The 133,612-nt window shown below is 40.8% G+C and overlaps 7 protein-coding genes and 1 pseudogene across 12 annotated transcripts; 5 read left to right on the top strand and 3 right to left on the bottom strand.

Moving 5' to 3' along the window:
• Positions 1 to 3,806: 3,806 nt before the first annotated feature.
• LOC137277013 (perlucin-like) lies at positions 3,807 to 8,628 on the bottom strand (annotated as a pseudogene).
• A 1,113-nt stretch (positions 8,629 to 9,741) lies between these two features.
• Positions 9,742 to 15,022, top strand: LOC137277012 (ganglioside GM2 activator-like). Its single transcript, XM_067808674.1, has 4 exons — positions 9,742 to 9,903; positions 11,151 to 11,352; positions 13,621 to 13,816; positions 14,829 to 15,022. The coding sequence occupies exons 1-4, from the start codon at positions 9,825 to 9,827 to the stop codon at positions 14,961 to 14,963; spliced, it is 612 nt and encodes a 203-aa protein (XP_067664775.1). The 5' UTR covers positions 9,742 to 9,824; the 3' UTR covers positions 14,964 to 15,022.
• A 2,874-nt stretch (positions 15,023 to 17,896) lies between these two features.
• LOC137278355 (importin-11-like) lies at positions 17,897 to 46,558 on the top strand. Of its 3 annotated transcripts, none has more exons than XM_067810641.1 (27): positions 17,897 to 18,004; positions 19,554 to 19,744; positions 20,310 to 20,410; positions 20,718 to 20,790; positions 21,478 to 21,681; positions 23,055 to 23,184; positions 23,329 to 23,436; positions 24,040 to 24,110; positions 24,864 to 24,957; positions 25,309 to 25,407; positions 25,668 to 25,823; positions 26,581 to 26,621; positions 27,836 to 27,974; positions 28,563 to 28,668; positions 30,986 to 31,149; positions 31,786 to 31,826; positions 32,312 to 32,377; positions 32,485 to 32,649; positions 35,476 to 35,668; positions 36,656 to 36,735; positions 37,453 to 37,533; positions 37,917 to 38,012; positions 38,314 to 38,427; positions 38,545 to 38,666; positions 43,253 to 43,348; positions 44,067 to 44,157; positions 44,619 to 46,558. In XM_067810641.1, exons 2-27 carry the CDS (start codon positions 19,607 to 19,609, stop codon positions 44,775 to 44,777), a joined length of 2,928 nt encoding a protein of 975 aa, XP_067666742.1. In that variant the 5' UTR covers positions 17,897 to 18,004; positions 19,554 to 19,606; the 3' UTR covers positions 44,778 to 46,558. The 3 variants fall into 3 exon arrangements, with proteins under 3 accessions (XP_067666742.1, XP_067666743.1, XP_067666744.1); XM_067810642.1 differs by having other exon boundaries at positions 17,905 to 17,986; positions 44,619 to 46,554; XM_067810643.1 differs by lacking the exon at positions 17,897 to 18,004 and adding an exon at positions 18,132 to 18,191 and having other exon boundaries at positions 44,619 to 46,554.
• A 3,654-nt stretch (positions 46,559 to 50,212) lies between these two features.
• LOC137278369 (adenosine deaminase-like protein) lies at positions 50,213 to 60,297 on the bottom strand. The gene is made up of 8 exons (XM_067810659.1): positions 60,121 to 60,297; positions 58,795 to 58,931; positions 56,681 to 56,741; positions 55,044 to 55,340; positions 53,866 to 53,946; positions 52,937 to 53,075; positions 52,008 to 52,108; positions 50,213 to 51,041 (listed from the first exon to the last, which is right to left on the bottom strand). The coding sequence occupies exons 1-8, from the start codon at positions 60,166 to 60,168 to the stop codon at positions 50,841 to 50,843; spliced, it is 1,065 nt and encodes a 354-aa protein (XP_067666760.1). The 5' UTR covers positions 60,169 to 60,297; the 3' UTR covers positions 50,213 to 50,840.
• A 212-nt stretch (positions 60,298 to 60,509) lies between these two features.
• On the top strand, positions 60,510 to 76,830 carry LOC137278350 (mitochondrial outer membrane protein SLC25A46-like). 3 transcript variants are annotated; one of them, XM_067810635.1, is made up of 11 exons: positions 60,531 to 60,710; positions 62,209 to 62,251; positions 63,430 to 63,487; positions 64,221 to 64,298; positions 65,396 to 65,496; positions 67,088 to 67,144; positions 67,876 to 67,933; positions 68,750 to 68,965; positions 70,093 to 70,492; positions 71,461 to 71,511; positions 74,100 to 74,217. In XM_067810635.1, the coding sequence occupies exons 1-11, from the start codon at positions 60,578 to 60,580 to the stop codon at positions 74,120 to 74,122; spliced, it is 1,218 nt and encodes a 405-aa protein (XP_067666736.1). In that variant the 5' UTR covers positions 60,531 to 60,577; the 3' UTR covers positions 74,123 to 74,217. The 3 variants fall into 3 exon arrangements, with proteins under 3 accessions (XP_067666737.1, XP_067666736.1, XP_067666735.1); XM_067810636.1 differs by lacking the exon at positions 71,461 to 71,511 and having other exon boundaries at positions 60,510 to 60,710; positions 74,100 to 76,830; XM_067810634.1 differs by lacking the exon at positions 74,100 to 74,217 and having other exon boundaries at positions 71,461 to 71,654.
• A 586-nt stretch (positions 76,831 to 77,416) lies between these two features.
• LOC137278349 (uncharacterized) lies at positions 77,417 to 99,034 on the bottom strand. Of its 2 annotated transcripts, none has more exons than XM_067810633.1 (14): positions 98,847 to 99,034; positions 94,283 to 94,461; positions 93,709 to 93,758; positions 93,400 to 93,499; positions 91,945 to 92,033; positions 91,549 to 91,663; positions 90,897 to 91,028; positions 90,217 to 90,438; positions 89,635 to 89,790; positions 88,594 to 88,682; positions 86,990 to 87,048; positions 86,239 to 86,330; positions 79,326 to 79,380; positions 77,417 to 78,523 (listed from the first exon to the last, which is right to left on the bottom strand). In XM_067810633.1, exons 2-14 carry the CDS (start codon positions 94,406 to 94,408, stop codon positions 77,814 to 77,816), a joined length of 1,995 nt encoding a protein of 664 aa, XP_067666734.1. In that variant the 5' UTR covers positions 94,409 to 94,461; positions 98,847 to 99,034; the 3' UTR covers positions 77,417 to 77,813. The 2 variants fall into 2 exon arrangements, with proteins under 2 accessions (XP_067666734.1, XP_067666732.1); XM_067810631.1 differs by having other exon boundaries at positions 98,818 to 99,033.
• Positions 99,035 to 107,794: 8,760 nt separating this feature from the next.
• LOC137277011 (uncharacterized) lies at positions 107,795 to 110,366 on the top strand. The gene has a single exon (XM_067808673.1). It carries the CDS (start codon positions 107,868 to 107,870, stop codon positions 110,136 to 110,138), a length of 2,271 nt encoding a protein of 756 aa, XP_067664774.1. The 5' UTR covers positions 107,795 to 107,867; the 3' UTR covers positions 110,139 to 110,366.
• A 7,967-nt stretch (positions 110,367 to 118,333) lies between these two features.
• On the top strand, positions 118,334 to 119,188 carry LOC137278988 (uncharacterized protein RP689-like). The gene has a single exon (XM_067811478.1). The coding sequence runs from the start codon at positions 118,334 to 118,336 to the stop codon at positions 119,186 to 119,188; it is 855 nt and encodes a 284-aa protein (XP_067667579.1).
• The last annotated feature ends 14,424 nt before the right edge of the window (positions 119,189 to 133,612 follow it).

Below are 133,612 nucleotides of genomic sequence, written 5' to 3'. Positions count from 1 at the left end.
ATTAATAACTTCAATTTTATCACTGGTTAAAAACCGTAAGAGCTGTAAACCAAGTCTGCGAGTCTGACCACCCGATCCCGTTAATCGTCTCTCACACAAGCATGGGTTTCTGAAGATCAAATTCTAACTAGAATCTTCATGAGACGACGTGCAGTTGGAAGTAACCACAGCAAGTAAATAGCCGATTAGAATCACTACATCAACAGAAAAATAACTTGATGACAAACTAACAGATTTCTATTCTACTTGTGTCCAGGGCCGTCCCCAGGAAAGACAAAATGTGTAGGCACAACTGGACATGCCATGTGGTGGGCGCAGGACACAAGACTTCTAGTGGGGGTTTCAGACATATCCTGTCCCCCAAGAAAATTTTCAAAAAATGATTGCTCTAGACAGCATTTGCTGCTATGCTTTTCTGACAAAAAAAGTATTTCAACCTTTTCATAAAATACTTTTCATAGAGAAGCTACTGACCTTTAACTGATAAATGTAGTATTTCAAGAAATATTTTATAACATAATTAAGCGTGACAAAACAGCTCTTCCAGCAAAGTTGAAGTCATTAGTCGATTTGGCTATAAAATGTTACATGATACGAGCTGGCATATCTTTGTGGACATGGGCAATTTGTGCAAATGATGACATGGGGATATCATCCATGTTGGATTGAAGGTACGTCTTGAACTAAGTGTAGGCACGTGCCCAATGGCAGGAACGCTGCTGGAGTCGACAAGTGTAACCTAACAGATAGCAGAACAGGAAGCCATATCAATGCCAACGACATTGATCCTTTCTGAGTTTGACATGCCGTTTCCTTCTACGTAGACATGCAGATAAAATGATAGCAGTTATAAACAGGAAGCATGCTTATGCTGCAATAAGTACCACAACAATAACATGTTTACATCTAACCCGAACATTTAACCTGTAACCATGACTCGTGATAAAATCCAATTATTTAGGCCAGTTGCAGTCTTGTATTTGTGAAACGTAGTTCGCTCTACACAGTTTGACCCCACAGAACACCATCTTTCTGTAGCTAAAACAACAGATATTGTCTCTTTAGTGTTAACATGCATTTCATGAACCTTTGGCAAGTCTGTCTTCCAATTCACTTAATAAAAGTCTCCATTAACGTGACCGCCTGCCCCTTCATAACATGCATCTGTACCCACAGTTCTAATGGGACGCTCATCCAAGAAAGAGAGTGAGCCATTAAAAGAATTCATGAAATGCAACCACCATGCAATGTCAGCATGAAATGTCCAATTTGCTCTTTGACGATTTAGGTTTCAAACTATTTTAGGTCCAATACACGCTTCAGAATTGTACGTCCTCCTTGTATCACCATACTAACCCAGCTTAAACGTCCCACGATGTTTCCCTGCTGGTGCTTACTTGCCCTGACACGCCCACAAGATCGCTCTAACTTAAAGTCTCGTAGCTTATCACTTGGCAATGCTAATATGCTGATGCATGTATCAATATCGATACCACCCCCATCAACGCCACTCCTGATCTGCGAAGTTTGCACGTTCCTGATGACAAGGATTGCCTGTACCAGTAAGAGGTCTCCCTGAAGAGTGTTGTTGGCTGTTGTTTTCCAAACCTCTGACACACAGAACACACATGCGCGAGCCTACACAAGTCTTCTCGTGCACAGGTCCCACAATTGTATCTTCTGCATATTTCAACACCGTCAGCAGTAAATGGAGAGTCGACTCGCTGGGTTAGGTAATAAGCCATGAGGATCCATCTGGCATAGGGCCTTGGCTGTTGCCGATGTGGGCTTTGGGACAAATTGAAAGTATCTCTTGATAGGGCTGACACCAGCGAAAGCCCTCGTCTACAAGCTTTGCTGTATATCCATGGTCGTTTAAGAGTACACTGCCCCATAAATACTTGGAAGAAAACCTTACTTACTGGTCAAGTTCCTTTTCTGCAATCGTACATTTCAATATTCAAAAGGCTATCGGTCATCCACATGTCTAAACTATACTAAGATTTGTCCTCGAACCCCGACTTCCAATATCCAAGGTCACACCATCACCCAAATCCAAAGTCTTTTTGGTGACATCAACATTACTTAAGGAATCCGCCCACGGATAATCCACTATTTTCTGTGCTTTAGTGCTTTTCTTACCTCACGCTGTCGCTGCTTTTGGATGACCAATGTCACCATGACCGCCATCTTGATCCACGAACCACTCGGATGAGGATCAGGAATATTCCGTTCAAGAACGCTTATTTCGGCCATTACATTTCTTACGTGTAGTCTCTAGTTGAGGTCTTCTAAGCTCTGTTTCCAAAACCCCATACTCCTTTTCCAAATCTTCAGACTTCATGTTCGGCTCGAGACCGGCGACAGTCATATAATAGAAAAATTATCGCGCCATGCGTGCGGGCGTGCTTGCTTGTCTAACGTGTAGTGAAAGGGATATAACTCCAGCTGGACCTACGACCATAGTAAATCGAAGGGAGACAACTGTGCAAACAGTTACTGCCTCACATTAAAATACCACATAGTTCGCTCTACCCCATGTCATTCGTAACTACTCGTCTCTTTCCGTGACCTGCAAGAAGGCTTGCCGGAATGACACGAGTAGTTACGAATGTACCCCATGTGTACTGTAACAGAGTATTCGGCTTCCCGAAAAGTGTTGTTATCTCCCTTTATAAAAGTATTTTAGAGTTACCTTCCCTTAACATTGTCTTCTTCCGGTGAATAGTGTCAAAACGGTGGCGGAGAAAAGTGACCTTTTTCATGGCCGAGAGTGATGTAAAGTCTGATTCAATGAAGCACTTTGCCCTTACCTCTTTTTTTATGAAAGCACTACTCTATGATACAAACTGACGTAGAAAGTGCTCGCGTCAGGTGCCTTCGGAATCATGTCTAAGATTGTGTCACAGCTTCTAGCTACTTCAAACTACTCTATAGGGTCCTGTATATAACCGATTCCTGAGTAGACAGGTAAGTGACTGATATAATGAGCAACTAGCCATGCTGACCGTGATCGCTGACACTCCATCAACCATGTCACTGAACCTGACGACCCTGCCATGTCTTCATTGCACCTAATCGCTTTTGCACAAAGCCAGCGATCAAATCTTATTCCCTCCCGTCTTAACCAGGATCAAAGATTGAAAAAGAAAACTTGAGATGACCCAGGACTCGAATAAATAATTATTTATTGTATTGTGAAGCATTTTAAGTTGGTCATCTGAATTGTTTTTTAATTTTCAATCCTCGTCATGACAGGAGGGTCTGTGATATAGCCTTTTAGCTACAGCGTCAGTTACAGGGGGTGCACAGTGTTTGTGATCTGCTGTCCGACTTCCACTTTGTGGAAGCCGTGGTGGCTTAGTTTTGCTGACGATTACGTGCCAGACTTAGTGTGGGGGGGCCGAATCTCGGAAGTGACGCAAACGCATAAGCATTACTCGAATCTGAAAAAAATGTGACTCCAAATGTAAAATATTTAAATTTGACAACTTTGCTTGTGACATTGTGTATCCAATACCCAGTAACCCAACCCGTAGTCTATGCCGTGGCTATCAAATATATCGCCACAATGTCACCTTTTACCGATATTTAGTGACGTCATGCAAACAAAGATGTACGGAAGTACGTAGAACAAGAATTGTGAATCATTTGTGTTATCTATGAAAGAGTAATGTTTATTTCTCATGACAGTATACATATGCCAATGTGAATTCACATATGATTTAGTTATCTTGTGTTGTTAGTGAAGAAAACTTGAAAGGACAATCTGGATGTATTATACTGCATTCGTCATTGAGCACATTTCATTTGTTGTAGTCACGCGTGGACACTTTCCTTTCACAGATGAAGTATATCTCTGAACAACATTCACGATCATTCCACTTAGAGTCTTTGTACGTGGAGAGCGATACACAATGTTCTCCCTTTTCCCGTTGATGCCATTTGTTGTTAGGTTCATTAGAACTCCAAGGAGTTCAATTTCCGTGGTGTAGGGGACAGCCCCCCTCCCACATGAACTTCCCTTCCTTCATCAGATCAGTGGCACCCAACCAGTAGCTTGGAGAGTCTGGAAAGAAGATTACTGTATCTAGTAATTGTGGTCAAGATATTTCTGGGCGAGTGGAGATCGGATTCCTCACAATGCTTTGGTGACAAGATAGTCGTGAATGGTGCAGTGATTGCTGTTCTTACTTGATAATTTGGGCGATCTTCATACAAAAGATGAAACATTTCTCACGCACCTATCCATAACGGGGCAGTTGCAAGAAGGAACGAGATTGTGTATTGGAAGGTATGACGCGAGCTGACCCAGTCTACATGGATTCTATTAATAGGTGCACAAATAATGAAGGAATTATATTTTATTTAAGAACACGTTACAATCCGTTGTGAAACAGGACGTTGTTCTGACTAGCAACGCACATTGAAAAAACAGGGCAGGAAATTTTAAAGATAAATTTTAAATTGCGTAACTCAGCCAAGTTCTTTTCACAATGTGGAGTGGATTTCACACATTGTACCCATGTGGGAAATCAAACACGGGTTTTCAGCGTGACTAGCGAACGCTTTAACCACTACGCTATCCCACCGGCCCTGGAAATATGTAAGAGGAAATGAAAACAATGTGCTGTAGCTTTTTTCCGTGTGGTCCTGGTAATGTATCAACACATGGTGAGTTTTTGAACACTACAAATAGCACATGGTGAGTTTTTGAACACTACAAATAGCACATGGTAAGTTTTTGAGTGCTACAAAAAACACAAGTAACAGATGATGATACCCTGGTTGAGCAAAGGGTGCGTGTTCACTGTGGTGTGTAGAAAATTATGACGAGGGTTTGCAACTCCATTTGGAAATACATTTAGAGCTCACCATTTTCCGTTATATTTACTTGGCTTCTTATGAAGTTGTTCTCATCTTGGCTAGTTATCCTGGCCAGGTGGCTCCCAAAAAACTGGCAGTATGACTGAAAAGAGAACACTGAATGCTTAACCGTTTGGTTGTTGTTTAACGTCATACTCAGTTTTAGTTTCAACATGTTTTATTAATAATGTGAACAGGATTGAGGACAAGTTTCTTCCAACTTATAAAACCCCTCTCCAATCACTAATTACTTCACAGGAAATTATTAGAAACAGAGAAAGATTGAAGGATAACAGAGGGAAATGTTATATTACAAAAGGTGTATAGATTGAAGACTACTGCAATCGTTTAGATTTGCATATGTATTGATGCACATTTTTAATATAAATTTCATTTTTAGGATTTGTCAGATCTGCATTGCTGTTTAAAATAACATATAATGTAATCACAAAATTACTACCACATACATCTTGAATAGCTTTAAGCATGACCTTTCTATGTTGACTGTATAAAGAATATTCTAAGAAATAGTGATGAACATGTACATACTGGTTTCCACACGCGCAGGATGGATCAGTGATTAGCCCTACTTTGTACAGATCGTAACTTGATCTACTAGGTTCATGGCGTAACTGAGTATGTAAAATGTTAAATTTTCTAATGCCGTAGGAAAAGTACAGTGGAGCTGAGTTATATGATATTATGCTTGTTTTAAACTTTGATAGTGAAGTACAATTTCTTACATCTGCAGATAGATTGTTCCACAATCTTATAGTCGATGGGAAGAACGATTCGTGAGAATTTGTCATTCTTGTTCTTGGCAAGCAGATATTGTTTGAATTTCTTAGGTTATATTGACTCCTGGAGCCCATGCACTGAGGAATTATTTCTTTTAGGTAGACTGGACTTTTGCTGTTTTTTTAACGTTATAGAACAATGACAATTTTCTTATTCTTTACGCTCTGATAGTGCTTCCATTCCAAGCCTGTTTCATAAAAAAGGATAAAGTGAAGTAAAAGAAGAGTATTTGGGAAGTCCGGAAATAATTCTCGTAGCTTCCATCTGCAGCCTTTCCAAATATAAACTTAGTTCTTTTCCGCAGCCAAGCCAGACTTGGCATGCGTACTCAAAGTGAAGTCTTATAAAAACTCTGTAAATATTTAGAAATGTAATGTATTTCTGTTCAGAATATATTTAAGTTTTCTCAGTGAGTGAATCATTTTCGGGGTTTTGGAAACAATATTAGATACATGGGAGGACTATTTGCCGTTCGATGAAATTATTATCCCCAAATGCTTATGATTTTCTACGGCTTTAACAATCGTATTGTCAAATAGTAAATTAATCGAGCAAGCATCATCTTTAAGTGAGAAAAGTACTGGTTCTGTCTTATCTGGGCTGTATGCTATCAGCCACTTGTTTGCTGAGTCGTTTAACCTTCTGAGATTTACGTTTACTGAGGTTTATTAAGATTTCGAGACACCTTGCCAAATGATGTGTCATCTGCAAATAGTCGCGTAATGCAATCTAAATCATCAGCAATATCATTTACATAGGCAATGAATGTAAACGGGCCCAACACTGAACCCTGTGGGACGCCAGCTTGGAGTAACCTTGGTTTAGACAGGGCTCCATTAACTAAGACTTTTTGATAGCGCTTACATATGTAATTACATAACCACTCTAACAGTCTACCTTTAATACTATACATTTCCAATTTATGTATAAGCCCTCTGTGCCAAACACGGTCAAAAGCCTTCGAAACATCACAAAAGACCATAAAATACCGGTCTTTATCGTCTAGAGCTTGGCATGTTTGATGATATATTTCAATTAATTGAAACTTCGAATACCACCTTGAAAACCAGCTTGGTATTTGTATAATAACGTGCTCTCGTTGAAACAATTAGATATATGCTTGGATATTACTACACACTCAGCAATGTGTATTTGATGAACAAAAATAAACAATCTACGCAAATGGCATGAGTTCGTATATGGGTGAACCAAGTCTGCGAGCCTTACTGCCCGATTGTGTTAGTTGCTTCTTACAAGCTTACGTATGTGTTGCTGAAGGCTAATTCTATCCCGGCAGTGATATCAAAGAGAATATTACAGGTTGCATAGCGCACAGGATGTAGGGGACGATTGGGTAGCCGAGTGGTTAAATCGTTTGGTCGTCACGCGGAAGATGCGGGTTCGTTGTTTTTACATGGGTACAATGTGTGAAGTCCATTCCTGGTGTACCCCGCCGTGATAGCGCCTAAATATTTTGTTAAAAGCGCCCTAAAATCCATGTCACTCACTCGCACACAGGATGTGTGACGTACTGATTGGTGGTTATTGTCGGCTCTTGAGAAGAAGAAGAAGGGTAACAGATAATTCTGCACGATATGGATATGCTCAGAAATCTACAATGTTTAGTGATTTCAACATGCTCAGAAAATCCAACATGCCTAGTGGTTACAACCGTCTTAGAGATTTCAAAATGCTCAGAGCTATCAACATTTTGGGGATATCAACATGGTTTATGCTTTCAGCATGCTCAGAAAATCCAGTGATTTCAACGAACTTAAGGATTCAAATGTGTTCAAGAATTTCAACATACTTGATAATTTCAACAGTCATAGTGATTCCAAAATGCCTTAAAACTGCAACATGCTCAGGGATATCAACATGCTTAGTGACTCCGAAATGGTTATTTATTTCAACATGGTTAGTGATTAGTGAGTGAGAGTTTTGGAGATTAGAAAATACTTGGTGATACCGTATTGCACAGCTGGTTCATCATAAACAAATAACGCCCTAAGGGTTTAAGATTCCAGCCCCATAAAGCCGGATGCTTTTACGTTTCTGTCTAAGTGCAATAGTTACATACTTACTGTTGCCTCTGCAAATGATCCTGTTATACTGGAGAACCAATAGCAAGAGGATCTGTACTCCAAAAATCCCTCAGGACATCGACGTGTATCTGTAAAACAAATCAGCAGACTAAATATTCATCTGCAGGTTATGGAATGTTTGTACAGTTCACATTCAATGATAGGGAACTCCAATACTGAAGCAAAGTGGGTCAAGTTTAAGCATGCATGAATATGCTTAGTGACAGTGAGAATGGTTTTACATCGCTTTTAGCAATATCAAGGCGAGAGAAACCAGAAATTGTGCCCATGCATGTGGGGAATCGAACCCGGGTCCTCGGCGTGAGGAGCAAACGCTATAAGCACTGGGTTATCCCAAGGCCCACATCTGTAATAACGGATATGTAACTATGGCACTATCGTTTCAACATAGCAGTACCTCCTTGCAAATTACAAACTAAGACCTGTAGATTTAAATAAAATATATCCTGAAATGTGAATGAACTTGATTTTGACAACGGTATTTAAGCAAAGATACGCCGAGGACACGAGAAACAAACTTCACGAAGTCAAAAGAAGCAAAGAAGACTTCTCAAATTAAAGCTTCTCAATTTGCCTGATTGTACCAAAGAAAATGTTTGCGCAGAAATGCATTTTAAGATGTTCAAAACAAGTAAACGTCAAGCGAGGAAATGTCTGACAGTTGCAAAGTTGTTTCAGAAATATGGCGTTTCTACTTTTCAGTATTGTTCGACATATCACGGACAGGTGGCTCACACAGGTTGACGTGATTCTCAGTAAAGTGAGATAAAATAGAAGTATTATGATGGAACTATTTACCTTTATCAGCGTTTACAGGTGCAAGAGCACACAGCAAGACAAATATCAGTCCGAGACTCATAATGCAGGGAGACAATGCTGCTTGTGGCCACTGGGGTGTCAACGGAGTGCTGTAATGCGCCGGGTTTGTCTTGAGACATAATATGCAGCTTTTTGTATCCCAACAATGTCGTTGATTGCCCACGATCAGCCAATGAAATATTTATTAAATTTCCTGAATTTAAATGCGGCTATGACTTAGGAGCCACTTTCTGATTGGTTAAAGAGGGACTAAGTTCCACTTCCTCTAGTCTATTTTCAGTGGAGAGCTGTGGCGCTGTTTCACGTCCTTGTCAGACTTTGCATGTCACTAATCTTTAGCATCAAAACATTTTAATGTTTCAGTAAGCAGACAATATAAGATCGTCTTGAATAACTTGAATAATTCATTCGAGTTGGGTATGGGTACCCATTTAGTGGAGCCGAGTGCCCCTTTAAGTAAATCATAAGCGTGACAAATAAGCGCTTCCCGTCACACCTTTGGCGCAAGTGACAAACACGTCCATAAACTAGCTAATGTAGTGGTATCTGATTTTGTCTCACTCTCTACAGGCAACACAGAAGGAACAGCGTTTCAGTTCGTCAGTTAGACTTTTCTAATCTTTATAGAGTGGGAGAAGAACCTTTTGGTTGAGGGAGGTTGGTAAAAATAATTTATGCAATATATTTCCCTCAATCTGTCTCGGCCAAAAAGAGGTTCTGCTCTCACTCTATATACTACTCGTATGTCTCTCTTGGGGGCGGTGGGGTAGCTCGTCATGCCGAAGACCCTGGTTCCATTCCCCATATGGGTACAATGTCCAATGCACATCCTGATGTCACCCGACTTGATATTGCTGGAATATTGCCAAATGCGGCGTAAAACCATATCCACTCACTCACTCCTGTTTAATATCAATGAAAGTAGGATTTATTGAGTATAAGCCAGCATAATAGAATCTGTATTCCTGATAAATGATATTGATGCAACTGTTTCCTTTGAGGAGATGTTTGAGCACGTTTTCAAATATCACCGACGTTCAAGGCGTAAACCTTTTAGATATGATGTTAGTGCAACCAATGGTCACTGTCTAGAGTGCATTTTGATTTTACTTTCTTAAAAGTCTTGTCTATGTGTGCTCTGGGCATGTCGCGGAAACAACGTGACGTCAGTGACAGGAACAGGTGCTGCTATCATCTGGCCTCAGACGTCACATACAGAAACACTTGCTGGCAACAATGAAGGCTCTCCTGCTCCTTCCATGTCTCGCACTGGCAGTCAGCGCCAAAATAACGCAATTTACATGGAGTGATTGTGGTAGGGACATTTCTTTGGTTATATAATTGTATTGTCAACTTTTGTAAACATGGCCTCGTAGATCATTTAAGTACTTACGTCATATTTTTATCACATATTTCTGATTTACATGTATCCGTGAACTTTTCTCATGTCCAAACAGACACAGAATTTCTTCTAATTATATAATATTAGTTAATTATTTCGGTAGATAGTTCTAGTAATAATCCTAGGCACCGCTCAGGCCTTTTCTATCTCTTCGGGCAGGGACGTAGCTACAATCATAAAAAACCCCGGGCTTGTACATGATTGTCATTGAAAAAATTGGGCAAGCCCTCAATATTATCTCAATGCAAAGCTTTGCAAACTATCAAACAAAATAAATCAAACAAATCACGCCCCTGATCACAGTGAGTGGTCACGGTGTAACTAAAATATCCACCTGTCATATGTGTTAACTATGGACTCAAGAGGCCATAATTCATAGGAATTACAACAAAAATATACAGCTTGTGGTCGTCACGAGATACCAGCTCGTTGTATCCATGAGTTCTTCATTACGTTATGAAAGAATTTCATGTAACAATGTACCAAGTTGCAAAAGTTAATTATAGTTATACATGGAAACAGCCCAACCTGTGTGAAATTTGGCCTGAAAGTTTCCGTTTTGCAACTGGTCAACCTACTAAATGTCAAACGCCCTACCCAGAGCGCTACTTCGAGATAAGATACATTGTAACCTTGACACGAACCCTCGCTAGAACGGTGTCGTTTGTCCTTATTCGAATTTAAGTTTGGAACAGTAATCGAAAGCTTAGAGTTCCTTAAAGTAAGATGAGAGGAAATGCGGCTTCAGTTTGTACTGTCATTATTGCCTCTGTTAAGCGACGTTCAGGGCGTGCGTGCGTGCATGTGACGCTTTTACCAGTAAGGACTTATGTCGTTTTCTGTTAGGTTTGCCCACGAATATGCTATGTAGTTATTTCAGATGATTCCACTTTCCCACCCCAGTCCTAGCTTTTACTGTTAACTTCAACTATTTTCAACTAAATATTCAACAAGCTGGGTTCGTTATATCCATGAGTTCGTTAGACACGTAGTTTAGTATACCAACTTTTCCATGCCGAGGCCAAGGATCGAACATCTTCTGTCCGGGCAGACACTCAGTCCACTGGACCCCTTTATGGGGGTGATATTATCTCCATGTTCGAGGGTCAGAGAAGACTCTCTCACCGCTTCGACTTGTACAATGTAAAATTATCCGTCAGATGCGGGTGATTCCAACCGGGCTGTTAAATTTCTGGAGCTCTCGGTGTCCCCCATGCCGGTGAAGACGCCGGGGGATCTGGTCCTTCATGTCACGGCTCAGGTCACCAAAAGCATGCCTAAGTGGAGCCTCAAGCTGAGCGTCAAGCGTCATACTTTCGTCGCAACCGTACTTGTGCCTTGTACCGAGAATATCGGTTCTTGGTGAGTAAATGCTCTTCATATCCAGTCTAGGTGAGCGAATCGATCTTCATTTCCGGTCTTGGTGAGTTTTTCGGAATGCATGGCCTGTCTTGGTGAGTTTATCGGTATACATGTCCTGTCTCGGTTAATTTATCGGAATACATGGCCTGTCTTGGTGAGTGTATGGGTATACATCACCAGTCTTGGTGAGTTTATGGGTATACTTGCCTGGTCTTGGTGAGTTTATCGGTATACATCACCGGTCATGGTTTGTTTATTGATACACATGACTGGTCTTGCTGAATTTATCAGTATACATATCCAATCTTGGTGAGTTTATCGGTATACATGACTGGTCTTAGTGGTGAGTTTATCAATATACATGAGCTGCCTTCTTGTGTTTATCGGTATCCATGACCGGTCTTGGTGAATTTATTGATATACAGCACCGGTCTTGGTGAGTTTATTGGTGTACATCACCGGTCTTGGTGAGTTTATCGGTATACATGTTCGGTCTTGGTTGGTTTATCGGTATACACCACCAGTCTTGGTGAGTTTACTGGTATACATCACCAGTCTAGGTGAGTTTATCGGTATACATATTCGGTACTGGTGACTTGACCGGTAAACATGTCCGCTCTTGGTGAGTATTTTTAATACATGACCAGTCTTGGTGGTGAGTTTATTGGTATACTTGCCTGGTCTTGGTGAGTTTATTGGTATACATGTCCGGTCTTGATGAGTTTATCGGCATATATGATCGGTCTTGGTGAGTTCATTGGCATGCATGATCAGTCATGGTGAGTTTAACGGTATACTTGACCGGTCTTGGGGAGTTCATCTATCTGGATATCTTATGTTAGTGAGTTCGAACTGATTGTGTAGTCTTTGTGTGTATTTCATTTGTCTAATTCAGATGGTGAATTTATGTTCATTGTTCTCAATGATATTCTGTATAATGCCATCGTTTAACACGACATGTTTTGGCAAGCGCCACTTTGAACATACGATTTAAACAACTAAATCTCGTGGCCTCAGTCACAGTTTCTATTTTACTGTCAAGATCACAGATGATTTCGTTTATATAATTAGTTTATGGTACTGTAAATAGATGTAGTATGGTATTGTTAGAGTGTGTTATATATTGTTGGGAGTTGTTGTTAGATTATGTTCGGTAATACTATGGGAACAGGGTTATGTTCAGGGAAGCGTGACCAGGTATGGCCAGAGAGCTGGGGTGTTAATTTGTAAACAATAGAGAGGTGTTGAGTAGCTTGGGTATGGGAGGTCAATATAAATAGTGAGGAAGGGTAGTAATCTGCACAGTCAGCCAGAATCACCACTGTGTTCACCTGTATGGGTTCAACTTTTGTATGGGATTGCATCTCACGCTGGCTGGCGTAAGTTTTTATTATCATTATTACTTTTGTATTTATTGATTGAGTAGATGTAGCAAGAAATTGTTTTACTGATGTAGTATTTCTAGATATATGTGCATATTGTAACACTATATAGCCACAAAGCCATTCAAAATTTGAATGTTATCGTTCCACAAAAACTGTTCCACTTTCAAATATGTAAATCGGAGTAAAGTACATGCATAAAGTATAAGACATTGACACATGTCTTACTGAGTAACTGTAGTTACTTATATTGTATTGTAGTGTCCCGGAACTGGCCGGTTATCCTTAAAGTAAGGAGAGGGGTATTATCTCCGCCTGTAAGGAGACAGACAAGAGTCTTCCCTGTTGTACAAGGAGCATGTATCTCCTAGTAATGTGAGATGTGGATGGCACAGCCATCAACCATTACACAGGCCCCTTAAACTCCGTGAGGGAAACCATCGCCTGGGTGTGAGGGATACCACACAAATACCATGACGTCACCAAGTGGAACCAAAGTGCACTGACATTCTGATTACATTGTAAAGAGAAAGTGTTCTCTCTGAGTGGCAAATTCCTTTATTGTTATTTAGTTCAATTGTTTAGTTTCTGATTGGGATTATATGTAATCATTATCTATATTAGTGAGGGTATTAGGATTTTAGTGTAGTTAGTAGTAGTAGTAGTATTATTAGAACTTTAGCAATATAAGTGGTAGACAGAACTGTATATGTAGCTAGGTTAGGTAATTAGATTAGTTAGTTGTATTTGCACCTGTAGAATTAGTTTAGTATAGGTATTGGGGTTACTTATATCTTAAGGGGAGGAATAAAGTTTTGCAAAACAAACTATTCTTCTGTTGTGGTTACTTTGGTATGTGACATTTACAACCCGGTCATTTCCCCAGTATATATGATGGCTGTACAATCCTGGACACACTGGCAGGCGATGCAGCTCAGAAGTCAGTCGTATCTCAGGTCAAGAAGATGTTGTCAGATAACAGCTTCAGTCCAGTCTGTCCAATAGCAGCCCAAACCCTAGATGTGCAGACCTTCACTCTCAAAATTCCGGAACTTGGCAAGGCAGCTGACATTCTGGCTGATGTGAGTACATTCGGCAAGGGGGCCACCGCACCAGATGTAGGCGATGAGAGAGTGAGTGAGCTTAGTTTTACGCCGCACTCAGCACTTTTCCAAGTATATGGCGGTGGTCTGTAAATAATCGTATCTGAACTAGACAATCCATTGATCAACACCATTTACATCAATCCACGCAATTGGGAGGGTTGAAGTGAGTACCTGATAGTTGTGTAGTCCAGTGGTTAAAGCGTACGTTCGTCAGACAAACGATCCTGGTTCGAATTCCAACATGTTTACAATGTGTGAAGCCCATGTCTGGTGTACACCGTCGTGATATTGCTGGAATATTGAGAAAAACGGCTTGAAACTAAATTCACTCACTCTCTCCCACATAATGATTAGTACTTATACGGGGGACCCATAAAGATCCGGGGGAGAATAGGTCTTCAGCAACCCATGCTTGCCACAAAATGCGACTATGCTTGTCTTATGAGGCGACCAACAGGATCGGGTGGTCAGGCTCGCTGACTTGGTTGACACATGTCATCGGTTCCCAATTGTGCAGATCGACGGTCATGTTGTTGATCACTGGATTGTCTGGTCCAGACTCGATTATTTACAGACCGTTTGCCATATAGCTGGAATATTGCTGAGCGCGTTGTAAAACTAAACTCACTCACATATACTGATTACAATAGCCCAGTAGTTATGAGTTAGTTGGTCAGGCCCAAGACCCAGGTTCGATTTCCCATATGGCACAATGTGTTAAGCGCATCTCTGGTGTCCCCCGCCGTGATATTGCTGGAATATTGCTAAAATCGGCGTAAAACTAAATTCACTCACTTCTCGCCCACAGATGTGTTAAAAGTTCGTTGTCTAGGTATTCCTAATAGCCTCGTAAAACTAACTATGGTGAATGTTCCCATGTGTGTGTGACCACTTCTGTTTTCTCCTCTGATAGAATTGTGTCAGAAACTATGAGGTCTTTTCCATAACCTTCACTTCTTATATGGAGATTTGCACCGTGTTACTACAGGGTGACTACACGATCGAGGCCCGTGCCCTGAATCCCGATACTGGGGAGCTGTACGGGTGTTTGCACTTTGATGCTTCCCTTCAGCGGACGTGCACCGGGTGGCTCTGCTCAGGAAGACGGAGAAGACACGCGTAGATTAATATGTTGAAATGTATATTCAGTGGTAAGTTAATAAAGAATTTGATGAGAGAAAACAATCTTGTTGTGAAGTATGTGTGGTTGAGTCAGGATGGCATTTTATCAGCATCAAGCAGCTATTCGAGAAATAGCTCGGGTAGGGTGACACGAAAAGGACCGTTGAATCAGTGACTTTCGACCAAAGGAGCAAACTCGATCTTTTACTGCTATGTGATACCCACTGTCTTTATGGCTCTTTACTTTCCACCTGCCCTTGACGGCTTAAGAATCAACAGAGTAACAGCCGGCAGACGAGCCAGCAATCTAGTCTCTAAGCTACCCAACTACCCTTGATGGCGTAAGTATCGATGGTGTTACAGTCGGCAGGCCATACAATACTCTTGGCTACACCAACTGCCCTTGGTGACTTTAGAATCTGTAGAGCAAAATTAGTCAGACGCCTCAACACTGCACCCTCCTGGCTAACCCATTGCCCTTGATGGAGGAAGAATCAGCAGACAAAACAGTCGGCAGACGATCAAACATCCTAGTCTTTAAGCTTCCGAACTACCAAACCCAAAACTCGTCGGAATCATTTTAGCAAAGTTTATTAGACACCCAGTAGAGTTGTATAAGGTAACTAATAAAAATACGGTTCAGTGTGATTCTGAACCAACACACTTGAGCCTACCATAAACTCTAGAGTTACGACAGGTCGTAGTGTTGCCAACACATTGCGAATCGAGACCCTATATTATTAGTTATTTAGGTCACGAAACATGTAAATCTGATGCTGAGTAAAGAAAACATGTATAATCTAAACCCCAGATTTATTCATACAGTATGCACATTTGTAGTTTTACGGCGGTTGTAGCTACATTCCAGCAATATTACACCAGAAATGAGCTTCATGCATTGTGCATCCATGTGGGGAATCGAACCTGGGTCTTTGGTGTGAGGAACGAACGCTTTAACCACTGGGCGACCCCATCGCCCCTTACAAATAGAGCTGGAAGTATATAAAGTTTAAAACAAACTGAAATGAATATTTAATTCAGTTAAAGCTAAAGAATAAATACACACACACACAGTCACACACACACACACACACACACACACACACACACACAAACATTATATACATGACATTTTATACTGGATACTCAGTTAACTTAAAACTTAAGAATAATAACTCCCAGATATATGAAAACATTAGATCATGCCAGGGATATATTAACGAACAGATTTAACCACAGTTATAGGAGCGAGGTGTTGCTGTAGGTACCAGCTTCAAAGACTTCAAAAGCAGAAAATTCCAAGGAAGCAAACCAAACCTCAAATCCAACCATCAATATACCGCGGCCAAGCCAGTCGCATACCTCCTGTCTACTTGAGGGGCAGTTCTGTTTTAATCATTATTAGTTTTATTGTTTATAAGTTTCAATTTTAAGTACTTGTATATAGTTATTGTATAGTTTGTAGGTGTCAGCTTTTAACTTTACAACTAAGATATAGCAAACTTTCCCAGTCATATGTATCTCTGCACGTATGCAATTACTCACTTAACAACAGCCACTCTGCTGGGTCAGGCCAGGTTCTGACCGATGCACTTACACTCTACTCATGCTTCTTTTGTCCCTTTGCCTCAGTTTGCCTGGACTGTAATTTTCAAAGGTTACTGTCACACCTAACTTGTTGGCAGTCGCATAGATCATTTCAAGAGGATCAGGTCACGGCAACTGATATTTTCGTGGAACATTTCTGGAGCGCAATGGGAATTTTATTAATCAGAATGACCTTTGATGATGTGCGATCCTCGAATGCTTGAAAACTAAGCTACACTCATTGCCACACAGTGGTTTACCTCGAACATTCCTTTTAACGGAAATAAATGGTTGTCACCTATGACCGCCAGAAGCGTTGTGTTGTGTGCGCAGTAAGAGTTCCTCTCGTTCCCCCAATCCCAAATAATGTTTATTGGTTGCTATGTACGAGAATAGTTAACAAAATCTAAAACAACAATTACTAGAGGACTCACAAAAACAACTGAAAGTCCACAAATTAAGTACAGTATATAGTGCGGAATCACTTAGTGTTACCTCTGTTAATCTGAGGAGGAAAGAATATGGGGGATTGGAAGGAACTCTTTCCATTTTGTCTTTTCAAAGTTTTAAACAAAATACACAGATGTGCCCTTGCGAGATTATAATCATTTATCTATTTTTTGTTATATGATATTTATATACAGTGTTTTGCGAGTATATTTTTCTGTAAAGTGTATCATTAATTAATAATTATTATTGGGTCACAACGTTTATTCCCACATTGTACCCATTCAGGGAATCGAACCCGGGTCTTCAACGTGATGGGCAAACGTTTTAACCACTGGACTACACCATTTCACCTGTTATTTGCTGGTAAGGTCATGGATACAGATTACCGTAAGTTCCTTTGTAGGTTTTTTTACAGCTTTGTTCGCGCTCTTAGTGGGTTTGATTATCCACTGATCAATTCTGTTCAACTTTACAAGACTACCTCATACTAAGTTGTCATTCTTACTTTGTTCTGTCATAACAGATAAAAAGTTGTTCACCCGCATAACCCCAATTGCGCATACAAACTGCGCAGCAGAGATCACGAACCAGTCACGAATTCTGGAATATGATCCGGGTACTCGCGGGAGAAAAGCAATAACAAAAGTTTAAACCAGTCCACGGAAATTGCTCCGCATCAGTGCCCCTTTAAAATAATGTAGAAATTTATTGTTTCCTGCTGAATGATTATTGAACTGTGAACGAACAAATGTGCTATTGGCGACATTTTAGCTCCCTGACACATGATTCTGTGTAAATTCAGATCTTCGGAAACAGCACATAAACATATAAATCGATCAGTGATATCATTTTGGAGATCATGACTCAACCCAAACAGTAATCCGTTTCCATGTACTCAGTTTTATAAACAACCAACATGGCCGCGCCCAGTGTTCAGGGCATGGAAAGAAGGCATGGATTCTGAAGCTTTCACGTAACATTTTAAAAGTAAAACTGTGTCTACATGTATGTATACCCAGAGCAAATAATAGTATTATGCCGATACTTTGTGTTGAGCGTGTATGTCACGCAAAATATAATGAAAACAATAACAGATTTGATGTGGAAAGAACTGACAAGGTGTTTGCGAAAAACGGGACTGACTCATTTGCCCTACGCATGTCCACATTCAAATTGAGTCATTTAGCATACGGTGATTTTATTAGACTGTGACTATGACACTCTGTATTAATCTTTATTATTGCAAATAAATGTCTATTGGATATCTGAGTAGGTGTTAATGCAATCAGACAGTGTTCAGCTGTTATTCTCAAGCCAGGAAACACTTTGTGGGTAGATCTATATGCTCATAATGCATGTCTCATCCTTTACTACTGAGTTTACAGTGTTTGCTGCAGGGTTGAGATTTAGATGAATCGAAATGCTTTAATCTCAATGTGAAGTTAACTCTGCCATTTCAACATTCCTATGTGGAAAGTGCTGAGACACCAGAAAGTGAAACTGTAAGTTATCATAACATAACGGATCAAGGATATTCCCGAACGTTAATAAAGGAAGAAATATGAATAAGGGAAAGATTCCAGTTTTAAAAAAATACAAATGATTTACTGTGGGTCACATAATATACTGAGACACGATGCTTTTGTTTGTTTCTTATCTAACGCGATAAAATGACGTGCATCTCATGACAATTTGGTTCAAGAAACAGCACAATGCAAAATGGAATCTTCATAGAGTACATGTCTGTAATCTGATTTTATCGTTCCTGGGATACACTTCTGTAGTACCTGTGATGACATTGACCACGTCCGCATTATTATGGGATGGCTGTGACGTGTCATCATTTTATAAGACTTTGCTCAGACTTTACAACCCCATGACCACCTTTCATCTGGAAATTGGAGTGATTATAATTTAAGACCATGCTGTATGTGTGAACTGAAGCGTATCATTTGACTTATTTTGTGCAGGATTTCTGTTTACAGACGCTATGTTCTTTTAAGAAAATGTGCATCATATCTGATCAGAGCTCATTATTGTCTTCAAAGTTTCAGCAAGAAATAAGACTGTGCAAGACAGTGACCTTTTTGAAAAAGCCATTGGTCTCCTAGTCCGTGGCTAGTAAAATTTCAGTTGGGCTAGTAAGTCTCCACAGTCACTGGCTAGTGAACTTTCATAGAATTATTTTGTGAATATATCACTCTCTCCAAAGTATAACACACTTTTAACTCATGCAAAAACTCATATTTATGGCCTGATAAAAATGTTCAACATATTGACAGTTAATGATGAAACCTATGCCATGACGACAGTATCTGATGTTCATCTATTTTTGTAATCTTTAGCTTAGTTTCTACATTAAAAGTTGCTACTAGTGAATTATTTTGTGGGCTACAAACATTCAGGCTTAGCTAGCCCACCTGGCGAGGTTCTCACTCGCACAAATGCAATAAGCATGAGGACATAAGGATGAGAAAATAATAACATGTATGAATGATTTCAGGGGACATTATCAGGTCAGCAACAATACTGCAGGATCAGGGGTTGTTTTCAGATTGAACCACCAGACTACCATGTGAGAGCAGTAGACTGGTCCAGCTTGGAACTATGGACATGGCAACAGCAGGGCCGGTGGTGCTTGACGTGCTGTCTCGGGCATGCAGCCAGGACGCCAGCATGCTGAAACCGGCCGAGCATCAACTGCAGCAGTGGGAGACACAGCCAGGATTCTATTCCATCGTTGCTGTATGCTGTGTTACTAATTTACTCTTATTTCTGACTATTCTCAGTCCTGTTATTAATTCTCACTATTCTCAGTCCTGCTATTAATTCTCACTATTCTCAGTCCTGTTATTAAAGAATTGCTGAGTTGTTTTGTTGCCTTGATAGTGTGTGAGTGAGTGAATTTAGTTTTATGCCACCATCAGCTATAGTCCAGCTATGTAGCGGTCTATAATTAATCGAATCTGGACCGGACAATCCAGTGATCAACAACATGAGCATTGGTCTGCAGAGTTGTATTATAATGAAGTGTCAAGCATGTCAGCCTAATGGTTAAAGCATCTGCTCATTATGCTGAAGAATGGGTTTGATTCTCCACATAGGTACAATGTGTCACACCCATTTCTGGAATATTGTTAAAATCATTGTAGAACCATTCTCACTCAGTGCTTTGACTCATGGCATCAGTAAACATACTTAGTATTGATCTCATGAAGTATACTTAGTATGAAAGCTGTGATTGTTTTACCAATAAGAATATATGCAGTGACCCCCAGGTGAGAATGTAATCATTTGTTGTTTGTTTCAGAGCATATTTAGCAACCATGACATCGACACAAATGTGAGGTGGTTGGCGGTGCTGTACTGTAAGAATGGTATTGACAGGTACTGGCGGAAAACAGCCCCTCAGTGAGTACTTCTTGTCTTTTGCTGCTGACTAACATGGGTATTTAATGGCCACAGTGGCATACTCGATGTAGGGATGCATTATGAGGCTTTAGTTTGTCTCTGAATAACTCACTAAGTCACTCAATGATTGGAAGATTTTTTCACTCATTGAATGAACATTACCCCAGCTACAAAGGTTCAACATATTGTTTTCAGTGATTGGGTTTGAGGACAGTGGGCACATCTAGTTCAGAGGACAGTACGTTGTCCCTGGCATTGTGAGTCGGCCATGAGTCATTTGATACTATTGTCCTCTTCAATATTTCAGTGCCCTGGCCGAGTCAGAAAAGGATCTCATCCGTAAACAACTCATCTCTAACTTCAGTGAACCAGTTCCTCAGGTGAGGAAGGGACCTGTGTAATGCCTTCACATCTGCATGCATTCCGGCATTATATGATATATTTCTTCTTATCCTGACTCATGTTTATTATGCTTATCTCCTTCCTCTATGCCAAGATATTGGAACGCTTGACATCTCTTTAACAGTTCCCTTCTTTGAAGCGAACGTACAATCACACTCACCCACGAGTACCACCTCTTTGTCTTTTCCACCAGTATTGGTCACATGATATTGATGTACATTCCAGCATCATGTTTATTGTTTATTCAGAATTCATTTTTACCTGTTTGACTGTGATGGTTCTGATTGTTTGTGTGTTATTTTGATTCCATTTGTCATTATTCCTCATATTTGTCAAACAACCCTCCATCTGTTTGAAAGGCAGTTATGAGGTGATGTGATGAACAAGGGAGATAAGTCTTTAATCCTAACATCGATATTGAGCAAATGGAGTGAGTGAGTTCAGTTTTACTCCATTTTTGGCAAGCATTGGTTGCTGAAGTCCTATTCTACCCTGGGTCTTCTTGGGTCTGAGTAAGTGGAACTTTGTATTAATTGTAATAAAAAAGTTTTACATCCTTAGAATTTTCTCCTTTGTACCTACCATCTGTTGACAATTCACTCTGTGTCAAATATAAGGCTTCACTGGGGAAATTTTCACAGGTTAACTCCCCTTTTGTCCTCCAGGTAGCCACACAAGTGTCGGTGTTGACCGCAAAGGTTGCTCGTCTTGACTGCCCACGGGGATGGCCTGAGCTTATACCTACAGTTCTACAAGCTGTGCGATGTGATGACCAGTTGGTCCAGGAGAGGGCGCTGTTGACACTGCATCATGTGACAAAAATGCTTGCATCCAAACGACTGGTTGCGGATAGGAAAATGTTTGAGGATGTAAGTTGTTTTAGGGGAAAGTGTTTGCCACGTTAAGATACACATATCTTTGGCAGTATTTCCACTTAATGAAAATGATGAAGACAGATTGTACACAATATAAAGAAAATAGACTGGTCCAATGACACAAAATGGTATGAAAATTAGAACAGTTTTTAATGCCAAGATGTAAGGAACAGGGGTTCAAAAATCACATCGCCCGACGCCCGGGACAAGTCAGTTTTCGTTTCGGGCAATCAGATAATGGTATCTTACTTGTCCATGGACTACCAGATAATTTCCACTTATGGTTTCAAACTGCAAATACTCTTGGATTTAATTTCATATCTGCTCATAATGAAGTTATTAAAGTTCGCTGTAATTATGAAGTAAAGGTAGTAGAGAGTGAAATTATCACTCTTCGATAAATAGGCCAGTAAACATTAACATCACACATTGTGTCATAAAATCAGGGCAAGTGGAAAATTCGTCAGGACAAGTTACTTTCTTGAAGTCACTTGCCCTGTGCCAAGTGGCTTTTCAACATATTTTTGAACCCCTGAGGAATTAAGGACAGCCTTAGAAATATTTTCTTCTAGTTGTTGCTCTGAAATATTTAATATGTAATGTACAGAAAACATAGTTTGTCCTTAAGGACAAAGCTTGTTGCAAGTAGAGCTGTTTCTTTTAGTTCTGGAGGCAGCAGTGGTCTTTCACAGTTCGCAGAGATGGCCACAGAACTATACAGTTTCCTCACAATCATGTCGGGCCCAGATTTTCAATTCATTCTTAGAGCTAAGAGAGTCGTAAGTAAACGTTAATGCATGGCATTTACGACTATCTTAGCGCTATGAGAGCTTTGAAAATCTAGGCCCAGGTCTGGAATTTGTCTATGTGTTGTTATTCATGTTGACTCCCACAAATATTCTCGTAGTATCAAGTCTAATCGAATTTGCCACAACAAGAACTCGTAGCTACATCAGTGGTATTTTAAAACAAGTTTCATATGTTAGCAAACATCTCCTACCATTCTTTGTTACCCCCAGGATGATTGCTTGTTTTGAAATGCCACTGATATAATTACAAGGTAATTCTTAATGGCAGACATTGATTCAAAGTATTCTGATGGCTGTCAAAGTGTTAATACCTTAGCCTACATTATCCCGGCTATATTATAGCAGGCTGAAAGTAGAAGAGTCTGGGCCAAAAGTCCCAGCGATTGATACTTCAGAAAGCCTGATGTGTTTTAAGGCGACTTTAATTCTTAACAGACCATAGTTATAAGTTTCTCTTCTGAATGACATGTATGAACATGATTGGGTCGTCTTTGAACAACTTGGTGTTTAATTTGTCCATTTGTCATACTTATCAAATTGTTTTTCAATTTATCAAAGGTGACGAAGGAAATCTTTGGCTATGTCCTGAGTCTGTGGAACAGCCACCTGTCCCACTTTCTGCAGCTGGCTAGCAGCCACGACGAGGGCATGGTGTTGGCGGTAGACCGTTGCATTCTCACACTCAAAAGTAAGACCCATTTCTATACTCATCTCATCTTCATCAGAATCTTTGTTGTAACTATGTAAAGGAAGTACAATGCAGCATTGTTTATCGTGACCCTAGAGTCTTTCATCTGACCGCAGATGCTGACCCATGTCTCTCACTCTGTAGTTTTAAGGAAGCAGACAGCATTTGGATTCCGTGAAATTCACACAAACCATGAAGCGGTTTCTTTCCTGGGCTCCATCTTCCCACACCTGGAGGCCATGTTGGACTGTCGTAAGTACATGTATGACAATATTTATACCCTTTTGAAGTATCGTAAGTGCCGGTACAGCCAGAATGTTTATACAATGCTGGACTGTCGTAAGTAAATAGTACAACCAGAATATTTATACCATGTGTCACTTTCGTAAGTGCCTGAATGACCAGAATATTTATGCCATGTTGGACTTTTGTAAGTGCCTGTATGACCAGAATGCTTATACCATGTTGGACTATCGTAAGTATCTGTACGACCAGATGATTTATACCTTGTTGGACTGTCATTACCGATCAACTCAGTAATACCATGACAGATTTTCAGAAGTACCTTCACTGACGAGTCCACTGGTACTGTGCCAGATTGTCATATCAAAAGATTATCAGTAACACATCGGACTGTCACACTGTCCGGGCTCATATCCCGCAAAGGAATCATAATACAAAGGTGATCATAAATCTCATACTTCAACACTGGCCTATAGGACTAGGAGTCATAGCGCTAAGATCACTTTGGGGCCCAGGCCACTTTTGCCATGCCAGGTTATCAATTGGGATAATTAGACTACCTTTATCATCAGATCTAAGATCTCTAATGTTTTCATTGTCTGTTGGTTTCAGGGCGCAGTCTGTGGGGTCACCACAATGTTGTGGAGAAGTGTGAGAGGGTTATTGTCACCTTGACCAAGATTGTAAGTTTACTTCTCAGTAAAAATCCTACCAGAACCTTCATTGACCTCCTTATCTGAGAAATGTCTTCACAGAGACATGTCTTCCCTTTATGAGTAATGTTTTCACGGAGCATGTTCTTGCTGTCCGGGTAATGTTCTCATGGAGATGTCCTCTCTGTCTGAATATTATCTTTTGTGAGACACGTCCTTCCTGCCTGAAACATCTACTTAGTGAGACACGCCCTCTCTGCCTGAAATATGTTCTTTTTTTGTCTGAAACATGTCCTCATGGGGCCTGACTTATACATGTCCTCCCTGTCCGAAATATGTCCTCAGTGAGGCGTCCTCCCTGTCATGAGACATATCCTCCCTGAGACATGTCCTCCCTGTCTAAGAAGGTTCTCCCTGAGACAGGTCTTCCCTGTCTGAAATATGTCTTACCTGTCTAAGAAGGTCCTTACTGAGACATGTCCTCCCTGTTTGAAATATGTCCTCTTTAACTGAAACATGTCCTCACTGTCAAAGAAGGGCCTGACTCAGACATGCAGTCTCTATTTGAAACATGCCCTTAAAGAGACAATAGTCATGTCCTCCTTGTCGTGAAAAAATGTCCTCCCAGAGACATGGCTACCCTGTCTGAAATTATGTCCTCCCTGTCTAAGAAGGTCCTCCCTGAGACAGGTCTTCCTTGTGTGAAATGTGTGCTCAGTGAGGCCTGTCCTCCTTGTCTGAAACAGTCCTCCCTAATTCACATCCTCCCTGTCTGTATTCCAGCTCCTGGATGTTCTCACCATGCATCCAAACTCGTTTCTTGGTTACATCAAAACTACACTGCAGTTTGTGGTCAAATACAACTTCACAGAAAAAGGTATGCGTGTACCAACAAAATTTCTCAAGGAAAGGTATGCTTGTACAAATGTAGTATCACAGTGAAAGTGAGAGATATACTTGGAAAAATAAGGATATGGTTAAGCTATGCACTTTTTCTTTGGAAGCCTTCTTGTGCCTCCCAGTGTCTTACGAGTATGTATTGAGAGTGAAAAACAAATGCTGTCAAGGCCTATTTGGTTTTTATAAAAGCAATGTGCCTTGACGTAAGATTAACACAACTTGTTTACCTGCTGTGCTTGTGTCTCTAAACAGTGTACCATCACTTCTCTGCCTTATTATGAAGTCATGACAAATACTGATTCTAAGTCTGCTCCTTCTCTTCATATAGGTCTTCTCTTTGAACGGTTTGCCGTCAACTGCTTTAATCTGATGAAGGGGATCCTTTTCAGTGAGACCTACAAACCCCGGAAAGCTGTTCAAGACCAAGGTGACATGCAGCAATAATCCTAATCCAAGTTTAAACTAATGTTCCAAAAAATAGTTCTATCGTTTTGTTGTTGTTAGGGATCCATAAGAACTGTTTGACGTAACCTCTTTGAAAATTGCAGCAACTGAAAAGGTATTACAAGGAAGAATGTCAGGAAGATTTTTGCTTGTCTGCCAGAGAATTTCTTGTGAAATATTCACTTTGTCACTTCATTGGATCTTCTCCTGGAATAATAGTTGTTTCCAATTGTTGCCATTCAGAGCCAGTGAGCCAGATTAGTATGGAAGCACATCAGATAGTGAAGGAGTTCTTTACGTTCCAAATGTTGGCGGAGATATGCCGCCGTCTTGTGCTGCAGTACTTTTTGTTGACAACAGACGACCTGACCACCTGGGATGCGGATGCTGAAGAGTTCTGTGAGTTTCTGTTCATTACCTGTTGGGTAGAGAGCAGTATTGCTGAGTCAGCCAGTTCTGTAGAGAGCACTATTGCTGAGTCTGTGTATATGTAGAGAGTATTATTGCTGTGTCTTGTGTTGTGTACAGAGTATTATTGCTGTGTCATGTATTGTGTACAGAGCATTATTGCTGAGCCAGTGTAATGTGTACAGAGCATTATTGCTGAGTCAGTGTATTGTGTACAGAGCATTATTGCTGAGTCAGTGTATTGTGTAGAGAGCATTATTGCTGAGTCAGTGTATTGTGTAGAGAGCATTATTGCTGAGTCAGTGTATTGTGTACAGAGCATTATTGCTGAGCCAGTGTAATGTGTACAGAGCATTATTGCTGAGTCAGTGTATTCTGTACAGAGCATTATTGCTGAGTCAGTGTATTGTTTAGAGAGTGTATTTGCAGAGTCAGTTTATTTTGTGGAGAGCATTATTACTGAATAATTGTGTTGCTTCATAAGCATTATTGCTGAGTCAGTGTGTTGTGTAGAGAGCATTAATGTTCATTCAACATAGTGTTTTGTAAACATTATAATTATATTGACGCATTACCAAGGTAAGAATAGATATGCTCCATTTCATATTGGTCCACCAGAAACAAGATGTCAGTGTTTTTAAGCATTTGAAAGCAGTGTACAGAAGTACAAGCTGGCCACTCCTTCTAGGCAATGTACTGCTTGGTCAGAGGATATAAACTCATTACCAGAAACATGCTTTTCTTTCAGGTCAGGAAGAAGGAGGGGATTCATTCAAATATTCCTTGCGGGTGAGTTTGTTTGTTATACAACTACTACAAGCCATGTCAGATTATGGGTGGTCTTTTTGTTCATTAACTGCGGAATTCCAAGGAATCAATCTGTTTCATGATAGGGCCTGAAATGTTGTATCATGGGATCTGGTGTGTTGTATGATGAGTCTGGTGTGTTGTATGATGGAATATGTTGTAATATGTGGCTAGGTGTGTTGTATGATGGGTCTGGTGTGTTGTATGTTGAGGCTAGGTGTGTTGTATGATGGGCCTGGGGTGTTGTATGATGGGTCTGGTGTGTTGTATGTTGAGGCTAGGTGTGTTGTATGATGGGCCTGGTGTGTTGTATGTTGAGGCTAGGTGTGTTGTATGTTGAGGCTAGGTGTGTTGTATGTTGAGGCTAGGTGTGTTGTATGATGGGCCTGGTGTGTTGTATGTTGAGGCTAGGTGTATTGTATGATGGGCCTGGTGTATTGTATGATGGGCCTGGTGTGTTGTATGATGGGGCCTGGTGTGTTGTGTGATGGGCCTGGTGTGTTGTATGATGGGCCTGGTGTGTTGTATGATGGGGCCTGGTGTGTTGTGTGATGGGCTAGGTGTGTTGTATGATGGGGCCTGGTGTGTTGTGTAATGGGTCTAGTGTGTTGTATGTTGAGGCTAGGTGTGTTGTATGATGGGCCTGATGTGCTGTATGTTGAGGCCTGATGTGTTGTGTGATTGGTCTGGTGTGTTGTATGATGGGTCTGGTGTGTTGTATGTTGAGGCTAGGTGTGTTGTACAATGTGCCTGGTGTGTTGTATGTTGAGGCTAGGTGTGTTGTATGTTGAGGCTAGGTGTGTTGTATGATGGGTCTGGTGTGTTGTATGTTGAGGCCTGATGTGTTGTACAATGTGCCTGGTGTGTTGTATGTTGAGGCTAGGTGTGTTGTATGTTGAGGCTAGGTGTGTTGTATGTTGGGGCTAGGTGTGTTGTATGATGGGTCTGGTGTGTTGTATGATGGGTCTGGTGTGTTGTATGATGGGTCTGGTGTGTTGTATGTTGAGGCTAGGTGTGTTGTATGTTGAGGCTAGGTGTGTTGTATGATGGGTCTGGTGTGTTGTATGTTGAGGCTAGGTGTGTTGTACAATGTGCCTGGTGTGTTGTATGTTGAGGCTAGGTGTGTTGTATGATGGGGCCTGGTGTATTGTATGATGGGTCTGGTGTGTTGTATGATGCCTTCTGTTGTTTTGCAGCCGTGCACAGAGGTGCTGTTCCTGACAATCTTCAAGGAGTTCCGCCTCTCACTCACCCCTATCTTAATGGAGATGGTACAGTCTATTCATGGACCATGTGACCCTGAGAATCTGGAGGCCATTTTGAAAAAGGATGCAAGTAAGTAGTTTACAGGTTGGTAACATCTCACCAATGGGTAAAAATATTGAGGCCAAAGATAATATGGGTTGAATACCAGCTTGTTGAAAGCTCATTTTCAGTTTCTTGTACTGTGACTAAGTTTGTGAAGAAATCAACGGGACCCTCTTGAATTTCATAAGTCCCATGAGTGACAGATTTGTGATGTATGACGATCAGGACAGATCCAGCTGGATCAAACTGGATTGTGGCAATGTGTGGCTATAGGTTATTTTGGTCATTGTTTATAGTGAACACCACTGGTTTGATGATTTACTGACTGCTTTCTCTCTGCTGTTGGTTTAATACAACATTCCCTCATTTGCAAGTTGCATACATGGGCGGATGGAGGAATTTTGAAAGGTGCGTGCGTGCGTGCGTGCGTTTGTGCGTGCGTGTGTTTGTGCGTGCTTTTGTGCGTGCAAGCATGCATGTCTGCATCTGCGTCTGTGTCTGTGTCTGTCTGTGTCTGTGTGTGTCATGTGGTCTTAAGTCATTTTCAAAACACCATGCCCCCGCTACACCACCAAACCCTACCCTCAGACTACTATGCATAATTCTCATTTTCAGTTTACAATGCTGTTGGGCTGGCATCATATGATCTGTATGATGACATTGATTTCGACAACTGGTTTTCGTCAACCCTACTGGCGGAACTGCGAGTTAAAAATGACAGGTGAGAGAATTCATTTCAAACTGGCTACAGTCATGTTCTGTGGATATGTGTGATGATGTACTTTGCACTGTCACATTACGAATGGACCAGAGCTTACTGGATGTTTTCTGACTAGTAAGGGGCTGCGCCATTTGTCCCCCCTCAGTGAAAAGAATGCAAATGGACCAATATTAGATGATATAATATCTTTCTCTGTGATCGATCATAGAACATTAGGTTTAAGCTCCTGTTGGTTACAGAGGTTTCAGGACCAATGTCTTTTTGCGGGGTATATAGTCGACTCCTCGTCTGTCCGTCCATCCATCCGTCAGTCCGTAATCATTTTGTTTCCGGAGCATAACTCAGAAACCGTGCATTATTTTTAGACCAAACTTGATAGATATAGTAATCTCAGCCTATGGTTGTGCCTTTTGCTATTTACAGAGTTTTGGCATTTATATTTTTTTTGTTTTTCCATGGAACATTTTGGTGTTAGTTTTATGGTGGGGGTGGGCTTCGTTGCTGGAGCAGAACTCACAAACGGTTCAATATTTTTCTGCAAAACTTGGTAGATATATCAATCAGAACCTGAAGTGGTGCCTTTTGCTATGTACAGGTTTTTGTGATATATTATTTTCTTGGTTTCCATGGAAACATTTCGGACATGGTCTCAAAATGGAGGGATGGGCTTGTTTCCATAGCAGAACTCAAAAACCATTCAATATTTTTCTGCAAAACTTGGTAGATATATCAGTTTAAACCTATAGTGGTGCTTTTTGGTATTTACAGGTTTTTGTGATTTATTATTTTCTCGGTTTCTATGGAAACGTTTTTGACTTACTCAAAAGTGAGAGGTGTGTTTCATTGCCGTAGCAGAACTCACAAACTTCTCAATATCTGTAGGTAAAACTTGGCAGCTTTGTTTTGCAGACCCCGAAGTGGTGCCTTTTGCTATGTACAGGTGTTTGTGATTTACGATTTTCTCGGTTTCCATGGAAACGTTTCAGACTTAATCTCAAAATGGAGGATGTGCTTCGTTTTCGGAGCAGAACTGAAAAAGCGTTCAATATTTTTCTGCAAAACTTAGTAGATATATCAATCAAACCCTATACTGGTGCCTTTTGCTATGTACAGGATTTTGTGATTTATTATTTTCTCGGTTTCCATGGAAACGTTTTGGACCTAGTCTGAAAAGTGAGAGGTGTGTTTCATTTCCAGAGCAGAACTCAAAAACTTCTTAATATCTGTCAGTAAAACTTGGTTGATATGTATGGCAGACCCAAAAGTGGTGCCTTTTTGGTTTTTAAAGGTTTTTGTGATGTATTATTTCCGTGGTTTCCATGGAAACGTTTCGGACTTGAAAGACTCAAAATGGAGGGGTGGGCTTCGTTCTCAGAGCACAACTCGAAAACCATTTCATGTCTTTCAACAGATCTTGGCAGATATATGAGACAGATCTTGAAATTGTGACTTTGCTGATTACAGATATATGACTTTTATAATTTTCATGAATTCCACGGAAACAATTCAAACTTAGTCTAAAAAAACAATGAGTAACTGTGAGATGATTTGTCCTTTCAAACATGTGGGGGCCGGGGGAATATGTCATCTTCTGATGACTCTTGTTAATGTTTTGTGCATGGATCCCTATTTCGAGTTTATTATTCACCTTCCTCATTTCATCCCATATGCACTGTTCTGTTAATTGTGCTGATGATTGGGCTTTTGAGTATATTAATGTTTTAGGACTGAAAAATTGTAGATATTCCAAATTAAGTGTTCAGTATGGGAAGGTATCATAAGTATGATATTTCCACCTCCTGCAGTATGTTAACATGTTGACTGCCACCAAGAGTATACTCGTATTATTAATTCTGGCATAATTTGCCACTATGAGTTCTGTAGCTACATCAGTGGTATTTCTAAACAAGATTTGTTCATTGTGTCCGCCAGGAGACGATTGCTACTTGTGGCTATTTTGCAAAAATGTGAAATTTGATATAGCTACAACATAACTCGTAGTGGCAAATTGAAAATTTGAGTATACTCATGACAGGCAGTCAACGTGTTATGAAGGAAGAACTACTTGTGAAGTTGCTGAACCGTATAGAAAGTATCATCCAGCACAGAGTGTACAGTTTACTGGTTTGATTTGCGGTCTACATCATACCAACAGATGTTATGTATTAAAAGGACCCACTGGTTGCTTTTCCAGTATACTAGCACAAGAAAACAGCGTAATGTCTGGACTATAGAATCAACCACAGACATGCCAAAAATGTATATTGCTATGTACTGGTTGCTAGGTAACAACTCTAACATACAGACATTATTTCAGCTACCGTATTGTGAGGAAGCGTGTCATATGGCTGATTGGTCAGTGGGTGAGTGTGAAGCTGTCGGTGAAGCTGCGACAGACACTGTATGAAGCCGTCCTTGCATTGTTGGGGACGGAGGAGGACTTGGCTGTCAGACTGGAAGCAGCAGCGACACTAAGGAGTGATATCCTTGGCTATTTCATCCATTACATTACTAACCACTGAGTACTTTAAGGATGAACACGTTCCTCGTGTTCCTCAATAAATATTCTACTGATGTGAATGATGGTGGAGTGTTCTTGTGGTTTAAGCATTCACTCATCACGCCGAACACCTGGATCATTTCCCCAGATGGGTACAATGTGTGAAGCCTCTGGTGTCTCCGGCCTTGATATTGCTGGATTATTGCTATAAGCAGTGTAAAACTAAACTCATTCTCTCACTCACTGCTGATTTGAAATGGGAAAACATTTCTGATCTGTTTTCTCCACTGTGAGAAATTTGTGCCTAGATGTGTACAGGTAGTTCAATGTAACTAGTGTTCTATACTGCCAGCTAAAAGTAGTACATGATTTGTTCAAGAGACCTGTGAAAGTCCGGGTTAGAATTGAGCTTTAATAACCCAAGCTTGTCGTAAGAGACAACTAACAGGATTGGGTGATCATGCTTGATGCTTGATCACTGGATTGTCTGGTCCAGACTCAACTATTCACAGACTGCCATCATATAGCTGGAATATTGCTAGTAGGGCGTAAAACAAAACTCGCGCTGTAAAAGAAGTAGAATATATGGTTTGTGAAATATTCCTTAACACTGTCACCTGTCGATGACTTTGAATTCAACCCAGAACAACTACTTCCGGTAAGAATTTTTGCACAATATTTTATAAAAAAGGTAAAGAAATTGATTTTCTAATGCAGTACATTCTCTGTCTTCAGTGTTTCACTATATCACATTACATTCTCTCTCCCATCTTTCACAATGTTGCAATACATTGTCTGTCTCCCACGTTTCACTGTGCTGCAGTACTTTCCATGTCTCTCATATTTCAGTATCGCAATACACTCCTCCTTGACCCCCATGTTTCACTATATTGCAGTCTCTGACTTCCATGTTTCACTATGTTGCAGTCTCTGACTTCATGTTTCACTATGTTGCAGTCTCTGACCCGCATGTTTCACTATGTTGCAGTCTCTGACTTCCATGTTTCACTATGTTGCAGTCCCTGACCTCCATGTTTCACTATGTTGCAGTCTCTGACTTCCATGTTTCACTATGTTGCAGTCTCTGACCCCCATGTTTCACTATGCTGCAGCCTCTGACTTCCATGTTTCACTATGTTGCAGTATGTGGAGCCTCTGTTCTCACACCTCTTCCAGCTTCTTACCCATGTCAGGGAATGTGACACAAAGGTAAGTCTTGACTACCAGAACTGTCCATTTTGTATCATTATCTCTCTTTGGAAGCATCACTTTTTATCCTGCCTACATGGTCATTAGGATGTGTTTTACTCTTGCAGATGCATGTGCTTCATGTCTTCTCGTTTGTGATAGAGAGGATGGGGGCGATGATCCGTCCCTATACAGCAGCCCTGCTACAGTATCTGCCTGGACTCTGGCAGGAGTCTGCTGACCACAACATGCTCCGCTGTGCCATCTTGTCTACACTAATACACCTTGTCCAGGTGAGTAAAGTGGTTGCCATCACGTCTACACTCATACACCTGTGCAGGGTAGTAAAGTGGTTGCCATCTTGCCTACACTAAAACACCTTGTCCTGGTACCCACAACATGCTGCACTGTGTCATCTTGTCTACACTAATACACATTGTCCAGGTGAGTAAAGGGGTTGCCATCTCATCTACACTCATACACCTGTACAGGTGAGTAAGGGGTTGCAATCTCATCTACACTCATACACCTGTACAGGTGAGTAAGGGGTTGCCATCTCATCTACACTCATACACCTGTACAGGTGAGTAAGGGGTTGCCATCTTATCTACACTCATACACCTGTACAGGTGAGTAAGGGGTTGCCATCTCATCTCCACTCATACACCTGTACAGGTGAGTAAAGGGGTTGCCATCTTGTCTACACTAATTCACCTTGTCCAGATGAATAAAGGGTTGCCATCTTGCCTACACTCATAGACCTGTACAGGGTAGTAAAGTGGTTGCCATCTTGTCTACACTCATAGACCTGTACAGGGTAGTAAAGTGGTTGCCATCTTGTCTACACTCATAGACCTGTACAGGGTAGTAAAGTGGTTGCCATCTTGTCTACACTCATAGACCTGTACAGGGTAGTAAAGTGGTTGCCATCTTGTCTACACTCATAGACCTGTACAGGGTAGTAAAGTGGTTGCCATCTTGCCTACACTCATAGACCTGTACAGGGTAGTAAAGTGGTTGCCATCTTGTCTACACTCATAGACCTGTACAGGGTAGTAAAGTGGTTGCCATCTTGCCTACACTCATAGACCTGTACAGGTGACTAAAGTGGTTGCCATCTCATGTACACTCATACACCTGTACAGGGTTGTAAAGTGGTTGCCATCTTGCCTACACTCATACACCTGTACAGGTGAGTAAAGGAGGTGCCACTTTGTTTTTCCAAGTACAGCTGTACAGATGAATTAAGGTGTTGTCATTTTGTCTTAACAAATACAGCTGTACAAGTGAGTACAGGAGGTGCAACTATACTCATGAGCATTAATTAAGCACCACCCATTTTCATGCTATATGATTGTGTTTAACACAACACACTGGTCATTTATGATATGGAAACCAAACATATGGTTATTATTTTGTTAACTGAACAATCTAAAGCGTCAGTTCCTCAACTACCAACGCTGCTGCTACTTTCAGCAGTAATTTATTGATTATTTGTTATATGGGGCACTGAAAACGTTATCAGTAATATCAGGTCACACAGACAATGTCAGTGGTCCAAGATTCTCAAAAAACGTTTACTGTTCAATCCTAAGCCAACAGTAATGGTGACATCGGTATTTGGTGTATCTTCTCTTTGCACGGATAAGTGCTGCAACCCTCCTCCTCATGCTGCAAATCAAATGCCAAATGTGCATCATTATAATCCTCTGCCATTCGTCATGAAGAGCCTGGGCTAATTCCTGTAGATTTTGAGCAGGTTGATCCCTTACTTGAACTTGTCACCCCAGATGGTCTCATAAATGCTCAATTGGATTGAGATCAGGGCTTCGTGAAGGTCAAGGTAATCTGTCAAATGTGTTCTTCTACAAGTATGCGGTAAAAGCTCTGAAATGATGGGGCCTAGCAATATCATCCATAAACACTGGCCGACTGGCGAGGGGGTGGTTATCAAAATGCAGGACAACAGCAGCTTCAGTACTTCCTGTGGATATCTCTGACCATTGAGCATCCCTTGAATGGTGAAAAGATTCAGCTTACAGTCATAGGAGATACACCCCCACACCATTACAGAGCCAAAGGCTTCAGTTGCAAGGATCATCATGGATCAGCCGATAAGCCTCATTACTCCTTCTCCAAACTCGCCAACAGTTATCAGTAACACAAAGAAGAAAACGGCTTTCACTGGACCAATGGATCCTGGGCCACGTCCTCAGATTGTGGTTTTGCTGTTGATTACACCACGCCAAACATTGAACCTTGTGTCTATCAGTGAGCAAGGGATGATGACGCACATGGAGTCCAGCGGACCTTACAATCTTTCGGATAGTGCTGGTAGAGAGATGAACACCCACACTCCATTTTACTCTGAGATCTTTGGCATTGGTCGTAGGTCTGCGTCTCAATAGGTGAACTAGGGCGCGGTCATCAGGGGTGGTATTTCTCGTCCTTCCTGATCGTGGACGATCCTTGACGTAACCAGTGGCCGCATGTTTCCTTACAAGGTGACTTATGACAGTGTGACTGATATTCAGCCTGGACCCGATGCTGTGACAGGACAAACCAGCTTCATGCAAACCAATAATCTGTCATCTGGTATCTTCAGAAAGCCTACACCTACGCCTGTCCAAAAAAGTTCAATTTCAGCTCTGTTCACTTATTAATGCATCGATAAGAAAGCAATGAGAATATTTCATTTCACGTTTTTATACCCCTCAGTCGCTTGTTCTGTGACAGAACTTTAGCATGAAAAGCATGCATTTGAGTCAACACGTGAATTTCATACTAACTGCATTTGTATTAAGACTTCTGTGCTTTGATCCCTTTTTGCTACCATGGACAATTATTTTTTGTAGTGCTTAATTAAGGCTCATGTGTATATGTCTGAACAAATACAGCTGTTTAGGTGAATTAAGGGGTTGCTATTTTGTCTTCATTAATATACCTGTACAGGTGAAAAAAGTCGTTGCCATCTTTGCTACACTAATACACCTGTACAGGTGAGTACAGGAGGTGTCACTTTATCTTTAGAAATACAGTTGTAAAGGTGAGTATAGATGCTGCATTTGTTAAGGGGATATTTTGAGAATGTGAATCAAGACAGTCTAATTCCCTTGCAGGGTTTTGGGTCCATGTGTACCAACTTCCACGACTTCCTGCTGCCTGTGATACACCTTAGTACCGATGTGACCCAGGACCCTCATGTCTACTTGCTGGAAGATGGCCTTGACCTTTGGCTTATGACATTGCATCACTCGCCGCTTCTCACTGAAGGCCTCCTCAAACTCTTTAACAACATGCCTTCATTGCTAGGTTGGTTTTGTGTCCATATAGTGTCAGTAATTGATGGTCTGTGATACATGCCTTCATTGCTAGGTTGGTTTTGTGTTCATATAGTGTCAGTAATTGATGGTCTGTGATACATGCCTTCATTGCTAGGTTGGTTTTGTGTTGATATAGTGTCAGTAATTGATGGTCTGTGATACGTGCCTTCATTGCTAGGTTGGTTTTGTGTTGATATAGTGTCAGTAATTGATGGTCTGTGATAATGCCTTCATTGCTAGGTTGGTTTTGTGTTCATATAGTGTCAGTAATTGATGGTCTGTGATACGTGCCTTCATTGCTAGGTTGGTTTTGTGTTGATATAGTGTCAGTAATTGATGGTCTGTGATACATGCCTTCATTGCTAGGTTGGTTTTGTGTTCATATAGTGTCAGTAATTGGTAGTCTGTGATACGTGCCTTCATTGCTAGGTTGGTTTTGTGTTGATATAGTGTCAGTAATTGATGGTCTGTGATACATGCCTTCATTGCTAGGTTGGTTTTGTGTTCATATAGTGTCAGTAATTGATGGTCTGTGATACATGCCTTCATTGCTAGGTTGGTTTTGTGTTGATATAGTGTCAGTAATTGATGGGTCTGTGATACATGCCTTCATTGCTAGGTTGGTTTTGTGTTGATATAGTGTCAGTAATTGGTGGTCTGTGATACATGCCTTCATTGCTAGGTTGGTTTTGTGTTCATATAGTGTCAGTAATTGGCATCATCGATGGGATGTGTTGTGATACAAGCCTTCATTTCTAGGCTGGTTGTGAGTGAGTGAGTGAGTGTAGTTTTCACCCTGCTTTTATCAATATTCCAGCAACATCACATCGGGGAACGCCAGAAATGGGTTCCATGCATTGTTCAAGTTCGTGAAATTATGGGTTTATGTGGTTCATCACCACCCCTTCAGTGTTCATCCATGTTAGATATTTTGAAAGAAGAGGTAAGGTTTTTCATGTTATTTTCATCCCAACAGAGCTTGGTACAGAGAACCTGCGTGTGTGTCTAAAGATCATCGAGGCATACATCTTGTTGAGCCCAAGAGATTTCATGCAGGTAGGCCTTTTCTACATCTCGTCAGTAAGCAAATGTGTCATAATTTTAACTTCTACTGACCCTTCACTATTTGCTTCTGTCTCCTATAACTGGAGATACAGTGAAAGCGTGTTCCCTAAGAACAGTGAAAACATCTCGCCTGAATGCATCACTCATCACTCTGAAACTCTTTCACTTGTACTCAAATGGAAACGTTTTGGTTGCTCATGCCAGTCTTTATCAGACTCAGTCCCCTGCATGCCACTGGTTGTAGCCTTTGCAAATTCTCAAATTAGGTCTGTCTCCGCCAGATGAATAGGGGAATGTTTCCTGACATACATGTTACAGGGCACAGTGAAAACATTTGACCAATAATGTCCAGTGTATGCAAAGCTTTTATTCCATTTCATTTAGAACAATCTTTGTTTACTTCTTACAGCCGTGATTGAGTAAGTGGAGAATTTGATTTAGCTTAACGCCACACTCATGAATATTCTAGCTATATGTCTGCTGTCGGTAAATAATTGAGATTGGACTAAACAATCCAGTGATCAACATCATGAGGACTGATCTATGCAACTGAGATATGATGACATATGTTGACAAAGTCAGTGAGCCTAACCACCTGATCCCTTTAGTCACCTGTCACAAAAAGCATTGGTTAGTAAAGGCTGAATGAAGCAGCATGAAATTCACCAGACTGACTCAATCACTCTCTCTCTTTGTGATTGGTTGCAGCACTTCCACACAGTGCTCGTGTCCAGCCTGTCCAGTCTGATGACAGACATCCGGTCAGAAGGCCTAATCCTCATTCTGCGGGTAAGTCGCAGATGTCTCATGTCGGTACATTTGTCTCGTAGTTGTAGAATTCTTTCAGATAGACTTCCCAAAACATCTTCAGATGAAGATCTGCAGATCACAGTCCCTTGTCTAGGTCAGCTATACACACCTGAGGCAGTGTGTGGTAGCCTAGTGGTTAAAGCGTTGGCTCATCATGCCGAAGACACGGGTTCAAATCCCCACATGGATACAATGTGTGACGCCCATTTCTGGTGTCCATCTCCATGATATTACTGGAATAAAAAACAAACTCAGTCAGTCAGTCAGCTGTTCACAGGCAAACAACCGTCACCTCCTGTAAAGCTGATCAAATCTTTCTGTATGTTGTTATGCACTAATCTAACTCTTCTTTCACATGACAGTTGATCGAACTTGTCTTTCGAGCATTCCCGGCAGATGGTCCACGACTTTTCTCACCCATGCTTCCAGGACTGCTGAAGGATCTCCTGGCTCCAGAGGTAAGACATCTTTTCTGTGTTGCTTTGCTCGAAGTTGGCAGAAGATGTACAAGACTTGTCAGTCCTGCTTTTCAGTTGTTTGGACAATATCCCCAGTGTTCCTGTGAAACATATCACTTGCTAATTAAAGTCAACTTTATCATCAGCACAAGTTTTAACTGAGTATTTGCAATGTCTCTCAGATGCAACTCACCTCTCAGAAGTGACTGTGAACACTGCCATTTAAATGTGCCAAAATCATGACATGATGCTTTTTCCTATTTATTTCGGTGAGTGAGAGACATTGTGTTTTCTGTTCCAGGAGAATCCCATGCTGATGTCAATGTACCTGTCTCTGTTTAGTCGTGTGCTGCTGCAGAGCCAGGAACTGATGTGGTCAGTGTTGGAGCAGACGGCACCTCATCTGGGACAGGATGTGAGTCATGATGGAGGGATGGGATTGTTGTGAGACAGGAGAGGGTAGTAATGGTGTAAATCTTTAAAACTTTCAAGTGGTATTTGATAATGAAGGAATTGTAATTGTTTGGAACAGAGCCAGCAGGCACTGGGGAATCTCCTCGATCTGTGGTGTGAAAGGATGGACTGGGTCTCACAGCCGGAGCGGAAGAAAATCTGTGCCCTTGCCCTCTCATCACTCCTTACAGTCAACCTCAGGTAATTCTGGCATATTATAGACACAGGATCCTGTCTGTGACCAGACAAAAGGAATGATTAAAGGTTTTGAGCGTTATTTAGGCTGGTCCAGGGAGGTTCTTGCAAGGACTTGTGGACCAATTCCAAACAACAATGAAAACTATTTTTACTTACCTTACCATAGGTCTATAGCATATTACCTCAAACTTCCATCCTCTGACGGAATTGAATTTGCTATTCAATCTTGAATGGCCGCCTCGCAATCGACGACTGTCATGATACGGAAGTATCTGGATCTCTCCATTGCTTATGCGCACAGACTGCACGAGAATTTCACTTCACCTCATCTGATCGAGACGTGTTTGGATGGCTAGATTTATTTTTCCAGCTAATAAAGTTTGAATATACTACACTTGTGAACTGATTCCTTTCAGGTTCTTAGTGTGTTGTATGTATATTTTTCAATCTTTGTGGCAATTATAACTGTTAATTTTGTTGTGATACACTTGTCGGCTACCTCGTAACAGACACGCTTGCGTTTCTCCTTTTTTCGTTGTTACCTCCGTAAATTCTTACTGAATCGGTTTCTTTCTTCAGCAGATGGTTTCTATTGATAGTCAGGTCCGCTGTATTTAAGTCTGGTGTTACTTAGTGAAGTGGCAGATATTTCATTTGCCCATTGCAAGCATGCCGTTGCACGCATGAGTGGAGCAGTCCATTACGTGGTAATTATTTCTTTATCCTTAGTATTACATTTATATTTCGGTCTATTACAGTAGTTGTGCATGACATGTCACTTCTGTGAAGTTTGCAAAGGCCTGAAGTCCGGCAAGGATCCACACCCTTATTGTCCGGACTGTGCTAAGGTATCCTGCACCTTTCTACAGCATTGTACAGCGTGTTCGGGTTTATCTACTGCGGAATTCAAGGTGACGCCAGGTGTATTTTAAGGACAGACTGCGCTTCCGACTAGAACTCCTCCGATGGTCCCGGATGTTACAGAGACGATGCCGAGGGAAGAGCGCATCTGATCACCAGTGCCAGTGACTGTGGGTGCATCGCTAGCTGCGGATACATTTGGGTAGAGAAGTCAGCGTCAGGGTCGGGTGCACAGGCGTTTAGAGCGCCGCGGGGCACCACTGCTGTTACCAGTGATCGAATGAGATCGGGACGACCGAGTATCAGGAGGTCAAAATCCAGGAGTCCCCAAGGTAGCTCATCCAGCGTATGTCGACGCCACCGTCCGTTATCTAGATCACCAGATCGCCGGGGCAGATCCCTCCAACGCAGGAGGAGCGAGCGTTCACGGTCCCGGTTTGCGTCACCTCCTCGCGCCAGACAGTCAGCGCACAGGAAGCAGGCGCTGGAGAGCAAGTCAACCATTTCCTGGAATACTGACAAAGAACAGTACTTCTCCCCCGACTACGAGGAAGATCCCGCTCATGTGGTGGAGGAGGATGAGGGATCGTACCTACCATTATCTGCTATGTACGATTGGATTGCTGATAGGCTCCCGGATTGCCCTTCCCCGGCATAAGGGGTAGACAGCGCAATAGCTGTCAGGGTGGACCCGGAACTCATGATCCCCCCACATCCCATGGTGGCTGATGGACATAAGGATTTTGCTAGGCTGAATGCTATGATTATAGCGCCAAAATCAAAGAAGCAGTACTACAAGGTACATAGTCTGGACTTTGCCGACTCCGGGGCAGTGATGGATGAAGCCATAAGACTTATCTTCATCCACCACGTATAAGGTACAGGACTCCAGACTACAGGCCATTGACACGGAACTGAGACGCATCCTCAAACCTGTCTCAGCGTTAGCATCAGCTACTTCAGCAGCGGCTGTGGATTTAACAAAGAATACGAGTCCGGATTGGAACATGTGTTGTCGCTTATTTTATGGCAAGGCAAAGTGCTATATGACTTATTAAGACATGTCCGGACAGCCCTAGTGTTGATGACAGTTGTCCGCAGGATGGCAGGAAAAGTTTAAATGGATGCTCATGGCAGGAAGAGTTTAAATGGCTGCTTATTAGAACTCCTTTCTCCTTGCAAGCCCTCTTTGGGAATGCCATTCCAGAAGTTTATAAGGAACATGCTGAACTGACGAAAACGGAGGTCTCTTTGTCAGCATTTGAAGCCCTCTCATCAGCCTTTCATGATAAAAGAAGGACACGCAGCAGAGGCAAGAGACGGTGAAGAGAGTGTGTCCGATCTGCCTTTACAAGAGGTCGCGGCCAAAGCTTCACAGCAGCGGATTGTCGCAAGCTGTCAGACGCTGCCAGGGACGCCCCTGCCACTCCTGGCAGAGGGAAGGGGAAGCTCCCCTATTCAAGATGGTGAGGGTGTCACCTGTCACGACTGGGACCTCCTGCCCCCAGTCGTGCCAGTTTTCCCTAGGAGGCTATAAACTTCCAGCCGTACAGCCTCCTCCGTTGACATCTCATCCGGCACCACGGATGTACCCGGAGGCGCAGCGTCAGTTGTTGATGGAAAACATCGAGGTGTTATTAGGGAAGAATGCCATCGAGGGAGTGCTGGACCCACACCTCTCGCCAGGGTTTTACTCTCCAGTCTTCCTCATTCCCAAGAAGGACTCCGACAAACTGCGCATGATTCACAACATGGTGGCGTTCAATGATCGGTGACTTTGGAACAACTGCGCCTCAAGTTGGTCCCGGGAACATGGCTGTGCAGTCTCGACATACAGGATGCATATCTGCACGTCCCCATCTGCCAGGCTCACAGGAAGTTTCTGAGGCTTGTATTCGAGGGTCGACATTACCAGTGGCGAGTCCTGCCGTTTGGCATTTCCATGGCCCCATGGCTATGTACCAGAATCATGTATCAGTCGATTTCTTCATCTCGGGCAGATAGAGTTCGACCCATATATAGATGACTGTTTGCTGAACCAGTTTGAACCTCAGTTGCTACACAGACAGCTAGACTCTGCTTTTCCTGGAGCAGTTACGGTGGTTAATCAAACCTACTTATTGTCTCAGACAATACGATGGTGGTGTAGGTGATTTTGAGACACGGGACAACCACATCCAAGTCCCTACTGGATCAGATGTTTTGCCTAGACGCAAACGACATCAAGGCTAGAGAGCTTGTCACATCCCAAACTCATCTGCTTTTTGTCGTTCCCAGAATTGTGCCACCTCACAGAAAGAAATCCATTCCGACTTCCAGAGTGGGATCAGTTGCTGCGCCATCCCCACAGTCTGACACTGCATCCGGACCCGCTACAGCAATGAGAGTTAGGGAAATTCACGAGTCCAGTTTGAACAGACCAGACATGATGCTGGACACTTGGGCCTTCTCTGTGATTTCTTGGCAAAGAACCAGCTGCCAGGTCAACCAGACAGATTATTTACCATCCCGCCTCTTACTGCCATCGTTGGACCAGAGAATCGGGAAGAACAGTTACTCTGTCCGGTTCGGGCCCACAGATTATACATCAAGAAGTCCTTTCCTCGTCAGGGAACTAGGAAGAGGTTGTTCCTACCATTTTCTGCGACGGTTAAAGGGGAAGTCACCAGGAACACAATAGCCTTATGGTTGAGGCAGACCATCCTGGCGGCTTACGACACACTGAATCTTCCACACCCCAACCTGCACGTGATTCGGGTGTTTGCCTCGACCTTGGCCCTGCACAGGAACTGTACAGTTCCTGACATTATGGCTGGATGCTTCTGGCGGTCCTCTACAGTATTTGACAGCCATTACTTGCAGGACTTGGCGGTGGAAGATATGGAAGGACTACAATCTTTTGGATCATTAGTAGTTGCACAGCAACTCACACGTCCTTCTGCCCTATGAGGTACGATCTTATTTACCTTGGTCTATGGGGTTCTTGTACTTACGTGAGATAATGTACCATACCCCTCCGGTGGTTAGTACGTGACCTACTACTTTGATTCTGGTTCCAGTGACCTTCATGATTGTTGTGGCAGACCAGCGTACAAGTGAAACAGTAGTGGTCTGGCTGCCCTGAGGCATATGTGGGATCTTAAGACGCTGACGGTCCTCTGGAGTCCTACACCAACATCCTGGCTGATGTATCCATATGCTATAGACCTATGGTAAAGTAAGTGAAAAATCTGTTAAAATCTAAATATTTTAGATATTTAAATACTTACCTTACCATAGGGGTTCGGTCTGTCCCAAAGCTGGATGCTCCTCCCCACTACGGACTCTTCAGAACGAGAAGTATAAGTGAAATTCTCGTGGAGTGTGGAGATCCGGATACTTTCGTATCATGACAGTCATCGATTGCGAGGTGGCCATTCAAGACTGAATGGCAATTCAACTCCGTCAGATCTCCTGCTAGCGAAGTTTGAGGTAATATGCTGTAGACCTATGCTGTAAGGTAAGTATTTAAATATCTAAAATATTTAGATTTAAAATAAATTGTTTTATCAGCATTCTACAAGTTGGCGAGTTGATAATAAGGCATATGACTTTATGGATGTTTTTTAAAAGCTGCAATTATGAGGCAACTGAGCCACTAGTGGGTATCTTAGTACATGAGACCTCTTTAATATACAGGTGTTTAGGGCTGTTTGTTGACTGGGATTGTTTCCTATGTCATGTTTCAGCACGGTAGTGGACAAGTTCTCCGGCATCATCAACATGTGTGTCGAAGTCCTCCATGATGTGTGTCGGCAGGACGAGGTTACGGGTGTGCAGATGGAGTGAGTGTTACCATGGCTACTTGTTTGTTTGTTTGTATGTGGCATTGCATGTGAGAAAAAAATTAAATCTATTCATACAGGTGAAACATTTCCAAAGGAATGGAAAAAATTATCATATTTTCCTTTATTTTTCTTCGTCATCTGTTTCCTCCTTGGCTTCTTCGTTTGGATTTTACCAGTCTTCCAAATCAAATATCCTCTACTTTTTTTTTAATGGTATTTCAAGGATGCATGTGGTACGGGTGCCGGTGTTCTTCAGTCTCTAAGGTGGAGACGGAGCCTAGTGGCTAAAGCATTGGCTTGTCACGCCAAAGGACCGCAGTTCGATTCCACACATGGGTACAATGTGTGAAGCCCATTTCTGGTGTCCCCTGTTGTAATATTGCTAAAATATTGCTAAACTCCCATTCAGCATTACACCTGAACACAGTGCATCTGACTGGACCCGTGAAGATCCGCGTTAGAATTGATCTTTGGCAACCCATACATGTCATAGGAGGCAACTAATGGGATCAGATGCTCAGACTCTATTACTTGGTTGACACAACACCGCATTTAAATTGCATTGATTGATGATCACTGGATTGTCTGGTCCAGACTCAATTATTTACAGACCGCTGCCATATAGCTGAAATATTGGTGAGTTGGTGTTATCAACAACAAACCAACACACCAAACAAACATCTGACTGACTGACTAATTGATGTGTTGCTTGCAGCTTCCTGGTGATGGGTGACCAGGATGGTCCCCCGGAAGCTGGGATGGATGGGGACCAGGAAGATAACGAACATGAGAGAAGGAAGAAGATGGTAGGTGTTTCTTGTAGAATCTATCTGAAATAGTTGTGTAGCAACAGCATTCATTAATCACTCTGAGGAGAACCTATTGTAAACAGTCTGTGAATCTTCCTTTTTCTGATAGTGCTCTGTATGTCTTCTGGCACCTGTACATCTTTTCTGTTTTAAGCTCAGTACATCTCCACTATGGTGTTTGTGCTTTGTAGATCTTCTGGCAGCTGTTAATGCTCTGGACCCTTTTTCTCGAAATGTTTGTAGCCCTAAGAATTCTGAACTTTGGTCGTAACCAGCGTGTTAGTAGCTTTCAGCATTTCAAGATTAGCTGGCCTGTACATCGTCCTGCAGCTGTTAATGCTCTGCCCGGTTTATGCTCTGAACATCTCTCTGCAGGTGTTAATGCTCTGTACATCTTCTCATACCCTTTTTATGCACTGCATATCTCCCTTACTGTGTTAATTTTCTGTACTCCGCAGCTATCACGCCAGGACCCAGTCCACTGTGTGTCCCTGAAGGACTACATGGTGTCACAGCTCACACAGTGTCAGCAGAGTCATGGACAAGTCAACTTTGAACGTCTCATGGAGTCCGTTGACCCGGACATCAACTCCCAGCTTAGGATGTTCTGTGCCTGAATATTCTGGATCACACGGCAGTAGAATGTTTTGTACCCATCATTTTGCACACCAGTTGAAACCTAAGAAGTTACATACCTGACTATTCTGCTGCTATTGCAGCCATCATAGCTTGCATTGCAAGTGGTGGATATTCTCGTGTTTCTACTTGCAACCAAGAATTCAGTAACCCCCCTGCATGGCTACTTGATCTGCGAAGACCAGCAACCAAAAAGTTATTTTTTTGTCCAAACTGTAGACATATCAGACACCAAGCAATGACATGAATGACCTTGTACACCTTTAGATTGAAGATAGCTAACTTATAGTGAGTGCACAAGGGATCCATGAAGATCCAGGTTAGAACTGGCCTTCAGTAACCCATGCTTATTGTGAGAGGCGACTTACAAGATCGGATGGTCAGGCTTGCCGACTTGATTGACACATATTGTTGTATCCCAATCGTGTACTTTGGTGCTCATGCTGTTGATCACTCTATTGTGTGGTCAACACTCAATTATTTACACACCCCTGCCATATAGCTGGAATATTGCTGAGTAAGGCTTTAAACAACAACTAAACCAATTCAAAAGATCCAGATTTTTCACAGCAGTTGTCTCAGCCTATTGCAAGTCAAAGTAAGATGAAAGTCAGTCATGACAGGACCATCAACACTGTGACACGACAAGCATTACGCCAAGGTGATATCCGGTCAGGCACTAGTAAGTGAGGGGGCACGATATTTAATACAGGGTATGACTACACAATTTCATAAAATAATTATGCTTATGATGAATATTGAGCCAGTTATTGATAATTGAAAATATACCTTTTAAACAAAAGTGGAATTTCAGGTCAGAAAGAAGATGAACTTGTAACAAGCATGTGATTGGGTGAAGAACTGAATGGAGCATGAGCCTTCTTCCAAGGAATCCTTCATAGATATTTCAGCATGACTACGCTGAATTGACTGGGGGAAACTAGGACTATGGGAGACTCACTGAAGAGATAAATTAAATCCTTGCTAGTCTGGAGCACCTGCAATTTAGTGGTCTGAGGTAGTGAATGTGCATGTACAAGTCAGACAGCACAATATGCTGGGGACGTTTTGGCCTCTTCATTTGTTTACTTGGAACTGTTATATCCTGGAACTCGTTCTGCTCATTGATCGTGGCAATTATCCTGATCGTAAAGCCCATACTTCAATATAGATTCATGGACTTCCAGTAGTCATATTGCTGAGCTAATGGTAAATCCAATCCCTCAACACAAACTTTGGTCAGTCTTATGCTAAGCTGATCGTTAATCCAACATGGAAACGTAGACTTACGACAGTCGTAGTGCTGAGCTAATCGTAGATCACATCTGTTTACACAGACTTACGACAGCGGTAGTGCTGTGATCATTTCGTGGAACGAGGCCCGGATAATTGTTTTCACTGCACATAGTATTAATATTCTGGGAATATGCTGCCCTCGAAGAACACTTGCAGGGAGACACAACTGTCCAATTTGTACAGGAATGGATAGCGCAACTGATGGTGAATTGCTTCCAGGAATCTTCAGCAAGTTATGTTTCCACGTAGACGATGTTGTTGCATGGACATGAAGTATATGATGATACTGTTGATGATGTTGTTATGGGTATATGTTGAAGACTCTACAGAGGCCTTGTTTCCATGTGCACAGTATGGTGTATTGCATGTACATACTTTATTTCTGTCACATGTATAAATTCTGAATGTAACTCGTGTACAGAGATATGTTTCATGTTGTGAGAATAAACAAACAAACATTCATTCAGACTCCTCTATCAGTTAGTGAAGAAGCAATGTTTTGATTATTTTCTTGAATTGGTTTCATCAAGTGTTTGGTAAGTAGACAGCAGCATGAAAATAAACTCTTGGATTTCACTTTTGGATATTAAGTGCATTTAATGGCCCCCTGCACAAGTTTTCATTTCTGTTGGGTAAAAGCATCCAACTGAAGGAAATATACACAAAGAACTTAATTAAGCATCTCTGTATTTTTGCAATGCTAGGTTTTCAACATGTCCATGAAACTTCTTGTGGTGACGATTATGAAGAAACACAAGTTCTTCTGACCCGTATGATCCTGACACATAAATGATTGGAACCATGTTGATTTTATGACAGTAATTGCTCATTTCTAAACAATACTATTTTCATACAAAACCGTGTGTACAAGTATGGTCTCAGAATGTTTAATGTTGCATTCATTGGTGAATGTGATCATTCGAAATGACATTTTTTCTGAAATATAAGTTATTTCCTTAGATATTCCTTCAAAATTGCTTGTCATAATGGTTATAAATCGTTCTTGTAGTTCTGTTACAAGTGATGTCATGCAAAATCTCTTTGTTCATGATTCAAATACATATTTAACCATGAGTGAAAGTAGTTTTGTTCTTTTAACTTGATGAATACGAACCATAATCTAATTAATTCTCAAACTGAGTTTAGACTGTAACGCCATGATTTGAAAAAAGGGCAGCGTCCTGTCGTGAACATCTGCCAGCCTGAGAATAAATGTCATTTAGGATTGTTTTCACCGCATTATAAATTCTAAACTACTTCCTATTGTAGTAAAATATGTATTTGATTGATGGACACTAGGATTTTGCATGACACTGCTTATAACACAACAGTTTCACTCTTGGAAGCAAGGTGGGTGTTAGTATGGTACTAGATACAATGTTATTGTCACTTCCACAAGGAAGAAATCGTTATGTTATGAAAAGTTATGCCATGCAAAATCATTTTGGTTATCAATCATTTATTACAACTAAACTCAGCAAAAATGAAAACATGACACTCATTATTTTTCAAATAGTGTTTTGAAACTTTTCTTGAAAGAGTTCTTGTTCTGATTATAGTTAAATGCATTGTCAAGGGCACTACGTCACACATTCATTCTACTGGTCGGGCCTACGTAGCAAGGGGGAGAGCAGTGCATGCTGAAATCACGTTTCCACATGCCACAAGTCACGTGGCCTATGCATAAACGTGCAATTGATCTCACAGTAGCAGAGTAGAGTGTCATCTCAAAAAAACATGGTTTTATGGTTAATTATTCGTTAATTTGCAATGCCACGACTGTCAAACATTCAGCGTGAACGTGCCATTGGCATGCTGAATACAGGAACGTCCGTCACTGATGTTGCAAGGGTTATGGGATGTAGTCGACAGACCATCCATTACCTCCAGACACGTGTCCATCAAACTGGCTCCACAGCTGACCGCCCCCGTCCTGGTTGACCATGTGTGACGTCACACGCAGATTGCCTTACGTCATTTGCGTAATCAGTTTGTCACTGCCTCATCCACTGGGAATGTATTGTTTGGAGGTCAAGTGACTGCCAAAACCATTCGACATCGCATGCACTCTGCTCGTCTTCATGCACAGTGACCAAATCGTGGTCTAATTCCAACCTGTTTCCATCGACGCCAACGTCTTCTCTGGGCAAGATGGCACCTGAGATGGACCCAGTGAGATTGGAATATGGGTGTCTTTAGTCATGAATCAAGGTTCACATTAACCTTTGCTGATGGAAGGGTTAAAGTTTATAGAACGCAATGCCCAGTGTTGCGTACAGGAGGTGGATCGATTTGGGGTTGGTAGCATTATGATTTGGGGTGCTATCAACAGACATGCTCAATTGACTCATTGTCATCCAGGGAAACCTTAATGCGTCAGCATACAGGGATCAGGTGCTCGTTCCAGAGCTTTTGCCATTCATGGCAGCTCTTGGCCCAGGTCTGACTTTCCAACAGGATCACGCCAGACCTCATACGGCCAGTTTAAGAACGTATTTCCTCAAGAATGGTGGCATCAATATCATGGAGTGATCTCCCGCCCTCAACCCCACAGAGCATGCGTGGGACCTGTTAGGCAGGCGACTCCGTCAAGTAAGGAACCCTCCACAGAACTTGCAGGAGCTTGGTGCCATGTTGGTACAAATATGGCGGCGCATTCCTCATGCTGTGTTCAGACGCATCATCCAATCCATGAGGAGACATATCGCAGTTGTGAATGCCCATGGAGGACACACCCGATATTGACATGATTTCATTAAGTTGTGACTCACAGTTTTTGATCATGGATGTTGTAGTTGCATTTCCGATGGACCAATTCTGACAAATATGATCTTAATGTTTTAGCATCTTTAATGACAAGGAAACCGAATACAATGGTTATTTCAAACCCATTTTCCAAAATGTTCAAATCATTGACTTTGAAATGGGTGTAAAGTTTTTATTTTGCTGAGTTTAGTAAGTAGTTTTGATTTTTTTTTAACTTGATGAAAACAAATGTAAATAGCATCTTCTATCTTGGAAGCCACGTAGGTGTTGAACCACCTGATTTTACTGTACAGGCTTCCACAACGCTCACTTCACACTCACAAACAATGTATTTAGCACAAACTGAGGGATCTGGAGAAAATTTGTGCTGACACCAACATCCAACACTAGCAAACTGATAAGTTTGTTACACATTTTATACACAACTAACTGAAAATCGTTCCTCACATGACGTCACTGCGATTCACTGCACTGCTCAGGCGACAGAGCTAGGTTACCAGTCTGTGGTTTCATTGGTGGGTGAGAGTGAAGCAGACGGGTTTTTATTGGCAACATTTAATTGCTCGGTATTTGGTGTTCTGCTTAAGACTAACCACAAATCTTTCATATGTAATGGGTTAAAGAGTACAAAAAATGTGAGTTTTTTTGTTCTTCAAAATCGGGCGAAATCAGTCATGAGCTATGTTGGTTTTGCTGAACTAAGTTTTTTATGTATAGAATGTGAGGGACAGTTATATTAAGATGTTAAATCCAGAGGAAGGCAATCAAAGACAAGTAAGAGTAAGGTAGAGAGATAGCTGGAAGGAGAAAAAGAAATTCGGGACAGTCACAGCAATGGAATATCAGTGAAGGAAAAAACAAGGTATAAGGTGGGTTTACCCTATCTCCTCAAACTTGGGTTTCAGAAGATTAATTCTAAACAGGGTCCCGTTTCACAAGCACTAGTGAGCCTAAGATTTCGTAACTGTTCTCATAACATTGGTATCTCCTGTGTTACAGCATATGAGGTGGGGATACTATGAGGACACTCCGAGGTCTTAAGCTTACGAGTGCTTTTTGAAACGAGCCCCTGGATCATAAGACACAAGAAGACAGACCCAAAAGAGGTGAGGATGAGTAGAATGAAAGAAAAGGTGCTTTCCCACTGACACAACAAGCCAATACATTACCAGTATTGAGTTTCAAAGCTGTAGTCAACTGGGCCCTTATTCTTGAAGTGTTCGTAGCCCTAAGAATTCTTAACTTTGATCGTAGCCAATGTGTTAAGAATGGGCTTAAGAAGTTCGTAGCGCTATGAACGTTTCGAGAATAGCCAGCCAGGTTTACTCCGTTCAGTTAAGACAACACTGCTGTATTACAGGTAAAGGAATGATTGCCTCATGTTTATTCCAGTTAGCACCTCTGAATAACATAATTTTGGTGGTCACGTTCATCTCAATTCAGCAATATCAGGGCAGTATATTTCAAGCTTCATTTTGCAGTTGACAGAGGCCTTCAGTCATTGACACCTTGAACTGCCTTGACTGTATGGCTCCTACAGCCATCAGTGCTTGGTACCTTCAACTGCATTTGGTGTATGGCTCCTACAGCCTTCAGTGCTTGGTACCTTCAACAGCCCTCAATGTGTGGCTCCTATAGCCATCAATACTTGGTACCTTCAACTGTGAGCCATCAATGACTGGCCCTTCAATGGCCTTCAATATAAGGCTCCTACAGTCATCGAAGCTTGGTACCTTCAATGGCTTTCAGAGCATGGCTCCTTGTAAGCGCATCAGTGATTGTTCTCCACCATGTCCAGGTCCCACTTGCACAAAGCGACCTTAGCGCTATGAGTGTAACTCCCATTCTCCAACACAGGCTTAAGATAGTCATAGTGCTAAGATCACTTTGTACAAGTTGGCCCATGACTGATTGTTTAGTATCATTATAGCTGTGATTTCTCAGTGAAATGAATACACAGAAAGTCATAAGCTGTTTTTCCCTCACTCATCCTGGAAGTCCAAGGATGGTTTGATACAGTTCCACCTTTGTCTGAGAGTCTGTTTAGTAGCTTCATCTGCAAATATATGGTCTACTGACTGAAGGGAGAGCTGCCACAACTGTTGGCGTGTGAGTCCAAATGCTTCTGCAGCATGTTGGTATTCGTCTGTGACTGTGGTTTGGTACACACCCTTCCCGTCAGTCTGCAATAATAAGAAGAAGAATTTAGCATTTAACTCTCCACTGTTATACAATTGTCCTTCAAACCAAGTACAGTCATCAGTGACAATAACGCCTTTTTGGAAACTGAAGTTTCACTTAAACCTGAGGGTAATCTGTGTATTCCAGTCATAACATCCTGAATCTGTAAGCTTTGATACATGTGCAGAAAGGGAGTTTCAGTAAAAGCAACTTACTTACTTTAGAAAATATCATCAGCATGTTCTTACAAACAGGTCAATTATGACCTTATAAGAGGGCAGCCCCGCTATCATGATTGAATACCAAGCTGCTTTCATGTATAGATGATTGAATACCAAGCTGCTTTCACGTATAGATGATTGAATACCAAGCTGCTTTCACGTATAGATGATTGAATACCAAGCTGCTTTCACGTATAGAACATTATTGTTCAGTTCAAAGACGGGATCTTAAGACAATCAACCTCGATAGTAGTAAAGGTTAGTGGTGATCTGATAAACTGAAATAATCAAAGATGAGTCACAGTGACCAAACCACCAAGCAACTGATCACATTTTCACTACTGTTTCAGTGTTTGTAACACTTGATGATGATACATATCTTATAAGCTGTCGGGGCCAGAAAATGTTTTCAGTTCTTAGAAGACTTACTTCACTTTCTCGCAAGTGATGACTTAATATTTTTTTAGGACACCAGGAAATTTATGTTCATGATATATCAGTCATCGATTTAAAATAGCAAGTTGCATCATTTTACATTGGATGTAAATTTTGCAAATGCAATTTGTTCACTTTTTGAAAAATACCCAAAAACTATGGAGAACCATGTTATACTTATATGCGAAAACCTAAATAGGATAAACGTGAAAAATGACAATCAATTTCTTTTTTGATGCTTGCTCATTGGCAATGAACCAATCATCATTGTAAGATTTCAATCAATTCACAACCCTAGTAGAGGACACATACACAGATAATGACTGGGTGTTGCCTGTTGTACCAGTACTCAAGGTGATGTGAGCTGTAGTCCAACACAGTCTGAGCCTTTAAGTTGGATGTCATACATGTTTCTGGAACACACAGTGATAGAAAACTTCTTTGAATGGCATTTTAGAATTTTGGAGGTACAACACTGACAAACTTGAATGACAACAGCTTTATTTCGTGAGTGTGCCATTTCCAGAAATATAACTACCATCTGCAAGCCAATGAAACTGCACCTAACATACCAATTAGTGCAAGCAAGAGCATTTTCACAAGCCAAGAACCCGTGAAGAGCCGGGATAGAATTGGTCTTCAGCAACCGATGCTGGTTGTAAGAGACAACAAATGGGATTGGGTGGTCAGGCTTGCTGACTTAGTTAACATGTCATCAGTTCCAAATTGCATAGATCGATGTGCATGATGTGGAGCTCTGAATTTTCTGGTCCGGACTTGATTATTTACAGCTGGATTTTTGCTGAGGATGGTGTTCAAGGAAATGTGCTTCATAATGCAGTAAGAATACCCAACAGACCAGATGCAAGAGGAGGGAAAGTGCCCTACTATAATCACCATGGACTTCGAGTGCATGAATGAGTGAGTTGGGTTTCACGCTCGTTTTAACAATATTCCAGCATTATAAAAGCACAGGACACCCACCCAACTTTTCTGATGTTGGTGCATGGTGCTGACTAACCAAAAACTAAAATTCATCAGGGGTGGAGGGGTAGTCTAGTGGTTAAAGCGTTTGCTCATCACGCCGAACACTTGGGTTCGATTCCCCACATGGGTACAATGGTGTCCCCTGCTGTGATATTGCTGGAATATTGTTAAAAGCATGGCATACCCAAGGGCCACTAAAACGTGAGTTTCTGCAGTTGTGATGGCAAGGAGCGTTCTTACTGGACATCACTCACCAATGGGAATGCGTTGTTGTACAACACACTGTGTCAGGTCCTTGTAGTCTTCAGAACACTGATGTAGAAACGTCCCGTGACCTATCCTTCCAACGGTTGTGCCCTTTATAACTTCATAGGTCTCCTTGAAGCTAGCAATCTACACCACAACAGACTCAAGTATGAAAACTGGGATTATGTTGAAATGATTACAAAATGCCAGTTAGAAAGTGGTCAAATGTAACATATGTCATATTTGGGATCACACTTTCTGAGTAAGGTACGAATTCTAGTACTTTTTCGGTTGAGTCCCATGCCGGATTTGAACCTGCACCCTCCCATTTGTGTGGAAGTGGTGATGGCTGAGCAGGTTAGGTGGATAACTAAGTGTGTTGGCAATTAGGTGCCTGACCCTGAAGGTTCGGGTTCGAATCCTGCATGGGACTCAACCCAAAACGTACTAGAATTTGTACTTTACTAAGAAAGTGTTATCCCAAATATGACATATGTTACATGTGATGTTGAGATAGTACATGTCAGATGTGTATTCACAATAGATGTGAAAATTAAGGTTGGAACTGGTTTTCTGTTACCCATCCTTGTCACAAGAGGTGATAAACAGGATTGGGTGGCCAGGCTCAGTGACTTGGTTGACGTAGTTGTATCCAAGTTGTGTAGATCGATGTTCATGCTGTTGGCCACTATCTGGTCCAGACTTGATTATTCACATACTGCTGGCATGTAGCTTGACTATTGCTGAGTGCGCCATTAAATGACAAAGAAAACCAAACCAAATCTGTGTTGACAAAGGTTTACATGACATGCACTTAGCTAAAATTAACACTGAAAAGTGGCACCTTTCAGCATGTGTTAACACCCGACAAATTAACATATTTTAAATCACTAGTCTTCTGATACAGGAACCTCCACCACAGGCTGTGTTAACTCACCTCAGCTAGATGTAAAGCCAGCTTGAGCCCCTTGTTGTGGGCATACTGGAAGACTGGGATGTAGTCTGCAGCATCTCCAACCTATCACAAGAAACACCTATATAACTAACATGGTACTATAACTAACATGGTGCCTCAACTAACATGCTACCTTAACTAACCTGGTACTGTAAATAACTGTACCAAAGCAAACATGGTACAATACCTAACACAGTACCTAAACTAACATGGTACCTTAACTAACATAAGGTGCCATAACAAACATGGTACCATAACTAACACAGTATCTTAACAAACACGAAACGATAGCTAACATGGCACCATAGCTAACATGGTACAATAAATAACATGGTATCATAGCTAAAATGTTACCATAGCTAAACATGGTACCTTAACTAACATAGTACCATAACTAATATGGTATCTTAACTAAAATGGTACCATAGCTAACATGGTACGATAAATAACATGGTACCATAGATAAAATGTCACCATAGCCAAACATGGTACCTTAACTAACATGGTACCATAGTCAACATGGTACCTTAACTAACATGATGCGATAGCTAACATGGCACCATAGCTAACATGGTACATAAGTAACATGGTGCCTTAACTAACATAAGGTACCATAACCAGCATGATACCTCAACTAACTTAGTACTGTAACTAACATGGTACCTTAACTAACATGGTACTTTAACTGACATGGTACCTTAGCTAGCATTGTACCATAGCTGACATGGTATTATAACTAACATGGTGTCTTAACTAACATACGGTACCATAACTAACATGGTATCTTAACTAGCATGGTACCATAATTAACATGGTGCCTTAACTAACATGAAGCTATAACTAACATGGTACCATAGCTAACGTGGTATATAAGTAACATTGTGCCCTAACTAACATAAGGTACCATAACTAGCATGATACCTTAACTAACATGGTACCGTAACAAACTTGGTATTATAACATGGCACCAGAGGCTCACCAGCAGCTGTACTTTTTATGTCCAAAATAAAACCTGTTTGCAGTAGATCAGCCTATCACATTACAGAAGACTTAAGTAGCCTATGTCATTACAGAAGACATATAGCCTATCTCTTTACAGAAGACTTATAGCCTATCTCTTTACAGAAGACATATAGTCTATCTCTTTACAGAAGACTTACCAATGGGTCCCCACTAAAGTCAATCCCACACACAACACCATTGGACGTCTGGGCATATTTGTGAGCCAAGTCAACAGTCTTGTACGCCACGTCGACCCCGTTCCTGCGGTCAATGGAGGGGAGTATCCTCACAATGGTGTCCACCCCTTCTTCCTCACAGTCTTGCACGGCCTTCAACATGCAGTCCAGATACACCTCGGGGGTCAGTCCAGTCTCTGGGATTGTCTTGGGGGTTGAGCGGAGCTCTACATACTTCACGTTGTCCGCAGCAAACTCGTGTATGATGTCATGGGTCAGCTGAAGGCAGATCAATGTTATTCATGACAAGGAAAAGATATTATACATGGGCCATTACTGATTCTGTAAAATATTTATGGAATGATCCCTTTACGTCCTGATCATGGAGACAAAATGAGATACAACAAAAATACTATCTAACATTTTCAAAATTTGAGTCTAAATGTTTTAAATTTTAAACTGGTACCTGAGTGAGTGAGTGATTGAGTGGGTCAGTCGGTCAACACACATCCAGATATGTTCTACAAGTGGTGTCAGTCTCAGATCAGGAGCAGGGCTCGATTTAAGAGATGTTAAGCTACTTGCATCAGGTACAACTGAAGATAAAGACCATGTTGCACCAACCAAATTCCTGTTGCAACGTAGTGTGACATAACGTCAGAGGTTTCGGTGAACATAAACATATGTCCACGATGTAGTACCCGTAAAACCATAGCAACATGGAGAAATAGCTAATCCCTGTTTACATGAGCTGTCATAGCTGAGACGTGTCTATAAATAGAAATGTTTCAGTGCCATAGTTATTCAAACTGTAGACAAAAATGAGCTGACATATTTATGCTTATAATGTTAGATTTATTTTTGATTTCTTTCTCAAAAACTGAGATGCACCTTGTGCAGGTTACACTAGTAACTAGGTTGCACCAGTGCAAGTAACAAAGCACTGAATCGAGCCCTAAGGTGCTATCATGCTACCCTCATCAAACTTGCTCATAGACAAACACAAACACTCGTCAATATACCCGTAGTGTGTGAGTGTGTTTTCGCCCCTCGTTAATGCATGTAGATATCTATCAGTTTACATGTCTGTCATCATCTCAAGTGTCCTTGTCCACAACCCATGAAATTGACATAATGGACTCAATCACATTATGCTCAGCTAGACTTACAAGGAGTCACAGCCTGTCCAACAGACCTAAACAAACATAACCAGTACTTCTTTGTAGTGAGTGAGTACTGTTTTAAACTGCATTTAGCAATATTCCAGCAATATCACAGTGGGGAACACCAGAAATGGCCTTCATACATAGTAACCATGTAAGGATTCCAGCCAGGTTCTTCAACGTATGAGTAAACGTTTTACCCACTAAGCTATGCAACTAAAAGTTGTTAGCATGGGACCAGTGACAGCACACGATGGAATGCAGCCACTTTGGGTGTCACAAAATCAGCTATCAATAAATCAAAACTGCCCTTTCTATGCAGGTTTGACAAAACATGAAATATTAAAGTTCAAATTCTGACCCAAGAGAAGATTTCTGTTTTCAGTTGAAACTCTTATTTGTTTGCAACAAATATTCTAAGAAAGGTGAATCAGAATGATTATTGCTACTACTTACAGTGTAGATGGCATGAGCGTCATTGCATATCATGTGGATTTGTTTGAATATGTTGAATGATCTGGAAAGGAAAAAACGGGTGATTACAACATACTGCCAAAATACATGTCACTTGTCCATTTATTGGAAAGTCAAAATGTCACAGGAGAATAAGTTTCAGATATCTCACAAAAAATATTCTACGTGGCATGATGGCAAACTGGGGATAGAAATTACATGAAGGATTACTATGACACTTGGTGTTTGTGGTGAGAGTGAGCTTGTCCTACACGATGGTATTCCTGGTACTAATAAAATTTTCTTGACAACTCTAAATGCCAGCAAGAACAGCTGTTCCAAAACTCAATGAAAAGGTCAACACATCATGTTGACAAGTGTCATATTTATGTCACAAGTTCAAGCTCCTATTGTCCCAGACAAATGTTAAGAAGACAGGGTTTTTAAAACCTGTTTATTTGCTTGAAATGAGAAAGACAAAGAAAATGTTGATAACATAACAGGTCCCATATTAGTTACCTTGGTGTTTCCTGTATCAATACTTCCTTACACATTAGATGTAACTATTCTACAAGCAATTAGAGATAGATGTAGAATGTAAGGAGAGTGTTAACCTCTCATCATTACTGGTGCAATTGTACGCAACATACACATTCTCAAACACATACAGACATGGTATGAACAATCACAGTTAGTAAATGACCCCGAATAATGATGCCACTTAACTAAGTATTGTCCTTTAAAAGACTATGCCTTAATAACAATAAAACTAAATCTAACTAAACTTAAACTAAATGCTAATCTACATACTATCAGCACATGAACTAATGTATAAACAGCAGTTGTAACTATTCTACCTCAAAATGATAGGTGAATAATACAACTAATGGAGTAAAAATAGAACAAAAGCAAGTTTATTTATGGAGCTTTATCATGCAATGAATTGGATGTACAATGTGGGTATACAGGTCGTGGTGACATCGGTGACAATGTGTATATAAAACAATAATACACAAGTGATCCTGCAGATGAATACTTGTCAAAGCCAATCACATTCAATATCACAGATGAAAGTTTCACAGTTCAACTTATGGTTGATGGCACATGTACGAGGGCTCGTCATCAACATTGTGTTGACCAAGCCTCACTCTGTCACCACTTGGGCACCATTTTGTCTCAGGTTCAGGCTTCTGTTGTCCAAGACATATATTAAGGAATTTTCATAAAAGTTGTCTACATCTCTGTAATGAGAAAGATCAACATAAGAAAATATTGATGTCTGTCAGCCATTCTACCAGGGGAACTGGTGAGAACTGAATGTCTATATTACATACAATAGATAAACTAATGGATTAAGTAAAATAGGAAAAATACACTGCAACGGCTCAGGTGTTGCACATTGTAGTCATTATAATGAAATTACAGGTTCCTGATGTCACACACACGCACAAGGTCAGTGATCTATGAAATAATGATCTTTGTGCAGTATGTTTTTCATCATGCGAAATATATACAATTTATTCCTCTCACAAACTGACTTACATGAAGTGCCTGTTCAATGTTTATGTTAGTAATGAGCGATAAGCAGTGTATTTCCACTACACCTGATCAGCAACACAGAATTAGCTACCTTGAAGCTTACCTGTTTAGTAATTAAAAGAATGATTAAAATATTAGATAGATGTAGAATGAACACATAAGGAGGGTACTTACCTGTAATAGGAAAGATCAAGATCAGAAAATGTTGATATCTGTCAGCAATCATACCAGGCTGACAGACAGATGCAAGTGCAATTCAAATTGTCATTATGTCACAGACAGAAGCCTGTGAATCAGCTGAAGATCAAACAACTCTGAATCATTAAGACCATGGAAATGCACTGAAAGAGAGAGTAAAGACGTATGGCTGCCTGTGACATATAGTCCTCCATCAAAGGTAGCCATACATGTTCTGATATGACCTGTCTGTATTACAAGCTGATATTAGGGAACGCATTCTCCCATGGACATTTTGTTGATCATCTATTAAGATGGTTTGACATCTCTTTAGGTTTCAGCATGCATGCATGAGCTTTCTTTATGTCTTATGTGTCTGGTTGTGAAAATCAGTTTCCTACTCTTCTATTCCAGCTGTCTCATTCCCATCAAAGGTCATCTTCTGGGAGGTGAAGGTTGGATCATGTTTGATCTTCCTGTCCACCAGTGCTTGCAGTGTCACTTTGCTGAAACTGGTGTTGAGGTGTGCATGAAGCTCCTGCAGAACACAAAATATTGCCTCAATGTAGTTCTGTGTGAATATAAACTCAAAGACAAAAATAGGGATTCCATAAAATTTCAGATTTTAATCACATTGTACATAACAGATTTGACTCATTGTTTTTAGTTCAAATACAGAGATTCAGTATCTTGTATGCCCCAACATGCTCTTGCAACAGTCTGACAATGTGTGGGCATACTTCCAATTAATGTCCTCATTGTATATATATAGGTCAGAAAATGGAGGCGATCCTGTATGTTTTTCCTTCAGTATTTTATGCAGTGATCAAATCTAACAAGAGTCCTGGTGCCAATCAGGTTTTTCCCATGACATTTGAACACAAGGATAACCTAAAAAAGTTAACTTTAATATTAGGGTAATGACATCTGAGATAAATTTGGTGGACATCAAGGGGAAGATTGTTCCTGGCAGTGTCTGAGCATATGCAAACGATTTCTTCCTGTAACTGGACAGTTTCACATTTGACTAAGTAAACAGTCTGGATTCAGACCAAAGGGTTCTGCTGGGACAGTACCATGAAAAAAAGATGCAGAGGTACTGTGTTGCTGTTTGAGAGTTGCATTGGAATGCCAGACAAATGAATTCTAGACTGATTGAAAACAAGCAGATTGTGAAATTTACGCTGGTCCTGAGGTCCCTGGCAAGCAAAAATTCATCAGGACAGTAAGACTTCTGCCCCTATCTCCCCTATTTTTTATGAGGATAAATTTCTTTGATAAATGTCATTTTTGGCAATTTGATATGTGACAATAATGTCTTTCACATTAAGAAACGTTAAAAATCACTCTTATCAGATGAGGAATATATATTTAGGTGACAGTATTTGACTAGAATGAAATATAAATTATGATATAGGTGGAAATCTTTCCGAATGTTATTTTGGACCTGTTAAGTACAGACAGGACCACTAATTGCTGTCCACAAAGTGGTCTTGTGGTCTGATGCGAAACTTTGAAAGGTTTCTCTCTCTGACACGTTGACATGAGTAAATACATGGCAAATTTGGAAGGTTGACAATAACAACAAATCTTTTAAGAATCTTTTAAGTTCTGTTTTCTCCGCATTTGTGGACTTGCTGATTGTCGTGAAAATACTAGGAAAATTCTGGGGCTAGTTGTAACCCAACATGTACAAAAACAATTACATGTGTGCCTAAATGACATACTATTTTAGGCAGAGCCGCACAAAATTTTCTCAACCCTTCGTCTGACATTATTCGTATAAAATAGAAATCCTGAGTCCTGACTTTCTTTCACAGCTCTGAAGCAGATCGACTCATCTGCTGGTTATTTGGATCGACTGGGTAACAGTCTTGCACGCTTCGAATACCACGTACCGGTTTAAATAGATTTAGTGGAATGCATTCTTTCCTTTACAAATTTAGCTCCATATTGTGTGTCAGATACCAGTAATCACGTCTACAAAAACAGAGTGGAACTGTTCGGGATGAGTTTAAGAATAAAGTCGAAGTAATGCTCGTCCACAAAAGATACAATATTATGTATTTTTATGGATCGTCCCGACAATGAATTTGCACGTAATTTCCGTATTTTAATCTAAGGGAAATAACTCTAAACCGTTTATGGAAAAATAATGAAAATTTTGGAATTGTGTCAGTTTCGATGGGTACTCATATAATGAATGACAGGCCTTTTTCGAGCCCATTGAATGCCGCTGATGGGGACAGACGGCGAGCATATGAAGATGAGGATACTGACGAAAGAGCATCTGGTGACAACATTAAGACCCAGATAGGTAGTATTGACTAATTCATGACAAACGATAATATTATGACATTGAAATTTCGTCAAGATCAAAGTCTGATGAGTTTGCTCTGATCACTGATTTCGTAGTTAAGCTTTATGTCTGCTTTTAGTTGGTGGGGGCCCAAATGATTGGTACATGAGAACCAGAGACACATTATAGATTACCGGGATGCTGAGGAGGTCGTTTTCTGGGACATTTAGATAGTCCAATGAAAGGGTCTAAGTCCAAACAAGATCACACTTCACGGAGTGTTTGTTTTTAAAACAACTAACATGTACAGTGTGGTAAAATAATTTTTGAAAATATATACTTGCAATGTTAATTCCAGCTTAGATACAGAAAATTAAATACAAATCAAAGGTCACGTGCTGTGCAATACACAACTTTGCAGATTCTGATTCGTTTTGGTATGGACTTACAGTAACAAACTATCAAAAATACAGATTCAACTTAAAAGGTTGAAAACTATCAGCGTTGGGGGGGGAAATTGTTTTCAACAGCTGTGCTGCGCTGCACTCATAATGCATGCACAGTGATTAGGTTCCTGCAGCTTGGAACAGGGAAGGTGACTCATAAAAACACAGCAGGTGATGCGTGCAAGGATTATCGATGCAGTTGAAGTTCGAGAACAAGAGATTTTTTTTGTAATTAGAAGCATCTGGGGTCTGCAGTAATAAAGATACACTGGCCCCATACTTGCAAAGATGCAAACCAAGGTTTCAAGGAAGTGTAGCTTGAGAAATACTAATTTCATTGTTAAGAATTGCTCAGCTTGAAAAATGAAATGTTTTAATTCATATCGGTGGAAACATAGAAAAAACATGTTGATTGTGTTTGTATCCCATAAATAAGTGATAATTGTGTTTGATTCATGTTAGCTTTATTGGCTGCATGTGACCTTTAGATGAGAGGTATTCAGTGGCGAGTGATCAGTGTTCACATATCCTATAGTCAAGAAGCACAGACTATATATCTAGTATGCCCTGCTTATCAGATGATATATAAATAATAAAGATCAGATGGTTACAAATTGTGACTTGGGTTATTGTGTGTCATTCCAGACTTACTTAAGAAATTGTTTCCCATGCTGTCGACCACATGTTTTCCTGCCCCATCAGTGTGATAGAGCAAGAACATTGCTGGCTACAGTATAAATACCAAATCAGGAGCTAATTTACAAAAAGAAAACTTGGCCAAGGGAATAAAAAAATCCATTTAACATCATGCTAAAGATACAATATTATTTGTGAAGAGACAGTTCCAGTATTTTGTGTAATGTACTTGTGTAATATGCAACGTTTATAAGATTTTTTAAGAATCACTATGGCTATAATAGCAGTAGTAGATGTTTACCTTATCTCTTGAGCAGCCAATTAATTGGTCAGACATCAGACCATGGGGAACATCCAGAGTTACCCGACCCTTATTATAACTTGAGCTTCCCAACCAAGGCACAGTTTTATAGAGAAACCCTTTTCTTTTTCAGATCAGATCCAAAAATTTGCCGGTTTCAGTATTGGACTTTCAAGGTAGGTATTTTGTATACACTCAAGATTAAGTTCTGGAGCTTGTTATGTGGATGTGGTTTCCATTTAATTTAAACCCTTCTTCCTGATTTTAGCCATTACTTTGTGATTACATGCAAGTCTAACAGTGTAAACCTAAATGTTTTGAGCAGTGTGCAAGAAATACTTGTCCACATCTCACACAAGTACATCTTTTGTCTTTGGAAGAAGAACCATATTGATTATGTACTTTTGTTGTAAAAAATCAGATCTTTTACTGTGATGTATTTCCGTAACTAGATGATACCACACAAGGTCATGCAATGTATGAAACTCCTGAAATACCCAGCAAGCCCACAGCGCTGATAACTGAAAAATGTTGCTGGACCTGTTAACATGTAGCCAGCCCTGTATTTCAAATAGGAAACTGAGATAAGGTGCTAAAATAATGTAATTAATGAATTGATGTGTGATTGCTACATACTATCAGAAAAGAACAACACTGTTCATTGGCTGAAAGCATTCTCTAGACCAATCACATTTAGTGTTAGTTAAATGGGAAAGCTGATCTGTGGAAGTTATGGTTTGATTGATCATGAACTAAAGAGACATTGTCTAGCTACCACATTTGTACATTATTTTCGAAATATTTCCTGTAGTCAATGACATGGTCAAATGTTTACCCTTGGAAAATGTATTGGCCCACAGGGCTGGCTATAAAATAAAGTTGTAAACCGGACATGTAACTAGCATGAAGTGGGCGACCAGGCAGACACTTTTTCATACACTTGGTGATGTCATGGAAGTCTGAGAAGACTTAAACCACATTGTCAAAATAATAAGAGGAATTATAATGGAAAGTATGTCTAAAATATGGACAATATGTGTTAGGAAATTGCAGTTCCTCTGGTTTTACTCATTTTTTGAGTTACGGAAATCAGAGGTGCCTGGCTGAATGCTCTGCTCTCTTACGTTGAGAAATTAGAAACTTCAAGCCTAACTGGCGTGATTGAAATGTTCCACTGACACTACCTCGCATGAAGCTGACATCAGATCTTAATGTTGAGAATTATTGCATCAAAGTAGAGATCTGAGATTATTGTTCTGTTCAAATTATGCATGTTGTGTTATGGCTATAGGATCTTAAATCCATCATATGTATTCATATGATTTGACACATGTTTGACTTGTGTTTGTTTCAGTATATTTGCAGAACAGGTTCTGTCACATCCATGTATTGTGTTGAGGAGACAATGTCAGGTAGGGTGCTCAGTATTCTCCCATGGGAAAACACAGAAAGAATGTCCTAGTAGTTAGTGTGACTGAAATGTGAAGTCCAGACAGATTAGCAAGTTGCAGACAGATTTCTTGGACTGAATTGCCAGCAGCTCAGTATGACTAAATCATGAAGCACAGAAATGGATTTTCTTTGTTTTTTGACAATGCAGTCAATGATATTATATATTGCAATGGTCTAAATAATGGACTCTGGTCCAGGCAGATTATTGATCTACGCAACAGGGATATGATGGCATGTGTCAACCATGTCAGTGAACCTGACCACCCAAGCCTGTTAGTCACCTCTTACGACAAATGTAGGTTGCTGAAGACCAATTCTAACCTTGATCTTCATAGATTACAGTTTACAGGCAGGTACATTTAACTATGTTGAAGATGTGAAGAACAGACACAAGTTGCAGGCTGATTAGCTGTTGATATTTTATTGAAGGAAATAATTAATTTCTTGAAAAGAGGTTTTGGTCCATGCTTACAAAGATACAAAGAAAAAATAAAATAAGACTTCCATCCTCTGCCAGTTTGAAATGTAAAGAACACTAGTGATAGAATGGTTCAGTATGTGAGGTATGAAATATGGAGTGAAAGTCAATAGAGCTGGCTCTTCTGTTATCTTTTGTAACGTATTGAAACACATTTTTCTTGAATTTGGTCCCCGTTTTCTTTGGAGCTTGAGTTGTTCCACTGTTTCTTGCAGGTACACCACAATGGAGAGTGGTACCATGTTACACCCTTCACACTCTTCCAGGTTCTCATCAACCTCCAGAGGCATCAGGTAACTATGACAACGTACAGTCCTGAAAGGTTCCTCGGGTTCTCTGTGGGACATAATGGTGCCTCATAATATTCCATAACATTTCATGTTTGTACGTTCCTAAATAATTAGAACTGGCTTACAGTGTAAAGTCATAATGCTGGTCTGGTCACATCAACATGCACGGTTATTATTTATGAAGGTTTTCAGTAAATCTTTTTGTTGGATATTGGTCTGTTTCTAGTAGATGTTCAGTGTGATTATTAACCTTTGATATTAATCGTATGAAGTACAATATTGTTGATATAGTTCACCCACAGTACAAAGGCTTTGACACTGTCATGCAAAGTATCATACGTTATTTGCCTTGTAGTCTAGTTGAAAGTTGTCTCCTCGGATAGCAGAGGATAAATAGTTCAAAGCTCAGCCTTTTCTTACCAAAAGCTGTTAAAAGATGGTAATTGTTGTTAACTGGCTGGGCAGATGATTAAGGTGATGAAACTACTTATATCAGTGACTGTAAAACTAATAAGACATCACCGTGAGATCAGTTGGTTGTCATCCACACCTTCCAACATTAATTAAGTGTGTTTCCATGATGTTGGGCTAATATATGACAGTAAGGACCCATGAAGATCCAGGGGTAGAATAGGTCTTCATCAACCCATGTTTGCCATAAAAGCTGACTTCTTGTAAGAGGCGACAAATAGAATCAGGTGAGCAGGCTCGCTGGCTTGGTTGACACGTCATTCGTTCCCAATTGTGCAGATTGATGCTCATGCTGTTAATCACTAGTCCAGACTTGATTATTTACAAACCGCTGTCATATAGCTGGAATGTTGCTGTGTTTGGCGTAAACTAAACTCACTCACTCATGACGACAGTAAGTATCAGTGCCTGGAGATTTCACATATGTTTGTCATGTTTGTGATGCTTTATCCACATTGCCAACAGTGATGTTAGGTTTGTTTTGTATTAGTTATATGTACCTTGGAAAGTCATTCAATTTTCTCAGTCTGTGTATTGTATGAACCCTGATTACAATGTATGAAGTCTTGCATTATGTATCCACACTTATCGTCAAGGTGTGACAAGGATGGCCATTGTTTGTGTTGCAGGGCATGACAACCATGTGGAAAGGCATTGGAAGTGTGTTTGTGGTGCGTGGAATCTTCATGGTCAGCGAGACGGTCATCAGTGAACTAACGCCCTTACCTAAGTAAAATTCTTTATATGTTCATTTGACCCATGAAGGTCCCGGGGTAGAATAGGCCTTCAGCAACCCATGCTTGCCATAAAAGGCTTGTCGTTAGAGGCGACTAATGGATTGGGTGGTCAGGCTCGCTGACACGCTGTCATTGGTTCCCAATTGCGCAGATGGATGCTCATGTTGTTGGTCATTGGATTGTCTTGTCCAGACTCGATTATTTACAGACCACCACCATATAGCTGGAATATTGCTGAGCACAGTGAAAACTAAACTCACTCACTCACTATATGTTAATTTGAGAAACTGTTAGTAGTAGAGGGTAAGCTGCCTCTGGTTTGCATTTTATCAGTGCTAGTGTTTGTTATATGAATGTGTTTATTGAACATGCAAACAAATTGTGTTCACTGAACATGCTGATAGTTTGTGTTTATTAAATGTTTGGACAGTTTGTGTTTAGATGGGAGAAACAGTTATAACAGAAGAATCTTACAACAACTGGAGACACAAAAAGTGATCAGAGTTGGTTTGTTGGATGGTCTTGTGTGATTGTACATGGATAGCATGGAATACAGTCGAACCTCGTTTACCCGGACCCCACATATCCGGAAACCCCGCCTTCCGGACGATTTTTATGTGAAACAAAACTTACATTCATTAATTGTATTCGCTTAACCGTATCCCGCACTTCTGGATCCTGACGGCAAATTTTCAAACCATTACCATACATTTCCATTGAAAAATGATCCAGTTATCCAGACGCAGAGATCTGTGTAACGTGCATGTGTATGTGTCACGTCAATACGACTATGGGATTTCTTAATCTATCAGGAGGCATTTGGTGTGAATTGATTAATTAGCCATCAAAACACTAGTGACACGTGTCACTCGGGTTGTTCATTAGGATTTGGCGCATGTGAGAACATCTCATCTGTAACGAAAACACATGTTAAGTAGGATTAAGGGAAACTACACGGTAATTGTACTGTATATAAAACTTATATATCGACCCCTGTTATCTGTCGCGATGCAAGTTAAAAATAGCCTGCCATATTATCTAAGTCATGTGATCCCGTCCGGAAATTTACTTTCTGCAGACAGCATAAATTCGATATGATGTCGTATGTTTTTAGGGCATTTAAAATTAACAAAAGAATATGCAATTGGCAAAATAGAAACTTTGTGTCATCGATTTATGTTTTTCATCTAACTTACCATCTGAAGCTCCACACGCCATACGATTACGTCTGAGACAACCTGACAAATGGTAACCTACGTTTCGCCTTCCATGTATTATCGGTACACTTATATGTTATGATTCACTGTTATTACTAATGACTGTTGATTTATTGATATACATATGTGAATATTTGTTGCTGTCACTTAATTTTCATGTTTTGGATGTGTGATCCAGTTAACCGGACATCTGGCTATCTGGACGATTTTCGAGTGAAACCAAAACGTCCGGGTAAACGGGGTTCGACTGTATTTTGATCAGTTATCTAAGTTGATAATTTGCCATCACATAGATGGAATATTGCTGTGTGATAAATGACAAAAGTTACAGTTGGTATAAGTCTACTCAAGTAGTATTTGCTTTCAGGGAAATTTCTCGACACAGTTCCTTGAAGAAATATGGTGAACATCTCCTTTTGAAAGCGTGAGTTACCACAGTGTATTGAATTTCACATCTAGAATAGGTCTTAAGGCTTAATCATGCTACACCTCAGAGACTGAATGTAGTCTCATTAGGTTCAGTCTGAGAGACATGAAGGTAGCGTAGCTGACAAATGGACTCCTTCCTTGGCTCAGTGATTGTCTCTGCAGCCCTTTGAGAACCGTATTCTAAAAGGATTCTGATACAGTTCCTTAGTGTGATTACGGCTTATTTTAAAAATATCAGAAAGCAATGTCCCAACTGCTTTTAGTCGAGGATTCCTGAAATCAGTTAAAAAGACAGGCTCGCTGACTTGGTTTACACATGACATTGATTCCCAGTTGTGCATATCAATGCTCATGCTGTTGATCACCGGATTGTTTGGTCAAGACTCGATTAATTACAGACTGAAGCATTGTAGGTGAAGTATTGATTCACTCACTCACTCACTCACTCACTCACTCACTCACTCACCTGATTAAGTAATCTTATCACTAAAGACAATAAGACAGTTAAACCTTACTACAGTTCTACAGCTGAACTATTTAGCTTCTTTAAGATTTGTACTCTTTGTATAAAACAGATAATATGTGTGACAAAAATCATTCGTGTCTTTTTATTAGTTCTTAGAAAAATTGTAGCTCAAAAAAAAAATTGAATTGCAGCAAATGTTGTGTTTGTGATATTGAAAAGGTATTTCTAGTGTTGTCATAGAATGTTCCTGTCTTCTTCAGACTGTCCACTGTTGTGACCACACCCTTCTTTGCTGCCAGTCTCATTGAGACAATCCAGGTAGGGTCTTGTGTATCCCCAGTTCTCCATCATACACATATATCTGATTACGATCTGGGGCCCTAGTGGTGTGATAGCCTTGTGGTTAAAGTGATCACTTGTCATGCCGAAGACCCTGGTTGGATTCCCCATATGGGTACAATGTGTAAAACCTGTTTCTGGTGTCCTCGGCTTTGGTGTTGCTGGATTTTGCTAGATGCAGCATAAAACTAAAATCAGTCACTCAGTCGTCAAGGCCTGATCATTTATTCTGATGTGATACCTGTCTGAACCAGGATTGAAGGACACTTTTGCCGTGACAGCCCCATCAAAATAAAGGATGCATATGCTGTTGAAGCAATCAGATATCAGCATAGACAGAAATGAGATATTCTTCATTGAATGGCTGACTCTGTCATACTGAGCATTTTATAAGCCTTTACATTGATTTGCCTGATTCGAAAGTACACTGATTGTGAGCTTCTTTTGATCTTCATGCTGAGAGGTATAATTTCAGAGTGAAAGATCTGATGTTTAGGGCACAAAGACTGTCTTGTGCAAAAAGCACTTCTAATTTCTGCTGGCAGACTGAAAGATGCATACAGCTGTACTCATTTTTCTAGTTGTAAAAATTCTGCCAGGAAATGTGGCAAGGTCATTTTTATGGAGATACCTAGGAACAAAAAGGACTACCATTGACAGAGTTCATCACAGTCGCTGCTTTAAGTGTAATTTGTTCTGGAAATATTTTCGTTCTTCCCCTTTCCATCAACTAAGCCATGTTTGATTACCTCCCTTTCTTTTGGATGTTTTCAGTATTATTTTGTATTTTGTCAGAGTGACATAGCCAGTGAAAAACCAGGAATCTTGGACTGTGTGAAGGAAGGTCTGACAAGGGTGTTTGGGTGGGGGATGCCACAGACTACACGCCTGCTGCCTGTGTGGCGCCTAGTCCTGCCCACAGTTGCGTACCAGTTGTCCCACTACATCATCACCTCTATAGCACAGTTCACCGTGATATCCACAATCCGGTCAGAACAGCAGGAACTCCGGGTCAGTACTACACCAGATCAGAAGCAGTCACATGTCAGTTTTTGTAGGTCAGAACAGCAAGAGATCTGGGTCAGTACTATACCACATCAGAAGCAGACACATGCCAGCTTTTGTAGGTCAGAACAGCAAGAGCTCTGGGTCAGTACTATACCACATCAGAAGCAGACACATGTCACATGCAGTATGTCAGAACAAATTCTGTTGTTTGAGTGAGAGGTTCAGCATTCAAAATAATTGAAACCCAGAGGCCAAGCACCACTTGATATTACACTGTGCTGGGAGTTTCAAATCTTTGCAGGTCCTTGTGATTCAGTAAATTATCTGTTAGTTTGCGTATTTTCCAACTGGAATCTTTCCCATAATAGTTTTCTTTATTATCGTTTGGGGATCATCCACCATGTTACAATAGCTTATAGTTTTACTGGCATTTCAACGCTTTGTGCACATTAATATCAACACCAGTCTTTAAAGTATAAAACTCTCTACGCCATAGGCTTTGCTAATTGATTTTTAAGAAACAGTGGGAAACTGTACAATGTAGTCTATTTTGTTTTTATTGGTTTGACTTGAACAAATATAGTCTGCAGATTCATTCAGGGCCTGTAGATTTTAAAGTCTGCAGGTGGCAGCAGGCCCCGATAGCCAGCTGGCAAATTAAAGTATTGCAGACACTGGAGAGATGACCATATTAGATTGTCAGGTTTAGTGATGGTGATGATGTTAGGAATCAACCATATCTGGACTTGTGGACAGGACCTAGGATGATTTTAGAGCGACAGGATATACAGATTGTGTTTGTGGACAGGATGTGTATGTGTGATGATTTAAGGAACACTGGATATAGAGATTGTGTTTATGGACAGGACATGTGATGATTTTTGGCACATTGGATATATAGATTGTGTTTTTTGACAGGACATGTGATGATTTAGTGACACTGAATTTATAGGTTGTGTTTTCTGACAGGACATGTGATGATTTTAGGGACACTGGATACATAGGTCATGTTTTTTGACAGGACATGTGATGATTTTAGGGACACTGGATACATAGATGGTGTTTTTGACAGGACATGTGATGATTTTACTTTTAGGGACACAGGATATATAGATTGTGTATTTTGACAGGACCACAGTGTTGATGTTGGAGACACAGGGAAGTCGGTTTATGAAATATACTTCCCCGACCTCCTGGCAACCTTCACGGGCAATGTATTGGCAGACCTGATGCTCTTCCCACTAGAGACAGTGTTGCATCGTATGTACGCCCAGGGAACACGCACCATCATCGACAACACAGACTTGGGCACCGGTGTTCTCCCTATTAGCACAGGGTACGAGGGATTGGTAGACTGTTTCAAGTGCATATTGTTAGAGGAAGGACCTTTTGGATTTTACAAAGGTTTTGGTGCACTCATTCTTCAATATGCTCTCCATGCTGCCATTTTGAAAATGGCCAAGTATTTATTTGAAAAGTTATCCCATGAGCTCTCTCCACGACGGCGACACCCAACACCACAGAGAATGTGTAAGTATTGTTCCAGATCCAACCACTTCCACTGTAATGTGAATGAGCTTTCATAAATATTTCTTAGATGACAATGTTTCGCGTCTTTGACTTGATTTGCATGTCAGATTCATACTAAAAGATTTAGGAAAGATTTGAAATAGTTCTTTTTTCTCAAGTTGATGTTTTCTCAAAGTACACGGTTGATTGTTATGATTTGTATTAATGACCTTTATTCCTGTGCCAGTTTTATGACAATGTGACAGACAGTTATACCATATTTTCCAAGCAAGAGTTTCTCATTGTCAAGTCAATATCTAGCTTGTACTTTTCCCTTATCAAGCCAACTTTCTTGAGCTAAATCAGTCATGCTGGTTGAGGACTAGTGGACATATTGAGTCTATAAAGTCAGAGACATATAAAGTCTAATCAGACAATGAATGCAGATCCAACATCCAGATTCTTAAAATATGGCCACTGTCATGGCTACAGCCATTTCTGATCAAATTTATGTTGAATGTGCTTAAAAAAATAAGTAAAGACAAGTGTTTCTGAAATAGCTGATAGTTTTTAATCAGCTTGCACAAGTCCATGTACTTATATGTATGCACCCAAACTTAATTGTTTTGTAACTGGAAGATAGACTATTGCATCCATTGCTGAGCAGTTCATGTTACTGGCATACTGTGCTGTGTTACTTGACACTGTGGATAGGTGAATTTAGAGAGGTGTGCAGGGTGTGAAGGGTTATAAAGTGTGGTAGTCTGTTATGCCAATGCAGTGCACTGTCATAACAATGTGTTTAATTTCAAGGTCCCTGTGTGTTAAATATTTGAGTAGGATTAGGAGAAATGGATAATACCAACTGACAGAACCTGTGGCCTTCTGTACTTCCTGTTGTTGCTGCAGGTAACCATGGTAATACCATGGACAAGGATGAGAGTTGATGTTGATTGTCATTTGTATTGCTACACATCTTGTGCTTTCAGCCTCCTATGAAGCGCCATATACACTGTATGGCCAGAGACGCTACACTCGGGGTATGACAGTGTCCGTAGCTAGTTCCATCACTCATACTCAGTAGTAGACCAAGGGCTCCTTTCACGAAGCAATCTTTACTGAAGTTAACCTTAACTCTCATTCTTTAACATTGCATTAAGGTTACCTCAGTGACTTACCATCACCTTAATGCTTTGTGAAAGGAGCCCAGAAACAATACATCAGTATACCATGTGTGATGCTTTGTTAGAGATATGATAGTTTCCCAGACATCGTTCTGTTGTTTCATTTTGATAAAGCAGCTTCAGAGAAAACAATGACTTTTAGCCCATTTGAAGTTTTTCATTGTCAGTTGTCAATTGGTCTTTCTTATTGTCTTCAACTGTTTACCACTAACACTTTTTGTGATGTGAAGCACTCTCAGTTTGTAAATCACTTGATCAGGAAAACAATTTTTTAGCATGAGACGTACAAATACAGTGGATGTTTGCCAAGCATTAGATCGATAACACTGCTGCCATGGTATTGGTGCATTGGTAAATGGTGCCACATTTGGTATCCAAGGTAACTTGCAGTGCTACCAGTTTCACTTTGTGTTGAGTTTTGAAAACAGTTGATTTGTGCTGTCACGTTTAGTAGCAGAAGTAGAAAAATGTTACTTGTCACGACTGATAAAATCATGCGACTAATTTTTTCAGTTTTTATGAACAAATAAGACAACATATGAAAGTACAAGTGTTCTTTTATTTATTTCCAGAATTTCACCCACATTGCAATACATACCTTGTGAAGAAACCACGAAAACTTACAGGAACACTTATCTTACCTCACACATAAATATTGTATTCTTACTGGCTAAGCTCTCTTCTATTATTTTCAGTGTATCCCACTTACAAGCGAGATACATTTCAATGTACCCTGGTGCCAATGGCAACTCATTATGGTACTTCTTTGTCTCGAGTAACACTCAATCACGCATGATGCATGGAAATTACCAATGTTGTCCGAATGCCTATCAATGGAAGGGAGATGACTCTCTGTTTTTCATCTGTCGTCTGCAAAGTCTAGCAGTGGTTATGAAAGGATGCGCCTCACATTCCAATAAATAAATTTTGACAAAACATTCAAATCTAGTCCCAGTGAAAATTATGAAGGGTAATTACACTGCATTGACTTTACTTAGGCAATACCTGCAGGAAAAACAGCAAGATGGAAGATGCAAATCGTTTGATTCACACATGTTGGTTGAAGTGATCCAACATCTGATACCTATGCTTCAAACAGTTCAAAATGATCATTGAGGTGTTTGGTAAGATACATACATTGTTCATTGGTCCCCTGGGGCCAATGGGTTGATGTATCTTTTATGTTTGTGTATGTTAAACAAACATCGAGTGCACATCAACCCATGTCCCTTCATGACCAGTGAACAATTTATTTCGTACTTTCATGTCTTCCCCCGTGTTCCCGATCATTTCTATGAGTGTATTTATGGTGACCAGTTCTTAAACTGGCAGACACTAGATGATATAAACCAAAGCTTTGGTCAAGTTTACACCCTCTAGTGATAACATTTGGAGGTGTATTTTAACTTCTGTTGCTCCATCTGTTCAAACAAGTTTCACTCATTCAGAACTAAATGTCCTCATGGACTATTATATTCATGGACATGCAATATTTTATGACAAGAAAATACCAACTGAAGCTGGTAGATGTGTGATATGTCATGTAACACTGCATCAGAATATTCAGCCATACTTAGACAGGTGTATGTAGAGAGTGAGTGGTGTTGTTTCGGCCATTTTGCGGCAGGTGGATGTAGACTAATTGATGCATGTAACTCTGGACATAGGACAGAATGCAGCTATGATAACCATGGAAGTGTGTAAACACTGTAACCATGGTTACATGCAACATTTTATGTGACACAGAATTGTTAGAATATTCATTGTGATTGATGTTGACCACTTCGAGAGATCGATGTTAATCACTTCGAGAGATTGATGTTGATCACTTCGAGAGATTAATATTAATCACTTCGAGAGATTGATGTTAATCACTTCGAGAGATTGATGAATATAGTTTCAATGTAGTGATGGCAATGTAGCAGCATCATATACATTATTTCTGTCCTTGTTTCATTGTGTGTGGTGGATGTTGTATTAACAATCAGGGTGCTGCTGTACAAAGCAATCATAGTGCTATGCCAGTCGTAAGTCTATCTCAAAGTATGGGAGTGGTGTGGCGGGGTGGCATGGCATGGTGTGGTTTGCAGTGTGGCGAGTTCAGTATGCTGAGGTGGTGGGCTTGGGAGATGCTGCCAGCATCACAAGGTTTGAATTGAAGTTTTGTCTGAGGTGGTGTGACACTGATTTTTATGATATTGCAATTGACAGGTCTAATGTTGACAAATAAAAGCATGCCATCCTGTTGTCTTTCAGCCACCACCTTCTCTCACAATAAAATAGGTTTCCATTGTGATGTCACCCTGTTGCCTATCAGTCACCTTCATATACCAGTCTTGATATGTCTCTCATCTAATGGTGTCATCCTGTTCTTCGTCAGCCACCTCCAAGTACTGTACTTGATATGTTCCCAAGTGTCACTAACCCATCCTTTTGTCCTTCAGCTACCTCCAAGTACCAGCCATAGGTGCGGCTGACCCAGCGTCATCAAACCCATGGACCTGATTGGAAACAGTTGTGGACAGAGATCAGTCAGAGGATTTCCAGTCAGAAAATGTAACATCATTCCTCAGGGAGAAAGTTAAAATCAAGTCATGTTAAGGATACGGGAATGAATATGAAATTGTAAATTTAGATTGATTTTTAAGTGAGTATACATATGTTGTTGTTAAAATAGGGAATACATGTTTGTACACTGAACTGAAAGTGCTGTGAAGGAAGCTGTACATATCAGAAAGGTGACTGAGCATGACATCCTTGACCTACTGTACACATCCAGGTGGAAGGACAAGAAGTGATCTACCAGAAACTTGGTATGAACTGCCTCATACTGGCTTGACCTGCCTCATACCCAGTGTAGGTAATGTGAAACATGGTGTAACTGGCTTTGTCTGGAAGGTCAGGCTGCACCAGGAAACATAGGCAGTATTCTTTGTATTTGTGTGGAACAAGGGTTGCTAAGTAACACTCATGCTATGTGATTCTGATTTGTTTCCAGTAGTGTTCTGTACTGTTAGGTTTGGTTTCCACTTATGTCTGTGATACTGATTCCACTGCTGCATGTTTACCCTGCTGATCCTGAACATTTGCATTACTGAACATGTGCTTGCACAACTGTACTCACACTTGCAAGACAGAACACCAGTTTGCAGGACTGAACACGTTTGTGGACAGAATACACTCATTGGCAGGGAAGACCACACTTGCAGGGATGAACAGTTGTAGGGCAGAATGCAGAAACAGGACTGAATATATTTGCCAAACTCAAACCACACTTGCAGGACTGTATATTTAGTGGTCTGAACAAACTTGCTGGAGTGAAAACAGTGAAGAGAGTAGGTTCTATCATATTGTCAGGTCCATCTGGCAGTGTGCACGTCTGACTTACATTGACTGAACAGCCTGTATATATGGATATAAGTAATATATAATTACGTTGTACATATGACTAATATGTTCCTGTAATTTAATGAATTCAAGAGATTATAGGAGGTGAGATAACGGTAAATGTTGCCAATGCCTAGATGCACTTTTATCACTTCTGTATGATTTATTCAGAGTAGATACTAACAGAATCTTATGACAGGTACCCAGAACCCATTCACCAACATAATGGTTCTGGGTTATTTATCATGACAGCATGGACATGATATGCTTGGAAGTTGTTCTATATACTGGAACTGTATTACTTTGGATAACTGATGATGTGGCCAATAGGTGCACAGTACAGTGCTTGTCTGTATCATGGTCACCAAGTTCCCAGTTATGTCAGAATATCACAATATGTACTGCTATAACCAGGACCACACATGCTTGATCTGTGATTTGCTTCTAGGATGCTTCTATTTGTGCAATACTTATATACACTGATCTGTGAATCAGTTTGGATACAGACATCTGTAGATGAGCTTGCCTGCATACCAAGGTCTGTAGATCAGCTTGCTTGCATAGTGAGGTCTGTATATCAGCTTGTTTGCATACCAAGATCTGCAGATCAGCTTGTTGGCATATCAAGGTCTGTAGATCAGTTTGCGTGCATAGTGAGGTGTGTGGATCATCTTGTTCACATATTAAGATCTGTTGCTCAGCCTGCTTGCATACTGACTTTTATAGATCACTTGCCTAAACAGCCACCTGTAGTTCAGCTTGGTGAGATATGAAATCTCTGCCCATATACCGTGATCTGTGGATTGGTTTCTGTAGATACTAAGATCAATGGATCACCTTGTTAGAATATGATACTTTGTTTAATGATGTTAGAACGTGACACCAGACTTGGTCACAATGTCAGTTGTTCTGAAGCCATTGAAATGTCAACAGGTTATATTAGAAACCATTTTGACAAATCAAACTTTTGTTAATTTACATTGTTTTTCAATCAAACAACATGCTTTAATGCTAAATTGGCTCAAATGAATTTTTTCCCTGGTTATTTTTGTTTTATGCCTTGTTGTCAAGAATGAGTTTACTTTTGAATGTCTGTGTGGCTCAAATGATACAAGTAAGTTGAGATACAGTAAACTGGTTGTTGTATATCTGCATGATATATTGTTGTTGTATTAATGAAAATGAAATGTGCAGCTATGTGTATCCTGGATATTAATAACAAAGCAAACAAACATTAACAACGTTTGTAAGGGTAGTGTAAACAAACATATTTATGGAAAATGAAATATTTGCCTTGACTGGTAAAAGCTGTTCATGAATGCAGACCGAAGTGATGTTGTGGAAACAATGACGCATGAAATGTTAACCTTTGACTAATGTGAGATTTCTTCCATTATTGTACGTACTTGATTTCTCAAATAAACTTTTGCCCAGCACCCTTGTATGCTGTGCATCCAGCTCCCTGTTAACCAAATCTACCATTAGTTCAGGTCAGGGATCAGTCATTTATTCTTATGAGCTGAACAGGTTAATGGGTGGTTGGTCAGAAGGGATATTTATTTAATATTAAACATGAGAGCATTAATGTATGTTTTCAGTGGTAGTGCATATCATAATTGATGCATTTGAAAATTTACTTAAACTTGGAACATAATTGTTGAATTCTGTATATTAACCCTCACCCTGTCCATCTTGTGGAGATAAATGGCTGGTCCCCTGTGTTTATGGATGTGTAAATGTTGTTGTGTAGAGTGGAGCATAAGAGAAGAATAAAGGATTTAATTCAAATACTCTTTCATTCTTTCATGTGGTTTCTATAGAATGGCCATGAAAGAACAACCTGATGATGAGGCAGGGATTGGGAAAGGCAGGGGCCATGGTCCATTTTGCATATTAGAATAAATAATGGCCCATTAAAATTTGGAAGTTTGCTATTGATACAAGGGCAGTGGCCCATTCAGAATTCGGGAAATGGCTAATAATCCTGAAAATGACCCATTGTCAAAGTTCTTTTTCCCAGTCCCTGTGAGGCCTACAATGCAGTATTTAGTTGGACTTGCAGGTGGAAGAAAACAGAGCAGAGTCTTCTGTGTGACGAGCGAACACTGTAACTAGGCTAACTCACCACCAAGACTTTTCAACCGACTTTCACAATGTGGGGCCATCTATGAAACAGATACGTAATACAGTAACAGATCTCACTCTTGGATTCATCCCTACATGTAGTTAGAAAAAGTTAATAAACCACTGATGACAGCCAGCTAATGGACTGATGACAGCACCCATCACTACTCTGGTGTCTGGTAGTATTGTCAATGAAACTGAAACTACAGCAGATCTAAACGTTGCCAAAATAACATAAAACTACAAAACCTTGAATTCGTTGTATTTTATTGGCGTTTGTTAGTAAAATAGACCATTGAGCAATCAAATATACTCTTACACAACTAACATTTGTATGCAGTGTAAGTATTGCCATCTTTAATTGGACATTGCCTATACATGTACCATTGCATAGAGTTGGAAAATACTGGAATGTGTAGAGTAATTCATCCACTCTTACAAATCAAGGATTTGACTTCTGCTTCTTTAATACACTGCCCAATGACCAATGAAAGGATGAATGACAGTTGGATTCTGTCTTGATCCTTGTAGAAGAGTCACATGAAGCTTGTAGTAATCTCCAGGTAGCCATGGACTGATACAAGAAAGGATTATCCTCTTTTATCCCAACCTTAAAACACAGCTCTCATGGCATTACGCAACATGGGTCATTTGAATGGAGCCTTTCTCTGTGGTAAGCGTGAGAGTTTTGGGAGATCTGAGTGGATCCTGTCCTGACCCTCATCTTTACAGACACGAGTGTCCTCCCCTTCCCTCCCTGCACCCTCTGCTGCTCTGGTGTGAGGACTTGCTGTGTCGTTAGAAATTCGAGTTAAGCTTCCTGACCTGCGAAGTTTTAGCGTTCTATTTGGCACATACAACTGAGGTTTGTAGGAGGTTCTGTGGGGTGATGGTGTGGCATCACTTCTGTTCTTGAGGGGAGGCTTCCTGTGCACCTTACCTTGCCTATTCTGGGGGGTTCTGCTCGACATTACCTCCCTTTCATCCACACCTCCAGTTTTCTCATTTTCAAAGGAGTCGTCTTTCTCAGGAGAAGAGTCATGTTTCTCAATGTTCATGTCTGACTTACTTTTTCGTATTCCAATATTTGAGCTATTTTTGGGAGATGCACTATCACTTTCAATACCTATCCCTGGTTGATTGTTTGACATGCTTGTACGGTTGACATCCTTTACATTTTCTTTCTCATATTCAATGTCCTTGAGTAGCGTGCGGAGCTCCTCATCTAGCTTTTCCTGTTCCACCTTCAAGTCTTGCCTCTCCTGCACACCTCTCTCTCGCTTCCTCTGCTGTGTCAAGACATGTTGGTCCAACATAGCCATGAAATTGTCACCAAAAGCAGTAAGTGATGAATTTTCTGAAGAACAATTAAAACAAAACCACCATAATATCGTTGCATCAAAACAAAACTGAATGTAGTCAAAAACCATGCCAAAGCCATTGTTTTTTTATGTTCTCATTGCTGAAAAATACAAGGTCCATATATACTGGCGAAGATTACTTGGATATATACCCTCATCAGGATAACTAGAAATGTATAAGTGAGAGATACTGGAATACCCACACTTTCTGTGGGGTATCAGTTGACATCAACACAGCTACAGATATGGGGCATATTGACCACAGCTGTAGCAATATGCACCTATGCATGACCCATCGATTAAGACATTCAAACATACTGAACAGCAAAAGAAATGCAACTGTTTTTGTTTTTTTTAGTCAAGTTTTTAAATAGAAATCATAAACATGCATGCTTATGTTTGTGAGGTTTCATTTTTTTTAAAACTTGCATTTCTGTTCACTATATAGTCATTCAACTACAAAGAAGCATGTAAAAAAAAATGTGCAGGCACTTGCCATGAGGTCCTTGAAAGAATGACATGCATGAATCTCCACACAAACTTTTACATGGGCCCTTACTGAGCACATTGCGTCTGGACATGACAACTGCACACTCCTTATTCACATTCTGGGTAGCTGATCATAAAGGAAATGCCATCTGGGAGGATTTTGTAAGTGGCATGCATGATTTTGATTTTGAAAACAAGTGAGTGAGTGACTGGGTTGAGTTTTACGCCACGCCCAGCAATATTCCAGGTATATGGTATATATCAACAATTGGGTTACAAGAATGAGATATGTTTAACAAGGTGGCCTACTTTCCTCTCTGCTGCCCTCGGAGTGTAGAGCCAATTTCTCAACTGCCTCTGAAAACTGAAGAGATGAATTATTAAAATCTAAATATTTTAGATATTTAAATACTTACCTTACCATAGGTCTTATGCGTATTACCTCTAGCTTCGCTAAACGAGATCAGACAGTCGTTGATTCGCCATCCCCTCGATGGCTACCTCATGTAATCTACGAATGTAGTCACGGAAGTGACGTGATCTCTCCACTCGCGCGAGAGCGCAGAATCCAAAATTCACATTTACCGTCAGCCAGAAGGTCCGAAGAGTCCAAAGTGGGGAGGAGCATCCAGCGTTGGGAGGGAGTCACCGCCCTATGGTAAGGTAAGTATTTAAATATCTAAAATATTTAGATTTTAATAAATTTTTAACTTACCTTACCATAGGCCTTATGCATATGGCTTCGACAGATGGATGGTGGTGTGGACTCCGGAGGACCATCCCTCAGCAAACAGTGCACATGCATCAGGAGAACTCGGGAAAACCAATGTCAACAATCTCAGGATAATACCTGGAACAGGACAAAGAGTAACCCAATAGAACTCCAAAGAAAAACCGACGCACCCGGGGGGGTGAGGTTAATCTTAAGACCAACGGTAAGTAGAAGTGTAGTTACCTAATGGGCGGATGGTCGGGTAAGTTGCTGAGCAACCACCAATGGACCAAATGACTGTAACCCCTCAACGTCTTCAACTGCCAAGTCCCTCAAGTAGTGGGATGCGAAGACAGTTGATGACCTCCAGAAACAGCCCTCCATGATCTGCGGTACTGTGCAGTTCCGATGGAGGGCCATTGTAGACGCCAAGGCCCTGATCTCGTGCGGGTTACTTGCTACCGGATGAGGCAGGTGCTTGTCGTCATAGGCCGCCAGGATAGTCGATCTGAGCCAGAGGGCAATAGTATTTCTGTTTACTTCGCCTTTGCAGGACACGGCAAAGGGAATGAATAATCTTTTGCGGGATCGTCTCCTAGAGGCTGACCTTTTAATATAGCATCTGAGAGCCCTGACTGGACATAGCAGCTCCTCCTCCACGTCATGATGACCCAGGATCGTAGACAAAGGAGGGATGGAAAATAGCCTGTTAGGCTGCCCGGGAAGCTGGTTCTTAGCCACAAAATCCCAAAGCAAACCCAAATGAACACGTCCGTGTCTTGACTGTTCAAATCGGATCTGAGTAACGTCCAGAGCATGGATCTCGCTGACTCTAGCCGCTGTTGCCAATGATAGTAAGAAAACCGTCTTCTTGGAAAGATGTTCAAAGGAGGCTTCCTCTAATGGCTCGTACGGCGGCCCTCTGAGATGTTGAAGGACAACATTAAGATCCCAAGCTGGAGGACGGAACTTGGCCTTCTGGTCTTCCAGCTTGAAAGCTTTGAGAAGCGCAATAAGTTCCGGTATCTTGGAGATCTGTGTATCTGACTTGATAGCAAGGACAGAATTCAAAGCTGACAAATAGGTGCCTAAGGTACTGCCTTTGAGATGTCTAGAGTTCCGTAGATAGAGAAGGAACTGTGCCACAAACTGAGGAGATGCTGCCATGGGATCTTGAGATCTTCCTGCGCAAAAATTCTCAAAAGAGCGCCATTTGTCGTCATATAAAGAGCGGGTAGAAACTCTATGCGCGCGAGCTATAACGTTCGCCACGTGCGCAGAGTAACCCTTAGCCTTTAATGTCCTCTGCAGATGACCCATGCGTGAAGATGGAATCGCAGTGGATCCGGATGCAGCTGTCGACTGTGTGGATGTCGAAGCAGATGCAACCACCCTGGAAGTTTGTAAGGGTCTCCGTCGAAGATCGGGAAACCACGACCTGGCTGGCCACCAAGGCGCGACCAAAAGCAGTCGGAGGTTCTGCGTCAGTCTGATCTTGGCGATTACGTCCGAGAGAAGGACTGGAGGAGGGAACGCATATGCGTCCAGGCCTTCCCATGACAGAGACATCGCGTCGACTGCCCACGCCTGTGGATCCGGCACGGGAGATACGTACGTTGGTAACTGGTGATTGAAACTGGTGGCAAAAAGATCTACCAGTGGTCTCCCGAGTTGCCAGCAAATCTGGTGAAATGCGTCCGGATGAAGCATCCACTCCGTCGGGGATGGTTTGCCGGGGCGCGACAGGGCGTCTGCCAGAATGTTTTTGCAGCCGGGAATGTGACGAGCCGCGATCACGATGCCGTTGCTGTCTACCAGATCCGCTAACAGGAACATCTGGTCCAGAAGTTGTTTGGATCTGGTTGTACCCTGATTGTGAATCACCCACACGACCGTGGAATTGTCGGACGCTACCAGGAGTCTGGAGTCTGTTAGAACCGGTAGCCAGTGGTGGACCGCTAGGATGACTGCCTGCATCTCCAGGTTGTTGATATGCCACTCCCTTTCAGCGTCTGATCACAGCCCTGAGGTTGTCTGGCCGTTCAAGTGAGCGCCCCATCCCAAGAGGGATGCGTCTACAAACAATTCGTGGTCGTGGTTGAAGCTTGTCAAACAAACACCGGCGCAGACGTTCCATTCTACCGTCCACCACCTGAGGTACTGATGCAGGTGCGGGGGTAGAAGAAATGATGACTGGAGGTCGTTCTCCCGAATGAATGGTAATAGGAACCTCTGTAGTGGGCGCAGCATAAGCCGTCCTCTGAGGGTGAGGTCTTGCGCCGACGTCAACAAGCCCAACAGAGACTGCCATTCTCTGAGGGTGAGAGGTAGGGACAGAGCTCGATCCGTAAAGGCGAGAATCTTCTGCCATCGATCGGGAGGGACCCTGACCAGATTGAGCCGAGTCAGGAACAACCCCCCAATGAAAGTTAACTCCTGCGTTGGTTCCAGTTGCGACTTCTCGATATTGATAATCCACCCCAACTGCTGAAGTAGGCGTGTGGAGAAGTCCAGTTGTTTGCGTAGCAACTGAGGATTGCAGTGATTTAGAAAACAATCGTCGATGTAAGGATCGAAGTCTATCCCCCGGAGGTGCAGAAACCGGGTGACAGGCAGTGTGACCCGAGTGAAAAGCCACGGGGCCGTAGAAATTCCAAACGGCAGCACTCGCCACTGGTAGTGTACTCCGTTGAATATGAAACGCAGGAACTTCCTGTGGCGCGGGAATATAGGAACGTGCAGGTAAGCATCCTGTAAATCTAGGCTGGCCATCCAAGCTCCGGGTGACAACTTGGCTCGGATCTGATCCAGTGACGTCATTCGGAAATGCGGGGGCTCGGCTAAATACAGGCTGTTGAAAGTCGCCATGTTGTGAATCATCCGCATTTTGGTGGAACCTTTCTTGGGTATCAGGAAGATGGGTGAATAGAACCCCGGGGAGTGATGGGGTTCTGACACTATCTCTATAGCACGTTTTGTTAATAAAATGTTGATGTTCTCTAGTATAAGTACCTGTTGATCTATTGAGTACACTCGTGACAGGGGAGTGGTAGTCAACGGCGGAGCTCTGGCTAGTGGTAGCTTGTAGCCGGCTCTCAGGATCTTGCAAACAAACGGGTCTTCCAGGAATGTCCAGTTGGCCCAGAAGATCCCTAGTCTCCCACCTACAGGGGTCGGATGAACTGGTACGACTGGGGGTGGGAGGTCCCAGTCGTAGTAGTCCATGGCTTCAGCGGCCGGAGTAGGGACGCTTGCCCCTACCTCGACCGGACGTAGATGGGGCATCCCTGCCGCGTTCTCGAGGCTTGCGCTGGACATCTGAGTCCTTGGTACGACCTCGTCCCCTCCCAAACGAGGAACGGATAGACTCTCTCCTGGGTACATATCTTTTCTTGGCATTACCCCTGGCTCGGCCACGAAATGCAGAGCCCAAGGCCTCGAAGGTTGACAGCGCCACTTCCGTGTTAGTGAGTTCGGCATGTTGTTTATACACCGTTGGTATCTTTTCATCAAAGAGGAACTTAGACGTAAATGGTGCACGAAGTAGTTGTCGTTTAAATTCCTCTTGCCAAGAACAAGCATCTAAAAATCCAGATCGGCGCATAGTAGTAGTCATGGCTAGCGCCGCGCGTAAATGTCCAAGCAGGTCATGGAGTACTCTGCCTTGCCAAGCAAAAATGGTAGTTAAATGATCCACCCTCGAGGCATTATCCTCTGACAAATCCAAGGCTGCAGCGGAGGTGGCTGACGCAAGCGCCGAGATAGGTTTAAGCATACGTTTCAGTTCCGTATCAATAGCTGCTAGCTTTGAATCCTGAACTCTGTAAGATGACGGAGTTGAGCTTGACAACCTCTTAATTGAATCGTCTAGCACCGCCCCGTTGTCGGCAAAATCCAGACTGTGTACTTTATAATCTGATTTCTTAGACTTCGACGCTTTGATGGTTGGATTTAAGGATAACTTCGCAAAGTCCGAATCTAACAAAGCAACAGCATCCGCCACCATAGGGTGTGGTGGAATAAGTAACTCAGGAGACAAGTGAATCGACGCCAGGTTGCTTGAATCTGAAGAAGGGGAAGGACAGTCCGGTAATCTGTCGGCAATCCACTCAAAGACAGCAGCTAAGGGAAGATAGGTGCCATCACTATCACCATCATTGCCAGGGTCCTCCTCATAATCTGGACAAAAGAACTGTTCCTCGTGATCCTCCCAGGAAACAGAGGTTGATTCTCGTCGCTGACTAGAGTTGGAAACAGAGTTCTTAGAGTTCAATTCCTTGCAGGAAGTCCGCAGTGGTTCCGGCGATCGCGAACGCTGGGATCTAGAGAGACGCCGTGGTGATCTTGACCGAGATCGCACTCTACGTCTACTTCTGGTACGTGAGTCTTCCTCTAAGGAGCGCCTTGGAGAGCGGGAAACAGACCGGGAGCGCCGGCGCCGGCTACGGTGTGGAGAACGAGAGTGCCGACCCCTCGGGGACCTAGAACGAGATCTGCGCCGGGAGCGCTCAGCCTCTAAACGACGAGCGCGCTCTTCATCCAACTGGCGCTGTAACATTTCTTCTTTAGTCAGCGTATGAGACACTCTGGGGATCCGATAAGAAGTAGGCATAGGAGCAGGGTCCGGCAACAACACTGGCTCTGGCGTTGGTACAGGCGCTGGCGTCGGAATAGGCGCTGGCGTCGGAATAAGCGCTGACGAAAACACCGATGCTGATGTAAACAAAGGCGCCGGGACAGGCAGTGGCGCCGGGACAGGCAGAGGCGCTGGTACAGGCAACGGCGCTGGCGTAAGTCTAGGCGCTGTCGTTGGTAAAGATGTAGACGACGAGGTAGGGCGTACAGCAGCACCCGGTGTCAAGAGAGATCGCAGAAGCCTCTGAACTTCAGGATGGGATAAGGCATCTGGGTGAGATAAGTCTACAAAGGCGTCCGAATGCGTAGGCTCTGGAGAGGAGCGCGCCGGCGTAATAGATGAGCGCCCCACACTAGGCGTTGATACTGGTACTGAAGGCGGTGGTAGATCCTGGTCGTCAGGTAAAGATCCCAAGGAAGACGCTGGCGACGACATTCTTCTCTTACGTTGTGTAAAACGTTTCCTCCGAACCGCCAAAAAGGTCTTGAAATCGGCGAGAGATAACGCTTGACAGTGTAGGCACCGATTATCGATGGAGCAAACAGCGGACGCACAATCCGGACACCAGGGATGTGGGTCCTTGGCTGACTTCTGCCCCTTGCAGACAGTACAAAAGTGTCGAGTCATACACAGAAACTGTAACAGACAAGAAACCAAGACTTGACGACATGTTGATACAATACTAGGAGAAAAAACCCCTACATAAAAATGTAGAAAGTAGTTACACCCCTACGTAAAAAATAGACACACCCATAAGTGCGGGGCAGCGAAAAACAACAACCACAATGGCTGCCTTCGCTACGCTGAAATTCATGGCAGAAAATGGTATGAAAAATACCGAAAACACAAGTGAAAATGACCAAGCATGGGCAGAAACATGACGGGCAAACAATCAACAAGATGTACTACCCCCATGGACGCCATGCCGTTCTCACATACGGCACGGACAGGCCATGCCTGAGTGAGAAAAGAACAACACGAGGTAGCAAGGTAAGCACATTAAATGCTTGTATGACTTGACTTTAATACAAAATGAGGGGATACAAACCATACCTACCAAGGAGTAGCAACTTTATTGAAACTACACATAGTAGAAAAAACAGCAAACCAACACGTCCGTTCGCACGAACGCTAAAGGTAAAAGTGAATTTTGGATTCTGCGCTCTCGCGCGAGTGGAGAGATCACGTCACTTCCGTGACTACATTCGTAGATTACATGAGGTAGCCATCGAGGGGATGGCAAATCAACGACTGTCTGATCTCGTTTAGTGAAGCTAGAGGTAATATGCATAAGACCTATGGTAAGGTAAGTTAAAAATAATACTTTATCATGAAAAACCAACAAGCTAAACTATGATAACCTCGATAACATTAACAGGGATTGGGAAAGGTAGAATGTATGTGCTATTTTGCACATTAGAATTAAAAATTTTGAAGTTTACTGTTGGCACAAGGGAAGTTGCCCATTCTGAATTCAGAAAATGGCTAATAATCCAGTAAATCGCCCATTGTCAAAATTCTCTATCCCATTCCCTGATTTAACACACAAACTGTTAACTCCATATAAGGACAAGTATCTCAGTACAAGGATAAATGATGTTGTACACAGAAGGATAAATAGCACTGTACAAGGATGAGTAACACTACAAGGGTATGTAACACTGTACAAATATACATGGAACAGTGCAAGGATAAATAAAGGTGAGTGAGTTCAGTTTCATGCCACTTTCAACAATATTCCTGCAATATCACAGCATGGGACATCAGAAATGGACTTTACACAAGAGAACGCCTTAACCACTAGTCTACTCCACCAACCCAAATGAAGCTGAAGAAATGTATATGATACTGTACAATGTAAAATGACTACCTACCAGTTCCTCATTGTCCTTGAACACAGACAGGAAGGTCCTCAGGGCGTCTTCATCTGTTGTTGTCTTCAAGACGGTATACGCTTCCAGCAGAGCTGAAAATGTTTCATGAAATATGTATAAGCAAGCGAACTAAGTTTTCTTTGACTGATTCTCCACTCGCTGCTATGCATGTTCATACTGACAAACAGTCTCATTCTTCACAGCGATCCTTTGCAGCCTAATGGATAAAACCGCTAAGCTTGTAAGTATTGCAAGGTTGAAACCAGGTATGGGCACAATGTTTTGGAAGTTTTCAATAATGTGATATTTTGTGATCATATTCAGTGATAGGAAGACAAAGTTATATCAATCTTCAAAACAATTAGTAATTCAAAGCCAAGGTCTCTACCTAAGAAAATCCACTGGATTTCATGGAGAAGGACCATAAATTGCCTGTAGAGGTAAGTTTACTTGGTAAAGGGTGAACCTGGCGAGACCACAGCGTGGCGTCACTGGAAGTTTGTAAAGAGTTTATGGCAGGTCTGTTATGGAGGCTACATTTAGTATAAGGCCACATATAGTATACAGTCATGTATCCCCATGTATACAGCCTCATAGAGTTTATATATACCTAGTATTTTGGTACATATACACCAGAAAAGGTGTCATTAATGATCAAACTGAAACAAAACCTAGGAGCATAGTGCTTTTCAGAGCCACAACCTCTCTGAATGAAATTCACTGAATTAAATGGACTGTGTTTGTTATTTACCTGTGAGAGGCTTCACTATTACTTCACTTGTAGATGTCTCAAACTCACAGTAACTTTCTCTGAAAAGTATCAACATGAAATGAGCATGGTTTTATGCAGCTATGAGCAGTATTCTCCAAATATCATTGTGGGGACTTCAGAGATAGGCTTCACACACTGGACCCATGTGGGAAACTGAACTCAGGTATTTGGTATGACAAACAATCACAACCACAAGGCTAATCCACTGCTCCTGAACACAAATTGTGAAGCCTAAAAAGGTCAAGTTTTTGTTTTCTTTTTGTCAACGCAAAAAGTGCTCATGTAATAATTCCTTAGCCAAAGCAGAACGATATTAGCACCTAATATACTTTTTTATTATATCTATTGACATTTTGCACATTCATAGAAAGCTCTATGTCGACAATAAAATGAACACACAAAGGCTTATATCCCTTGCCATATGACATCACTGGTGCCAACTGGTAAATGAATGATGTCGTTAGACCTTGTTAAGTACTGTCAGGAACAACAGATAACTAAGGCTGTTATTCTGTATCACTAAAATTTTCTACTGGAGATAGGATATGTTGAAATAACCTACACTATACAGTGCAGTGTTGTCAACTCCCTAAAATTTCAGCCTGACAACTGGTCTGGTAACTCTCAAAAGTTACCAGACTGGTTGGAATTTTGCTAGTCCAGAATTTTCTGGATTAAGAAAAATAATAGGAAGGTAAATAAGAGGGAAACTGCATAATGTTTTCAAATCAAGGCTTTAGTCCTCATACTCAAAGCCAGGTTTGTCTAAGACCATTGGGCATGCAACATTTTAATACTGCCCGTCCGCTTGCAAAACAGGCCTTCCCGGATGGTCAAGCAAGAAGAACATGTATTACCGTGTAACCTAACCCTTTTAACATTTAAGCATGAAAGAGGGTGGGGTAGATTTAATATATCGGATTGTCTTGTCAATGCTACACTCATATTGATTTGATATTGCAGTAAACATTAGCTGCACAGATATAGAGAGTACTATCACCAGACGGATGAACAGATTTAACCAATCAGACAATGACTACTGTTTAGGATTCAGCAGAACTTACAAAATACATCGATTAGTGACACTAATCTCAAAACAGACGAAAATCAGCATGAAACACAGATATGTATGCTTGAAGCTTTCTGGTGACATTAGCTAATATTCTGCAACATGACATCCTTAAATATTGACAAAACTGCTATTTTCAGCGTGTTCCATGTGCATCACTGTGCATCAAGTGACTGTACAGAAAATAGCATTTGGAATCGTTTGGATGCAAAAATATTTTAGGTAAAAGTTCAAAAGACTTGTGTGGATGTCAACTTTTGTGATTTGGTAAGTGGTGTGATTGGTCTGTTGAAAAGGTTGGCCGACATGACAGTCTACTTGGGTTTGTTAGACTAAGTATAAGCAGTGTAGCAAATAATACTGAACCCAAGCTTACCTGGACTGAAGCGAAATGCTGACTGAGTCACATCCCTTGAGCTGAGGTACAATGGTATCTAAACTAAGGAACCAGAGCACCACAACCAAATCCAGTAAGTCACTTCTAACAACAAACCAAACTCTAGCCTCTACATACCTGACAGCATCCAGGAGAGAATGGGTGTACTCCAGCTGCAGATCATACACAGATTGATGGAACTTGACTTCCTCTCTCAACGCCTTTAGCTGGAACATATATCTGCATCACCAGAAGGAATCTAGGGCTGGGACAAGTACACCCAATACCAGGGGTGGGTGGGTAATCAGTTGGACCCCGGTACCCGTACCAGCACCCATTATGATCATATAACTAACAGATTAAACGATGTAATATGTTACGCTTTCATGATTCATTGGTTGTATTGCCTGTAAGAATTAGATATAATTTAGTCACTTGTTTGGAATTTAATCCATGTTTAGGATGTTGAAAAAACACAATATTTCCTTGAGCCGAAGAACGTATTGCCATTTCTTACAAATTCTGTGTCAGGAATTAATATAACGGGTATTTGGGTAGGGTAGGGTAAAAGTGGCTGGGGTACCTGGGTTGAAAATTTGGTTGGGGTACCTGGGTTGAAAATCAGGACCTGTCCCAGTCCTATAAGAAACAACAAGGACATCCCAAGAATATAGCTTGTTCAAGTTATGTGTGAACATATCCACAAACTATATTTCAGGAAGTACGTATGACTAAAGGTAAAGAAAGACTTGAAGTAACCCAATGTAGATGCCAAAATATTTTCAAGTCACCTTATAAGATTTGAACCTGGGACCTTTTCGTTTAAGGCTGGATACTGCCCACCTAACCAAAGACAGTACCACATCAGTGAAAATGTGATGTCTCTTGCGGGATGTCATTTGTGTGGTGACTCCTTGCTACATTCTCCCATGTGAAAAGATGCAAGTGTTGCAACCTATTTTGTTGAAATTCGAAAAGGATGTTCTCATTTGGGGCCAAGCAACAAGATGAAGTGATGGCATATCTACTTACACTGTTATCCTTACAATACTTCTGATCATTTAGTGAAAGTATTCTGCGAGAACAGGTCAATAAAAGTTTGTGGAAATTTGGTTATCCTTGTTTGCCAGTAGAAGTTTGCTGTTGTGAAAAAGATGCTCTGTTGATGTGTATACGTACCTCTCTGTCCTGGATGTGGTGTCTGTAGTTGCACACTCTGAGAAGTTTGTCCACTAGCTGGTGCACCGTCTGTGACTTGCCACGTGGCAGTGATGGGAGATAAGACAGGAACTCATCAGCACTCACATCCCTCAAGACGGGTCTCTTCAGAACTGGCTGAAAGAGCCAGTGATGCTACAGTGGTCAAACTGCTCCAAGTAACTGATATTGCCATGTGAGATTAATTATAAAAAACTGAACTACGTCTAACTTAGTAACTATATGTTTGTAATATAATGCCGGACTGTGTAACAGTCCAACTATATCTTGGTGATCTGCAAACAAACATGTCTGAGCCAGACAATCTAGTGATTGACATCATGAGCATCAATCTACATGCTTGATGACATTAGTCATCTTTGACAAGCACAATTCTAACCCAGATATTTACAGGTCCTTAGGTAACAAGGAAACTATGCTGTCACTAACATAGATCCTAACAACACACTTATTGTGCTGTAATTTGAAATTATACAGTAGAGATTTCATTTTGAAGGATTCTGCTTATAAATGAAGGGACATTTCTTCTTCTAACATTCTTACCCAGGGTGCACTTGGGAAAAGCAGTGACAGGGTCAACAGGTCATCAGCACAATCCTTCATCATTGCACAAGATCGGAGCACCTGCGTATTGAGTCGCTCCTTTATTGCTGAGGTCATGTGACTTGAACACAGCCTTTCACCAGTCAGTTTGTCATCGGTGATCAGATGATGCATGCGGATCAGTTCCTTGTACAGGCTGCTCAACTTAGCCTCCACCTGAGACTGAAACAAAACCAGGCTCAGTAAACAAATACCTCAAAACCAGTAAATCCTATAAAAAAGAACACACATCTGTAAACAGTAAATATTATCACTTCCCCCCAAATACCATATACAACGACATCCACTAAACACTGAACATCAAACAAACACAGAACCTCCAATAAATAGAATTACAACCGGCAAACACTGCACAGTCAGTAAACAGAGAACTACATCCAATAGACACAGAACTACAACCAGCAAACACAGAACTACATCCACAAATCAGAGAACTGTACCCAGTAAACACAGAACTGTAACCAGAGAACACAGAACATCCAATAAACATAGAACAATACCCAGTAAATACAGAAGATGAACTAAACACAGAACAATATCCAATAAATACAGAACAATAAACACTACACTACATAAATCAAGGTAACTGAGGTGTATGCAGTAAAAACAGACAGTCATACCACTCGTTTGAGATTGAGGTGCTCCAGTTTGCCTGATGCCACATCCAGCAGTGTATGGTCCTTCTGTAGTCCTGGCCGAAGGAAGTCATTCATCAGTAGAAGCGGCTTAGACAAATGTTCCTGGGAAGAATTCTGAAATATAAATAGTTTGATATTAAATGCCATGTTGATTGTGTTATCCCACTTTGTCCAGTTTCTGATTGAATCATGGTCACACACTGTGCCAGTGTCTCAGTGAGAGAGGGGCTGTATTAGCCCCCATCATTAGAATCTCAGTTCTCAGTAAACATTCCTCACTGACCAAACCTTTCTTGTAGGACTGACTAGGTAAGTAAGGAACAGACCTTTGACCTTTGATATTCTGGGACTGGGGAAGTGGGGAGGGAAAGGACTTTGGAATTTATATGTTGACAAATATTTCTCAGCTGCAGTTGCAAAACCAGATTTTTTGAATAAGCGCCTAAATAAATAAATGGTCAAATAAACTCACCATGAGAGTGACATATAATTTTAGAGCCAAACAATTTCTTTCATCACTGTTTTTATTCAATTAGTTTCAAGGGTAATTTATCGTTTCCTATACAATCATTAACTTGGTTCATTGTCTAAAATCATCCATCAACTTTTCTAAAAACCGTATAAGTATATGTACCTGGATATTTTTGAACAGTTTGATTCTGGCTGACTCAGCTGTTTCGACCATCTTCACAAGGTCTGAGCGAGATACTGGAACTGTGCTGCCCTTTACTTCTGCTGCTATGTGAGACCTGAACAGACCAATAACATTGTCAGGAAACTAGGTAAGCATAGATGTGTAAAAGTCTAATGGCAATGGTTAAATTATTAAGATCCCTCAAGGAAAAGATGCTGATACCTGTTAGGAAATATGGACAGAGCATTCTTCACCTCAGTCACTGTATTTCCTGTCAGGAAATAAGTACAGAGCATTCTTCACCTCAGTCACTGTATTTCCTGTCAGGAAATAAGTACAGAGCATTCTTCACCTCCATCATTGTATTACCTGTCAGGAAATAAGTACAGAACATACCTGAAGCTGTCAGCCAACCAGGAGAGGGCATTCTCTACCTCCATCAGTGTTGCTGTTCGGTTTCCTACTGCGTCATTGAGAAGTAAGATCTGGATAAAAAAAACACCAACAAGTGTTTCATTTTATTACATCTAAACATTCTTTTATCATATCAGGTTACATGTATCTCAACAACAAATGTTGTGCCATTAGACACATACAAGCATCTGTCTCACAGTCCCTAAATCATCTTCTCGTTAATTCTAATGTCCAAAATAAAGCCTGTCTAGATGTTTCTCAGCTTCAGGGTCTGTTGTCATCTGCAAGAAAACTATTCAGGTACATTGTCAACACATCAAACTGCCATGGTTGCCTGGACCAAAATCTTCACTGGTAAGGAATAGCCATGGGCTAAGCCAGTCTGTTGTGCCATGTCCGTTGTACCCATCTGATGTATCTGTTTGTTGTACCTGTATGATGCATCAGTCCATTGTATCTGCCAGTTGTACCTGTCCATTGTACCTGCCAGTTGTACCTGTCTGTTGTACCTGTCTGATGTCCCAGACTGTTGTACCTGTCTTTTGTACCCATCCGTTGTACCTTTCTGTTGTACATGACTGTTGTAACTGTCTGTTGTACCTGACTGTTGTGCCTGTCTGTTGTCCTTGTCTATTGTAAAAGACAGTTGTACCTGTCTGTAGTACCTGACTTTTGTACCAGTCTGTTGTACCTGCCTACTGTGCCCGTTGTACCCGATAGTTGTACCTGTCTGCTGTAACCGTCTGTTGTACCTGGCTGTTGTATCCATCTGATGTACTGGTCTGTTGTACCTGTCTGCTGTACCTGCCTGTTGTACCAGTCTTTTGTACCAGTCTGCTATATTTGCCTGCTGTACTCATCTGTAGTACCAGGCTTCTGTACCTGACTGTTGTACCAATCTGTTGTACCTGACTGTTGTACAAGTCTTGTATCAGTCTGTTGTACCAGTCTGTTGTACCAGTCTGCTGCAGCTTCTGCTGTACCTGACTGTTGTACCAGTCTGTTGTACCTGTCTGTTGTACCTGACTGTTCTACCAGTCTGTTGTACCAGTTCGCTGTACCTGTCTGCTGTACCTGACTGTTGTACCAGTCTGTTGTACCTGTCGGTTGTGCCAGTCTGTAGTACCAGTCTGTTATACCAGTCTGTTGCAGCTTCTGCTGTACCTGACTGTTGTACCAGTCTGCTGTACCTGTCTAGTGTACCTGACTGTTCTACCAGTCTGTTGTACCAGTTCGCTGTACCTGTCTGTTGTACCAGTCTGTTGTACTAGTCTGTTGTACTAGTCTGTTGTACCAGTCTGTTACACCTGTCTGCTGCACCTGACTGTTGTACCAGTCTGCTGTACCTGTCTGTTGTACCTGACTGTTGTACCAGTCTGCTGTAACTGTCTGTTGCACATGACTGTTGTACCAGTCTGCTGTACCTGACTGTTGTACCTGTCTCTCTTGCTGTATGAGCTGGCACTTAAGGAGGTTGACCCGTCTCTCATCAAACCCTTCATGGGAACTTTGCTTCACCAACATATCCAGGGTAGATCTGCATTGCAACATATTGGGAGATACATTAGATTCAGCCAAAGTGGTGCAAACCCTCCAGATTTATCTTTAATTTCTGTGTTAAAGTAAAGATATTCAAACCACTGAGATCTTTACATGATACTTGTTTGCATTCAGACGTCTATTGGATTTAATAAATGTGTATTGTGTCAAACATAGATGAAAGATTCTGAATCATGCATGACTCACCTGGCCTCTTCAAGTTGTGAACGGAGGAGTGCATTGTCCTCTTTGGCCTCCTGGCAGCAAGAAAGTGATTGAACTTTTCAACAGATTGTCATTTTGTCAGATCACATTCTGTTATCATTGCTGCTGTAACATTCTTGTGATGGAATTGAAATTAGAATATACTGACTACAACTTACATAGTGTGCAAAATAACCACTGGCCCACTAGGCCATGTCCAGAAACAATTCCAGTCAGGCCGGTAAATCTCCAATGTCACTAGCCCGATTTTCATTGGGTCATTTTGTAAACATATCACTCCTGCATTGTTCAGTCAATACACTTTTAAATCATGCAAGATTACGGTTTGATAAAAATGCTGCATCTTATAATCAGCTTAATGAAGAAACCAGTGTCTACATTCAAATTTCAGAAACTATTTCATGCACTGCTTACAAAACAACAATTCATAACCAAGCCTGCTTGCATAACTTTGATTCAAAACATGAAGCTAAGTCTTATTCTTTGGCTGCTTCTTTTCTATGTTCAGTATGGTATACTATTTTTACTAATAACAGAACATGGTTTTGATGATCACCTGTAGGTCCCTCTCAAGTCTGGCTTGAGTGGCACTGGCTGTATCCGACCCAATGGGCTTATCATCAAACATGGACTGGCGATTGAGAGCACCCATAAGTCCCAGGTGACCACTGCCCCTCGACATGTTCCACAGGGATCACTACTGCTCTCTCTCTCTCTTATTTTCCAGACATCTTCCTGGAAAACATCAGGACTTGCAAATCGAATGCTACTTGCTTTCTCAGAGATTTCAAGCATAGTTTTGCTTTTTAGTCAGTATCAGTTTCAGAGCTACCTGACAGGCATCCTATATAGTTTATTTCTGTCAAAGAGGCCACAGACCCATAGGACAACTACAGCTGTAAAATCCACATGCATATGTTTAACAAAAGCATCACATAAACACTGGCAGTAAAACGACATACCCCAGTATTAATAGACCACAATATTTTGCCTTTGGTATAGTATACTGTAATGCAACCAAAAAATTCATTTTTTTTCGGTTTTCATACTGTCATTTAATTAACCTTTTCAGCTTTTATAAAATGTCCAGGATTCAAAACCTTTTGTCAAAATGTAATCAATCAATCAATCAATCAATCAATCAATCAATCAATCTAGATATTTCTATGTCACATATACCAAAACAGACTAAAGCAAAGGTCTTGTATCACAATATAAACTATACCATGGTAAGAGCATACTGTTTCACCCCACTAAACACAGTCCCAAAATAGAATAGATATGCATACTGATGTATACGAACAAAGCATCTCAGTGAATACATCTTTCGCTACTGTTACAGTTATTTAAATATACATGGCATCCTAATAGAATGTAAAGGGATATTCCAATCAGGGTTAAAAAATCCCATTGCCCGATGTGCAGGACAAGTCAGATTTCATTTTGGGCAATCAGTAATTTAATTTGTACATAACATGCAGGAGGGGTCACTTACTTTGTACATAAATTTTAGGGGAAAGGGGGAAGCGTTTCTTTATCATTCACACTGTATATGCTCCTCCATAAAAATCATCATCTACAAACCATCTCGCTTACAAGTTATATCTCAGACTGATCTATCTACTGTAACCCATATCCCATCATCTCAAACTGAAAACTAATTCATCTGCTTAGGCCAGTGCATTGGTACATCGACCAGTGAGTTTGCATTAACCAAAATGCAATATGAGGATATGTTTAGACAATTTGGAAGCTGAAGTAATTGTCAGCAATAAGTGAACGTAAGTGTCATGTATCAGGGGTCCATGGACATTATCACAGATAATTATTACTCATTTACAGTGATCAGTTTGCATTTGTTTACAATAAGGTCCAAACGATTCCACGAAGCATGAAATATTGGCAGTTCGGTAACTCTCCAGTGAATGAAACACAATCATGCGACAGACTGTCAATTATTGGGCAATGAGCAACAGCTGTGATGTTTCTACTGAACTATGCAAGGTAACATCCCTAATGTCAATATTTTTATGTATGGCACAGCTTGATCAGTTTTTGTTGAGATTTCCTATGGCCCAGTTTATAACTGAAACATTATGTGGGAACAAAATTGTCAGGCCTTAACAAATATGACATTGAATTATTGAAGGTTTAAGTTACTCACTGATTATCAACTACTGTTGAGGGTTACGTAGAGGTAAAATGCTAGTACAGTGGAAACTGCCTAAACCGGCACTCACTGGGACTGAAGACATAATCCGGTTTAATGGGAGGGTCAACTTTTTAGTAGAGAGTAGGTTTATTGGGACAGGGATAGGCTAGGCTATAAATACTATATTAGGTTTTAGCTTCAGTGGGCTGGTCCATTTAGCTCTTGATGGGTGAGGATCCATCAAGCATGCTTCTTCCACAATGTCAAGTAATGGGATGGGCCAGTGCATGGGCTTATCATGGGCACAGGGATCAGTGCACTGAACTTTCCTTTGTAAGCACTTATTGGGTAATTTTCTCAGCATGGTTTTTATTGGCCTGTAATTGAAGGTAAGGGATAGAAAAAGGGCATAATATTTTTTTCTCTTGACTCTGGGGTCTGACAGCCAAAGGTGAAGGATTCACTTGTTTGTCTGGCCTCAGAAAGCAGAGATTTAGGTTTCTTTTAGTTTAACAGTTTAGTTTTAGGAAGAATTAAAGTTGAATAGATAATATTAAGTTGTTAAGTTTTTGTTTTCTTTTGCAAGGGAACATTATTTGGAGGGTAATGAGTTGGGATAAAAATAAGGGCCAGTAGGATAGGTTTTTCCAAAAGGGTTTAGATATTTATTTACTTTTGTTTAAGATCTTTGAAGGAAATATTGATTTTATTGATTGTTGATTTTATTTTTTTTGGACCCGGAAATAAATTTAGTTTGTTTACAAAATCTTGTGTTTTGAACCCCTGAATCCTGCCGACCTGAGGACCCAAAACAGGATAGTCCTGTTACACCGGTTTAGACAACATGCTGGATTGTAGAGCTGATGATAAATGTACATGTCAGGGTTAGGACTCAGATTTTACGTCAGTGTTGACAAGTTGCTGGAGTGGACAGATGCTGGTTTTGGCTGCCTCCACTGTAGTTGGTGCACAAAACAGTGATTTAGTTTATTAGTCATGATTTTGCCCAAACTAATGCAAACAATATTGAATGAGATTTTGTATAACATTATTAAGTAGATAACAAACTTAAGTGTAAGATACAACTTCAAAATGTGACCTGCCAAAAATAGATTTAACTTGAACAGACACCCAACATTTACTCAATTGCATGGAACATCTAACTTTTGCACCAGACCGTCAGAATGACTAGCTACAAATTTAGTCTGTCCATGAGAAATCTAGTCTGTCTGGGGCAGACAGACAGGCTTTATTTCATACACTGTACAGATGTACAATGAACATTTACATACAGCCAATATTTGTCATGACATGAGTGGATCAACACTGGAAATAATGATCACATCATATTTCAATTGTTGCATGTGGGGTGATAAACTGCAAAACAATCAAATGCTTGATTGGCAGTGGCATTTAGCAGTTGGAACTTGGAACAAGGTTACATGACAATAAATCGTATGAATTTACAACTTCTTTAATATTTACAACAATTCTGGGCTACTTCTTGCCTCTTCATCAGGTTAATGTTTTCACAAATGGCTTCCAATCAATCTTATCATGTATATCCAATATGTTTCTTTGTCTAAACACTCTGTACATCTGTTGCATAAACCAATTTTACTGGACACTTTAATTACCCTTTGCTGTGTTTGTACCCCACTGAGTTCCATGGTGATTGAACTAATTAGGGTCAAGCACTTCAGCTGGTACCACAGAGCATATCTTCTAGCATACAAGAGACCATAGACTGTCTCCCATACACACTACGTCTCTGACCGTAAACATACCACTTCATCTCTTTAAACTCTGCCCATCTCAATCAAAACATATCACTAAAACTCCTTGATATCTGTATATATCAGTCTGTAATATTATGTCACTAGCTTCCTGTAAATACTATATATGATATATATATATATATGATATATTTTGCCCATAATCATATTGTGTCATTCACCTGATGAAGAGGCAAGAAGTAGCCTAGAAACACAGCGTTGTGAACACAAAGAACTTGTAAATCCATACCACTCAATGCGACATGATGTCATGTGCAAAACAATCATTGTCAAGCATGCCCTTATCTAGTAAGTGGGAGACCGTATTCTGCTTTTCGTATTGATGGCACTTAAAATTCACCATCTGGATGCGGAAGCTACATTTGAAGAACAGTATATGAGGCAAAGTGAAACATTTGGTTTAGTACTCTTTATATTTTACATAGGGTATAACTGGAGTCTTGAGAGGCAGGTTCCATTGTAATATCATTGTACAAGTTCTTTGAGAGGCATTTCAGAAGTTGTACTGTTGAAGGAAAACCAAGTTCCATGGATAATCAACTTACTTATTGCAATGGGCCCATACCACCCCTACCATACCCACTGAAACTATCATTCAAACTGATCACACCAACCCACACCTTAACAATATACAAAGTAACATATTGTGAACAAAGCACACTATCAAGCAGCCAATCGTTACTTGATTAGAACTTGTTTCATAACTGAACTTACACACATCTCATTCAATACTATTTGTTTCCTCTGACCACTAGTCTCACCAAGTCCATATCCAACTTCAACACTTGCTCATGTTATTTTTTCACCAAGACAGCCCAATATCACATTATCCCAATATGTGTGGGTGAGGTATTTTTTGCATTTTATTTATTTACTTTTTGTTGGTCACTAAAGTAAGATGGATAACAGTCAGATTACAGAATACCTGACACCTGCCATCTTTGAAAGCGAGCAAGTTTACGTTTGGTCAGGTTTAGGAGTAGGGTTAGGTTTAGGGTTGGGGTTAGGTTGACATGACACAAGGTACCCGGTATTCTGAAATTAACTGTACATTGATAACATTGTCTGATAATAACCCGATAGCAGTAAACTGGCTACACCGTCAAAACGAAAGATGTCTACCTACTTTAGTACTTGACATACCGGTAGCTATGGTTCGCTCAGTCACTTACACTGACTGTGTGATGGCAATCCAAGACTTCGCTGATAAGGATTTTGTATATGGATGGATATTGTTAATGAAAAGGATCGCCGTATATTAAAAATTAAGAATGCAGACATCTGTAGAGTATCACGTAACAGACCAAAGTTCACCGATTTGTTTTGAGCGCCATTTGTAAACATTCTACTGGGACAAGTCAGTATTATTTTCGTCATGTGTTGACATGTGTAAATTCAATATCAAATAGCTTTCAACAGCGAACACTGCCCCGTGCACGTATGACAAAGCCAAGTTATCAACGGGCATTGAATAAATAAAATCGAACAACAAACTAATTACCGTTCTCGATTTGGAAGTTAACACTGGTAAATGAATAGTCCCTGATACTATTTTTAGTGCCGCTCTCTCCCGTCAGGAAAACACTCCAAATGGAGTGAATGGATTTTCGTTTTGCGCCGCTTTAAGCAATATTCCAGCAATATCACATGGTGGATACCAGAAATGGGCTTCACACATTGTACCCATATGGAAAATCGAACTCGGGCATTCGGCGTGACGAACGAACAATCTAACCATTACAAACTAGTCAATCTTTCATAATGAGTGAACCGGCTCATTTATTTGTGGTATTTACTCACATACAACACAACGCTCATTAACAATTAATTACTTCTATCACGGATAATCTACAACAGAGCAGGGAGACTATATACAGATTATCCCACAACTGAGTTAGAGTCACCCTGCTCCCATTAAGCGAAATAAGCGAAAGGTCTCCAATGAGCGCAGGATCTGGCGCTTATTAGAGGAAATAGGGTAATACTATATTTTAACGTGTCAGTATCCATACCAAATGGGATTACTTGATATCTTTTATATCTTTTGGGAATTGTGTTGATTGTAATGCAATGAAAATCGTCCTGCGGATGGTGTTTTCCGTTTCAGGGGGTATACCGTTTTATAAATTCAAGTAGCCAGGGAGAAAAAAACACACACACACACCAAAAAAAACAACAAAAAACAAAAACAAAAACAAAAAAAAACCCCTTACTTCATGGACTAACGTAAACGATAGTTTGGTAACTTATTAGATAGTCGTACATGCTCCCTGGATGAATAGGATGTTCTCCAGGTACTCACTGCTGTAGAGGCTTTTTCGAATGATAATATATAGGACTCGAAAATACAATGGTCTTAATTTGAAGGGGCATGTTCATGTTCAAGAGAAAACAAGCTCATGAAAAAATGAAGTTACAAGGGTCAGGAGCTCTTGGGTATCTTTTGTAAGATCAAGCCTAAGTACATCTATCTTAGAATGCAAGTTTCCGACAAGCTCCAGAATGCCCACATTCCAGAAACTTTTAGACTGAGTATACATCTCGCTTAAACAAAATCTGGAAACTAAAATGAACTCAATGAAAGTGTTGGAAAGTCTGGGAACTCAGTGAAAGTGTTCTTATAAGGCATAAATGACTCAAACAAACAAACAAACAAACAAACAAACAAACAAATAAATAGATAACTAAATAAATAAATAAGAAAACGGTTATAGAGAATTGTGGTTATCCGTGATAGAACGGATACTATCGCTTCTTGGTAATAAATCAAGAGATATGCAGTAGAACATAGTAACTTGGAGCAACAGACTGCAAAAGATTCTTAATGGTGAATCACCCATTGCAGGGGCGAATCCAGTATTTTGGAGAAGGGAGGCGGGGATGGCGGTTGGGGTGTTGCACATAAATCATGTCCTTTTTCATTTTAGATCATGCCATTAAGTCTAAAGGTTAGGGGAAATGATCCTCGGGGAAAATGTTTTCGGGGGGCGATGGGGATACGGATCCTCCCCTGGATTGGTACTTTATAGTAATTCTCCGACAGGAACGGTAGAGTTCCTGACCATGCTAAACGTCTTGAAAGGAGTGTCAGTCACAAACAGTGGCCAGCTGACCCATGTCCAGTTGCTGCTCGATATATAATCAATGCACCACTCATATCTGATGAGGAGTCGGATATGGTAACCTCCACCACACAACTGTCAACCCTAAACAGGCATAAAATGTCACTTTGGATATACAGGAATACTTTTCACTTTTAAAATGAATTGGGGAGCTAAGAAGAATACCCAGTGAAAGGCATACTAAGGGGATTCACATAGAATTTTCAACAAGACGTTTCAAGTATTGTTTCAGACCAATTGTTAGAATTAATCAGTGCAGATAATCCAGACTTCATGAGATTACGTAGAGGCATTTAGAGGTTGGTGAATACTAGTATATAAGACGAGTATATGGATGACAACTTCTTTATTGTATAACATGACGTTTCCCGGCTACTTCTTGTCCCTTCTTCGGTTATTCGACTTACGTATAATCAGTCAAGTATAAATTTACCTGATTATTTGGCATTTACGTATAACTGCATTAGCGTACTTTTCCCCAGACACCAAAAAATTCCCAAATACTGTCTTTATATATTCCGTTTGTGCAAGTGTATATTATGTTTAGCACTATCTAGTAAAACATACTCATGTACAAACCAGCTGTGGCAGTTTTTTACCAGGAGAGGAACCTAAATAAGCAAGGTAAATTTGCCCTCTTTTACCAATCCAGATTTCCTCCAAATAAAACTATGTTTAAACCCTTTGGCATTTTCGGGGCCAAAAATCAGAATTTTCTATAGATTTTCAAACATGTTATGGTGAACATGAAAAAAGAAAACAAAACACTGTCAAATGTTACATAGCCCCAAACCCAAAACGGTTTTTACATGCGAACTTGCTTTGTTTAATCAATTGCACGTAAATGAGGCAATGTAGTTTCACGCTTTTAGCAACATTCCATCAATATCAGCGGTACAGCAGAAATGGGTTTCACACATTGTATCCACGTGAGGAATCGAACTCCTGTTTTCGGCACGATTTGCGAACGCTTTAACCACTAGGCTAACCCTTGATTGTTCAGTCAAGGAGCACTATGTGTGATGTTAGATTCAGATTAAAAGGGCTTCGTTCGATAGCTCTCGGAAGCGTTTTTCTATGAAACGTGATATATTGTCTTCAGTTTTGTGGAGCAGCTGTCTTCTTACTTCTGACATAATCCATATTGCGCGCAACATCTTGTCCTTCATTTTAAAACTACCTTAACTTCTCAATCTTTGCCATCTGTCATGCGTAGACAAAGGAGACATTTCTTTTGTCTCTGATGACTTTTACACGTCATACTGTGATGGAGTTCAACAGCCTAAATATTACCGAGCAGTCATTTGTCAGCGTTATAAAGACTTGTCAGTAAGATAACATTTCAAAAGTGATAGTATCCGATAAATATTCCATGTTCTAAAGGTATCGCAATATTATTATTATTAGCATTAAATATTATCTTGTTTCTCTCCTTTATAACTACAGAAAGAATGTTTAGTCATATCTTATTACTCTTCATAGGACAGGATTGTATTACTTTTCTTGAGAGAAAATACTTGAAATCGGATTTAATGTCTCACATATTACAGACAGCTGTTAGTTACTTGTGGTGCATTGTTTAGTGCTTTCTCTTCAATATTAATTACTTGCTGGAATCGATCTTCATGCCTGGAAATCGACATTTCCATGTGTGCTCTCAGTCGGTCACATATGTATATAGAGAGAATCTCACTCGAGTGTCTTTTGAAATCAAATATGTCACCATGAGTTGAAAAAGGTAAAATATACGAGTGTTGTTATATCAAAAGACACCAGAGCGAAAATATGTTATGATCAAGATCACTCTTCTTTAGTTTTCACTGTTCAAAAGAAGTACAGTGCAGGGATGTCACAACACTTTGACGTCATCAAGTTCATGAAGTCATAGCATTGTCAGGGCATTATACAGTATCTACTTTCAAAACGATATCTCCTAGGAGATAGGAGTTCCTTCTCGTATTTCACATCACAAATCATTTACTGAATAGATAGAGGATACTAAACGACCTTCCGTGTAATACCATTTTTATTAAACGAGTTAATGATTTGGTATCAAACCAACGAAAGCGAGTTTGATACTAAATCTTTAACGAGTTTAATGAAAATGGTATTTCACCGAAGCGAGTTTAGTATTCTGTTTATTACTCGCCAACATAAATTGACAGAAACTGACGCGAAATTCCCTACAGTGTGATCACTCTCAGCTTTCAAGTCAAGCAAGGTCTAGTAAAATTGCGACATCAACATTAGCATTGTGACGTCACAACTTTGAACCATTTTGACGTCATACGTCAAGTGGTATTTCACTAGTGTAATATTGCCGTATCTTCAACGGGCGAGTAATAACTTTAATAACTTTTTATGCTCTTGTCTGCAATAACAGATCTCATCAATGTTTTCTATGACCTAGTACATATCTCGTGTGAACTGGATAACGAGTACTGTAATAATTATTCGATATTGTCTGTTAGTATCATAAATAACATGTCTTTTCAAAGCCTAGTGTTCTTCTTAACAAGTCGTCGTAGTTCATGGTGTCACATTTATCCAAGCCTTATACACAAAGAACTTAAAGATCATATGCAATGTAAAACACAACTTTGCAGATTCTGATACTTTTCGGTATGCACTGAATGAAACAAATTATCGAAAATGCCAATTCAACCTATAAAGTTGAAAAAAGACGCGATGAAAAAAGCCCGCGAAATCGGAGTTCACTCGCTTCACTAATTTCGCTCCGGCGCTAGGGGAAAAGAGGTTTCAATAGCTATGCTGCGCTCCGCTCATAAAGCAAGCACAGTTCGCGGTGCAGTAATCTTGGTTGTATACACAAATTAATTAATTAAATAATCTGCTTGTTACCTAAAAAAACCAAAAACACCCTTCTTGATTGTAATAATCAGACTCTGTGACGGAGAAAACTCAATGTATGGTTTATTTACTCCTATGTGTCTACCTGCCTGTCTGCTAATGACAGTATATGCAATGCACAACTTTAATCGCTGACCACATGCAATTTGAAATTAACACCTATCGAGCTTATAAGCCATAAACAAAGAACTGGTTAAGCGTATCGGCAAATGAACCAATGGCCAATGAAAAGGCTTCGTTGCACGTGAGTGCACACCCACTGACTCTGACTGGGTTTGGTGTCGCGGCTGCTTCGTTTCGAGGGAGGTAAACCATAGAACAAACTATTGTACCTTTGATTTGCGATTACACGCTTATAATTTTATCTATTTGTTTTGGTTTGTTTATCAGCAATGTCCTTTCTATATACATGTATCATGGATAAGTGATAACTGTGTATTAATTATGTTTGATTTTTGGTTGCATGCGACCTTGAACTAAACACCAATGATAGGTTTTCAAGGCGCACATAAAACTACTTGTGGCGACCACGATGAAAAACAGGCTTATTTTTGTCCATTTAAGAAGCGACAAAATGATTGGAATCCATGTTGTGATGATAATTGCTCATTTAAAAAATCACCCCCAAAGCCCACCGATTTTAATACAAAACCACGTCTGTACAAGTACGGCTCTGGCATGTTTAATGCTGAATTTATTAGTGAAAGTGAACATTCAAGATGTCGTTTGCGTGTCTTACACGATTCAAGGTCAATACGGAGTGTAACCTCCACGTGACTGTATGACAGCCAGCATTCTCCTCCTCATACCCCCTATCTGCCCCCTGATCCTGAAGGGGCAGTCCGCGCCATTCTTCGTGTAATGCAGCTTCAAACCGGACCAGCTTCTGTACAAAATCGACCAATCATGTCCTAGATAATTATGCTCCAAAAAGTTAAGATCTTGAGGTGCTAAACGTGGGATATGTCAGAGGGGTGCTAAACAAAGGTCTTCATGTATACATAGTTGGTTATCGCATTTCTCAAGTGTTGTCGCCCCATAGCCGGCTCACATTGTTTTGGGATGGGAAGGAAGCACTTCCTTCTGTGTCGTTGGACCCACTCAACCATTCGTCTCCACTCGTCCCTTTCCGTAAACTCCAAGAAGCTTCGGCTTGTCCCAGAATAACGAAGATGTCACGAATGACACTATCAATCATTTGGCTCCATTCGTGCCCAACTCGTGTTATTCCGGGACAATCTGAATATCCTCTTGGGGGTACCGGAAAGGGGCGAGTGATGACGAATGTTCTTGAAGGTTATGGACAGAGGCGAGTCGTGACGAATGTACGGAAAGGGTCGAGTGGTGACGAATGACCTGGCTCCACACATCGGACGACTGCTGTACTCCGAGCACAGCAAGTGCACACGCAATGCACCACAAGAGAGCATGACTGCTCTCAGAACAGAACATTTATCACTCTCGGGCCGGGATTCTCGACATATGAGGTATTATTATAGGATATATATTATATAGCACACATATCCATGGAACTATCGCTTGCTCAAGGCGGTGTTATTTGAACTGGCAGTATACAGTTGTGAATACATACAACAAAAAAGAAAACAAACAAACAAAAACAAAAAAACCCAATGAAAACCCAAAAACAAAAACTCAACTTAAAAACACTAATTCGTTTACAGTTAAACCATTCGCAATTTCCATGTCACCATGAGACTCCCTACCAAGATGTTACTGTGAGGCCTAGTCTCTGGAGATATTTAAATTATTACTCGCCCGTTGAAGATACTGCAATGTAATATTTTACGGCAATATTGCACTAGTGTAATACCGCTTGACGTATGACGTCAAAATGGTTCAAAGTTGTGACGTCACAATGCTAATGCCGATGTCGCAATTTTACTAGACCTTGCTTGACTCGCGGAAAGCTGAGCGTGATCACACTGTAAGGAATTTAGCGACAGTTTCTGTCAATTTATGTTGGCGAGAAATAAACAGAATACTAAACTCGCTTCCGTGAAATATCATTTTTATTAAACTCGTTAAAGATTTAGTATCAAACTCGCTTTCGTTGGTTTGATACCAAATCATTAACTCGTTTAATAAAAATGGTGTTAGACGGAAAGTCGTTTAGTATCCTCTATATATATAGGAACAAATAAACCCATTTACATGGAAATGAGCCTTAATGAGATTGGGAAGCTAAGGGAGCCTAGACTTATTTAGAGCTTTAACACGGTAGTAAGATCTAGGCAGTAGGGGAACTAATGCGGTCCAGGGACTGTGAAACAGATCATGTTGGATCTCACAAGGTTGTGTGTTTCGCCAGTGGCATTTCGTTGTGGGGTTTGATGCCGACACCGAACCGATCATGCTGTGAGCGGATGAGTGTGGTTTTACGCCGCTTTTAGAAATATTCCAGCAATATCACGACTAGGGACATCAAAAATGCGATCATGCAGTGACCTTTCCTGACCAAGACAGTGCCAGAGAATTCGTGAAATCTTTGGTGAATGATTTTACCGTATGGGGTCGTATAAGCAACGTATGTCATATTTGGGATTTCACTTTCTCAGTAAAGTACAGATTCTAGTACTTTTTGGTTGAGTCCAATCCCGGATTCGAACCCGCACCTTCAGAGTCAGGCACCTAATCGCCAGCACACAAAGTCAGCTGCCTAACCCGCTCAGCCACCGCGACTTCCACAAAAATGAAAGTCGGACAACTGGTAGTCTAGACTGCGTACTTTGTGCACCCCTCTGATAAGTGTGAATTGGCAGGGCTCCCACGGCCGAAAGCTATGATTACATGATGCCATTTAGAAAGTGGTCAAATGCAACATATGTCATATTTGGGATTTCACTTTCTGAGTAAAATACAGATTCTAGTACTTTTTTGGTTGAGTCCAATCCGGGATTCGAACCCGCACCTTCAGAGTCAGGCACCTAATCGCCAGCACATAAAGTCAGCCGCCTAACCCACTCAGCCACAAAAATGAAAGTCGGACAATTGGTAGTCTAACCGTACACAAAGTACGCAGTCTAGACTACCAGTTGTCCAGTTCATTTCTGTGGATGTCGCGGTGGCTGAGTGGGTTAGGTGGTTGACTTTGTGTGCTGGCGATTAGGTGCCTGATCAAAATGATACCGATGGATCACAAACTAGGTCTAAGTGGTTCATGATCAAAATTTTATTTCAACGCAGAATGTGATGAAAATGTTAGACCAAGTCTGGAAGAAAGCTACTCAACAAACCCATTTTGTTTAGATTTGCCGTGTGAAGTAAAGTAAGTGGGTAAAGTAACACCGGTACTGATGCAGGAACAGCATGCTCAGCCCTATCCCGTCCAAGTCACCATGTAAATGAAGTGACTGTGTGAGTGAGTTTGGTTTTACGCCGCTTTTAGCAATCCTTGAGCAATATCACGGCTTGGGACATCAGAAATGGACTTCACATAGTGCCAATGTGGGGAATCGAACCTGGGTCGTCGAGCAAGGGATTTAACCATTAGGCTACCCCATCGCCCTTATAAATGAAGAGAGGGATTGAGTAATGAACCAAATGTGAGTATGGAATTTGGTGTTGGGTACTGGCGCACATTCATGCAATGTTGTTAGTTAGGAGTACCGATCGTTGGACCCCTCAATCCTTGACTTTGCATCCCTCAACGGACCAAAAAGAGTGTAGAGCCTGAGCTTATATCTCTCCTGACAATGTAAAACCGCCACGTTAGTAAATTTAGTTAGTTGGTTGGTTGGTTGTTGTTTAATTCCGCACCAGTATTCCAGTTATATGGCGACAGTCTGTAAATAATCGTGTCTGGACCAGACAATCCAGTGATCAACATCATGAGCATGACCTACAGATCCCGTTAGTCGTCTCTTATGTCGATTATGTGTTGCTGATGATCAGTTCTAATCCGAATCTTCACGAGTCAGCAATATTTGCAGCTAATTGTAGTGGGGTCTACTGAAACCTGAAACAATTACGACACTACAGAGCACGTGATAAACATTCAAAACGTAAATACACTCACTTATTGCGCTTGTCAGTGTATTAGTAGTGGTAGTGCGCACTCGAACTGAGTTCTGGACAATTTGGACTGAAGTTCGTGTACGAGTAATACATCTGGTCAGCTCCCACAGTAATCTGGATGCCATGTCTTATTGTTCGAAACAGCACTGATTAGCAAACAGTGCCATGGCTGTCTTGGAGAGTCTCTCAGCACTTCTTCTTCTGGCGACATATTGTATTAGTTGGGACCCAGATGCGGGTTTAGTTCCCTCCCTCACTAAACAACAAGGCGCCCTTCCTAACGCAACCTCCAAATACCACGACGCTTTCTTCATAAACGACGGGAATGACTCAACGCACTGGACGTCTGGCGGCTGTCTCCCGTCAGCCTACATCGTGAACGGATACCTGAACGTTTTGAAGGGTAGGTGTTCTAACGAGGTATGTTCCTCCTCCTCCCACGACGCCAAACTGAGCGACGTCACCGACGGCAGCATGTACACAGGAGCGTCAATCTCGCCCATTAATGGCACAGCTGTCTTTGACTTGGCACTGAAAAAACCCGTGAAGGTGAAATATGTTTCTATTCGGGGCGTGTTCTTTGGCGACACGTTCTTGGAAATCTGGGAGGGGAATAGAACTGTGTTTACAAAAACGCTCGGTTTAGCGGATAAGTACAAGACTGAGACGTTCAACGTCTCACAGCTAACGTTGGGGAAGATCAGGGTCAAATCAGCAAATAAGTTTACCCTGACTGAGATCGATGCCTTGGGAGAGTCAGGATGCACGGAAAGAGCTTGGGTTGACTTGGGGACGGTAAAGACTATTGGTGTTATCAGAACGAGGCACTGGGCCGGAAGTGCCACGCTCGAGTCACGACTCCTGACATCTCTTGACGGCAAAATGTGGAATGAGGTAGCTAAACTTCAACCAGGGGCTTTGAGAGCAGTCTTCACAAAGTTGGATGCACCAGCTCAAACTCGGTTCATTGCTGTCGAGCACCACATTGCAGAATCCAAATATGCGAAAGCGTACGTGTTTGAGATAGATGCTTGGGATAGCCACGGACAATGGGGAGTACCCCCGAGGGGATCCCCAAACAAGGCAAGTCTGAGGGACATGTTTGGAGTGAACGGAATATGGGGGTGGGGAAACAACAAATACAGCAGCCTCCTGGACGACAAAAGCGGCCCGCGTCTGTACAACGACATCGCCTCCCACGCCAGGAACTACCACAATCTTGGATGGGATGTGAAGGACCCGGATAATGATCCGGGTTACGTCAATATGACAGCGGGCCATGGGACCAATGGTGAATGGTGGTTGAACTGGGATACGGAATACAAAGCTTGGGCAAATGCAAACCTTTCCGTAGATGCTTCGGTTCAGTTTACATCAAAAGGGGGATTTCCGCCATCAGTGTGGGGGGATGCCTTTCATGATGGGTTTAGATATGGTAAGGAGTTCGCCTCGCATTTTGGCCCAACAATAGGTAACGGGTTGATTCAAGCCATGGAGGTGGGCAACGAGCCGTGGGATTACCCAGCGGATTTCTATGCTAAAATATTGGATGGAATGTCAAGAGGAGTCAAAAGCGTTGACAAGAATCTTCTGGTCTTACCTGGTGCTTTTCAGGCTCATGATATGTTTCATGCATCAAATTATATAGGCACGCGAGTTCTCCAGCCCTTTGCTTCAAACATAGACGTTGTTAATGGTCATTTCTACAGCTTCATGGTCAGGTCAGACGGGGTCCGAGTAATGACGCACCCAGAGGACTTGGAGAGCGAGTTCAACGCCGTAACTAATCTCCTCCGATGGCGTGACGTCAATATGCCAGGGAAGCCTGTCTGGATAACCGAGTGGGGCTGGGATAGCGAAACACCGGGGGAGAGGTGTAGATACACAGAGTGTGTCACTGAGGACGCCCAGGCGTTGTATGGACTGCGTGGCCTGCTGATTTTGGCTCGTATGGGCATTCAGAAAGCCACGTGGTTCTTCTACGCTGACAGCAAGACATGTGACAATCACATCTTCTGCAGGAGTGGTCTGACATCCTCAGCACTCCATGGTTTCACCAAGAAGAAAGTTTTCCATTCTTTCCATGCCCTCATGACAACACTCGGAGACAAACATTTCCTCAAGGTACTCAAAGAGAACAGCCACCTCTATGTTTACATATTCGGCGACGTGGACAATGGAAAAGCAGGTCTATGGGCAACTGACGTTGTTGCCTGGCGACCGGTCACTGCAGACGACACAAAACCATATCAAGCCTCCTTCCGCCTTCCGACCAAACCACTGAGTGCCTGGAGAATATCTACCAAAGATGGTGTTCCAGTGCCGGCAGGTTTCACACATGCATCAGAAAGGGTGACGTTTGATGCTACCCCAGAAGTTGTTATCTTTAAGCTACCCGGATTTCCGGTATCGGAGCATGTACAAATAATTGGATGAATGTAATTGTACCACAAAATTATTTCTCTGTGTGGTTTCCTTACTGTCGTGGTGCCATTCATAGAAACTGCACTTTGTCGACCTTGACGCAAAAGGTCCTCAGTAGATGCAGTCGTCCTCATCGTTCTAAGACTGCAACGTTCCCACTTCGTTGTCAGCTGAAGGATGTCGTCTCTTTCGAGGGTTTTCAGCAGTTTATGGGAAAAAATATATTCACGGAAATGGAAACAAAATGTGTTTGTTTTTTGCGTTTATTTGTATATTACTTCATTAGAATATGTTGTTTTAACAGATATTTAAACCACAATGTTTTTCCCATCAAGACCTTTTAATTTGATCTTCTAATCATCATCCAAAATACGTCAACACATGTAGAAACATGCCATAACTCACGACATAATCAAAATTGGGTGGTAACAACTGCCTGCAGCACTGTTTAGACAGTAAGATGTTTTTATGCGTGCGTTGCCATAGCGATTGTGCAGCAGACAATCAAACTGACAATACAAATGAATCTGCTTTTGCTTGATCCGGTTGATCTGATAATGTATGCACGAGAATGCATGAATAGATTAATATAAGTAGGACGTCACGGGGCCGGAAAGGTCAGTGCAAGGTGGGTGTTGTAATGTAGCCATGCTATTTTGTAGAAAACCCTTTATAATAATGAAAATAATAATAATAGTGAGTATTTGTAACTGGGCCTGTATCCGTGGATTCGATGCTCGCTCAAGGCGCTGCAAAAAAGGTGAATGTATGTTTAACGTATATGTGACGTTACTAATAGTTAGAATTAAAAAAGAAGAAAGATCTAAGAGAAGCTATGGAGAAGTAATAGGTTTTCAGAAGGGACTTGAAAGAGTTCAATGATTCGGCACATTTGATTTCAGCTGGCAGTGAATTCCAAATCAATGCAGCGGTGTAGGTAAAGGTCCTCTGACCATAGGAGAGAATTCTTTGGGAACTGTAAGTAATGCTGATTCTGGGATCTGAGACATCTTGCATACGGTGTAAGAAGTTTAGATAAGACGCGAAAAACTAAAGCAAAGTGTAATGAACAGAGCTAGTATGTTGCCCTGAATAGACAGGAAGCACCTGTCAATCCAGTTTCAATTGAGCGCGCGTGACATCTCACGTGACATCTCTACATTCAAACAGCCTGCTCTCGCCACAGAGTTTTTGAGGAATACAGGGTGTGTGTTGAAGGAACATCATACCACTATGGAGACGGGTTGTGTCAACAGGGTTCGGGAGTCTGAATCTTCAAGTCATGAAAAATGTGTAGGCGAATAAATTTTACACAGAATGTATCCTGTATAAGTGTAACACCATACAAGTAGTGGACAGTTGTTATATTTAAATGCTACCGACATAGTTCATGCTAGATTTTCCGCTCATGAAATATATCGTCATGGAAAGTTTGATTTTGACCCATGTAATCTAGCACGGTGTATACAGTTTGCGCAGCGTGATCTTTTGAAAATAAATGCTTCGAAATACGTATGGATAGAAACCTACCTGTCATTCAGAAAACTGGTTATTCACGTAGCAGCGTAACAGGACCTTAAAGAAAATATATATCGTGGGAATTTTTTAAACGCAGAAGAGAATAAGCATCTATAGGAACAGAAAGAAAACGTTATTTCATAATCATTCAACAAGTAAAGAAAATCTACAGGAAAAAAACGTGTGGTTCTGTATATTTATGCTCAGTCTTGATGCCCAGTGATCTTAAACACGTTGGAATATAACAATATATTTACGGTTTCTAAGCATGGAGTAGAGATATACAGTATGGTTCAAAATTATTGAGAATAGCTAAAGCATTTCATATTATTAAACGAGAACAAATCAGATAAAATTGAATGTATTGTGAAAATGAACTGACCTTTTCATGTTGTGTAGGTAACAATTTAATATTTTATCAAGTCTCCTTGAGCTTCACGGCACAGTCTAAGACGGGTAGGCATACTTCCTATCAGAGAGGTTAGTGTCTCGTGAGTTATGCTGTCCCAGTATCGGACCACTTCTCTCTTCATGTCTTCAATTTTTGTCAACCCCTTTTGATTCACACATTCCTTCATCATCCCCCAAATGTTCTCAATGGGATTTAAGTCAGGACTGTATGCAGGAAATTGTAATGCAGTCACATTTTTCTCCTGAAACCACTGCTTGGCATGTTTTGCGGTGTGTTTAGGATCATTATCTTGCTGCAAAATCCAGTCATTTCCATAAAACACATGTGCACTTGGAAGGAGAAAATTATCTAATATGTTAGTGTAGCGTTGACTTGTCAGATTTCCCTCAAACACACACAGCGAGGTCGTTCCTAATAAGGGTATCCCTCCCCATACATGAAACTTTGGGCTGTATTTAGGTCGTCGATACAACGGTGCTGACGCAGACTTTGTCCATATTTTCACATTATCGGGATATACCCATATTGAGCTTTCATCAGTAAAAATCACATTTTCCCAGTCAAAGTTTTCATGTGCCAAACACCACTCAACACGCCTGTCTTTATGTTCTTGTTTCATGAGAGGAGAAGGAATTCCAGTCTTTTTCTCCCATCCAAGATCAATCAAATTTCTTCTAACTGTAGATTTTGATACAACTGTTGATCCCCTTTCTATCATTTCATACCTGATGTTGGAGATGCTTGCCCTTTGCTTTTTAGACGCTAAAATTCCCAGCCGGACGCGATCTGAGAAGTCCAATTTTCTAGGTCTCCCTGCTCCTTTCTGGTGCCCAAAATCCTTTCCCTCTTTAAAATTCTTCCTAATCCTATACACAGTAGAAAGAGGAGTTCCTGTTCTCTCTGCCAGTGTATTTACATCATCAATTCCTTGATTACACAACTCAAAAATCAACCTTCTTTTATCTTCAGCAGACATTGTTGACAGTGCTGAGGAAAATGACGTCTGCTACAAATTCAGGGGAGGTAACTCTAATTGTACTATACTCAGTAGGCCAAGATGAGTTACCTCCCTTATACCATTACTTAGTTTTAAGTATCAGTGAATCAGTTGAGGTGTTAGGATAGCTCAAAGTAAGAAGAAAAATTCTCAATAATTATGAACCAGACTATAGCTATAAAGTCCGCGTTTCGGGCTTGTCTCGCCGCACTTGCATCATGTTTACACACGTTTCTGCATTATCCATTTTACATGATACACGGTGTGCACTCACAACTGCACACCAAACTTTTCAGTAGTGTGAGTGACATCAGCCATGACTGCATAACTCAGCAGCTGTGTACATAGCGTCAGTAGGGTCGAGAGACGACAGTCACCGCCTCTCCCTCGTATGAAACACCCACCCAACCTCACAGCTCATTTAGCTCATCAAAACTATTCATGAAGTTTTTTTCCCCGTGTGAACATGCAAACATATCGCTTGCGTTGGAAGCTAAACTGAAAATCCACCTGGTTAGATGTTATCAGTTAATATCAGCAAACCCACCTTGTCAAGCATCCACGATAAAGAACCCGCCCCTAAAGGTGGGAGATCAGTCCGAGACAAACAGCAACCTTCTCAACATCACCATCTGTGTGTTTTTGGCGAATTCGGATCCTACATTATTAACTCAAGATGGATTCAAGCATTGGGTACGTGTAGTTTATTTATGTTCACGTTTAAATTTGTGGGTTTTGCTATTTCTTGAAAGAGTGTTAGTCACGGTGTATCACTTTCCTCAGACTTCAAATCATTCAGAAAATACTCTTGTCCAGAATGCGGGAGTAACCATTCTTCTCAAAAAATGTCAACCGTCATAGGAGATCAGTTTTATGTGTGAGAGGCGCAGTAAATCGTACACAACAGTACAGAAATTAAACCAGCATGAATACGGCGTCATGCTGGAATGATCTGAGATGTGGTCACTGCCGTCTGGAACCTGTGTAGGAGATGAGTCAACAGCATTCATCTGCCCTTACTCTGGGACGCCCAGAACGGGGGTGGTCGGAGACGTCAGTAATGTTTCCATAACGCCTGACCGGAGTATACCCACATCACCTAATTTTGCATACCATGGCCGATACAAAGTTCACAGTCAACAGAAAGAAAGAGCCAATATACTGGGGCTGTACTGAATCTCGCTGTAGGGGTACAATCCGGACTGTAGAGGACCGACAAACAGGGACTGGAACGGGCCATGCCCCCCCACTAGTTTTCCGTCTGAGGTGGATGCATTCAAGCCCAGACTGCTTGTCCATGCTGCAGCTGATACCACGCCCATACCCTAGATCATAGAAACAGATCCACGATGACGAACTTTCAACTCTGAGGAAGATTGCTGGCGTAATTCAAGAGGATTACCTCCAGTTTATCTCAACATTTGATGTAAGCGGTCACCCATGTACAGACAGCGTCAGAAGACTGATTTACCTGTTTTAAAGGAGAATGGCTGTAGTTTAGTAGATTATATATTATGTTCAACTAGCTTGTTTCCTAATATTGTTGATTTTAATGTGCACACCAGAGACGAGTCGAATCGCTTCCCTTTAAGTGTGAATATGCAACATTCCCCGAATTCACTGGAGTGAGGATAACATACGTTTGTAGGATGTCTAATCCAATTTTACACGATGTCAGCCTAGATCAGCGTTGTGACCTCCCGAATACGATCATAGACTCGGCAGTAGACAAACTGACAACAACTTTAAATTATAAACCTGTGCAGTGTGCAGTAGCTTACAGTCAAGGGGCAACCCGTAAAATAAACGAAAACCCAACTTGTGGTGTGATGATGAATGTGAACAACGGAAAATGAAGAAAATGTTAAATCTGAACTAATTAAAACTAACAATGAGTGAGTGAATGAGTTTAGTTTTACGCCGCACTCAGCAATATTCCAGCTATATGGCGGCGATCTGTAAATAATCAACAAAATGATCATCGATCTGTGCAATTGGAAACAGATGACATGTGTCAACCAAGTCAGCAAGTCTAACCACCCGATCCCATAGTCGCCTCTTACGAAAGCATAGTCGCCTTTTACGAAAGCATAGTCGCCTTTTACGAAAGCATAGTCGCCTCAAAACTAACAGGAGATAGGGACAAGTTACGTGAATAATGCAGAGAGGAATAGTTATAGGTCTATATGAAAGAAAAATATAAAGAAAACTGAACTTGAAAATAGTGAAGTTAAATATCTTGTGACAAGACTTTCTGGAGTAAAGTCAAGTCACTAACTGGGTCTCAAAGCCAATCTAGCACCACCACGTGGACAGAGTGGACGTGCTATTTTACAAGTGTAGGTAATACAACTGATGCATCTGTTGGCGATCGGATGATTCATGATGCTTAAAGATTGTTTGACTTTATTGATGGACCAGATCGTGTCGACTGTGAAATCGATAATGACACTGATAATGATGTTGATTGTATGTTAACAGTGATATAGCTCCAGAGGAGGTTGAAACAGCAGTAAAAGACTTGAAGTGTGGGAAAGCAGCTGGGCCAAATGGCATTAAGACTAAAATGACCATTTACTGTATCCAAGAAAATCGCCTTATTTGGTGTTAATTTATGATTATGTTCTCAGCTCCGGTGTATACATCATCTGATGTACTTTAAAGAAATTAAGTCACTTTTAAATCTTGAATATTATGTAAATTTCATCAACCAAATAACTGTTATGAGCTACATTTGCCTTCTCAAAATAAATTCCTCCCTGCAATATAAGAGGAGTGTGAATGTGTTTGAGTGTGCTTCCTATAATGCAATCATAGACATAGATATATACTTGTAAATAGACAGTTACACTAGTCTCTAACTATGATAATATGTTAACTAGTAAGTGTAGATAATGTAACTAGCAATTGTATTTTAGCGCTTTGGGCGAGATATTCATCCTGCAATGGCTCTCTATAAGTGTCCTATTATTTACAGATTACCTATGTACATTGTTGCAATTACATCAAAGAGGTTCTTGCTTGTAGAAAAATGTTACATTAGCCATTTAATTGAATTACTTTGTACAATTGCTCCTATTCCACGAACATGTACTCCCCTTCACATGTATTGTACATGGGACGATGGCCTACAAACCGAATTAAAAAAACAACGACGACTCTGCTGTGTTCACACCTGTATTTATGTATAAAGACACTGTGCCTATATTTATATCTTCGAAGTGAATAGTTTCTTTTTGTGGCACGTATTTATTGTTTGCTAATAATCTTAGCATAATTAATCTATCGTAATGTTTTATTAACTTTGGAAATGCATGAAAAATGGAGTCGATCTGTTTTTCAGTACATTACTAGGGATTTTATTAATTACCTACATGAATATATTTTTGTATATACACGTATAAGAAGGAAAGGTTTCTGAACAAAACGACATAATGTTATCTGTCCCGTTTCGAAGGCATTCTGATTGATAACGTAAAGAAGTGGAACAATTCTGTTCAATGCTACAACACATAAATGAACACAATATGCAAATATCGTAAATGTTCAATAATATCAAACGGTTACAGTGTTTTAGGATATATCGCTCAATATCCACATAAAGGAACAATCTCCATCTGTTCCATGTCACGTGCCTTATTTTAATACTGCAATATATATATATCGTTACGGGTTACCATGCCTCGTGATACATGTGATGTCATCCTGAAAACTAGTCAATACCGGAAGATAGCTCCACCCAGCTGGATGAGTCTGTCCTGCAGTGCCCTCCTTTCAGGGTGTACACCATGTAGCACCATCCCACTGAGGAATACCGTTAAATAGCTCCACCCGGAGAGGCCATCATGCAGTCCCCTCCTTCCCAGGTGTAGTAGGATCCCACAGAACAATACCATTACATAGCGTCACAAAGATGGGCGTAGCTTTCACGTATTTACCTCCTGAAGGATGTCCGGCAGTGTATACATGGACAGTAAAGTTAGACGTAGTAAGGTAGGTTGCGGTTCATTAATCATAGTTGTTGTCGACTTCGACGCAAAAAGACCTTAAGTAGATGCAATCGTCCTCATCTTCCAACGACTACAAGGGTCAAGCTACGTCATCAGCTGAGTGATGCCGCGCGTCTTTCTAAGGTAACTGCTTTTTCAGCAGTTTTAGTAGAAAACTAAAGTATTCACGGAAATGGATATATTCCTGTACCCCATGTAGTGCGTTTATTTGTTAATTACTTCAGTAAAATAGGTGTTTTGAACAGATATTAAAACAACAATCTCATTTTCGTTTTCCCATCAACAGATTTTAAGTTGGTCTTCTAATCATCATAAAAAAATACCGCTTTACCCGTAAAAATACAAATCAACACATGTAAAAAAATGTTATAACTCTCGTCAAAATCAACAATGGATGGTAACAATTACCAGCAGTTCTGTTAGACGGGAAGATTGTGCAATTGACGACCAAAGCTGCAAATGAAATAGAAACATAGTAAACTTTCAACAAGAGTACAGATATTGTGTGTACATCAGTAAGGAAAAAGGAAAAAAAAATAATGGTATGTGACGTTTTTCATAAAACATACTGGACAACATAAGTTAGGGATTTTTCTGTTTTTATGATTGATATTGCATCAGTGTTTCAATGAATGAATAGGTCATTATTCATAATTTCAAACTTTACATATATCCCTAGCTATTTTTGCCCAGTACATTGTCCACGCGATATTGTCACGGTTTGCACTCCTGTAAACACATCTATTTCGAATGATTATGCTAAAGATATTAAAAGCAGAACTTGTTGTGGTGTATGCCGTGTGTGGTTGTGTATGCCCTGTGTATGGCGGTATGTATACCCAGTGTGTGGCCGTGTATGTCCTGTGTGTAGTGGTGTATGTCCTGTGTGTGTGTGTGTGTGTGTGTGTGTGCTGTATGTCCTGTGTTTGGTGGCGTATGCCCTGTGTGTGGTGGCGTATGCCCTGTGTGTGTGCATGCTGTGTGTGGTCGTGTGTACTATGAGTGGTGGTGTGTGCTGTGTGGAAGATTTGAGCGTCTATGAGCCTTGTATGTGCCCTTTATGTATCGATGTGTCCTGTATGTAGCGATGTGCGCTATATGTAGCGTTGTGCCCTGATTGTAGCCATAGAGTCTTGAACACGTGCTCGCTTGCTCATTTATTTGAAGACGGAATGATGAAAACCTCTCTAGTATCATTTAATCATAGATTTGTTCAGTGAGGTATTTGTTTTGTAATGCACACAATCTTTTTTTCAGAAACCACAGCCTCATGTCTTCAAAGCTGCCCAGAAAGCTATTTCTCCTTCTCGTCCTATTTCTACTAGCGTATCTCACCTACCCGCAGACTAAATTTAACAAATGCACTCTCCCAGAAAATCTTTCCAGACTGTCAGATATCATACTAGGAGAAAACTTTGTTCAAAATAAGGCAAGGTCTTTATTTTTTGAAAGAATTACGGAAGACGAGAGAGAACAATTCAGAAATTTGATGAGAGTGTTTCATGACAAAGCCGGGTCGAACATTACATATTTCTTGTACGCGGGTTCGCTTTTGGGATCTTACTCCCACCACGGGATGATTCCTTGGGACGACGACATTGACATCATAGTCAGGTACGCCGACAAGGAAGTGTTGCTGAAAGCACTGGAGTCCTTAGCCCCAAGGTATGAGTATACTGAAGGCTCATCCAGCTGGAAGTTTTATCAAGCCAATTCCTCAGAGGCTGGGCTGAAGCCTTGGAAGTGGCCCTATCTAGATATATTCTTTTATTATGAATATCCAACATATATTCAGGATGCTAGAGAGGAGTATAAGAAGTTCAACACAAAGGACGTGTTTCCTTTAAGCACTCGGCCATTCATGGCCATGACACTGCCAGCTCCAAGAAACACTCTTGAGTTTTTGAGAGTAACGTATGATATCGATATGTGCAAGGCCAATTCGTTCGACCACAAGAGGGAAGTACACATTTCGTGTAATTATGTAACAACACTCCCATGCCATCTTCTTAGGGATCGGTTTCCGTTTGTCCGTAGGGTGAAGGAAGGAAACAAAACAGTTGAGATACTAGAGGATCATTTACTCCTTATGGCTAAGGAGAGGGAGCATGAAACAGCACAGTAGGATAAGTGCCTAACTACGACACATAAGAGTTTACATGACCACAGGGATTTGAAGATAAGTGCCGAACTAGTGTACTGCAGAGTTTTCATGAACATGGGGATTTGCAGATAAGAGCCGAATTAGTGTACTGCAGAGTTTTCATGAACATGGGGATTTGAAGATAAGAGCCGAATTAGTGTACTGCAGAGTTTTCATGAACATGGGGATTTGAAGATAAGAGCCGAATTAGTGTACTGCAGAGTTTGCATGAACATGGGGATTTGAAGATATGAGCCGAATTAGTGTACTGCAGAGTTTTCATGAACATGGGGATTTGAAGATAAGAGCCGAATTAGTGTACTGCAGAGTTTTCATGAACATGGGGATTTGAAGATATGAGCCGAATTAGTGTACTGCAGAGTTTTCATGAACATGGGGATTTGAAGATAAGAGCCGAATTAGTGTACTGCAGAGTTTTCATGAACATGGGGATTTGAAGATATGAGCCGAACTAGTGTACTGCAGAGTTTTCATGAACATGGGGATTTGAAGATAAGAGCCGAATTAGTGTACTGCAGAGTTTTCATGAACATGGGGATTTGAAGATAAGAGCCGAATTAGTGTACTGCAGAGTTTTCATGAACATGGGGATTTGAAGATAAGAGCCGAATTAGTGTACTGCAGAGTTTGCATGAACATGGGGATTTGAAGATATGAGCCGAATTAGTGTACTGCAGAGTTTTCATGAACATGGGGATTTGAAGATAAGAGCCGAATTAGTGTACTGCAGAGTTTTCATGAACATGGGGATTTGAAGATATGAGCCGAACTAGTGTACTGCAGAGTTTTCATGAACATGGGGATTTGAAGATAAGAGCCGAATTAGTGTATTGCAGAGTTTTCATGAACATGGGGATTTGAAGATAAGAGCCGAATTAGTGTACTGCAGAGTTTTCATGAACATGGGGATTTGAAGATAAGAGCCGAATTAGTGTACTGCAGAGTTTTCATGAACATGGGGATTTGAAGATATGAGCCGAATTAGTGTACTGCAGAGTTTTCATGAACATGGGCATTTGAAGATAAGAACCGAATTAGTGTACTGCAGAGTTTTCATGAACATGGGGATTTGAAGATAAGAGCCGAATTAGTGTACTGCAGAGTTTTCATGAACATGGGGATTTGAAGATAAGAGCCGAATTAGTGTACTGCAGAGTTTTCATGAACATGGGGATTTGAAGATAAGAACCGAATTAGTGCACTGCAGAGTTTTCATGAACATGGGGATTTGAAGATAAGAGCCGAATTAGTGTACTGCAGAGTTTTCATGAACATGGGGATTTGAAGATATGAGCCGAATTAGTGTACTGCAGAGTTTGCATGAACATGGGGATTTGAAGATAAGAGCCGAATTAGTGTACTGCAGAGTTTTCATGAACATGGGCATTTGAAGATAAGAGCCGAATTAGTGTACTGCAGAGTTTTCATGAACATGGGGATTTGAAGATAAGAGCCGAATTAGTGTACTGCAGAGTTTTCATGAACATGGGGATTTGAAGATAAGAGCCGAATTAGTGTACTGCAGAGTTTTCATGAACATGGGGATTTGAAGATATGAGCCGAATTAGTGTACTGCAGAGTTTTCATGAACATGGGGATTTGAAGATAAGAGCCGAATTAGTGTACTGCAGAGTTTTCATGAACATGGGGATTTGAAGATATGAGCCGAATTAGTGTACTGCAGAGTTTTCATGAACATGGGGATTTGAAGATATGAGCCGAATTAGTGTACTGCAGAGTTTTCATGAACATGGGGATTTGCAGATAAGAGCCGAATTAGTGTACTGCAGAGTTTTCATGAACATGGGGATTTGAAGATATGAGCCGAATTAGTGTACTGCAGAGTTTTCATGAACATGGGGATTTGAAGATAAGAGCCGAATTAGTGTACTGCAGAGTTTTCATGAACATGGGGATTTGAAGATAAGAGCCGAATTAGTGTACTGCAGAGTTTTCATGAACATGGGGATTTGAAGATAAGAGCCGAATTAGTGTACTGCAGAGTTTTCATGAACATGGGGATTTGAAGATAAGAGCCGAATTAGTGTACTGCAGAGTTTTCATGAACATGGGGATTTGAAGATAAGAGCCGAATTAGTGTACTGCAGAGTTTTCATGAACATGGGGATTTGAAGATAAGAGCCGAATTAGTGTACTGCAGAATTTTCATGAACATGGGGATTTGAAGATATGAGCCGAATTTGTGTACTGCAGAGTTTTCATGAACATGGGGATTTGAAGATAAGAGCCGAACTAGTGTACTGCAGAGTTTTCATGAACATGGGCATTTGAAGATAAGAGCCGAATTAGTGTACTGCAGAGTTTTCATGAACATGGGCATTTGAAGATAAGAGCCGAATTAGTGTACTGCAGAATTTTCATGAACATGGGGATTTGAAGATAAGAGCCGAATTAGTGTACTGCAGAGTTTTCATGAACATGGGAATTTGCATTCTCTTCCCACAGTGGTTACTTGTCATATCTTCCTACGTAACCTCTGTTCTAATACGGCCATATTTCGCGATTCTCATACAATTCTCTAGCAGCAAAAAAATGGCAGCAGATTTATCTCCCTTTTTTCTGTCAAGTCAGAACACATGTTACATCGACCTAGATTCAACTTGATAAATGCGAGCAATGTGGAGAAACAAACATGACATGACTGAGTTCTGTCTAGAACAAAACCTTGAATATCGCGCTCGGGAAGAGGTTCTAGTTTTACCGAGATATTGCGAACGATCACTTTTGAAACAAGGTCGCTGATTGCACTACTAAATCTGATTCCCTCCAATCACGACTCTTGAACACTCGCACCATGAAAGGGTCGTATTAGAACAGAGGTTCGTAGGAAGATATGACAAGTAACCCCTGTGGGAAGAGAATGGGGAATTTGCAGATAAAAGCCGAATTAGTGTACAGCAAAGTTTTCATGACTATGGGAAATTGCAGATATATGCCGAACTAGGGCACAAAACTACAGTCCAACTACCACACGAAGGAACCGTATCTCCCAAAGTTTCTTACGCTGGAAAATGAACGTTTCATGCTGGATCAGACCCTTGAAGGTCCCTGGGTAGAATAGGCCTTCAGCAACCCATGCTTGCCATAAAAAGGCGACTATGCTTGTCGTAAGAGGTGAGTAACGGGATCGGATTGTCAGGCTCGCTGACTTGATTGACACATGTCATCGGTTCCCAATTGCGCAGATGGATGCTCATGTTGTTGGTCACTGGATTGTCTGGTCCAGACTCGATTATTTACAGCCCGCTGCCATATAGCTGGAATATTGCTGAGTGCGGCGTAAAACAAAACTCATTCACTCACTCACTCATACTGTAGCAATATGAACAACGTTTGAAAGCTATGTATCATTTAGCTGTCAAATTTGCACACGCTTACGAAGGTTTTGAAATAAACAAACACTCAACTCTGTATTTACATCTTTGTCATTAGTATGTAAATCTGGCCATAGTTTTCAGACATATACAGCAGCCGAAATGCTTAATCACACAGTATTTCCAATATTCCAGTTTTGATTGTAATAAATGATACAGTTTCTTTTCTAAGTTTACTAGGGTTCGAAATATGAATATTTTCTTAGGCGGGGAAACATTTGTAAATTTATTTTTTTAAGTGTCTTCGTGGCCTGAAAAACATTTGCATCATTCCGGATATCACGGGCATGTATGTGAACACTTTTTATATGCTTATGCTACCAGTATTGAAACAAAATTGTCACAGACAAACTGATGTTCACATTGCGTTATTCACATACGCTGAATGCTTCATGGCTCATGCACGTGAAGGCCTGTTTGAGCAAAGCATTGCCATGCATGACTTATTTAAATAAGTCACCACCTTAATCACTTCGCTTCAATCAATTGTCACATTAGACAGATGTGAGTGGAAGAAAAAGTTACATATACTGAACAGCAAAAGAAACGCAAACTTGGTTTCTTTGTCAAGTTTTTAACAGGAGACATAAACATGAACGCTTGTTTTGAGATTTATATTTTTCGAAACAAGCGGGTTTTTTTCTGTTCAGTATATGTTACAGACTTTAATGCTGTCATTAACATTGTGGTTTGATAGTTATGGAACATGTTGTTACTTACTCTGTTCATGCGACATTACAATTTGTGACATCTTCCTCATTCGTGCATCATACAACACAGTTCTTGAGTCTCATGATTCCTGCTTTCGGTCAACAGCAAGATATCTGTAGACGTAATAGAAAGCTGCTCAAATCTTCATTTGCTGACAGGTGCATGTACTTACAAACATTGTTGTTATACTTTCAACGTTCTTTGAGGTATACTTGTTTTCAAATGTATTGCTTTCGTATTTTGAGCAACGCTGCAGGTTTTCTGGAGGCCTGGAGACGTACCAACGGATTAACGCCTTGAACAGGTACCTCCCTTAGTTTCTCTGTTTCCTGTAAACAACGGATAATTGGAAAATATTCGTACATACAACGTGCTTTGATTGAGTTTTTCATTTTTCCATAAAATCAGATATTCACTATCCTAAATAAATGTTGATCAGTTTACAGTGGAAACTATATAAAGATTAAACCATGATTAAATATGGTGATTAGGTTGTATAGCTGTGTGGTATTTCACAAAAAAGGAGAACAAGATGTCAAGGAGACATCCATCTTCATTTGAAGTGTGCTTGCGGGAACGGATAGCACAGTTTGCCCAAACACACGCAAAGTCAAGTCACCACAAACCATGGGTCATTGTATTTGCTATTTCTGTGTTTGTCGGGAAATAATCAATTTATCCTGCTTATATGGATAACCTCTTCCATTGCCCAGCCCATAAACATGCCACAACAAACAATCAACAAACACACGTAAACCTAACCAAATGTCATACACAGCGTGCAAGTTGAATACTGGACCTTCAACAGGTTCATAGTCTGAGATTAAATCAGAAATATTGGAATGATCTTGAAAAACCAATAAGCATATCCACCTATCCAGTGTTCCATTCACAGTCACAGTATCCTAGCACCGTATTCAATGCGCAAGGCCCTGAATGCAATGAATAACTCCGTTTACACTGAATTAGCCCCACTGAGCTCCAATATTCAGAACCAGTGTTAGTGTCATTTTTGGACTATTGCATTGCAGAAAGGGTTGGACAGACAGTTTGGAGTATGAGAAAGCCCACTGGACCCGAGGATGCAGAGATAAAGTGGCTGTTACAAGGAGGGAAACACATGTTGAAAACAAATCTTATCTCCTAGTAATATTAGTATTCGGATTTTGGAAAATCAATCTATAGATCTGGGCAAGCAGAGCGTCCTTCATTTAAAACACGTTGATCACAGCTGGTGGCGCCATAATGCATGCTGGAACAATGCAGTTTACTACAGCTGATTTGGTAGAGTTCATCTGGGCAATGTCTGTCAATATTTTAGGAATGGCGTTGTATTGTTCACGTTCACCAGCTGATGAAGATAATCGTTCAGGAGGGCCAATTCGAGGATGCGCTAACTATTGTCAGTTCATTAACTTTCTGTTTGAGTGACCACGTAGTCATGCGACATACTGAAATCGTGAAATGAACGACAGTTGGTCTTTTCGTATCTATCTAAGCGAGGTCACTCACTGCTGTCAATATATCTATATATACGATTCCAAGTCTTTAACGCAAAAATCTAACTCTCAAGCATCTGCTTACGCCTATACGGACATCTGTACTAAATAGCTGATAGTGATAAAATGTAACTAGACAATTCCCTCTCTAAGGTACGACTTCTGCAGAGACCAACTGATTCTGGCCACATATATTGTGACGTCTATAATAACACTTGGAATGACCTACAATCCATTTGACGAGACTGACCATGCATACATTTATTAACCACTCGCAAACTAATAAACATAACATACTCAACAAAACGCTGATCATAATCAGAACATCATACCAACTCAGAGAGGTTTTTGCAGAATTTTTTTCCTTGAAATAAAAAAGTTCTTTAACACACTATCATTTAAAATACTGACACAGTTCACTATTTGTTACGAGCGAGGAGTGCACAGAAAGGGACAGCAAGATGTGCGAGGAAGCATGGGGACAGCACAGCACAGGTTAATGAACATATAATTTTCTGGGTACTTGTGCACTTGCTTCTCAAACACCTGGCTGTGCCTTTCTCTGCACTCCTCCCTCGTAACAAACAAAACAGGCTTCCGGGTGGACGTTTCAGCTTGATTCATGTGCATGTTAAAGTCAAGAACACGAGGTGCAGCCACAGGCGCTCGTGCCATTGCGAGGATTAAAGCATATATTTTTTTATAACATGAAATGTTTGAGATGACCCCCAAATTGAAACGCTTCACAGTACAATATGTCTAGATATACTGTACTGTGAAGCGTTCCAAGTCGGGGCTCATCTCAACATTTGCATGTTTAAAACATCTTTAATCCTCGCAATGACACGAGCGCCTGTGGGTGTAGCTGCAAGAGGCTGACCCTGTTGTGTACTTCAGCATGTAGGTGTCGACCTGAAACATGCTCCTGTAATCTTGACACGGTTGATATTGACTAAAATATCAACTGACAATACACTATGACTATGAGGAACAGTGGTGAATGGGTGAATTTTGTTTTACGCCGCACTCAGAAATATTCCAGCTATATGGGAGCGGTCTGTAAATAATCGAGTCTGGACCAGACAAATGAAAAGTGATCAACAGCATGAGCATCGATCTGCGCAACTGGGAACTAATGACATGTGTCTTACGACATTTTATGGCAAGCATGGACTGCTGAATATTAGAAACAATAGATACGAATTGATACGAACGGTTAAAGACTAACGGTTAGAGACTAATGGATAAAGACTAACGGTTAAAGCGTCCGTTCGTCACTCTGACGACCCGAGCTCGATTCCTCATAGGCGTACAGTGTGAAACGCCATATCTGGTTTCCCCGCCGTGATATTCTGGAATATTGCTACAAAGCGGCATACCATACTCACTCACTCACTCACTCACTCACCCCTTGTACTGTACAGTGCCAACTAAACATATATATGGTTAATAATTCTATGAGAAAAATATAGTTTCAATACAAATTACCTTTAATTTGTAAACTTTGATTCATTTTCTTTTTTTTTTCAAATGCTCTATTGAAATTGACCTTTGACCTTACCAACATATTCTTGCTATGAGTATATGTATAGGTAATACTATTGTCCACAATTTTAAATCATGATCTGAGCATTCCAAAACTACTATTGCAATGAAAATGGGTCAGTCCAAATCGGTTATTAAAGAGTAATTAAATTGAACCATTCAGTTTCTGTTATAACATTGCGATAAGTGGCATGACATGCTGAACCTTGAAAGGGCCCCTGAACGGTTGTCACACACGGCATCTGATGACGAACGGCTTCATAGCAAAGCTAAATAATTCCTGATTGTGTAGAATCACATCTAGTTCGATATCTAACACTGCACCACATTTCACCATTTTGTGGGGTCTGGCTTCTCGACAATTTGACCACAGTGCACACAAGTCATAACTGATAGTGGCATTCGTGACCAACCCGTGTTGCTCGGGGACAAACCGAATAATGACTCATTCGTCAACGCTCGCCCCTTTCCGTCAACTCCAAGAAGACTCGTGCCCCTCTGGAAGGATTACATACTGGCGTAGGAACACAAGAACTACTTGAAACAGGAACGATAACTCCATTCCTGTTTAATTCCAATGCTACTCAATATCACCGGGGTACTCATGCATTTCATTGCTGTTTTTTTGTTGTTGTTTGTTTGTTTGTTTGTTTGTTTTTTTTGGTTTTTGCTTATTTATTTTAAGGAATTAATACAGGAATTAAGGAAGAACACACTTGTTGAAGACGTATTCTGGCGTAATTATTACCAAATGTTCGTCTTTCATTTCCAAGTATATTTCTGAAAAGGATATGACAATCACAAATGGGATTTGCTTTTTTTGATTGTGCAGATAAAATTCATACAAAATACAGCTACATTAAATCCAAAAACCATACATCAAAAAATTACTTTTAAATATTTTTCGAACTGAACATTCGTGTAACCTTTTAAAAATAAATTAGCTGGCAAAAATAAAATGATCAAACAAAAGTTACAGTAAAATATTCCCAGAGATTTGAAATATAAGCCCAATGTCAATGTTGTTCAGTTACATTCAGATATGGTCATATTGTTTAGAAACATTCCCTGAAACTGTTAGACGCGCACGTACAATCACCACAGCAAGACCAGAATATACCGAGAGCCGTCATATCTTTGAATTTATCACCGTAAAGGGCATGATTCCTACCGTCCTATGGCCCATTTAGGCCACATCTGTGATATTTAAGGTCCTTTTGACAGTCAGACCGAAGACCTTTGCTGAAGAGTTCCTTGGATGGGTGACCGTGTTTGTCAGCTTGACTCCTGAGAGTTTCTAGGATTTCAGTCCTGCCCCACAACAAGGCACATAACACATGTGATCTCACCGTAGCCAAGTGAATTTGTTCAAAATTGCATCTGTTCACCCAGCAGAAAGTGGGTACCTGATGGAATACGTCATGTAACCAATAACATTTTAACGCCTAACAGGCTGCTTGGGTTAAATCGGGGTAATAATAATCAGATTTGATTGGGTGCTTCGAGCATGCATTGTGCATGGAGTAATGCGCATGATAAATGGACCTTTAAAAGAGTCTATATTGAGCGTGTGGAAAGTGTGCTTCACTTTGAAGAGAGTGTTTTGGTTTTTTTTCACAAAACTGAACATTCGTGTTACCTTGCTGCCATAGGCCTCCTGGAATTTGGAAATATATACGCTGAATAAAAATGTAGAAAACCAGAAACGTCCGACTGAAATATCCCCGAGACGTGAAATGTAAGCCCGGGGTTAAAGATCGAAGTTGATTTGTTATACATGCATATATTGTTTCTCAACGCTTAGATACTTTTGCTTATAATTCTTAAACAAATGTCTAAGAGCGCATGTAATATCACCAAAACACGCCCTCATGTTCACCAGAAATAGAATGACAGTTGTACATTCATTTTGGGCCCATGGGAGTCTCTATGTTAAGAAAAGCACGTGTACGTGCCTAAATCTCCCACCATTCCCACCAGGCAGAGATTTTTGAAGCTCTCTTAGCGCTAAGATAGTCGTATGTGCCATACGTTAACAGACAGACATACATACAGACATATGTATTCGGTAATGTGGACCTAACGTCCTACAATACAATTGACAGATACAATATTTTACAATGTCACGAGTTAATTTCAAGAATAATGCTTAAACATGTGTTTCAAAAACAGAGCAATTGATTTAATAACACGTGGATCTTGAGACTGTAGTACATTTATCATGATTTGTTCACACTGAGGCATGGCATTCAGCTGCGGCAAGCACTTCTGGCGAAACATTAACGTACGACTATCTTAGCGCTAAGACAGCTGCAAAAACCTAGGCCCTGATCTATATGCTTCCCATTATGCAACCCAGTTATTGTTACATGTTCTTTGTACTTTCAATATGCTCATGTATGTAGTTTCATGGTTTTTCTTAAACAATCAAGTAATGCCATACATGGTAGAGGATCGCTACTCGATACTGAATAACAGGATAGACATCAGTCAGATAGACGATCGCACGACGATATTGAATAACAGGATAGACATCAGTCAGATAGACGATCCGTACTCGATACTGAATAACAGGATAGACATCAGTCAGATAGACGATCGCTACACGATATTAAAAAACAGGACAGACATCAGTCAGATAGACGATCGCTACTCGATACTGAATAACAGCATGGACGATCACTACTCGATATTGAATAACAGGATAGACATCAGTCTGATAGACGACCCCTACTCGATACTGAATAACAGTATAGACATCAGTCAGATAGACGACCTACTCTATGTTGAATAACAGGATAGACATCAGTCAGATAGACAACCCTACTCTATGTTGAATAACAGGATAGACATCAGTCAGATAGACGACCCCTACTCGATACTGAATAACAGTATAGACATCAGTCAGATAGACGACCTACTCTATGTTGAATAACAGGATAGACATCAGTCAGATAGACAACCCTACTCGATATTGAATAACAGGATAGACATCAGTCTGATAGACGACCCCTACTCGATACTGAATAACAGTATAGACATCAGTCAGATAGACGACCTACTCTATGTTGAATAACAGGATAGACATCAGTCAGATAGACAACCCTACTCTATGTTGAATAACAGGATAGACATCAGTCAGATAGACGATCGCTACTCTATGTTAAATAACTGGATAGACATCAGTCAGATAGATGACCCTACTCTATGTTGAATAACAGGATAGACATCAGTCAGATAGACAACCCTACTCTATGTTGAATAACAGGATAGACATCAGTCAGATAGACGATCGCTACTCTATGTTAAATAACTGGATAGACAACAGTCAGATAGATGACCCTACTCTATGTTGAATAACAGGATAGACATCAGTCAGATAGACGACCCTACTCTATGTTGAATAACAGGATAGACATCAGTCAGATAGACGATCCCTACTTGATACTGAATAACAGGATAGACATCAGTCAGATAGAAGATCGCTACTTGATACTGAATAACAGGACAGACATCAGTCAGATAGACGATCCCTACTCGATACTGAATAACAGGATAGACATCAGTCAGATAGACGATCCCTACTCGATACTGAATAACAGGATAGACATCAGTCAGATAGACGATCCCTACTCGATACTGAAAAGCAGGATAGACATCAGTCAGATAGACGATCCCTACTCGATACTGAATAACAGGATAGACATCAGTCAGATAGACGACCCCTACTCCACACTGAATAACAGGATAGACATCAGTCAGATAGACGATCCCTACTCGATACTGAAAAGCAGGATAGACATCAGTCAGATAGACGATCCCTACTCGATACTGAATAACAGGATAGACATCAGTCTGATAGACGACCCCTACTCTACACTGAATAACAGGATAGACATCAGTCAGATAGACAACCCTACTCTATGTTGAATAACAGGATAGACATCAGTCAGATAGACGATCGCTACTCTATGTTAAATAACTGGATAGACATCAGTCAGATAGATGACCCTACTCTATGTTGAATAACAGGATAGACATCAGTCAGATAGACGACCCTACTCTATGTTGAATAACAGGATAGACATCAGTCAGATAGACAACCCTACTCTATGTTGAATAACAGGATAGACATCAGTCAGATAGACGATCGCTACTCTATGTTAAATAACAGGATAGACATCAGTCAGATAGACGATCCCTACTCGATACTGAATAACAGGATAGACATCAGTCAGATAGACGATCCCTACTCGATACTGAAAAGCAGGATAGACATCAGTCAGATAGACGATCCCTACTCGATACTGAATAACAGGATAGACATCAGTCAGATAGACGACCCCTACTCCACACTGAATAACAGGATAGACATCAGTCAGATAAACGATCCCTACTCGATACTGAATAACAGGATAGACATCAGTCAGATAGACGACCCCTACTCCACACTGAATAACAGGATAGACATCAGTCAGATAAACGATCCCTACTCGATACTGAATAACAGGATAGACATCAGTCAGATAGACGACCCCTACTCCACACTGAATAACAGGATAGACATCAGTCAGATAGACGACCCCTACTCCACACTGAATAACAGGATAGACATCAGTCAGATAGACGATCCCTACTCGATATTGAATAACAGGATAGACATCAGTCAAATAGACAATCCATACTCCATATTTCCATGCCAGCAATATATTGTTGTGAATGATGTTACATTGGCAGAAATTCTGCACAAATCCTGATTCATAATAATTGGATTTCATGTTCCTTGGAAAATCGAGGTTAGAATTTTGAAGTTGATAGATCAGACTTGTGTTTTCCGTCACGTAGTTTTTAAATATTCGACGTACGGAACTCACAATTTGGCGATTTGAGGGAGTCTTTCTTGTTTAATTACTATGACGTCGTTCCCTATCACGTTCAGTGGAGAAGGAGGTAGCCCTGTGGTTAAAGCGTTCGCTAGTCACGACGAGGGTCTGGGTTTGATTCCCAACATAGGTGCCATGATATTGCTGGAATATTGTGGAACAAAAAACATACTTACAAGCCAACTCAATGGGGAAGCATTCCGGCCTTATTGCCGGCAATGACATTTTTTCGATATGGTACTCCTGGAGGCACTCATTTACTTTTACTACGCGATAAAGACTTATGCTTTGTAGTCCTGAAAGTTCTTGATACACACGCCTTCTAGCGGCATACAGGGTGTAAGTATGGAATCCGAGAAGGGAGCACTTCTGCTCAGTGGGCTCTAGCATATCGAGTTGCGACGTGTCAGCTTTGCAATTCACCAGGCACTGGCGATGAATTTCTTTACAGTTCTGTCAAAAGCTAAGATCAACAAGAAAGAAATAAATTTTAGAAATATAACTCTCAAACATCTAATTACGCGGATGTGATGCTGTAAAAGACCCCAGAGTACCAAGATGAAAAAGAAGCACAACAAACCAAGAGTGTTTTTATTTTACTTTATTTAGTTTCTGTTTGTTTTACCTGACATATACCTGACATATATGACCTATACCTGTATATATGACCTCCATCAAAATATCAAGTCCATTTTGTTTACCCGATCCATGGTTGATATGACCAACTTTCACCTAGAAGTCTGCTTATAGCAAAAATACAAGGCAGGAAAAACACACACATTCACAAATAAAGATACAAATGTCCTCCGCAACAAACTGAGAAGGCAGACCACCAGCTAACAACATTAAAATTAAAGAGAATTATTACACAAACCATAAATAGTAATGAGACTTTCACTATGTACTCAGACAACAGCGTCAGTAGTCTCCTTCTAGTCACAGTAGCAGATTGTTACTGCTGTTTTCTACTCACATCAGTGGATCAACTCTTTGTTTTGACAGGTAATAAGTTGTCCCACTCTGGCCCAAACCCACCGAGTTGTTCCGGTGTGGACCCTGAATTTGGTTATTGCGTAATAGGCCAGGGAGCCAATCTGGGAATACTCCTAGAATCGCGATATGTCATATCTTTCACACATCTGAAATACATCCTAATTTTTTGGGAAAATTGTGGCACGATCACTATTACTTGCAAACACCTTTCACCTGGTGGTATATTCCCCTCATAAAGATTAAAGGTGTGTGTGAAAGACGTTTTTAGAAAAATAACTAGAAACACTCAAACGATGTTCTGTAGTACTTAACAATGGTGTGTCAGTACGGATAGGCGATATGTCACATTTTTCTCACATCTCAATTCAAATACACCCTAACATTTGTTTAAATGTATGAAACTGTTATTTGCAAATACCTTTCACCTAAAGCATTTGAAAGAAGTTTTAAGGGAATAATTAGAAACACTCAAACAACACCTTGTAGTATTTCAATGGCGGATCAGAACAGATCGGCGGTATGTCATATTTTTCACATACCTCAAATAGACAATAACATTTTTGTAAACGTTATAAAACTATAACTATTACTAGCAAACACCTTTCACCTGATGGTATATTCCACTCATAAACGTTAAATATGTTTGTGGAAATTTTTAGCGATAGAAGTTAGTCTTTCTTCGCGCTGTACCGAGAATTGAAGCCAGTAAGCTATAACATGCCGACTTGAAATCGTATTACAAATCTACTGTACTAAAAACCTACTGTACTAATACCGACACTAATAACACTTGTTTGACTTATTTTTAACTGAAGTGAGAGAATAGGTAACTTATCTTCTGCGTGTAGGTTTTCAGTTGTCACAACACTCAGCGAATGTAATAAGGTGTTGAATATGAACTAGGCTGTATCTCAAAGGTCACATGCAACGTAAAACACAACTTTGCAGATTCTGATACCTTTCGGTATACACTTACCGAAACAAATAATCAAAAATGTCAATTCAATCTATAAAGTTGAAAAAACCGCGATGAAAAAAAGACCGCGAAATAGGAGTTCATACGATTCACTAATTTTCACTCAGTACTGGGGAAAAAAGTGGTTTCAACAGTTCATAACGCATGCGCAGTGAGTAGGTTCAGGGAGCCTGCTCGGAGTATGAGCTCCTGAGCAGAAGTTTAATCTTGGTGATAAGCAAACTCTGTCACAGGAAAAACTCAATGTTTGGTTTATTGACTCCTATATGTCTGCCCGCCTGCTGCTAATGACAGTATGCAATGCCCAGTTTCAAATACTGCAATTTGAAATTAACGCCTATCGGGCATATTAGCATATTAGCCATAAAGAAAGCGTATCGGCA

This window comes from Haliotis asinina, chromosome 3, assembly GCF_037392515.1.
Source record: "Haliotis asinina isolate JCU_RB_2024 chromosome 3, JCU_Hal_asi_v2, whole genome shotgun sequence".
In the NCBI taxonomy this organism is placed as follows: domain Eukaryota; kingdom Metazoa; phylum Mollusca; class Gastropoda; order Lepetellida; family Haliotidae; genus Haliotis; species Haliotis asinina.
This window is presented reverse-complemented; position numbering and strand designations above follow the sequence as displayed.

Coding starts and splice junctions, on each gene's coding strand:
- LOC137277012 (XM_067808674.1), top strand. CDS start 9,825: ATGAAGGCTCTCCTGCTCCTTCCATGTCTCGCACTGGCAGTCAGCGCC. Junction 9,904..11,150: donor ATTTACATGGAGTGATTGTG/GTAGGGACATTT, acceptor ATTATCCGTCAG/ATGCGGGTGATTCCAACCGG. Junction 13,817..14,828: donor CAGCTGACATTCTGGCTGAT/GTGAGTACATTC, acceptor GTGTTACTACAG/GGTGACTACACGATCGAGGC.
- LOC137278355 (XM_067810641.1), top strand. CDS start 19,607: ATGGACATGGCAACAGCAGGGCCGGTGGTGCTTGACGTGCTGTCTCGG. Junction 35,669..36,655: donor CAACATGCCTTCATTGCTAG/GTTGGTTTTGTG, acceptor TCATCCCAACAG/AGCTTGGTACAGAGAACCTG. Junction 44,158..44,618: donor ATGAGAGAAGGAAGAAGATG/GTAGGTGTTTCT, acceptor TGTACTCCGCAG/CTATCACGCCAGGACCCAGT.
- LOC137278369 (XM_067810659.1), bottom strand. CDS start 60,168: ATGTCAGACGAAGGGTTGAGAAAATTTTGTGCGGCTCTGCCTAAAATA. Junction 58,932..60,120: donor GTGCGGCTCTGCCTAAAATA/GTATGTCATTTA, acceptor TGTGTTCTGCAG/GAGCTTCATGCACACCTCAA. Junction 56,742..58,794: donor GAGACAGCTGGAATAGAAGA/GTAGGAAACTGA, acceptor TTTCCTTTCCAG/ATCATTCAACATATTCAAAC.
- LOC137278350 (XM_067810634.1), top strand. CDS start 60,578: ATGGGTACTCATATAATGAATGACAGGCCTTTTTCGAGCCCATTGAAT. Junction 60,711..62,208: donor CAACATTAAGACCCAGATAG/GTAGTATTGACT, acceptor TTTCTTTTTCAG/ATCAGATCCAAAAATTTGCC. Junction 67,145..67,875: donor GAACATCTCCTTTTGAAAGC/GTGAGTTACCAC, acceptor TGTCTTCTTCAG/ACTGTCCACTGTTGTGACCA.
- LOC137278349 (XM_067810633.1), bottom strand. CDS start 94,408: ATGTCGAGGGGCAGTGGTCACCTGGGACTTATGGGTGCTCTCAATCGC. Junction 91,029..91,548: donor AACTGTTCAAAAATATCCAG/GTACATATACTT, acceptor TTTATATTTCAG/AATTCTTCCCAGGAACATTT. Junction 79,381..86,238: donor TCAAGGACAATGAGGAACTG/GTAGGTAGTCAT, acceptor TCATCTCTTCAG/TTTTCAGAGGCAGTTGAGAA.
- LOC137277011 (XM_067808673.1), top strand. CDS start 107,868: ATGGCTGTCTTGGAGAGTCTCTCAGCACTTCTTCTTCTGGCGACATAT.
- LOC137278988 (XM_067811478.1), top strand. CDS start 118,334: ATGTCTTCAAAGCTGCCCAGAAAGCTATTTCTCCTTCTCGTCCTATTT.